The sequence below is a fragment of the Diplotaxodon limnothrissa genome, linkage group LG3 (assembly GCF_057381915.1).
Source record: "Diplotaxodon limnothrissa isolate DT_005_m linkage group LG3, D_limnothrissa_male_GT1.1, whole genome shotgun sequence".
In the NCBI taxonomy this organism is placed as follows: domain Eukaryota; kingdom Metazoa; phylum Chordata; class Actinopteri; order Cichliformes; family Cichlidae; genus Diplotaxodon; species Diplotaxodon limnothrissa.
In genome coordinates this window covers 32,287,175-32,431,353 of record NC_140598.1, presented here as the reverse complement: position 1 = coordinate 32,431,353, position 144,179 = coordinate 32,287,175, and the positions used below count along the sequence as shown (strand labels likewise).

At 41.5% G+C, this 144,179-nt stretch overlaps 4 protein-coding genes and 2 pseudogenes across 9 annotated transcripts; 4 read left to right on the top strand and 2 right to left on the bottom strand.

Moving 5' to 3' along the window:
• The first annotated feature begins 1,828 nt into the window (after positions 1–1,828).
• Positions 1,829–7,852, top strand: LOC146635422 (histone H1 pseudogene; annotated as a pseudogene).
• Positions 7,853–9,237: 1,385 nt separating this feature from the next.
• Positions 9,238–40,894, top strand: LOC146635421 (protein NLRC3-like). Of its 5 annotated transcripts, XM_085350543.1 has the most exons (15): positions 9,238–9,281; positions 21,088–21,225; positions 21,310–21,408; positions 21,511–21,618; positions 21,751–21,873; positions 26,100–26,178; positions 26,328–26,547; positions 26,680–28,447; positions 29,177–29,350; positions 30,593–30,766; positions 31,489–31,662; positions 32,175–32,348; positions 32,856–33,029; positions 40,153–40,199; positions 40,374–40,894. In XM_085350543.1, exons 2-15 carry the CDS (start codon positions 21,137–21,139, stop codon positions 40,892–40,894), a joined length of 3,924 nt encoding a protein of 1,307 aa, XP_085206669.1. In that variant the 5' UTR covers positions 9,238–9,281; positions 21,088–21,136. The 5 variants fall into 5 exon arrangements, with proteins under 5 accessions (XP_085206669.1, XP_085206670.1, XP_085206671.1 ...); XM_085350544.1 differs by lacking the exons at positions 9,238–9,281; positions 21,088–21,225; positions 21,310–21,408; ... (1 more) ...; positions 21,751–21,873; positions 26,100–26,178 and having other exon boundaries at positions 26,496–26,547; positions 26,665–28,447; XM_085350545.1 differs by lacking the exons at positions 9,238–9,281; positions 21,088–21,225; positions 21,310–21,408; ... (1 more) ...; positions 21,751–21,873; positions 26,100–26,178 and having other exon boundaries at positions 26,496–26,569; positions 26,684–28,447.
• A 6,230-nt stretch (positions 40,895–47,124) lies between these two features.
• Positions 47,125–54,544, bottom strand: LOC146635420 (uncharacterized). Its single transcript, XM_085346957.1, has 6 exons — positions 54,256–54,544; positions 53,291–53,393; positions 53,075–53,190; positions 51,839–52,077; positions 51,622–51,725; positions 47,125–48,623 (listed from the first exon to the last, which is right to left on the bottom strand). Exons 1-6 carry the CDS (start codon positions 54,476–54,478, stop codon positions 47,303–47,305), a joined length of 2,106 nt encoding a protein of 701 aa, XP_085203083.1. The 5' UTR covers positions 54,479–54,544; the 3' UTR covers positions 47,125–47,302.
• Positions 54,545–55,567: 1,023 nt separating this feature from the next.
• LOC146635419 (Fc receptor-like protein 5) lies at positions 55,568–62,106 on the bottom strand. Its single transcript, XM_085350107.1, has 6 exons — positions 62,076–62,106; positions 58,597–58,632; positions 57,830–58,093; positions 56,035–56,280; positions 55,801–55,959; positions 55,568–55,662 (listed from the first exon to the last, which is right to left on the bottom strand). Exons 1-6 carry the CDS (start codon positions 62,104–62,106, stop codon positions 55,568–55,570), a joined length of 831 nt encoding a protein of 276 aa, XP_085206233.1.
• A 9,958-nt stretch (positions 62,107–72,064) lies between these two features.
• Positions 72,065–142,349, top strand: LOC146635417 (NXPE family member 3-like). Its single transcript, XM_085346963.1, has 6 exons — positions 72,065–72,317; positions 125,937–126,395; positions 135,107–135,396; positions 140,614–140,684; positions 141,494–141,700; positions 141,796–142,349. Exons 1-6 carry the CDS (start codon positions 72,072–72,074, stop codon positions 142,347–142,349), a joined length of 1,827 nt encoding a protein of 608 aa, XP_085203089.1. The 5' UTR covers positions 72,065–72,071.
• On the top strand, positions 88,781–89,898 carry LOC146635418 (NXPE family member 3 pseudogene; annotated as a pseudogene). The gene is made up of 2 exons (XR_014905109.1): positions 88,781–89,133; positions 89,225–89,898. The product of XR_014905109.1 is annotated as an NXPE family member 3 pseudogene (transcript).
• Positions 142,350–144,179: the final 1,830 nt, after the last annotated feature.

Genomic DNA, 144,179 nt, shown 5'->3' with positions numbered 1-144,179 from the left:
TGTTGTTGTCATTGTTGTCATCGTCGTTTTTGTTGTTGTTGTTGTGTGAGTGTGTGCGGAGCAGAACATGTGGTCTGTGACACCGACTGTTGTTGTTATCATGGGTTTCTAAGCAACCAAGAGTGAGTCGGAGGGAGACAGACGTTTATGCTGGACTTTGCTCCTGGCAGCACAAAGTATTTATGTAAAAAAGAGAGAGAGCGACGGCTCCACAGCTGCGCGGGTTCACGCGAGCGCGGTCACACGGACCTGAGCCGTGCGGTTAATTGCAGGCTTATAAATGGAAGAGATTCAAATGTTAGAAGTTTTCAGAAAACACACCAGCCTTGGAGAGCTGTGGAGAAGGCCAGCCCACATCAACAGCACTTAAGATATGCTCTGGTGAATGGCTTTCCCCCCACCCCTTGCTGACACAATGTTTATTCTTTAGCTTGCCCTGATCGACAGCAGCCTGTGTGCCAGACCATAGATTTAATTGAGGTGGATAGTTGTTAAAAGTAATCTACATTAATCTTGTGGTTGCTTAAATTCAGTACAATGACATGTGAGGTGAAGTGATATAGGTAAATATTTAAACTAATGAAGTGCATAGAGGCACTTGACCTGTGTGAAAGACTGTCGTCTTGTTATGAGCCATTGTTGAGATATGGAGCACACCTGTGAAAACAACTAATATGCTGAACCCTGTATGAAACATCTAAAAGTACATGATGGAGGAGCTGTGTTGAATATGAAAGTGTAAGACTTTGCCGCTGTGGGCAGAGCATGCAACTACTGTGTGATGTTGCGTTGCAGTTTTTTTTCTGAGCTGATGAGCAAGCTACACATTATCAGATCAAGAGCTGTCTGGGAACTACTCAAAGAGAGGGAAACAGGGAGTGTGCAGCGTTTCCGTGAGCAGTTTTCCTGCATCTTGACTTGTGTGTAGAGTGTTCATAACATCAGCATTATGTTTTTGTTTATTTGTTTTGTTGGGTTGAAAATAATTAAATAAATGTGTGATCATGCCTATGGATCACCATGGCACATATCTCCAGCCATATGATTTATTTATGCAGATGACAAAGTGAGTGTGAATGTGTCTGACATCACAGTGTTTTTGTGCACTGTGCAAAAGTAATTGCCTTTGATTGTGAGTGAGAGCGGTGATTCTGCAGGTCACCAGCTATTGTAACGAAAAAAAAAAAAAAAGAGTGAAAAAGAGACAAAAATTACATTGTAGACGAAGAAAAATAATCATGGGAAAAAGGTTTCGTGTTGATCAGCCGAAAAACAACTACAATGTCATTTTATGCTTTTAAGAAAGGATTGTTCACACAAACACAGAGAGAGAGAGAGATGTGTGTTGATTAAGCAGCGATGATAATAATGAAATGTCTTAGTTTGTCACTTTCAGGTGAAAAGCAGACCTGAATCAATTTTCCACATGCAGCGGTCGGAAGAAAGTTATAGTTTAACATCATTGGAAACATGCAGGCCAAGTTTCTGGCTGACTTATTTACAGTGCCATGTGTTTCTCAACCTCACAAGCGAGCTCACTCCTCCCTGAAGATAAGGAATGCAGCTCCAAAGCAATAACATGATAAAGAGACAGCAGCAAGTCCTGAGCACAAAAAGTCCCAGCAAAGCAGCAGCAATGTGGACAAACAGCAGCAGCAGAAGAAAGCAAACCCATCTTCCTGTCTGATTGGATGAATTCCACGGAGGGGCGAGCAAGATGGCGGTGGCAGCATGTTGAAATGCTCAGAAAGGACTGAGTGACTCGGGCAAGCCACTTTAGCCAGCAAGCTAGCATGCTGGCTAGCGACATGAAAGAAATGGACCCTTCATGATGCATTCAACGTGCCAGCGCTGTGGTGGGAAAGGCTCCATCATAAACACGCCCTGCGCCCTGTGCAGAGGTTCAGGCCAAGAAGAAGAAGACGATGACTTCCAAGCCCAAGAAGGTCGGCCTCAGCGTGGGCGAGCTGATTGTGAAAGCCGTGGCCGCTTCCAAGGAGCGCAACGGCCTGTCCGTGGCCGCTCTCAAGAAGGCTCTGGCTGCCGGAGGCTACGATGTGGACAAGAACAAGGCCCGTGTCAAGACCGCCATCAAGAGCCTGGTGGCGAAGGGCACTCTGGTGCAGACCAAGGGCACCGGGGCCTCCGGATCCTTCAAGATGAACAAGGCTACTGAGAGCAAAGCCAAGAAGCCCGCCGCGGCCAAAGCCAAGAAACCGGCAGCAGCTGCTAAGAAGTCGCCCAAGAAGGCAGCGGCAGCACTTCAGACACTAGCACAAAGTCAACCGCATCAGAGGAGGGACAGGACAAAGCTGAAGGAGAAACTGCCTGCTATTGGACTATTGAAGTGGCAGAGGACAATAGTGAGAGTGGTGAGAACACAAATTTTGTTATTAAATGTGGGAAATCAAAATTTGGGTTAGCAAACCTGGGGAAAAAGAAAACTGACTGCTTAAGTTGGAAAATTGTGAAGGAGTCTGAAACATATACAAACATATACAAAATCACACAGAACATGCCTTAACCCTACTAATACAAACACAAAATAACTCATGAAGATTAGACATTTTAAGCGTGAGTCTGTTTATCATCTTGTCCAAGTCACCTCGTGTGATGCAAAGACCAGTGGAACTCATAGCACAGAACATGCTCTGTTGGAGATGCAGCTCCACAGACATGCTTGTTATCTTTCATCAGTGTTAAAATAGTGTCAATTTAGCAGACACTTGTTATCAAATACTGAATTTATCCAATAAAAAAAATTGACTCTCTAGGTTACAGGACAACAGTTTAACTTTTGTGGGAAAAAAGATCCTGGTTTGACCAACCAGTGATCAGACAATAAATTTAGTTGTTAATATAGCTTCCTGCTTGATTGATGCAGCACAAGTAATTTACTGTATGAGGGAAATTGTCTTTTGTGATACTATTTTGAACATGCATTTCTGTCGTCCTGTCAACTTAGCGGGATAATAGCTGATATGCAAATTAGTTGATCAGTTTTAGATTAATGAAAGGTGACTGAATTCTAGTATGAGTGAATGAGATGTGTTGGAGTTTGTTGTGTGTTGAGTGGAGACTCTAAAACACTGAGTTTCCTGTTTTGATGTGCGAGTGAATCCTGTATTTAGATACACAACTCTGAATACGTCAGAACAAACTTCTTTTGTGAAGTGCATGACAGCATGTCACATGTTTTATGATGAAGGGAAAAGGAAAACTGAATAAAATGGGTGTGTGGCCTAAATGAGTGAAGAGCACAGACCGGGTGATTAAACTCATAGCTAATAAGACATATTAGGCTTATGTTGTGTGTTGTGCAGCTGATGGTTGGTTTGGAGTGAATCTAGCTAATGATTCTTCTCCTGTTGTGAAGATGATGAGGAGTTTGTGTCATGACTTAACAAGGCCTTTTTATTTTGATACTTTCACAGTGCACTGAGAGTTTGGTTTGATAATCTCTGTTATTTTTTATTTTTCATTTTTGAACAAGCACTGATTTTGCTTGTGAATTTCTTTTCTTTGAGCAGATCTGCAAGTCGGGAATTAAAAGCGTTACACATCGTCAAGAAAATTGTTGCAAGTGAGTTTCTCCACATTTAAAATGGGTTCAGGAGAAAGCCACTTATTTGGGACAATTAGGAAATGAGAGTCCCCCCCAAAAAGGATTCAACGAGGAAATCCAGTCTAAATTATTTTTCTTTTTGAAATAACGTCGTTTTGCTGAGCGTGGAAACGAATGCGATGATAATTTCCACAATTAGCAAAAGAAGGAACCACTGACTGAATGAGTAAGAATTTTAAAATAACTGACTGACTGAACATGATTGTGTGAAGTTAACCCCCACCTGACAAAGGTGCAGATGAACCCATGTGTTTCCTTTTACAGGAGCAGAAAGATGACAGCAACACTCGAGGTTGCATGATGATTTAACCTTTTAAATGCCATTTTCTGTGTCTGTGCATTTATCAGGTGTGTTATTCATAGGCTTGTGTTGCTCACAGAGGGAGCTGTGACAAAGTATGCATACGCCTGCGCAAGCGCTAATATTTGCATTTTCTTTTCTTACAGCATGCCAGTTCTTCATTTGAATTGATGATGCGATTTATACCAGGACAACTGGTTGATGTTTTTTCCTACTACAGGATTTCTGGGTTTATGTGTGAGGAAAACTGTGTTTACCGGTTATGAGTGGTGATGCTGTTACATTGTGTTTTTGGGAAAATGTGACGGTTACTTTGATGATATGAATAACATATTTTCCACAGCAATGGATGGTTGATTTTATGGTGTTTTTATGGCACCTCTGGAATGTGGTTGGCCGACGCCTGCCCACCAGGATAATCAATGTGTGTTGCTAATGTTTGTTTTTTGAGACTGCATGTACAAGATTCAGCAGAAGCGGACAAGTGACATGAGACAAACAAATAAGAGATGCGGTGTTATGTTCTTTTTTTTAAACAGAATTTGATTTTTTGGGCGTGTAATATGTGGGACAGAGATTTTGCACTATAAAAGACAAATCAATACAATGTAGACAACTTTTTGGTATCTGTATATAAAGTAAGAGGGATAATACATATCTGGAGACTAAAGCATAGTGGAAGGTGGAAGCAGGTAAAACGTTGTGTAATCCACATTTTGAACACAATAGAGTTTCCTGTCTACAAACATGTAGAGATAATTCAGATGCAAAACAGAAGTAATGTTGCATTTCACAGAGCATTGAGTTTTCCATGTGCAAGCTACTGTCTATTGAAATTAGAAAATAAAATACATTGTGTGTGTTTAATGCAAATGTGTGTCCATGATGTAAGATATGATGGGCTCATATCTACAGACTTAATTTAAGATGTTGGACAGTTCTGAACAAAAACGGCAGATTTGAGCCAGGCGTGAATAATGTACAGTGCCAACGGTACAATATATCCACAATCATTCTTTAAAAACCTCTTAGCCTCTAACCTCTAAAAAATAGTTAAGGAATTTTTCACATAGGGCTTGAGAGGTCTCAGTCTGAATGATGGAGAGTGGACTTATCAACGAGTTAAAAATCCTAAATAGAACCTGTGGCTTATGACTATTAGTCGCAATGATCTCCGATAGAAAAGAGGCTTTTGCGGTTTTAACAGCCTTCTGGTATTTCTTCAGGCAATTATGAAGAATGTCCAAGGAGATCTGAAGTTTGTCTTTCTTCCATCTCCTCTCAGCTTGGCGACATTCACGTCTGAGAGTACGGGTGCAGTCATTCAGCCATGGTTGACGGGACGGTTCAAGGCGTTTAGTCTTTAAGGGGGCCACAGTGTCTAAGATAAAAGTACAAGTGGCGATAAAAGAGTTAACGAGTTCGTTAACCGGTGTAGCTGTATTACAGTTAGCATCGTAGAAGGCAGAGTTGGTCAGGGCCATAGAGAACTGGGCAATAGTCTCCGAATTGATCATACGCACATTTTGCACAGGACTAGGGCTGCCACGATTAGTCGACTAGTCACGATTATGTCGACTATTAAAATCGTCGACGACTAATTTAATAGTCGACACGTCGTTTGAAGCTTTGTAAGATCCCAAGACACAGGAATAAGTAGTAGTGTTTAAGAGTGTAATAACGGACTGAAACAGAAGATGGCAGCACTGCATGTACAAGGATGCCAGCTGCCGTTAAACCCTGAAAAAGAAGAAGCTGTGTCCCAGAATTCATAGCATGGCCCAGCTCAGTTGTCAACAATGGCGGCAGCTAGTTAGTTTTAATATTATACTCTTATTATTCTTTTTGGGTCACAAAATAAACGTTTAACATATTTTCAGGCGAGAATGTAGCTGTGTAAACCTCAAATATCTGCTCAGTTTATCAAGACACCACATATTCTCAAAAGCGCTCCGAAGTTTTCGGAGATGTCTGTTACCCACCAGCTCGATAGTTAGCCGGGTTCAAGGCTCATTAGAGCCGGTGAGAACACCAGTCTCCCGGCAAATCGTTTTCAAAGCCACCACTTTTTTTCGCTACTCAGGTTAAACATGTAATATAAGTCACGTAGATAAAAATGTTATTATTTTGCTTTTTTTTAGTATTTTATTTGTTCCTGAGTAAATCTGTTTGGCTGAGAAATAAATTTATAGTTTTTACACAGCTGAATAAACGTCAAGCAGACAACTGATTATCAGAAGTGTGAGATACTCGAGAATATACTCCGGTGTCCTGTTATATTTTAGATAGCAAGGAGCAGATGAGACTGAGTTTATTAAACTCCACCGAAACAATCTGCAGATTTCATTAAACTTTAATAAACTATCATCTTGTCCTTATTTTTAGTTAGCACATACCTTAAACACTTCAAGCTGTAAGCTAATGATAGTTATATAAGAGCAGATGCTGCTGGTGCAATAACCTGTACGTTTTACATTCAATGGATGCATGATCTGATTAGTCGACTAATCACAAAAATAATCGGTGACTAGTCGATTATCAAAATAATCGTTTGTGGCAGCCCTACACAGGACCCGCACATTTCAGCTCCATATTACACGTTTTGACATTGAACGAAACTGGGAAATGGTCAGAAATCCCAGGGTTGTAAATGTCCGTGATGCAAATGTCCAGGCCGTAGGACAGTACCAAGTCAAGTGTGTGGCCCTAAATATGAGTTGGTTTGCTGACCCACTGAGTAAGGTTAAAAGAGTCTATAAAGGCAAGAAAGTCCTTGACCAGCGGGTCCAACTCACAACAAACATGGATATTAAAATCACCAGTGATGAGAATACAGTCACAACTTACAAAGAGGTTTCCTAGACAGTCAGCGAACTCACAGATCCTTATTGAATTTCGGTGGATGATACACCAGGACGAAGGACTTGTTCGCCAGCGATCTGATATTAAGCACAGCCATCTGGATCGTAGTCATCTCATTGTTGTTCAAGGTTCAAGGTTCAAGGTACTTTATTTGTCACATGCATAGTTATACAAGTATAACACACAGTGAAATGTAACCTGACACACTCCTCGACATGTGCAAAAATGGGGGGGGGGCTGTAGAGGAAGAACATTATATATATATATATAGTATGTACATTGGGTGAATGTGCAGTAGTAGCAGCAAGCAGGTGAATTCTGTACATTAATATGAATAAACATCTGACTATTTTACAGGATAGACAATATAAACATATTTAAAATTAAAGGAATTTGAAATGAACATTGTGCCTGGGTTTAGAGTGTTTGGAAGAGAGTCCTGTCTCAGTCAATTATAGATGTTGCTGATATCTGACTTTTTTAGGAGAACTGATTGATCTAGATTAGATTAGATTAGATTAGATTAGATTAGATTAGATGAAAGTTTATTAATCCCTTGAGTGGGTTCCTCTGGGAAATTCAGTTTCCAGTAGCACAGCACCGACAGAAGTTGCATGTTACAGATACAATAAGGGGAATGAGGGTAAGGATATAAGCATAAATACACCATATATACACATATACACATATATAAATACAGAATATATAATATGGATAAATAGGATTTCACATTTGAGTGAGTAGGAAGGAACTGCAGGAAAAGTTACTTTGGCAATATCCCAGTTAAGAAGTGATCAAAACTTCACAGCGTAGAAAAGCCAGATTAATCCTGAATTCATCTGGATAACATGAAGTCCTGCATCATTACGACACCTGGTCAGAATCCTTTAACACTGACATTCTATGGATGGTAAACATGGTGTAAAACCCTTTATTTATTTGCAGTCTGAGTCTCTGTGCTCTATGTTTCTTTGTGTTTGCTATAGGGCAGAAAATATGAAGAACTTTTCTATCGTCAGGGACTCAAAAATCACTTCACTTTCAGGGGGAGAGGAGTTAAATGATTCACACAAATGTAAACTACACACTGCACAAGTATATGACACACAATTTACTGCATACTGTATGAAATCTGAACCTGAAGAAGTCAGTCTTCTTCCTGTTGTGGTCGTGATAGAAAGAGGAACAGAAAAACTGATTATGGCCTCACTTCTCGTTTCACCACCAACACAGACATTTGTCATGGTCCTGGGTCATGGGACCCAGTATTTCTGAGTTCACGTTATCCTGTTATTTCATCTATATTCTAGTTTTTTCTTCAATCTAGATAAATTTGGTCATGCCTAGTTTACAGTTTTAATTCATGGTTTATCAGGTTCACCTTGTGTGATCACGCCTGTGTCAAAGTTCCCCTGGTTGTTACGTGTGTCTTATCTGTCATGTTTTAGGTCTGTGTGTTCTCATTGTCAAGTTTGTGTCATGTCTACATCTCCATGTTTCCTGTTTTATTTTGAAAGAGTCCGGTGTTTTTTGGTTCATCATATTTAGTTTCATTTTCCCTATCCTGTCATTATGTTCATTGTTGTCAGGTGTTTTCCCATGTGATTGCACTTCCCTTGATCACTCCTTATGTGTATTTAGTCTGTGTGTTTCCGTTCAGTTAGTGTCAGGCTATCATCATCATTGTTACAGTCATTGTGTTTCACAGTTTACTCTGTGTTCACAGTTTCTTCGTGGTGTTTTCACTAAGTGTCGTAGTCTTTTACTCAGTCTGAGTGTTTTCAGTCTTCTTCGTTTTCTTAGGTTCATTTTTGCTATTGCTTACAGCCAAATAAAGGTTCACCTTTTGTTAACACCTGCAAGCCCTCTGCGTCTGCTTCTGGGTCATATAAACGAACACACTTGCGCACCCCGCCGTGACAACATTTACACTTGGTTTGTCTGGAAAGGGAAACTCACTGCGCCTTGTGTTTTATCTATATGCAACTTTTAAAGTGGAATATTTTCTCCATGTTACATAGCGAACAATTTAAATGTCAGTGTGACCATCAGTGTATTTTCACTGGCTTAAAAAACTGCTTGAGTTTTCCTGATATTCAACAAAGTGAACTCATTTAAGATTTGAGAACAACAGTGCAGCGAAAGCAAGTCAAACTACATCAAATGCCTCTAACATTTTATAGATATTTCTAAAGATAAAATAGAAAATACTCTCCTAATCGACCAGTTCCCGATTAGCTGATTCTGAACTTTCTCAAAAACATGTCTGGGAGTGTTTCACTTCTCTTTCCTGAAATCGGTGTCAGATGATCGTCTCCGTGTGAAGCTGCATGTGAAGGTAATGTTTTTCAGTCTGTAATATTTTCATGGTTAACATCAGCTGTGTGCAACGTAGTTCGAGCACAAACAGCATAAATCTTCCCTTCTGTAGTTCACGCTAACAGACTCACAGCTGGACCAACGAGAGTTAAACCTTCTTCCATCTGTTAGTGTGTGAGTATAATTCTGGAATCAGCAGAGCTGTTTTTGAATTCATGTTTTCATGAAATGTTAGAAACAGGTTGTTTTGAAAGGTTTGACCTGCTTTTGTAACTTAAAGCACTAAAAGTTGATTTTCTTCTCTGCTCTCTTGAAGCACGTCTGCTTTATTGAAATATTTCCCCTTTTCCTTACACAATCGAAGTATTGCATCACATATTTATGTGCTGAACATGACAGTAAACCAGAAACAGCTGACGTTATTAATGAAGAGCATTTTTATTTTTATATTTTATTAATATTTTATTAATTAATGAGATGATCACATGCTCTATTGTTTTGTGTTGTTTTCTATATGTACTCTCATGAAACAGTGATTGCTAAGATGTTAGTATCTGAAGAGGAACTTAATCAAGGGACTTCCTGGTCATCTGATATCCATAACACTGTTTATTACATATTTACTTTTTCTTCTTCTTTTTTTTTTTTTTTACACCAGTTTGTATATTTGTACATTTTATATATTGTTCTCTGTTAATGCTGTTCATATGTATATTGTGCTGCAGAACTGAGAGTCAGGGGAGGATGGTTGGAAATTTGTGATCATTGTTTGGTCATGCCTCCCCTGTTTAAGCAGCACAGGATTCTTTTTATAGCAGAGGGACATATAACTGTGTGTCATCTAACTGTGAAGGAATTATGTAAATCAAAAATAAAAGACGCATTGGCTGCCAGAGAAGTAAGCATTCAGTATGGCCACAGAGAAAGTTTTGTTTGTTTGATGAATCGAAGAGATGAAAACAAGATCATGAATCCTAATAAAAGGTCTGTAGACAGTGTAGGAGCATTCTGGCTGCATTCTTAAATACTTTTAAAAAATCTAAACACACAGAACTGAGCAGTCATATCAGCTGTTAGTCATGATGACCTTGATGAGGACACTTTCTGTGTTATGGCGAGCTCTAACACCTGGGTGAAAACTATCAAATATATTATTCACACAATAGTTTAACTGAAATGACAGTTTAGAAATGTTTAAGGCTTTTTCTTTCATAATTCACTGATTGAGTCGGCGCAACATTTAAAGGAAAAAAAGGAACTTCATCTTAACCAGTTTGGAAACTGAAACCTAATTACTGACTAAATGCAACTCCTGACTCTTGGTGGCACTGTCACTTGGTGTTTGCTATCACGTCCTGTTCCTGCTCAAACACAGTGGTGTTTTTGAGTAGCTTATCTGCTTAGCAATTTAATTAAAAACTGTTTTCATAAACAGTTCAAAACTTTTTTCATAGTACAGGGCTCTAGACTAACCTTTTACCATGGGCGTACCGGTATGCCCAACTTTAAAGAGTTAGGCGTACCGGCACAAAAGTTAGGCGCACACAAATTTTATAATAATTTATATAATATAATGTGTTTTTCTGGATACACTGTGCTTTTTCAGCATTCAAAGATTGATGACACCGTGTCAGCCCTCTGGCTATGAATTTCAGAAGGATCAGGCCTTAACTTAACAGAAAAGTTAGCAATAGTTCTTTTCCTATTACAGCTACATCCACTTCTGTCGTGCCTAGGCTGCTCACAAGGGCTGGGTATCATCACTGATTTCTATAATCCATTCGATTCCGGTTTTCAAAGTCCCGATTCGATTCAACTTAGCCTCAGACAGTCAGAAATATTATAATTCTGATCATTTATCAGTACTGACTTCATCAGAATTGTGAACATCACAGCAGATGCCTTTGTGTGAAAGTAACTGAGAATAAAACACAGAAAAACATGAAGGAGATTTTCCTGGTCTGGCTTTTTATAGCAGATAACCTTAAAAATATTCTACAATGTTCTGCATATAAAGTTTAAATTTCTTCAGTATTGAACAACAGAAAAAATAGGCTTTCTTGTCCGAAGTCATTTAAGTGAAAAAAAGAAAAGAAAAAGACAGCAGCCACAGCGCTGTAAACAACGGTAGACTGGTGGGTAATAAGCGAATGAATAATACAGAAAACAGAGATTGGAGACGGGAAGCTGTTCTTGAAGTACAGAGACAGATAGAGAGAGAGCTAGCTGTGCATGAAGTGTGATTTTAATAGTCGTGGAAGCAAAACAGCAAAATTCATGACGACATTGATCAAATGTGAAGCGCAGTTTGCTGCTTGTTTTGCTGCTGGCTCAGTGAATTTTGGTTGGAGAGACAAAACCTGCAGCCCAGAATCAGCGCAAAAAGACGTAATCACAGCGCAGACCGGACGCATCAGAACCGCTAAGCTCCGACAGCGTGTCCGTCTACGGGCCGTCAGGTGAGAAAGTCGAGAAAGACAAAGTTGAATCTGATGCGTCGGGTCCGTTCTGTGTTTACGTCTTTGTGTGGAATCCATGTACCTGCTCTCATTTGCTGTTTGGTTGTTGTTGAAATGGTTTTGTGAGCTTTAATCTGGCAAAACACAGTTATATTTAAAAGTTGATTCAGGATTTAATGAATTGATATCGCTTTATTCAACCTACTCACCTCCCACTTCCACCTGCACTTTCAACTGGACTACGGCCAATCAGAGAGGTCCCGCCCCTGACTATCTCTGATTGGTTTAGTCCATGATAAGGGCAAAATGTGTGTCTGTTGTTGACCACAGGGAAGGTTGCAGATTTCTCTTCACCTGTCCCTCCTGCACTTTCCTGCTCATTGTGTCAGATGTTTAGCTACTCCTTGGCCTCCTTTAGCAGTAATGATACCTGTAACACATGTAGCATATTTGCAGCTCTGGAGGCCAGGATTACTGAATTAAAGACTCGGCTTCGCACCCTTGATTTATCCGTAGCTAGCCAGGCCCCTGTAGCTGGTGCAGCCGAAGATAGTGTAGCCCAAGCAGCTGAGGAAAGAGGGCAGCTGGCTGATGATGAGGAGGAAGCATAGTCCTAAACAGAAGCCCCAGGTACACCACCAACCTGTTCATGTGTCTAACCGTTTTTCCCCACTCTGCGATACACCCAACCACTCTGTGACACTCTGGTAATTGGTGATTCTGTTCTCAGACATGTGAAGCTAGAGACACCGGCAACCATAGTCAATTGTCTTCCAGGGGCCAGAGCAGGCGACATTGAGGGAAATTTAAAACTGCTGGCTAAGGGTAAACGTAGATTCAGTAAAATCATAATTCACGTCGCAGTAATGACACCCGGTTACACCAATCATAGGTCACTAAAATCAATATTGAATCCGTGTGTAACTTTGCCAAAACAATGTCGGACTCTGTAGTTTTCTCTGGTCCCCACCCCAAGCAGACCAGGAGTGACATGTTTAGCCGCATGTTCTCCTTAAATTGCTGGCTGTCTGAGTGGTATCCAAAAAACAGTGTGGGCTTCAAAGATAATTGGCAAACCTTCTGGAGGAAACCTGGTCTTGTTAGGAGAGACGGCATCCATCCCACTTTGGATGGAGCAGCTCTCATTATTGTACGATCTGCTGTACCATATAAAGCACCTTGAGGCAACTGCTGTTGTGATTTGGCGCTATATAAATAAAATTGAATTGAATTTAAAAGAATATTTTACTTGTTTTTTAAATGAAAATATTTTGTGTAATATTCTCATCTTTATTTTGGTCTTAAGTATGGGCTGTAAAATAATCAAATTCAACTCAATTTTATTTATATAGCATCAAATCACAGCAAGAGTCGCCTCAAGGTGCTTTATATTGTAAGGTAGACCCTACAACAATACATACAGAGAAAAACCCAACAATCAAATGACCCCCTATGAGCAAACACTTCGGTGACAGTAGGAAGGAAAAACTCCCTTTTAACAGGAAGAAACCTCTGGCAGAACCAGGCTCAGGGAGGGACAGCCATCTGCTGCGACAGGTTGGGGTGAGATAAGGAAGACGGGATAAAGACATGCTGTGGAAGAGAGACAGAGATTAATAACAGGTATGATCCAATGCAATGTCTATTAACACATAGTGAGTGAGAAAAGGGACTGGAAAGGAAAAACTCAATGCATCATGGGAATCCCCCGGCAGCCTACGCCTATTGCAACATAACTAAGGGAGGATTCAGGGTCACCTGATCCAGTCCTAACTATATGCTTTAGCAAATGCAACATTTTCAATTTTGTCCACATGATGGACAGAATGTAACTGTGTGCTTTTTGCAGATGTACTTCTTGCATTTCTTACAAAAAGTGCTTGTTTTAATGTCTTCTCGTGAGGGACAGACCTGGCATCTTTTCCATTTCTTTACACCCGTATCCACTGGATCCACTACAGATTGGTTGGATGGTGCACACTTAACCTTTTCAATGACAGCTGATGCTGCTGGGGATCGAGCTGGTCTGACTCGCATCTGGATCTTGGGAGTGACAAGACTTTTTCCCAGTTCTTCCAGGAAAAGCCGACGTCAGAACAATTTACCCGCATTCCAATATTGGTGGATTTCACTCCACAGGACATAGGCATTGTAAGCAGACACATCCAAAATGTGGAAAATTTCCAAGGGCCAAAGACCTGTCTTGCACTGGCAGCTGTATGTTGCTGTGACTTTGTCAAGATTGTCTACTCCTCCTTTGGTGGAGTTGTAGTCTAGGATCATTTGTGGTTTTTTGTCTTCTCTTGTGCTCAGACATGCATCTGTGTGCATTGTGCTCATGACAAGAACATTGTTATTTATCTTTGGGCAGTATGAAACAACTGTTGCTTTCTCAGTGAAAAGAAATATTGAGTAATGCAGAGATCTTCCCTGCATCTTCAAAATTTCACTGGGAAGTTCTGGCTTTTTTCTTCTGATTTTTCCCAACATAGTCAGCTTTCTCTTCAGAAGTTCCTCTCCAAGCCAGTAGGATGTAAAGAAATTGTCACAGGTGATGTTATCCCCTTGCAGCCCTTCACTCATCTGCAGCACCACACACATCCCCTGATTCTTCTCAGATGCTCCTCCAGGTAGCTTTCCAGTGTACACTTTCATATTCCATGCATAGCTAGATTTTGCATCACAAGGCTACCCATATTTTGATGCAATACTTGGCTGGCTTGTTGGGCATATACTGTCAGAAAGGACAGCGACCCCTGAATGGGACAAGGCGCTCATCAACAGTAACGTGGGAACCAGGGTTGTACAACAAAGGTAGAATTTCCACCCATTTATCCCATTTATTTATCATCTGTGATTGCAGCAAGTTTGTCTCTTACACATCAACCAGCTCTGGTTTCGCGGTTGTCAAATCTGATCACATGAGATATCTTGAGAAATGACATTTGTTGCTTGAAAGATTGGCCTTCCATTCTCTTCATTCCATAAACTTGCAGTTGCTTCTCCCTTGGACCTGTATACTCCAGCTAATATCAGATATTCCAATATAAGCAGGCAAGTCAGTCTGATCCAGTGGCTTCCATTTCTCTTGAAATACACGCCTCCCCTCCAAGTTAGTCATGTCCAGTATAATTCTTTCTATTGGAGGGGATGTGAAGAGTTGAAATGCTGATTGAATATCATCAACTCGTGTGATGGCAAATCTTGTAGGACCAGGAGTCATTTTGATGATATTAGAAGATGACAGCCTACCTTGACTTCGGTGTGGTGATAATGACCATTTTATATTACTATCTTTAGATGTCCATGTCTCCTCTGTGGATGATGATTGCTGCATTCCTTGGTTTTCATTTGATGTGGAGATAGCGGTACAGTCCCTCTCAGAATCATCCTCCTCGTCTGAAAACTGGCAGTCTGGACCATCAATAACATTGTCCTCGGCCTCTGAAAGATCCTCAGTCTCTGAAACATCTTCTTCTTCATCACTATCCCAGTTGAAGAGCAATGATAAAGCTTCTTCAGCCTTCAACCTTCTGGAGCTCATTTTTAGTCTGTTGAAATGACATGAGAACAGTGACAGGAATAGGCGAGAAAGGGCAGGAATTTCTTGCATACACACCTGCGTCTGAATGTATATTCAGTGGCAGTCAAAACAAAGTACTTCAAAGAGAAATGTTTATTTTTGATCTAAACAACTTTTCACTTACATAAAAGTGTGTGTGTCAAATTGACCCACAACATCATCTTTGTATACAAACATTGCAGAGACATTCCGGGACACATCAAAGTGTCCATATTTTACACACCAGTTCATGACCCCAGATGAGAAAAGGTCATAAACTTTCATGAAGAAAAAGAAAGGAGGACCAGTACTTTGGTCAACACAAAAACTGGAATGGGTCAAATTGACCCTTAACATAATAAAACATCATTTCTCACGTTTTTACTGAAAAATTGCTTATTTACTCCTGACTGAAAGTCATTTGTTCCTCTAATCACTCCATCAGTTTTTTGTTAATCTTCAATATTTCCTGATGAGTGTTGTCACATTATCAGGAGTCAACAGTCTCAGGCTGCAGTCGCACACACTAAACCCAGTCCTAATAAGGACTCACTGACTGCTCTTGACTGGACTTGTTGGTATGACGCTGAAGTTCAGTGAGGAGCTCAGACTTGTGAGAACAAGAGGACTCACTTGTAGAACTTTACTTCTCAATGCACTCTGGGTAGTGACGTCACACGGTCGCACCGCATCGAGTTCACAGTTAGCAGCAGCTTCTGTTCAACCTTTCCAGTTTGAACCACAGCAATCCGAGAGAGAGAATGAAAATAGTCAACCAGTACTTAGTTTAGATGAAGATGAAAGCAATCCATCACACGAGGACACGAGAGTGAGGGAAAACTACTGGTCTCCATGCGGCTACTGCTTGCCAGTGGCGTGCCAGATTATGTCTCCCCGACAGAATTTGTTTACCCTGCGTTGGGACCTTGGTAAAACATCGGATGGGATCATTTAAATAAACCAATGACATTTTGACTGATCATTATTTGTATCCTTCTGTAACTGTACAGAACTGTACTGAGATAAAACCTCCAAAATTTCAGGAGCAATACGTCTTTGGACAGGGGGAGCAAATTGTGGTAGAATCACCCTGATATTATTTGTATCCCACTGTAACTTTACTGTATAAAGAGCTAACATCTCCAAAATTTCTGAAGTAGTTAGTAAGAAGTGTTTATGAACTACAAATCACGAACGTGGGATACTGTTAGTCCATGATTTCGAAAGGCCAGTGTTTGCACCCGACGCAGGGGAAACAAATTCTGTCGGGGATACCTAGTTTGGCACGACGGCTTCAAAGTTTTGGTGCACTGGTGTTGCATGGAGAATCTGTAAAAATAACGATATCATAATTTCACTGTATAATAAAAATTTGAATTCTATTAATGTTTTTATCTTGCGGTTATGTAATACCATGGATAGCTACTGCCATAAAACTGAGTTCTTTACAACAAACACTCTCAGTCGCCGCTGCCATTGGCAAGCAGTAGCCACATAGACACCAGTAGTTTTCCCTCACTCTCGCATCCTGGTGTGACGGATTGTTTTCATCTTCATCTAAACTAAGTACTGGTTGACTGTTTTCATTCTCTCTCCCGGATTGTTCTTGTTCAAACTGGAAAGGTTGAACAGAAACCATTTCTAGTGCTGAGCAGCATCTGCTGGGTCCATTTTGTGTCAAGTCGTTCACCGGGGTTCACCAGTGTGCAATTATTTCAGGACCCAGATGCAGATGCTGACACAGGAGTGCAGTTTGAACAAAAAGCGATCCTTTATTTGCATGATTTCAGGAGTTAAACATAAAACACTAAGCAAACTAAGAAACACTGTGAAACTATGACAAGGACTATGACTTTGACTAAGACTACGGTGGAAACAACAGAAGACCTGACAATGACATACAGAAAACAGAGGTCTTAAATACACCAGAGGTAATCAGGTGAAGTGGAAACAAAAGGGGAAACAGCTGACACACATGAAACCAATGACAGGACAGGGGAAGTGAAACTAATTACAAAGACAGAGAACAAAAGACTCCTTCAAAATAAAACAGGAAACATGGAGAAAAAGTACAACAATCAGTGAAATAAAACTAAAATGCACACAACACTGGGTCGCAGACCCAGTACCATGACAGGTGTTCCTGCTGCTCCAGCACGGTATAGGTGACGGCGCTAAACGGTGTTAAAAAAGTTAAAAAATTTTTAAAAAACAGCTGCCATGTCTCTCTGCTCGCTCAGGAGTCACCAACAAACAAAGAGCCCCACACCCAAACAATAAAATCTTGTTATGTGGGATAAACCAGACACTTAGGTGATTAGTCAAAACAGTTTAGGGTGGCTCATGTTTATTCTGTAACTTTCTGGGCTTCTCCTATTTGGAGATGATCCTTCTGCTGGCAATGCTCCCATTACCATGACAACCATTTTCTGCATTATTCGCTTCTACCGTTGTTTACAGCTCTGTCGGCCACTGTTTTTTTCCCTTTTACTTACTTCCGAAAAGAAAACCTAATTTCTGCTGTTCAATAGGCTTCTGAACAAATTTTAACTTTTTAAAATTGTGCAAAATGCAAAACGCTTAGCTGTGTCTCTAATAAAACCGTTGTAACGTCAGAGGTAATGTTCATATGTTGATTAATGGTTTTCTTTAGTTTTTGATGTACTGCAGAATATTTTTATAAAATCCCAGGCCAGGAAAACCACCTTCATGTTTTTTTCACTTTATCACTTTATCTTCAGCTACTTTGACACAAAGGCATCTGCTGTGATGCTCACACCTTTGATAAAGTCTGGAAAGTGTCAGCTTCCTTTTTATAGATACAAAAATATGTAAATGTACTGATCTGAATTATAATATTTCTGACTGTCTGAGGCAAAATTTCCCAGATTTAAATCGAATCGAATTTAATCGAATCGTGGATTGAATCGATTCGGGACCTTGTGAATCGGCATCGAATCGATTCTAGAAATCAGTGACGATACCCAGCCCTAGTTAAAAAGGGGGTATAGTGCATAGTATGAATGAGGCCACATTGCTGTGAAGGGCCTTCCCCAAACCACAGCTCAGTTCATGTCCAAGCACTCACCATTAGCTACTAAAACTCCTTCAATGCTAAGATGACGATGTGGGCCCACTTAGTGAATAACATATTAGCCGTACAGATAAACATAAATAGAAAAACAACATAAACAGTTGTCAGGTGAGAGTAGCAGATAATAAGGATTGAATATAATGCTGAATAACTAAATGCTGCTAATCTGTGACGTACCTCCAAGCAGCATCACATCATTTCTTTACTTTGAAATTTAACACTAGTTAGCTTAGCTAGCAGAGCAGCTAGCAGTTAAAGTTGAACTCTATAAGCAGTCAGCTTGGTCCTAGTAGTTAACTGGATTTTATGTTAATTGGTCTAGATTTGTTTACATATCCCAGTCTCTGAGTTCCAGATGTTGCGGATTCATTAATTTATGTGAGACTCTGACATAATTTGATCAGATGAAAGACTTTACAGATAAACAACAACAGCTGCCGTCTAGCTTGACTTGAACATGTGTGTTTGCTGCGATTTAAATCACAAGCTGACATCTTCCTTCTGAAAGCACCGAGCAGCTAAATGGATGTTTGAGTTTACCTGCCTATATGGTGTTAACCTGTTCACCTGTTTAACACCTGCCTGCTCAGTAACATGGTCTCAAACAGAGAAACAAAGAACATGTTTATTTGTGAGATTGCTGTCGTGGAGTCACCAGTTTATTTCTGAATCACTGACTTTTATTCTCGGTCAGCTCATTTATTGAGTTAAAGAGATAAACCCACACAACACTGACAGACTGTGTGTGTGTTCTTCATAACACCTTATTCATCCATCCATCCATTCACTTCCGCTTATCATTTCCAGGGTCGCGGGGGGCACACGAGCCTATCCCAGCTGTCATAGGGCGAGCGGCAGGGTATAGTGACAACTGTGATGAACAGGTCGCCAGTCCGTCGCAGGGCCAACACACAGACAACCATTCACACTCACATATTCACACCTATGGGCAATTTAGATTAACCAATTAACCTATCCCCACTACTACATGTCTTTGGACTGTGGGAGGAATCCTGAGTACCCAGGGAGAACCCTGGCAAACATGGAAACACATGCAAACGCCACAGAGAAAGACCCCGGCCTGATGATGGAATTGAACTCAGGACCTTCTTGCTGTGCGGCAACAGTGCTAACCACCGTGCCACCATGCTGCCCCATAACACCTTATTCAATAATGTAATTGTCCTCAGTCTCACACCATTACCGGGAATCATGGGCATGTGTTCTGAATCTGCAGTAGGTGTTAAACAGCGGACAGAGTTAACACCATGTTTGCCAGTATACTCAAAGCTCAGGTGATCTGCTCGATGGTGTCAGACGGAAAAACCCAACTTGTAAATTTATGTCACAGAGACTCAAAGGTTTGAGTCCAGCCAGAGGGCTGCTTTACTATTTTAACTAATGTAAAAATAATTTTAATCAAAAAAAATTTGGTATTGAAGGATAATACTGACATTTATGCACATATACATGTTAACCTGAGAGAGCTTTTTTTCTGTGAGGTCTTTAATCTGGTTAAATCATGTAACATAATCAGTTTCGGGAAGGTTACTTTTAAAATGTATTCCACTACAGATTACAGAATACATGCTCCAAAATGTATTTTGTAACGTATTCCGTTACTCAATGAGAGTAACATATTCTGAATACTTTGGATTACTTAATATATTATCATGCTTTTTACAACTACGTGAATGTACTATTGCTGTGTGATTTATTACTATTACTGAAGGTCACCTGCCATACCAATACCAACTATATTTTTAAATCTTAATGACTAACAGTAGGGTGAACATTAGGTAAGGCTGCACTTTTTGCAGCGATCTCGTGTAGAAAACTATCCTGCACGCATATAAAACAGGTTCGCGGCTCCGAACCGTAGTAAAGGGACCTCTGACTAATATGTTGGGTTCCGTGTCGGGCTCGTAGTCGAGGAAAACACAAACAAAGTGTACAGTCAAGTTTTAATAGCTTATTTACAACTGGGCTTATCAGGTACTCTTTTTGACTGCAGTGGTTATTATTATATTTACATGCTTCCAGCTCCCGTTTCTGGTCGGTGACAACTTGTAGTTTTCCCTTTTTTCCCTCCCTGGCGCTCACAGACACATAACGGGTATATGCATCCATTCTCCCTGCAGCATGGACTACACTGCCCATGAGGCTACATTCTTTAGGGCGATGCCTGTAACACTCTGCCTATTACCTTCATATTAAATAATTTTTCAAAATATGTCTTCAGGTCATAATGTATTATGCAAGTAGAGGTGACATGGGCCACAAAGATAAAGACATACAGGCATTAGAGCCTCTTAATGCGTGTTTTGTTTGGGTTTCCACCGGCATGAAATTACCAAAAATAGAGAGGGAATAGCCTAGCACATAAAACAGGAAAAGACCACTGTGTAATCCATTTATTTCAACAAAGTAACTGTATTCTGAACACCACCTTTTAAAATGTTAACTGTAACAGAATACAGTTCATATTTTGTATTTTAAATACATAGCACCGGTAAATATATTCCGTTACTCCCCAACACTGACCATAATCTACTCGGAGAAACCAAGAAATCTGTAGATGCAACATCTGGAACACATTAAAGGATCTAGCAAGTTTACATTAAAACCAGTTAACCTGGGACACTGGGCAGTGTTGCTTTCTGGCATTTCTACAGCCATGACTGACCTGCTGCTTTGTAGGACTACAGTAATGGAGGGATTTGGAGGCTGAACTGGGCTCTGTGACACTTTTTGTAGTAAACTGATGAAAGCTGTGTCTCAGATTGATGTTAGTCCAACACATCAGACATAACCTCTGCAGCTCTCAGTTGATTTGGACATGAATGCTTTGTGTTTCCTCCGCAGGTGAAGTTAGAAAGTGTGTGTGAGCTCATGTGGATGTGAATTCAGCGGCATGGATCAGTGTGAGGACGGAGAGGAGGGAGTCCCTCCCTCTAAAACCACTCTGTGTGGGGAACATGAGAGCCAGGCCAAAGCTCAGAGGTGAGATTACCATCCCTAACTCTCCCTGACTCTTCTCCATGTCACAGCTCAGCACTCACATCACTGCTACATCATTGTTCACAGGAACCAACCTGGCCCTCCACCCAGCTCTGTATCCGTAAAGAGCAACCGGGTGAAGGATTTCTTTCATAATTCAGGGGGGGCAAGGACATCTGAGAGAAGGTAGGTTCTTGTCAATATTAGAATGTCTAAAATTATATCTGCTTTTTATATACAGTGAGGCACATTGTATATTATACATGTTTAATGTTCACTTATTTTTAGGATCCCCCAGAGACTCAAACCTGAACCCAGCTGTTTGTCATTAAAGAGTGACTGGTCTAAAGCTGACCCCATTAATTTTACAATCCAGTCTCTGTCTCCTGCAGAGAGGTGAGCTGTTAGCAAAATGAACTCTTTGATGTCAGTTTGGGGTCTGACTTAAATGATGGTGATGCTTCATTAATTGTTTTTATGTTTCATGGTTTCTAATATGTATCCCCATAGGAGACAAATGGCTCAAAGGACATACAGGAAAAAACAAGGAACTAAACATGAACCTGAACCCAGCTGTGTGTCCTTAAAGAGTGACTGGTCTAAAGCTGACCTCATTAATTTTAAAACCCAGTCTCTGTCTGCTGCAGAGAGGTGAGCTGTTAGTAACATGAACTCTTTGATTTAACTGCTTGATGTTGTTAGAAATCCACTTCAGCAAACAGGAAGTGATGCTTGTGCTCATGTTTTCTTCCATCAGTCACGTTGTGCTGTATGTTGGAGGAAGTTAGAGGAGGTAACACTAACTTTGCTGCACAGATTTCACTTTTACTCATAAAACTCAGAGCATCAAAAATGACTCAAATACTGTCCCCAAAGTTTGATTCTATCTGTCTGGACGTGGCGTTTTCAGTGGGAGAAACATTTCGTCGCTCATCCAATTAACTTCTTCAGTCTCAGCTGACTGCAGGTTTCCTCAATCTTATAAACAGTACATTTGCAGAAATTGTGCAAATGTACTGTTTGCATCAAGAGACTTCAACACTGATTATTATTTTTAACTTCTAAAAACAAAAGTCACTTTTATGAAAATCCATCAAATAAAAATCTAACTCTATTCTGCTAAAATGTAGAAAAGAAAGTTTACTCTCTAACTTTGTGCCTTTTGGAAATCACTTCATCTTCTGCTCATTGAACTGTTGACAGAAAAGAAACAAAGCTTCCCCATGCAAATGTGTGCCAAGAAATTTAAAATGTAAAGCAAAAGGAATTCAAATATTTTCTAAATCAACACCTGACCATGAGTTTGCATGTACCTATTACAGCTGCACCATACAGCTTGAAATTCCCTGGCTTAGTCTTTTAAAGTAAAACTACATTAAACACACACAGACAACAGAAAGGCAGAAGGTGAAGAGATTGTCCCTTGAGCTGGATCATTATCTGTTCTTGGAAGTACTTTGGATTTAGGATAAGTGGTGTTAACCATAAAGAAATCAAATGTGACATGAATTATTTGCCTGCAAAGCAAAGAAACATGACTAACTTATTGAATTACCTAAAAATACAACACAAACTATAGGATAATTAATGAATAGGGGCCAAGAAATGACAAGCGATTCAACTGAAACACAAATACAGCTCTCATGCACACACACTGAAATCGCCAATGCGTTTCATTCCATCTGGCCAAAAACTAAACACAGAAAGTAAAAAAGAGTTCAGAAAAAAAAATTCTATTCATCACAGATATTAATCAAACTTTATGGTCAGTTTAACCATTCAGACATTTTAGCTCTGTAAAATGTAATGTAAATCAAACTATTCCCACCAATCATCCCTTTATTGATTTCAGTCTAATCAAATAAATATAAATAAATAAAGATGAATAACTTAAGAAAATAAATACTCAAGAGGCAGCATTGTTGCATAGCGGTTAGCACTGTTCTGTGCTAAAGTTCACCATCTGGCCTTTCTGTGTGGAGTTTGCATGTTCATCTAGTGTTTGCATTGGTTCTGGCAAGGTAATTTAGTTAATCATTAATTAGTCAATAATTTTAAATTTCAGTCCAGTTGTTGCTGGACACTTTCTGAGAAAATTTTCAGCTAGTTTATTTGTTAAGCTGCATTACACTATGCTATGAATCATTACACCATAAAAAGGCTCAGGTAAAAATAAATAGTGTGTATGGAGGAGGTCCAGGGGAGGTACAACAGTCCACCTATCTGTCAAAAATGGCTGAGGTGTTCTGGTTTGGGGCTGCATTTCAGCCAGTGGTGTCGGAGATCTTGTCAAATATGATGAATTATGGACACAGAGTTTGATCCACAATGCAATAGCACAAGGAAAAGCATCTGACTGACAACAGCTTTCTTTTTCAATGATTCCAAACATACCTAGACATGCCTGGACAGAAAAAGTGTGCAGCAGAAGACATTAGTCATGTATTTCCATTTATGTTTGCACCTACTTCCCATTTTTCAATCAATATGTATGTCCATATATGTGGTTGTTTGTGCATGTCCATGGGTATATGAATCAATTGTGTTAAGATGTAAGACACTTCACCCGTTGCCTACTGGTGGTGGTCAGAGGGCCCGGTGGCGCCAGTGTCCGGCAGCCTCACCTCTGTCAGTGCGCCCCAGGGTGGCTGTGGCTACAATGTAGCTTGCCATCACCAGTGTGTGAATGTGTGTGTGAATGGGTGGATGACTGGATATGTAAAGCGCTTTGGGGTCCTTAGGGACTAGTAAAGCGCTATATAAATACAGGCCATTTACCATTTACCATTTAAGATGTATTACTAATTAGTTATTACTACTTACTAATTGCTTTAATAATTTCTTGATTACTATTATTATTTGATTTTCTAATTCTAATTGTTTTTTAATTCATTAGGTTATCCCAAGAAGGTATGCAACAAGTCTATCTCATGACTTCCTTTCAGAACATATAAATATAGTTATGACTACCAATTAGAAAGGCTCCCTCCTCGGTGTCTGCAGACTGGTTTTTCATGGTGGTTATGCTCCAAGTTACCCCCTGACCTCTGATAAGGTCAGAGGGGAACTCAGAGCTAGCTGATCGCAGTCTAAAAAAAATAAAGATAGTGTCTGTAAAGACGGACACCACACACTGTTATAGTGTTCGTGTTTATGTCCTGGTCCTGAGTCTGACGAGTCAGTGTTTTGTATTTCTTTATAATATTTTATGTTCGTGTTTGTTCTGGTTATTTCTTCTTTTAAGATTTGCCATTTGTTAGATTTCTGTTCTGTGCCTGCCCTGGTCATCAACAGTGCCTGTATCTTGGGTCCTTACTCATAACCCCACACGTCTGCCGTCACAGCTGTAACAGTTTATGAGCTTTTATTGGAGTTTTTCACAGACGGTGACTCTCAGTTCGCAACTGGGCTCAGCGCACACAGGTCTCACTCCGGTTTCTGGCTTCTCTATAAGAAAGGAGATCCTTTTTTACCAGATGGTGACAGTGGCAGAGAAGAGGACATTAAAGAAACTACTGGACATTATGGACAATGCTGGGCATCCTCTGCACAAGGTCATAAACAACCTGAGGAGTCTGTTCAGTGACAGGTTGCTTTTCCCAAAGTCAAGAACCAACAGACTTAAAAATTCTTTTGTCCCACACGCCAGCAAACTGTTTGACCCTTTAAAACCGGTCGGAGTGGGCATGCTCTGCGTTGCGTAACTATTTTTAAATCTCTGTAGAACCGGAACCACATAAGCTAGAGCAATAACTTTTTTTGCATCTGAAACCAAAGGAGTTGTACTTACATCTTATGCCATTAGCTTGTCCTAGGTCACAGTGTCCTTCCAGATATAGCTTTGCAAAAATTGCATAAAAAGCACTTGCAGCAACAAAAATATAATATTCCAGAAATACGCTTTGCCGATCCGATCAGCTGTTCGCAACATTTCCTAGGTTGGAATAGACATCAGCGTGAACAATCGCATGTCCGCCATTACCTGGCCGAACTTGAAATGCTCCCAAAAATGGCACTACAGCATGTAAAAAAATAAAGATAAGCTTTGGCAGATTTGGTTCTATGGTAGGTCTTAAAACGTTAACTCCTCGTTGGAGGGGAGAGGGAGACGAAACAGGGGGACAAAGGAGGGCGGGAACAACTGAACAGTAGTGCTTTCTTTAACTGTGCAATATTTGCAATTTTTTTTTATATTTGACTGTGCAATAGACTCACTCAAATGTGCAATCCACTGGTATTCCTATTTATCTCTATTATATATTCTGTATTTATATATGTGTATATGTGTATATATGGTATATTTATGCTCATAGCCTTACTCTTATTCCCCTTTTTTTGGTATTCCAACTCTGTAACATGCAACTTCTGTCCATGCTGTGTGGAAACTGAATTCCCCGGAGGAACCCACCTGAGAGATTAATAAAGTTTAATCTAATATAATCTAAACACTCCCCTGAGCTGGAGAGGAAATCAGGCACAGCCATCTGTCCCCCTGGCCTATGGACCACCTTGACTTTAAACTACTATAAAGCCAGATACCACTGGGTGATCCGGGCATTGGCATCTTAACATGGCATCCCAAAGTTAACAAGTTGGCCAGACAGATTCCAGACAGGATGCACTCCAAGGGCACACTTATCAGCGTAGATGGCAGACCAATAAAATCGGGCCAATTATTTGCTCCAGAGTCTTGCCAGTCTGCCATGGAGTTAAAGTGTGTCACCTGGAAAATAATTTCCTGTCATCTTTGCGGCCCCAACAACTGGGTGTCTCTCTCCTCTGTGCCAGTGTCACAACTAACTCAATATAACCCATCTTTTAATAATTTTGGATCTTTAATTCTGTGCTTGAACTAATTCTTCATTGTTCCTCCACAGAGTGGACCAGGAGAGCTCAGAGGTTCCCAGTGGTCAGTCTGTCCAGCAGCATCAAACGCAACTGGACTCCATATTTATGGTCTGTACATGTACAACAACTACTTTTACATCTATTCTGTTCACAGTCATCTCCATGCTGCTCATTGTAGACCAGTGGATTGTCAGTGTGTCCAACATGGATCTGATGTTTGGCTCTGATTGGGTCATTCTTAAAGTATTCTGTTCCAGCTCCTGGAGGATAACATCATCACTTTTGTGAAGAATGAGCTGAAGAAGATCCAAAAGTTTATGAGTTCAAATTACCCAGAAGACAGTCAGAGAGAGGTTGGGGAGCTATTGGAGAGTGAAGATGAAGAGCAGAGGAGCAGCAGAGAGGCATTTGTAAAGATCACAGTGTACTTCCTGAGGAGAATGAAGCAGGAGGAGCTGGCTGACCGTCTGTATTACAGTAAGAGGATGTCTATAAAAAATCCTATTGTCTTAAGAGATGGACCAACATGTAGCCAAATATCCATATTTTGGGGAGATGTTTGCAAAACATAATGTTCTGCATTCTTTTTTGCATAAAAATTTCATGTAGTTTGTCAACGCAAGCTTAAATCTGCACTGAAGAAGAAGTTCCAGTGTGTGTTTGAGGGAATTGCTAAAGCAGGAAACCCAACCCTTCTGAATCAGATCTACACAGAGCTCTACATCACAGAGGGAGGGACTGCAGAGGTCAATGATGAACATGAGGTCAGGCAGATTGAAGCATCATCCAGGAAACCACACAGACCAGAAAAAATTATCAGACAAGAAGACATCTTTAAACCTTTACCTGGAAGAGATAAACCAATCAGAACAGTGCTGACAAAGGGAGTGGCTGGGATTGGGAAAACAGTCTTAACACAGAAATACACCCTGGACTGGGCTGAAGACAAAGCCAACCAGGACATCCAGTTCATATTTCCATTCACTTTCAGAGAACTGAATGTACTGAAAGAGGAAAAGTTCAGCTTGGTGGAACTTGTTCATCACTTCTTTACTGGAACCAGAGAAGCAGGAATCTGCAGCTTTGAAGACTTCCAGGTTGTGCTCATCTTTGATGGTCTGGATGAGTGTCGACTTCCTCTGGATTTCCACAAAACTACAATCCTCACTGACCCTAGAAAGTCCACCTCAGTGTATGTCCTGGTGATAAACCTCATCAGGGGGTACCTGCTTCCCTCTGCTCACGTCTGGATAACAACACGACCTGCAGCAGCCAATCAAATTCCTCCTTGGTGTGTTGATATTGAGACAGAGATCAGAGGGTTCACTGACCCACAGAAGGAGGAGTATTTCAGGAAGAGATTCAGAGATGAGGAGCAGGCCAGCAAGATCATCTCCCACATCAAGACATCACGAAGCTTCCACATCATGTGCCACATCCCAGTCTTCTGCTGGATCACTGCAACAGTTCTGGAGGATGTGTTGAAAACCAGAGACGGAGGAGAGCTCCCCAAGACCCTGACTGACATGTACATCCAGTTCCTAGTTGTTCAGGCCAGTGAAGTGAAGAAGGTCAAGTATGATGGAGGAGCTAAGACAGATCCACACTGGAGTCCAGAGAGCAGGAGGATGATTGAGTCTCTGGGAAAACTGGCTTTTGATCAGCTGCAGAAAGGAAACCTGATCTTCTATGAATCAGAGCTGACAGAGTGTGGCATCGATATCAAAGCCGCCTCAGTGTACTCAGGAGTGTTCACACAGATCTTTAAAGAGGAGAGAGGACTGTACCAGGACAAGGTGTTCTGCTTCATCCATCTGAGTGTTCAGGAGTTTCTGGCTGCTCTTCATGTCCATCTGACCTTCATCAACTCTGGACTCAATCTGCTGCAAGAACAAGAAGCAATGTCCTGGTGGTTTAAACCATCTCTCCACCAGAGCGCTGTGGACAAGGCCTTAGAGAGTCCAAATGGACACTTAGACTTGTTCCTCCGCTTTCTCCTGGGTCTTTCACTGCAGACCAATCAGACTCTCCTTCGAGGCCTGCTGATACAGACAGGAAAAAGTTCTCAGACCAATCAGGAAACAGTCCAGTACATCCAGAAGAAGCTCAATGAGAATCTTTCTGCAGAGAAAAGCATCAATCTACTCCACTGTCTAAATGAACTGAATGATCGTTCTCTAGTGGAGGAGATCCACCTGTCCCTGAGATCAGGAAGGCTCTCCACAGATAAGCTGTCTCCTGCTCAGTGGTCAGCTCTGGTCTTCATCTTACTGTCATCAGAAAAAGATCTGGCTGTGTTTGACCTGAAGAAATACTCTGCTTCAGAGGAGGCTCTTCTGAGGCTGCTGCCAGTGGTCAAAGCCTCCAGCAAAGCTCTGTAAGTAAATTGTGGTGATATCGTCATGCTTAACCCTGGAGAACCCATGGGGTCAGAAAACCAATGGGGTCAGCTCTGACCCCATTGGTTCTCCAGGGTTAAAATGTTGATTATACTTAACAAAAAAGCAGGAATGAAAAAAACAAACAAACTGTGTAGCAGGAAATCTGAATTCAGTATCCTTAGCTAAAAAAATATTTAAGAAACACACAAAAAAGTAATCTGAGAAATTAGCAATTTATAGTTTATAGCAGGTTTACAGTTTTTTTTTTCACAAGTTCTACATTAGAAGCCAGAGGAGATGACGCAGTGAAGCTTTAATGCTTCAAAAAAAAAAGTTATCTTTCTGGGAAAGGATAAGGGGAAAAGAGGTGAAATTACTTATTTCTGATGTAGAATGAAGGGCCTACAAACAAGGTCCAGAAAGGGATTATTTGAACTGTACGTAATCACAGACATTAGAATATGGAAAGTGACCAACAGTACTTTACGCCTGTGTCAGCAGGTACAGAGGTAGTACAACTAATTTTCTTCTTCACAGTTTTCCATTTACATTAAGAGGTATAATTATTTTTCCAAAGCAAATTCCACATTTAAATTCTGTTTATAATGAATTTAATTGTAATTTGTTTATTTTAAATGAATACTATTGTAAACCAACATTTTTCTTTTGCCTGTCTTCCTTCAACACAGAAAGTGATTTCATGTGAGTGTAAATTATTTTTTCAGACTGAGTGACTGTAACCTCTCAAAGAGAAGCTTTGAATCTCTGTCCTCAGTTTTCAGCTCCAATTATTCTAGTCTCAGAGAGCTGGACCTGAGTAACAATGACCTGGAGGGTCCAGGAGTTAATCACCTATCTTCAGGACTGAATACTACACACTGTACACTGGAAACTCTGAGGTAATCCCCCCATCCCCATTGGACAGCTGTGCTAAAGGTCTTTACAAAACGCATCAGAAGAGTACAAAGAATGTTTTACTGGGTAGTTACCATAAACAACACCTTTTTATAGCTACTCTGTTTCATATGGTCACTGTTTGAAAGACTGTTTCAAATCAAGCAGATTATGAGTGTAATATTCAACAGATAGTGATGTCCTGCTTTAATCTTTGTTGAGATTATGTTCCAAGTCATAAGGCAGAAATTATGTTTATAGTAACATAGTTTGTTTTCATAACCTTTACATCAGAAGACAGAGGAGGTGGAGCAGCATGGTTCCTGAAACTGGCCAATGAAAAATAAAGTAGTCTTTCTGAGGAAAGATAAACTGAAAGCGAAAGGAAGTAAGAAGATTTATTTCAGATGCAGAATTGGGGGACTACATACAGGGTTCAGAATGTAAAAAATAGGGATTAATTTGAAATGTATTTAATCGAAGCCATTAAAATTAGGAAAGTGACCCATAGTACTTTATGCCTCTGCCAACAGGTATGGAGGTATAACCACTAACAGCTTCTCATAGGCTTCTAATTACATAAATGTACAATTGTTTTTACTATGCAAATTCCACATATTAATTCTATTTTAACCCTTTGTGGTCCGTCGGAGCGGGCACGCTACCTTTCAGGTAACTATTTTTAAAGCCTGGTAGAATTACATCCAAGCTAGTGCAATTTTTTTTTCATATGAATGAGTGACTGAGTACAACTCACATTCAGCTTCTCCTAGGTCACAGTTTCTTTCTGCATATGGCTTTACAAATATTGCATAAAAAGCATTTGCAGAAACAAAAACATAATATTCCAGAAACATGCTTTGCCAATCTGATCAGCTGTTTATAGCACTCCTGTGTTGAAATAAACATCAGCATGATCTATCTGATGTCTGCCATTACCTGCCCGAAACTGGAGGTGACATAGTTTTCACAGAAAATTTTTGTTTTTTTTCCTATAGGGCATTTACAAAGATATGCTGGTGTTTTTAAAATTGATGTTTGAGCTCGTGCCTTTCTGTATAAATTCTGGGATGCTTAGAACGCATATTGCACTGTTGGAAATAGTTTATTTTGATGCACATTCTGTTGTTGTTATTTTTAAAAAAAATTTGCATTATATTGTATTTAATATATTTATATATTATATTATATTATATTATATGTTCAACATGCAAAGTGTTTTCATGAGAGTACAAATTGTTTTTTAGACTGAGTGGCTGTAACCTCTCAAAGAGAAGCTGTGAGGCTCTGTCTTCAGTTCTCAGCTCCCAGTCCTCTAGTCTGAGAGAGCTGGACTTGAAGAACAATGACCTGAAAGATCAAGGAGTAAAGCTTCTGTTCTCAGGTCTGACAAATCCACATTGTACACTGGAAACTCTGAGGTAATTTATTTCCCCGTTGAGACAGCTGGGCCAAAAGTTGTTTGAAACTGCAGCAGAGTAGTAAGAAAGAATATTTTACTGGGACGTTGCCATAAACAACACCTTTTAATAGCCACTCTGTTTTATATGGCCACTGTTTGATAGACTATTCAAAACTAGATTTTGAGTGTAATATTTACCACACAGTGATGTCCTGCTGTCATGTCTTTTTAGATTATGTTTAAAGTGATCAGCAAGAAATTGTGTTTATAGTAGCTTTAAAGTTAATTTTCACAACCTCTACCTCACAAACTGGCCAATCAAAATAAAGCAATCTTTCCAAGGAAGGATAAACTGAAAGTGAAAGGAGGTAAAATGACTTATTTCAGTTGAAGAATAAAGGGACTACAAGCAAGGTCCAACATGTCATAAATAAGTATAAATTTGAAATTTATGAAAACACTGACACTAGAATTAGGAAAAGGATCAGCAGTATTTTATGCCCGTGCAGAGGTATTACCACTGACTCCAGCTCCTCACCTGTTTACCCTCACACACAAATATTATTTTTACATTCACATACACACACATACACATTCCATGTTTGAATTCTTTTTTTTTTATAAAATACATTAATTATGATTTATTTCATTATTTATTGTAATTGAATAATATTGCACACCAACATATTTTTTGTTGTCTTGGTTGAGCATAGCATTTGATTTCATTTGATTGTTTTTCAGACTGAATTGCTGCAAACTCTCAGAAAGAAGTTGTGAAACTCTGTCCTCAGTTCTCAGCTACCAGTCCTCTCATCTGAGAGATCTGGACTTGAGTAACAATGACCTGAAGGATAGAGGAGTTAAGCTTTTGTCGGAAGAACTGAAAACTCCACATTGTACACTGGAAACTCTGAAGTGAGATTTTTTTTCCTACTCTTTTTTTCCCTGCTTTGGACAGCTGGGCTAAAAGTTGTCAGAAACTTTAGCAGAGCAGTACACAGCCTGTTCTACTGGAAGGTCGGCATGAACAATACTGAATGGGGTTTTATATACTATATATGGTCAATTTAGGGTTTTCCTTTGTGCCTTTGAGATGAGCTTAAAAGTGAGGCTTAGCACTAAAAGCTGATTTACTGGTCAGTTTACCTTTCTAATTGCTTGGTGTAACACCCGGATATGGAGTAGAAATAGATCCACGGATTAATTATTTAATTAACAATTTTAGCTTTAAAAAAAGTTAACTGTATTTCTTTATTTGTTATTTCATTGTTGTTGAATTTTTTTTCTTTCTTTCTTTTTTATAATTTAAATTGTGAATTTTCTAATCATAAATGTAATAAGCTATTGCTAAATGTAGTAGCTCCAAACTACACAATGATTACATTTTTAAAACAGTGTCCTTCTCTTGTTCTTGTTTTAACTTTAAGTCTAAGCCTCTGTAGCCTCTCAGAGATAAGCTGTGAAGCTCTGTCCTCAGTTATCAGCTCCATGCCATCTAGTCTGAGAGGGCTGGACCTGAGTAACAATGACCTGTTGGATTCAGGAGTGAAGCTTCTGTCTCTTGGAATGAAGAGTCCACACTGCAAACTGGAAGTTCTCTGGTAAGGATTCAGACTTTTCCTCTGATGACTTAAAATCTGATTCATATAACTGTGCAAAAAAATCAAACTTTATACTGAGTTTTATTTACCTTTGGGAGAATTATTAAAAATTGAATTGCAGTCTAAAGATTTTTCATAGTATTTTTTTAATTCAAATGTTCTAAGAAAATCGCTTCATACACTGTTTAATTAAGTAATTTGTGATATTTTACATCGATATGAGATGTTTGACAATAAAATGTGTCTATTGGGTATTAATGAAAATCATTGCATGAGAGCCTTGGAAGCCTAGTCTCATGGGCGAGTAAGGTATACTGAGCTTGAAGTCGGCATTTTCAGTGTCATTATAGTGGTGCTCTTTTTACCTGGCTAGATCACCACGGTGACTGATGCTGAACCTGTAATTTGATAGGCAGAATAAAATGAATGGGAATGAATAAATGTTATTGTTTGTGGTAAATAGAAAATTATTGTTCCCTGATGGATTGTTGTTTTGTGTGTCTGCAGTCTATCAGGCTGTCTGATCACAGAAGACGGCTGTCGTTCTCTGGCCTTAGATCTGAGCTCAAACCCCTCTCACCTGAGAGAGCTCGACCTGAGCTACAATCATCCAGGAGACTCAGGAAGAAAGCTGCTGTTGGCTGGAGTGAAGGATCCATGCTGGAGACTGGACACTCTCAGGTATGGAGAGAATGTCCGATAGAGGAGGAAGAGCTGGAAAAACTTCCCGTGTCCATCAGTCACTTCCTTTTTTTTCATGCAGATATGAAATAAACTGATCAATAAAAATTGGTAGACATCTCAGCATATGCAAAAGAACAGATTAGATGAATCTGTGTATTGGGATGCCATTGACATATTTATCCTAAATTAAAACCAGTAGAAACTTTAAGCCTAATTTTGACATAAAAGAAAAAAATCCTCATTTCTAAATTAGAGCTGTGGAAGAAGATGACAACTACAGGGAGATGTTTTCTATAGATATTGTCACAGGTAATGGGAAAATACGGACTCAGTCGCAGAGCTCTGGATGCGAAGCAAACAGTGCGTTTATTTACAGTGCCCAAAAACAGTCTCAAAACACAAAGCGAAGTGCAAAATCCAACAGTGATCCTCTCCAAACTCCCAGTGGTGCGCAGGTGAATTTCCAAAGTGATTATCCAAGTGTGTGTTCTCCTCCGAGAGCTTAATTCCGTGGGTTCCTCCTCTCCAACCTCCTGCTCCATGTCTCTTCCTTCTATAAACGAGCGACAACAACAGGTGAGAAGGCTAGCCGGCTAAAGCTAAGTTGCAAGTAACAAACACTTTTAACTACCGAGCTTCAAGTACAATCCAGCGTCGACTGCCGTCTGGACACACAGTGCCTCAGCCCACGACGAAGGATGATTAGTGACAGCTGGGTGGCAAATTAGGTGCAGGTGTGTCAGCCGCTGCGTGGAGACAACAAGGGCGGGGAGGAGGAGAGAGAGAGAAACACACACACAGGCAGGTCGCCCGGGAAGGACCGTCCGACCATGACTGATATAAACTCAAGCAGCACTGTAGAAATGCATTTATTTATTAATTAATTTATTTTATTTTTTCAGAGGAAGAAAAGAAAAGAAAAAAAAAGAAATGCATTTATTAAGTGTGCCTATGCCAAGAGGCACACTTATTGCTATTCCTCAGATATATTATTCTTATTCCACAGTTTCTGCCTGAAATTTTGTGGCATAACTCACCCCGCAGTTTTGAGACAAGCTTCAAATATGTTATATCATTTTGTGCGGCTGGATCAAGAATGGTGCGCTATGACTTTTGGTGTTTATTACTTTCTATTTTTTTAAATATTAATATTTTAATACAGGTTTTTGCCCATTGAAATGAATGGGAAAGTTTTTGCCCACTTCATTTGTGGTGTGTTGGCGCTCTCTAGTGGTATGCTGGGAGTGGTACGGCCTGTCTACCCTTATTTGGATTACCGTAATGACGAAAATATCATCGTCGCTGCTTTCAGGAACCATTGGAATTTTTAAGGTTGCGCGAACCATTGAATAGTTACTGTAACCGCAAGGGTGTATGCTTGGTGGAAAACTCCATATCCCACAATTCATAGCACACGAGTCAAACAATGGCGGCCACCTCTTCGTTTTATATATTGCTTTTATTAGTGTTTCTAGGTCACAAAATAAACTTTTAAGATATTTTCAGGTGAGAATGTAGCTGTGTAAACTTCAAATATCTGCTCGTTTTATCAAGACATCCCATATTAGCAACAGTTCTCTTACGATGTTGCTGCCTGTGGAATGCTGCATGGCATGGCTAGTATTAACCCCGATTCTTTTGTCCCCGTGATAGAACAGAGAAAACCGACTCATAGTGTGTTAAAAGATTTATGTTTCTTTTTATTCAATCATCTTCCGGAAGAGAGAGACCCCTGCACAGCTCAAACGCCAGTTGCAAGAGCTCTAACATTTTTAGCTCAACATGTGTCTTATATGGTGTTATTCCTGTTTTTCTTCTCTCACCCCAACCTGTCGCAGCAGATGGCCGCCCCTCCCTGAGCCTGGTTCGGCCGGAGGCTTCTTCCTGTTAAAAGGGAGTTTTTCCTTCCCACTGTCGCCAAAGTGCTTGCTCATAGGGGGTCATATGACTGTTGGGTTTTTCTCTGTATCTATTATTGTACGATCTACTGTACAATATAAAGCGCCTCGAGGCAACTGTTGCTGTGATTTGGCGCTATGTAAATAAAATTGAATTTAATTGAAATTGAATTGAAAAGTAAATGTAAGCGCACCGCAGGTGTATGCACACTTTCTCACAGTGACCTCTGCATTGTGAGCAATACAAGGTCATGAATAACACATAATAAATTCACAGACACAGAAAGTGGCTGTTAAGAGGTTAAGTCGGCATGGCCCAAAGCTCATGCAACCTAGGATGTTGCTGTCATCTTTCTGCTCCTGTAAAAACAGAGAAACACACATAGATACCTCCATCCACCCCTTTGTCATTTCTGGGTGGAGGCATATGCAATCTTACATGTTGGTGTCAAGTCAGTCAAGTCAGTTAACTCCTATCAGTCCAGTCAGGTCCCCTTTTTATGAATTATTCATGGCTCATAGTGAAAACTGTCGTTGCATTGAGTTTCTCACTGTCAGCAATATGACGAAAATTCAAAAAGAAAAAGAATTTAGATCAGATTACCACGGTGAATTCTTTAAGACCGGGAGTCGCTTTCTGATTGTGTCCCAAATAAGTGGCTTTCTCCAGAACCCATTTCAATATGGAAAAGCTCAATTGCAACCATTTCCCGACAACATATTGTATAGTGCTTACCTTTCTAATCGTGCAGATCTGCTCAAACGACAGAGATTATCAAACAAAACTTGCAGGACACTGTTTAAGTAACAAAATAAGAAATAAAAAGGCCTAGTTAAGTCATGACACATGCTCCTCATCTCCGGAGGGTAAATCATACCAAACCTAATTGACAGGTTCAACTTTGCAACAAAAGAAAAATCATCAGCTAGATTAATCCCAAAACATTCATCCATCAGCCACACACCTCACACCGCACACGTTCAGAAACAAACAAACAACACACGCACGTAACACGCCCCCACCATAAGAATTAAACAATTCCTTGTTTGTTTAATTCCTGTCCGGTTACACTGCTCTGGATAGGGCATCGGCAATGACATTATCGAGGCCCTTTTTATGGCTAATTTGTAAGTTGAAGTCTTGTAAAAGGAGGGAAGCAAGCCTCGCTGATTGGAGTTTTGCATCCGCAAAAGAAACACAAGTGGGTTATGATCTGTGTTATGTGTCTGTGTTGGTTTTTTTGTTTTTTTTCTGAATGTGTGTATGCCAGTTCACCTGTGCAGGGGCTCGGCTGTGATTGGTGGACGGAAGGAACAGCCTGAACTAACTGGCTCCCCCTGTGGACTTAATCTATAAAAGGAGGACGGAAGAGCCGCGGTGTGTGGGGTGTGGAAATCTTCCCGTGCACTTGTCTTACGCTGTGTCCCAATTCAGGGTCTACACGCTTGAAGTACGCATTTTAAGTGCGGTTACGTCACCGCCATGCGACGACGGCTGTCCCAATTCAAAGTGTACTTCAAATGCATACTCCAAATGCGCCGTCGATTTCCCCAAATATCAAGCGTGGTCCGGTGCACGCTTCGTGGTCCCATATATTCGTGGTCCCATATATCCCACAATTCATAGCGCGGCGGTGGGTGTGGATAATTTTGCCGCAAAATACGGCAGAAGGGAGCGGCCGAAGAGGTTGTTTTTTTTTTCTTTCAAAACTTTATTGAAATTATAAAGCGAACAGTCAGTCATTCCAGTTCAATTTGTAGAGTAGACATACAAGGCAAATAAGAGTAACAATATACAGTACAATGAAATAAGAAGGATAAATAAATAAAGGATAAAAAAGAAAAAAGAAAAAAAAAGGGGGGGGAATGTGACAGACTTCATAACAACTTTGTACTTGAAAGTTGTGACAGCTCATTCCTTGAACATTTCTGAATGAATTTCAATCAATGACAGACCATTTTTTATTGGAAGTTAATTTAACTCATTCACTGCCATTGACGTCTATAGCCGTCAATTGCAGTGAATGAGTCAATGGGTTTAACTCATTCACTGCCAATGGCTGGCAGTGAATGAGTTAAGAGAGTTTAAGTAATATTCAATTTCAATCAAAAACAAATTAAATGATGGGGTTGAGTTTTGAAATTTACATTTATGTATATGGAATTTCCCTAATAAGATGGAGCGGCCGAAGAGTGAACTGTCAAAAGTACTGAATATGACGTCACTTATTTATGTGCGAATGTTTAATAATTAAAGTCAATCATATTTCCACAAACACAACAAGCTGAAAGTCAGTGATTATATGTATATATATATATATATATATATATATATATATATATATATATATATATATATATATACATATACATATATATATATATATATATATATATATATATATATATATATATATATATATATATGTATATACACATACATACAGTGGGGCAAAAAAGTATTTAGTCAGCCACCGATTGTGCAAGTTCCCCCACCTAAAATGATGACAAAGGTCAGTAATTTGCACCAGAGGTACACTTCAACTGTGAGAGACAGAATGTGAAAAAGAAATCCATGAATCCACATGGTAGGATTTGTAAAGAATTTATTCGTAAATTAGGGTGGAAAATAAGTATTTGGTCAATAACAAAAATACAACTCAATACTTTGTAACATAACCTTTGTTGGGAATAACAGAGGTCAAACGTTTACTATAGGTCTTTACCAGGTTTGCACACACAGTAGCTGGTATTTTGGCCCATTCCTCCATGCAGATCTTCTCGAGAGCAGTGATGTTTTGGGGCTGTCGCCGAGCAACACGGGCTTTCAACTCCCGCCACAGATTTTCTATGGGGTTGAGGTCTGGAGACTGGCTAGGCCACTCCAGGACTTTCAAATGCTTCTTACGGAGCCACTCCTTTGTTGCCCGGGCGGTGTGTTTTGGATCATTGTCATGTTGGAAGACCCAGCCTCGTTTCATCTTCAAAGTTCTCACTGATGGAAGGAGGTTTTGGCTCAAAATCTCACGATGCATGGCCCCATTCATTCTGTCCTTAACACGGATCAGTCATCCTGTCCCCTTGGCAGAAAAACAGCCCCATAGCATGATGTTTACACCCCCATGCTTCACAGTAGGTATGGTGTTCTTGGGATGCAACTCAGTATTCTTCTTCCTCCAAACACGACGAGTTGAGTTTATACCAAAAAGTTCTACTTTGGTTTCATCTGACCACATGACATTCTCCCAATCCTCTGCTGTATCATCCATGTGCTCTCTGGCAAACTTCAGACGGGCCTGGACATGCACTGGCTTCAGCAGCGGAACACGTCTGGCACTGCGGGATTTGATTCCCTGCCGTTGTAGTGTGTTACTGATGGTGAACTTTGTTACTTTGGTCCCAGCTCTCTGCAGGTCATTCACCAGGTCCCCCCGTGTGGTTCTGGGATCTTTGCTCACCGTTCTCATGATCATTTTGACCCCACGGGATGAGATCTTGCGTGGAGCCCCAGATCGAGGGAGATTATCAGTGGTCTTGTATGTCTTCCATTTTCTGATGATTGCTCCCACAGTTGATTTTTTCACACCAAGCTGCTTGCCTATTGTAGATTCACTCTTCCCAGTCTGGTGCAGGTCTACAATACTTTTCCTGGTGTCCTTCGAAAGCTCTTTGGTCTTGGCCATGGCGGAGTTTGGAGTCTGACTGTTTGAGGCTGTGGACAGGTGTCTTTTATACAGATGATGAGTTCAAACAGGTGCCATTCATACAGGTAACGAGTGGGGGACAGAAAAGCTTCTTACAGAAGACGTTACAGGTCTGTGAGAGCCAGAGATTTTCCTTGTTTGAGGTGACCAAATACTTATTTCCCACCCTAATTTACGAATAAATTCTTTACAAATCCTACCATGTGAATTCATGGATTTTTTTTCACATTCTGTCTCTCACAGTTGAAGTGTACCTCTGGTGCAAATTACTGACCTCTGTCATCATTTTAGGTGGGGGAACTTGCACAATCGGTGGCTGACTAAATACTTTTTTGCCCCACTGTATATTATAATATAATAATCTGACAATACTATAATATTGGCCATATTATATTTACATTACCACAGTGAGTTGACTTTAGTCTCATGAACAACATTAACTAATTGTTATTTACTAACTAATCCTAAATGACTGTTCAGTACAGAAATGAAGCCCAACAATCATGTTTTACAGTCCTCTGGTCTCAGCCTCAGATACTCAACTAATCAAAGTGATGTCATGACGAAAATGAATGACCAACAAAACATTTTTCTCCTTCATTTCTGTCAAACAATGCTGTATGTAACGTGTCTCGCGGTTAGTATCATGGTTGCTAGGCAACCTGAACAGCGCGATGAAGCGTATACCGTCCCATTTCACAAGACTCTCACTTCCGCACTTCTCGTACTTATAGTGCGCACCGTACGTAGTACGCCTAGTGCGCGTACTTCAAGCGTGCAGACCCTGAATTGGGACACAGCCTTAGATCCAGATGGAGCAGCCGCAGCTATAGCTACTTAGTTAAATTCGGGCATGTGTGTGAAGTGCAGAGCAAGTAGGGGTGAGCTGCCAATTATTTTGGAAAGCTTTGTTTTCTCCTGTGTTGTTAGACCAGGGAGGTCAGACTGTTTCATTTCTTTTGTTTCTTTTCTTGAAGAAGTCAAAGGGGAACCAAATTCTAGGTTGGGTTTTGTTTGTTGTGTTGGCCTTAGCTGAAATCATACACTCCCACTATCGTTGTACTGAGTGCCATTGCCGTAAATAAATTATTGTTAAAAGCCCAATGCTGTGGCTGTGTCTGTTTGGGCAAGGGAAGTCGCGGGACACCCCACTCTTGTTGCGGTCATTCCGAGCCGGGTAATAACATGATTTGGGGGCTCGTCTGTTTTGTCTCATATGGATTTTAGGCCATATTACCCAGCCCTAGCAGGGAGGTGTCATTTCCAGCTAAACAGAAGAGGAATATAAATATAATTATGGTAACAGTTTGAATCCGTCATATTTCATTCAATACAGTGGTGTACTGACGGATCCAGGATCAGTCCAAATCATCAGCAGTTTGATTCACAAATGGATTGAAGTGTATTTGTGAAAATGTTGGACTGTTCCTTTATTAGTGTCTAACAGTATGTGTATGAGAGCCATGTAATGTCCATGTGAAAGAGACTGTGCTGGTCTGACCCCCCTCCTCCTTTCAGGGTGGAGCCTGCTGGAGTCCGATGGTTGAGACCAGGTCTGAGGAAGTGTAAGTGTTTTTTAATGTGATTAATGAAAACAAAGCAGCACACACTCAACCATCTTCAATCTGTCACATCACTCATTCACATCTCTAAAGTCAGGAGTCATCATCAAAGTGTTAATCAATGAACAGGTGATGGATCAATAACTGCTGTTGGATTGTGTTTGTTCTCTCCATCAGATTCCTGTCAACTCACAATCGACACAAACACAGTACACACAAACCTCCAGCTGTCTGACAACAACAAGAAGGTGACACATGTGAAGGAAGTTCAGTCATATCCTGATCATCCAGACAGATTTGATGTTTATCCTCAGCTGCTGTGTAGAAATGGTCTGTCTGGTCGCTGGTACTGGGAGGTTGAGTGGAGAGGATACATTTACATATCAGTGAGTTACAGAAGAATCAGAAGGAAAGGAGAGGGCAAAGACTGTTGGTTTGGATGGAATGATCAGTCGTGGAGTCTGTACTGCTCTGGTGATGGTCCTCGTCATGTCAAGCACAATAAAAGAGAAATATCCATCTCCTCCTCTGTCTCTAACAGAGTAGCAGTGTATGTGGATTGCCCTGCTGGCACTCTGTCCTTCTATAAAGTCTCCTCTGACACTCTGATCCACCTCCACACCTTCAACACCACATTCACTGAAACTCTTTATGCTGGGTTTTGGGTCTGGTCTGGTTCCTCAGTCACTCTGTGCTGAGTGTAAAGAGTGTCCTCCTGTTAGAGAAACACTCTGACCGTTGAACAGTCTGTACATGTCTGTTTCTTTCACTCAGAAACATGTTTTCAAATTCTTGGATTCAATCAGTTGATGTTTGAAACTGTTCTAAATGATTCCTTGTAAACTTCTTCCTCTTCAGTCCTTTAAAGATGGAAGCTCCCATTATTCCAGGATACACATGTCTGTATTTTTCCACTCAAAGCTTCACAGTGAATATCAGTATGTTGTGTTTCTCTGAAGCTCAGCTCACAACCAGCTTTTAAGGTATTTCGTTTCATGTTTTTTATGCCTGTTTTTATTTGCTGTACAGTGTCCTTGGGTGTTTTGAAAGATGCTTTTAAATAAATAAAATGTATTATTATTATGAGCTCCTCTGCATTTTCAACAAGTCTGAGCTCATTAAAATGAATCCAAATGTTTGATTTCTCTTTCTTAATGGGATTTTCCCAAACTCTCCACAAGATCTTACTGTTTCACTCATTGTTGGAAGCTCATGATTTGAAAAGATTTCCGCCATATAAGCTGAAAATATTGACTCAATAGTTTTGAATGCACTTCTAACCAGAATATAATTGTATTGAGGTATCATAATGCATGTGGTTTATCTAATAAACAGCAAATCCTCATTTGAAACTAGTCTTGTGTTTTTCCCATGTTGAACAAGAGCATGTTGGTAACAGCTTGGTTATCAAACTCTTAGAAACATGAAAATATGTGTGTATAGCACTGCATATGTTGTGTATCACTTTAGTTTATATGAAACATGAAAACTATCACAAAGGGTCCTGGTGAAGATTCTGCTGGAATTTGGTGACAGAGATTTGCTTTGATCTCAAACTTTTAGAAGCTGTTTCATTGTTTTTCATGCAACTCTAATTTGATAAAACGCTGCATCAAAAACAAAGAGGAAGTGATGTCTATTTTTTCTGTGTTTATTTCCACATTCCACATTGTTCTTGACAATGACAATAAATAAATAAATACTAAATACTAAATACACAAAGCAGAATGAGCTCTATTGCTGACAATAAGTGATATGCAAGCAGAGTGAGCATTTCTGAGGCCCAAAATAAATTGAGTAGTAGTTCACTGAATAAAAATTGGAGTGTGAGCTCAGTTCCTTCATCATTAGTATGTATTATACATGTATATATGTATGTGTATTATATTAGTATAATGAGCGATGTATTCTTCCAAAAGAACTGACTGAAAAAAAAAACATGCAAAATTGCACTAAAAGAAATCTGTGAAATGACGAGACCGCGAAAGGTGAAGCACGTTATAGCAAGGGACCACTGTATACATAAAAATATGCATTACATGATACTGCTGATTTCATTTGACGCAACTAAATGATTGAGATCAAACACAGCATAATATCTAGACTGTTCTTGCTTCAGCTGTTCATCTGGATTACACAGCAGTTGACTGATTTCTTATGGCTCACACATTACGATATTTAAAGCATGACCAGCTGCAATAAACATCAAAAAAGGAAAAGAGCACATGCTGCACACAGTCACAGTAAAGAGAAGCTATAACGTTCTTAAATCAAAGGCTGGAAAACAACTTTTACATCCTTTCATTATAAATCAATTATACTTAATTATAAATCACTACAAAAGTAATGTAGAGCACTCTGCATCTGTGCCCCATTCAGTACAGTTGACTTACTATATAAGATGGAGAAATATTGTTTTTCCACTAAATATTACTGACACTGTACTTAAAACTATTTACACATGACTGAAATGTACTTAAAGAATACTTATTTTTGGTTTCATGTAAATATCTAACTTTTCCATAATTCTATTGTAGCCAACTTTAAGTACTTGTACATACAATTATATTGTTGTATATTTTTATTGTTATATTGTTGTTGAGCTAAACATACATATCATGTATGTTTAGCATTTATGGATGGCTGTTTGATCCTCTACATGTTTAAAGGTGTCCAGTCCTGAGACACTGGGGGTGGAAACAGCTGTGATGTCATTCGACTGTCACAAAGAAGGAAGTGCATGAAGTGAGCAGCAAGGAGCCACTGATGTTTTGGATTCAACAGTTCAGCATTTTAAAGATTGACACATACACATTTACACATATAAAGCTGAATTTGTCATATGCCACAGTTAACTCACTGTTCAGTGTTTTTTAGGAAGCTTCTTAACTGCCTCTGCTGCCAAACAACCAGCTGATGTCCTTGAGAAGAAGCTGAAAAAGTCTTCAACAACAAATACAGTAAGTGTACTTTAAAATACTAGATTCACTTTAGACTCACACAAGAAATTACTAAAGTAGTTGTGTTTCATTGACTACGTTTACTATATGAAAGGTAAGTTCAGTGTGTGTCTCTGCACAGACTGTTATGTTGTACTATTATTCAGTTGTCTGCTGTGTGTTGAACTGTGAATGTTTTTATGTTGAAATGTCTGCATCTCAGTGTAGATGAGGCTGGGGGTCATGGGGGGCTGCCATAGCAGTCTCTTCAAAATCATGACATCATCATAAATGCTGCTGGACTGCCTGATGGCTTGATGGTGAAAAAGCCATCCACCTCTGGAAGAAAGCAGAAGACATTTCAGAGGCTGCAGGCAGATTTCTTTTCAAACAGGTATTTTTTATTTTTGGCCTTTTTCATCTTTATTGGACAGAGCAGTGAAGATAAGTGACAGCAAAGCAGAGGGAGAGAGAAAGGGGATGTGGCCCAGGTCAGAATCAAACCCAGGCCAGCTGCTCTCCACCTCGTGGCACATGGTCACCTGCTCAGCCTCGTGAGCTACACCAGCAGCCCTTTCACACACTTTACACTGTCAAACACTGTATGTGAACCTCATCTAACAATAGGCTACATTTAAGTCTGTACTAGATGGTTTTATATTAGGGGACATTTTTCAGTACTTGTGTGTTTTATTCCATTAGCAGCTCAACATCATGAGCAGTGGTTTGCCGTAAAGAAATCAAACACAAGCTGACTTTAAATTGGATCTACTTTAAATACAGGGGATCAAAAACAACTAACATCTTTATTTTATATCAGTACAGAAAGACATTTCATCTCAAATGTAAAATAGGTTTATTTTGAATAACTGATGATCAGCACTATTAACAGTTTCATGTCTTTACAGCTTCTCCAAAAGGTTCCTGTATGTTTGTCTTTATTAGTTTGATTGATTATTCAGTCACAACCTGCTGTCATCTAATGAACAAAATGATGTTTATATTAGTCAAAAAAATTCAAAAAGAAAAAAAAAAGCTTACTAGCTTAAACACAAAGTGTTTGGAGCCAAAATGTTAACTAGCTGCCCTTTTTTAAATGGCAGAGGTACAGTGGTGTCTAACAGCACATTGTGGAAGGCAAATATGTTATTCTTTGATGAAAATTCTTGAATACTTTGTAGATTTGACGTTACTTTTCTCTTCAGTTGTACAGAGTGCTGAGGAGGCAGGTGAAACAGGTGGCACTGTTGTAATGCAGGCAAGGGGTGTGTCTTAGTCATTCTGTTCGGTATAACTGGATACAACATTGTGGATGTGTTGATGTTAGAGCCATTAAGATTCTCTGCCCACACTGTAGGATTTCCCTTTTATTCACTGCGAGGGCATTTTTGAGTCTGTCAATGAAACACTTCATATTTTGTGTTTTACATATGTGCAATACATATGCATTACAATATGTGTTATATATATATATTTGTTCATTGGTTGAACTTTTTGTAAGGAGAGATATTGAAAACCATGTTAATAAGATATTGTTGTTTTGTGTTTCATGTGGCTTAGACACAGAGAGTGGATGAAGGAAGTTTCTGTATGTTTGCTGATTAGTATCTTACATGTGGAAAATCAACACGCGATATTTTTTTAAGTTATAATTGTTCTAACAGCATTTTGAGTGGGAAAAGTTCAAAATGAGAGTAATCAGTTATTTGATATTTAAACAAGATGAGTGTTTCTGTGCACGATGAAGAAGATCATCATCACCAGCTCAGCTGATGAATTTATATGTATCAGTCATTTCATGAGATGAAGTCATCAGTAGACATTTGTTATAACTTTGTGATAAATGTCATAACGTTAGGGCTCTGGTTTTGCTCACTACTTAACAAGATGATCATTGGCTCATTGTTGAATACAGTGGCCCAGGTGGAGTCTGACCTCTGACCCTTTCTGAGTTCTCTCTCTCCACTTTCATGTCTGATCTTCTGCTGTATTGTCCAAAATAGACATATGAATCATTTCATCATTTAGAACACTTAAGCAGATCTTTAGTTTGGGCAGTACAGTACAAAATAACACATATTGTACTATACTGCCCACTTCCTTATCTTATTGGATCTCTGTGTTAGGTTGGTGAAGGAAACACAACACTAGTTGTAGTTGTGTTAGGAACTAGTTTTTCATATCACAACCTAGAAACCTAGTGATCAAAATCCCAGTTATACTCAAGAGTTTTACTGCAACTCTCAAAAGGGGATCTATTTTTACTTTAGCACTGCCTGCTTTACTTTTGATGCCTGTGGATGAAATTTCAATTTTGATTAATTTAATGGTGGAAATGTGACGATCGCAAGTTTGAGTGGCTGCATCCTAGTGGTGCAACGGATCAAAAATCTCGCGGTTCGGATCGGATCACAGTTTTAAGTCACGGATCAGATAAATTTTCGGATCAGCAAAAATAGAAAAAAAAGACAAAAATTCGACTCGCCATTTAGTTATTTAAGTATTTTTTGCCTATTAAAAAACATTCAACTGAAGACTCATTCCACGCACTTATATAAAACCAAATTAAGGTGCAATATGGACATTATGGACCATGCTGGGCATCCTCTGCACATGGCCGAGTCTGTTCAGTGACAGGTTGCTTCTCCCAAAGACAAGAACCAGCAGACTTAAAAACTCCTTTGTCCCACACGCCATCAAACTGTTTAACTCCTCGCTGGAGGGGAGAGGGAGGGGAAACGGGGACAAAGGAGGGGGGAACAAGTAGCTGTAGTGCCTTTTCACTGTGCAATAGTTTTTGTTAATAACCAACGTTGTAATAGACTCACAATACTTGAAATGTGCCGTTCCCTTGTATTCTTATTCCTATTTATTCTATTTATCCCTTTTGTATTCTCTGTATTTATATATGTGTATATGTGGTATATTTCTGCTCACATTCGGCAACTTCTGTCGGTGCTGTGCTATTGGAAACTGAATTTCCCGGAGGAACCCACCCGAGGGATAAATAAAGTTTCATCTAATCCAATGTAATCTATAGGGCAGTGCAGGGCTTTGTACCACTCCGCTCTGATATAACGAGCGGTCATGGTCACGTGGCTTTCCGTTGCCCTGGAGGTCCACCCATTTGTAGTTATAGCAACAGAAGATGCCTGGGACAGTTCAGCCATAACTTTAAACTTCTCCTGCTCATACATGCTTGGAACGATCTTGTCACACTGAAGTGGACGCGCAACGGGATATCATAGCGTGGCTCAAGCACGTTCATCATAGTTTAAACCCCTTGTTTTGCACAACGGAATACGGCCTTCAGTCTGCAGCTAAACACCCCAATAGCTTTTGTAATAGCTTTAGCCTGGATGGATTGGGCAGCAAAGGGCTGCTTAAATGCCGCAAACTCCTCTGCTCCTCCACTTGGACCACTAGCGCTGACCATAACTACCGCTTGACAGACTGACCACGCGCACCATACACATACCTTCTTTTTCTTTTTCGAATCTTCGGATCACGTGCATGATCACTGCTTGATTTGGCAGTTTTACTTCCTGACAAAACCCCAAAGGAGATTCATAGAATTGGACCAGCAAGTGTTTAAACCAGTACACAATGGAGCCACACGGCTGCTGCCTGTTCAAATCTAAAAAATATCCGGAGGTCAGTACACAAAGTAAAGGAATTTCTAAGAAGCTAGGTTAAACACCTAAAGGAGCTCTGTGACTTAGGCTAATAAAGTCTAAAAAGTGGCTGTCATTTTATAAATCTTACTAGTATTACTATACAAATTTATTTTATGTCACAGGGTGACAGCCTTAAAAGCACTGCACATGCTCTGTTGTAAGTGCAGCAACACTGAAAGTTACACAATACACGACAGATTGTAGCAAAGGTTTTATTAGAGATGTCTCATAGGGGTAATACATGTACAGGTTTATTACTGAAAAAAGTAAAACAACAATAAATAAAGCTTAAGGCAAATAAGTTAATTTTCACTGTTCTGTTTAAACAGCCTGTGATAGGCTAATGAGCTGTCCAGGATGTACCCTTCCTCTCACTCTACGGGAGCTGGGATAGGCTCCAGCCCCCTTGCAACCCCTGAATTTGATAAGCTGAAGAGAGAATGGACGCGTGGATGTTTAAAAACAAAAAAACAAACCAGAACTTTAAGTGTTACGTTGCAGATCCTGGCGCCTGGTGGCTCTTCATGTGTGTTTTTAGACAATGACTCTGAGTAAAAGCTTTGTCACAGAGGGTACACTTGTATGGTCTCTCTCCATTGTGGGTCCTCATGTGAACAGTCAAGTATTCTTTTCGTGCGCAAGCTTTCCCACAAATACCGCACACAAATGGCTTGATGCCCGAGTGAAGCACTAAGTGGTTGTCTAGGTTGGTCTTGCGTTTGAAGGACCAGCCGCAGTCTGGGCAGTGGTAGGGCGTCTCCCCGCTGTGGACCCGCTTGTGAACGGTCAACGGGCCCTTGGTGCTGAATCCCTTGCCACACTCGCTGCAATGATACGGCTTTTCGTTGGTGTGAATCCTCATGTGGATCTCCAGCTGCGCACTAGTCAGGAACATTTTGCAGCAAATGTCACAGAGGTATGACCTCTCTCTGTTTGTGTGAATCTTCTCGTGTTGCCTCAGAGTCCCAGGAAGTTTAAAACGCCTCCCGCAGATCTTACAGCTGTGGGGTCTTTCCCCAGAATGGGTCATTTTGTGGCGGGACAACGATCTGTAGTCGCAGAGGGATTTACCGCACACACCGCAGAGGTGTGTCTTCCTGTTGGTGTGAGTCCTGTGATGAGCCTTTAACTGCTCTTTGAGTTCAAACACTTTATGACAGGTGTGACATTTGTGGCGCTTCCCCTCCTCGTGAAGTTTTCGATGATCCTCCAGGGAAGCCTTTAGTGCAAATTCATTATGGCAAACATCACATTTGTATGGTTTCTCCCCCGAGTGGCAGGCTACGTGCTCGTCGAGGCTGAGAGCACTAAGGAAAGACTCTCCACAGATGTGACAGTCATCAGTTTTGTGTCGACTTTGAAGATGATCCTTTAAGACCTCCACAGACTCTGAGCGCTCTCCGCATGCTCCGCAAACACTTCCTGGATCGTTTCCGTGACTCCAGGCATGTTTAACAAGCATAACTTCTGACATGTGCAGAGCTCCACAGACCAAGCAGGAAAGATTAGCAACACTTTTCTCAGTCTTAGTCCGAGTGACGCCAGGATGTCTGATCTTTTGCTTTTTTGACACCCTGGACTGCATTTTGGAATCACATCTCTTCAGTTCATTTTTGGACTTATCATTCCTTTCTACTTTTTCTTCTTTCCTTTTGTTGCAGTTCCTGAAAGTTTCTTTCCCCTCAGCTGCAGAGCCGGCTATAAGATCTGCAGCCGGTTCTTCACTATCAGCTTCTCCCATTTCTATCTCATTTTCTTCTCTGCCAGACGCAATCTCTGATTTGCTGCCGTCAACCTCTTGGGCAAGGCTGCTGCAGAAACCAGAAGCAAAAATTAACTGGGTTTAAAGTCTACATTACAATAGAGTACAGTATGATAAGACAGTGCTACACTGCCAAACGTGAAACCTGAAGATGTTTTGAAATTTTTAAGTACAAAATCTAATTTTGCTGGGAACAAATATTTAAAGCCAAGTAAAAGCCTTTCTTCAATGTTCTTGCACTCCTTGGCACTCTAGGCTGAGGCATATTCTGCCCACTCCTCTCGAAGAAGACAGACTAAACAATCTGCTAACCGAGGCACTGAAAAACGCACGAGAGTCACAACAAGCTGGATATATGCCATTATCCATGCATTTTCTTCAAGATTGTGGTTGAGTTTGCAGTCCGAGTGGGGCGAGAGGCAAAGTTCACTGTGGAGAGTTCACCAATCTTATCTCAAGTCTAATACTGCCCTTAACCAAAGTTAGAAAGAGTTTAAGGCACAAAAGCTCCAGAACTTTAAGTGGCTGCCAAGTCCACTTTTTGACTGACAGAATGAAAGATGTTCGCTTTAAGTACCTTTTCTGCACTTACATGGACTAATTTGAGGCAAGCTTAATTTGTAACTTGGCTACAGTTAAAAGACATGCTGCTCTCAGCTGAGCCTAAATTTTGATTGGACTAAATAATCACTAAACACCAGTGTTGGGACTAACGCGTTATTAAGTAACGCGTTACAGTAACTACGTTATTATTGTGGTAACGAGCACGGTAACTAGTTATTATGCCAAAACCAGGAACGCGTTACTTGTTACTGGGATTTAGATAGGGTCGTTACTCGTTACTTCGTGTGGTGGCTATCGCGGAGTTTCCACAGATTCAGTAACATTAGCAAGTGGTGGAGGGCAGCAGGTGGATGAAGGAAAAGGGACGCAGAAGGAAAAGAGACCTGAGGCGGCCGCCGGTCCAAGTGTGAACTGAACTTCAGGTAAGAAGTTATGACCTGCAGTCCATCTGGGTCAGATATGAACCAAGTTTAGGTGGAGTTTATTTTCGTTATGCTGACTTTTTCCGTACTGCGTGCTAGCTAGCATGACGGAGTTTCTATACAGCTGGGTGGTGCTATGGTGTTACTGATGTAGAATTTTATTTTGTTCATAAGTTATTAGAGTTGCCAACCGTCCCGTCTGGTATTCAGAGAAAATATTACGCGTTTCTTATTGAGGTGAAAAGGAACAGTTTGTCCCGTAATTCAGCTACAATGAAAAAGATACAAAGCTGGAGTTATTCTGTGTCTTTGCTGCACAGCTGCCTCTTCTTCTTTCATTCTCCCCCCTCCCTCTCCCGTTTCTACTTCAATCATGAAACTGATCAATGATCAGCTGATCGGCTTTTCTCTCTTGTTTGTTTATCGCCCACTTTGCGCCGAAAGAGGGAACCAGCAGATGTCGCGCTAAACAACAGCAGCACGTTTAAGCTTGATCAGCTGTTGTTAGAATTTATTTAATATTAATTTCTAGTATCAGCTGATGTTTGCTGGAGCCACAGCTGCAAAAAAGCTGCTGGTCATGATATCAGTTTGGTTATCTGGTGAGAGGGAAACATGAAGATGAAACCAGGAGATGTCCTTACTGAATCATCAGAGCTGAACAGGTGATGGAGAAACATGTTTACCTTTTAGGTGACATGAATGAGTTGAAGGGAAGTTATGAACTGTTTCTGAGAGACAAATAACCCCAGGATCCTTTTTTAGGTAGCTGACAGCTGGTAACTGTGCAGGTGCGGATCTAGCAAAGTGTTGCCAGGGGGCCAGGTAGGGCATTAACAGGGAAAGGGGGGCACAAAGAAATACTTTTCTATCTTATTCTCATTTAAAATGTCTAGCTTTTAAAAAATAATTATCTGAATCTTACAACAAACAATTGATAGATTAATGCATATATACCATCAAAACAGTGAACATCACTGTGTTTATTTTCATTCAAAGGCTTTATGATTTTTCCTATAATAGTGGGCTGGTCTCTAGTCAAAATGCCCAGGACGATTTTTCTGTCCCAGTCCAGCCCTGTATGCAGCTCATCTGCAGTCTGGTGTTACCTACATCTTCCTATTCAGAAGGCAGAATTTCCGAGTTCTGAGTACAATCGAAAGCACCACGACTGCAGTTTTTGTGTTGGATGTAAAAGGCGCACATGACGCTGTGACGTAGGCTAGAATCATGGCAGCAGTCAATGACGGTCCAGGCGTGGGATTTCTCTCGTGGAAATATGCACATTATCTTTTTCTTTCTATTGGTAGGTGGCACAGTGCACTTGTGGCAAGTAAGCAAGCTAGAAGACTGGCAAAGTTATGGAAGCAACACATTAACAAGAGAATTCTGAGTAAAATCAAAGTTACTTTCCCTAGTAACTAGTTACTTTGAAAGTAACGAGTAACTTGAAGTAACTGAGTTACTTTTGAGAGAAGTAACTAGTAATGTAACTAAGTTACTATTTTAAAGTAACTTACCCAACACTGCTAAACACAAAGGGTCACCAAAAGCCCCTAATGGTCATCAGCTGACAATGACTTTGTGCTTGTAAAGGCTGGCTGGTGAACAAAACAGGAAGCCCTAGCTTGGATATCTGCCGGCTATTCAATGATACCCCCAAAAATTGACACTTGCTCCAGTGACTAAGTCAGCACACTAGAAAATGGGTTCCAGATGACTGGATTTTAGCATCCAAGAAACCTTCAAATTCACCAATTTGTTACTCCATTCGCATTTCTTTGGTTATATTTCATGCCTCACTACTCACATAACGCCTCACTGACACATGTTTGGGACGTCTCACTTTCCAGATTGAAACATGATAATCTCCAAATTTACAAAACCAGAACCTTAATAAAATATTTTTCCAGTTTGGTGTGGCTGTGTCGTAAACTCAACCTAATCCAACACGAATGGGATGAACTGGAGCAACAATCACGAGCCGATCCATAACATCCAAAACATGTGTTGACTGTCCAGATATTTTACATCACTAGGCGATGCTTTTTTGTGAGTTACCTCGTCTGTTGTCTGGTCTCATCATTAGTTAAGACAACAGAGTTCATGTTTTCAGTTTGAAGACGATGAAGGTCTTCTTCTCTGGGCTGATGCACCTCTTGAGTCTGAAAAAAAACAAAAAAAACAAACAAACACTCAGCACTAACAACGTAAAAGAAATACTGCTTAATAAAAAAAAAGTGCTGTTCCACCTCAAAGGTTACAGAGTCTTAACTACCTTCAGTCGAATGTAGACCGTAGACCGCCCCCATCCCATGATGCTTCTGTGGATCTCCTCTGGCGTCAGCGTCTCTAGTTTCAGAGGTTGTAATTTACGCTTCTTGTCCAACGTTAAGATGTCAAAAGGTTTGTTGTCTCCGGCCAGCTGCGGGCAGGTGGATCTTAGCAGGTTCAGGAAGTCCGCCTCTTTCTGTCCCCGCGGACACTTCAGCTTCAGGACTGGACATTTCTTCAGGACTAACAGAGAGAATTTAAACTCTCCTTTAGGGATGTCAGCATGTAGATCACTGGTCCTGCCAAAGGTCCTTAAAGTTTTCAGAGTTGCATCTTCATTTTGCACTTAGCTCCTCCAGTGGAAAACTCCAAAGGATTAGCTTTTTAATATAAAATTCTCTTTTTATTTAATTCAGCCATGAAGGTGGAAGATGAACAACACAGTGAGATATGGTATGAAATAGGTGTGTCTCTGAGTTGAGAGACCAAGTTTCAAAATGTGTCACATTCAAATGATGCGAGAAAAAAAACGTAACAGAAGTCTGTCACTGGACCAATTTTCAAAATAAAAATAAAAATAAATTGCATCTTGAAAAGTATTTAATATATGAACATTAATAAAAACAGCAAATATTACATATAAACTTACATAAAACTTTCATGGTCAAGCATAAAATGTAAAAAAAAAATCTCTAAAAAGACGCATACAGTGGTGCGTCGATATAACGCGGTTCACTTTTCGCGGACTCGCTGTTTCGCGGATTTTTTTGTGTGCAGTTTTGCATGCTGTTTTTTTTTTTACAGTTATTATAAAACATCTATAATAACTGTAAAAAATAAAGCTGGCTACTACACAGATTTCACCTATCGCGGGTTATTTTTGGAACGTAATTCCCCAGATAAACGAGGAACCACTGTATTTCCAACTTAACGTGAGGAACTTGAAACGGGGCGTAACGCCTCATTGCTCCCATGTGGAGGTTTGATAGTTGCTCAAGTATGTGAATGCATTAACTACTGCCTACTAAGAGTAACCCTGGGCTTTTCAAGCATGGCTGCCATAAAAACTAAAAATAGAGAGAGACTGTGAGTACACTGAGTATAAATAAAGTGAGAAACTAAATTACCATTTTTTTAATTATATATATATATATATATATATATATATATATATATATATATATATATATATATATATATATAATTTTTATACTTTTTATTACATTGAAATACTTATTACCATTTTTCAAGAGCAGGCTGGTCTGAGAGTGCTCCAGGATGCTGATCTTGAGGTCTATGTGGTTCTGAGCTCTGGCAAGATTTCTTCTTTCTGTCTCACACTGGTGTGGTGAAGACCTTAAAGACAGAGATCATCCACAGGCTAATTACAGTCTGAAATGGCCAATATTAAAATGGAAATCATCTAATATACAGGTAAGGATGGTTCATTTTCAACCTTGATGGACCGGTTATGTCCGCCGTCTGCAGATTCTCATGAGACTCTTCTTTCTCACCCTCCTCTTCCTCAACAGGACTGAAGCTCCTGCTGCACTTTGATCCTGAAGAAAACAAGAACAAAGTAGAAGAGCCTCTTTGAAAGCAGAATTGTTTTATTCTTATCTTAATAATAATAATAATAATAATAATAATAATAATAATAATAATGGATTGCATTTATGTAGCGCTTTTCAAGACCCTCAAAGCACTTTACAATTCCACTATTCATTCACTCTCACATTCACACACTGGTGGAGACAGCTACAGTTGTAGCCACAGCTGCCCTCGGCAGACTGACAGAAGCGAGGCTTATCCCATTGTTTTGTCCACTTTCTGCTGTGACACAACACATGTGGGACTAATGAAGGTTTATCTTATCTTAGCTTGTATTAATATTATTGTCTACAATGCTCTGCTTTTAATGTTATAGACCACACATGCCAGACTTCAATGACAAAATCTACTATTCTGCCATTCAGAATCAATTTTAAAAGTGTAAAGGACATGATTGTACACAGTTAACACAAACACGGCTGCCGAGCTGTTAATACTGCGAATATAAAATGTGTGAAATAAATAAAGAAATAAAAAATGAAAATAAATGGTATAAAGACAAACACGGCTGGGGGAAAAAAAACACATACTTCAGAAGACTTTATTTATCCCCAAGGGGCAACTAAGAGACTGACCTTGCCAACCGTACATACAATACACAAACATCACGTTGGGGAGACAGGTCAGGATAGGTAGCTGGCCGGTCAGCCGCACGAGCAGCGACCCGGAAACGAACAATGGGAAAATGTACAACATGAGGAAAGACGAGGAGAAAAGAGAACTCCCCCCAGACTGAGCTCCAACAGGGAGATCAGTTTGAGAACAGGCTTGCTAAATTCTCGTTTATATGCTACAAAGAAAATGACCCACCCGCTTTGTTTAGCGTGGCTTCATGCGGTAGAAGCTCCAGCTGTCTCTTCTGCCGGTCGATCTCCTGTCTGAAGCCCGAAGCCTCCTCCTCGTACCCGGCCACCAGTCTGTCCACAGCCGCTAAGATCTCCCGGGAGGCGGCGGCGAGCTTCTCTGTAACAAACTCCCGCAGTTCCTCGGCTTTAGACATGTCAGCCAAACGGTCCGCTGTGTTTCTGCTCATCACCGCAACCACTGCTTTAATGTTTATATCAAATACTTAGTCACTCGCAGCATTGTTTACAATCTGAGAGCGTTTCCGGTTTTGGTGCCCGTTTCATTTTCTGCCACTAGAAACAGAGACCGTCACAAAAGTTCCCGGGTCACCTCAGCCGTCCTCTTTTGTGCGTCGATGTTTTTACAGAAGCCGTAATAAGCTTTAATCAGTGAGAACGTAAAACAAAACGAGATATCATTATATGAAAATGACGTAAAATGATCTTCAAAGTTTTCTTTAATCAATGTATTGCAATTTCTTTATCATTTTCAATTTTAGCTGCATAAAACTGTAAAATTAAAAACAAATCGAATAAAATGTGGGATAAATATATATTGTAAAGACACACTACCTAGTCCGAAGAAAATTTATTAAGAGAAAAAAGAATAGAAATAGTGAATAAAGTAATTACAATAACTACAGAAACATACAAATATATATATTTTTTTCACATTTGTTGTGCAGATGCACTTAATGATGTAATAAAAATGTATTTAGAGCTGAAACTACAACAATGATGTGAAAGAACAACAAAATGACCAATACAGGATTCAAAAGACTACAAAAGGTTGAAAAAAGATAAATAAAAAAAACCCAAAAAACTAAAACTAAACTAAACTAAACATAAAAACTAATACAAATACAATGCACAAAGTAAAAGCTTTCAATTTAAAGGTACTGCAGTGGTTAGCACTGTTCCCTCACAGCAAGAAGGTCGTGGGTTCAAATATGCCATCTGTGTTGTGGTTGTTGTTTTTTTTGGAGTTTCTCTCCAGGTACTCCCGCTCCTCCGACAGTCCAAAGACATGCAGTTAGTGGGGTTAGGTTAACTATTTATTCTAAATTCCATTTGTAAATGGTTGTCTGTTTCTCATTGTTAGCCCTGCAAAAGATTGGCAAACTGTTCAGGTTGTACTCCACCTCTCACTCTGTGGCAGCTGGGATAGGCTCTAGTAACCCTTAGCTGGACTAAAATGTGACTCTAAAAAGAGACTTGATCTTTAGCTCTATCTAAAGGTCAAGTCTCTTTTTAGAACCACATTTTAGTGCAGAAGATCAAAAGTGATGCTCTGTGGTGACAGCATGGATGCCATCATCATAATTGTTGTCAAATCCATGCTTAGGCTGGGCATGAGACTTTAGCATCTGACCTGCAGTCAGAAAAGTAGAATATAAATAATATAATATATATGTTTTTATAAATAAAATAAAAACAGAATACACACATGAAGAGTTCAGAGAGAGATGAGTTAATTGTCAGCATATTGATTGATCAATGAACGATTCACCTGTGGTTCTGTGTCGATATAAAGAAACCAAGAGGAGAGTGGAGATGAAGTACGGACAGAACACCATGAGGTACCATATCAGTATGAACACAAGTTGGGGGGAGGTGGGCTCAGGTGAAAGAGGTGAGTCAGGAGCAGATGTAGTTATTTTAAGTTCACCTGCAGAGAGAATCCCACCTGTTACACTAAATATGTGGATAAAATAAGAGTGATAATCAAAGTGAAGCTCCTCACCTGTGACAGTGATCCAGCTGGATGGAGACTCTCCATGACCGCTGATGTCACACTTGTAGAGGCCTTCATCAGACCTGGAAACATGCTGGATGGTCATGTGACCTGTAGGCTGCTTCCTGATGAGGGAGCCATCTTTATAGAAAGCAGCTGTGAGGTTGGAGGGAGTGGTCTTTGTTTTACAGAGCAGAGTGACGTCATCTCCCTCCATCACAGGGAGGACAGGACTCTGCAGGATCACTGATCCACCTCAACACAGAGACAAACTACAGCATTTCATCCATTTACACACAGCTTCATCAACACTAACTCCACACTCTGATCCACAGGTACCAACGTTAAGGGCTAAAGCGTGATACACACTTCCCCTCATATCTAAGTACACAATAAGAGCATGAAAGTAGCAGAACCTCATACTATGAAGTTTATATATTTCAGAGTCACAGATCCCCAGAATAGTATAAGAGTGGGCTGAAATTCAGTTGGAGTATGTGCAGTTTTAACAGAATTTAAAGATTTTTTTTATCCCCAAAAGATCTTAAGATTGTCTTCTTTACTTAAATGTTATGGAGACTCAAACATTCTGTAAAGATAAGGTGACTCAAAAAGTGCCAATTTCCCGCTCAGCTCAATGTCCTTCAAAGACCTGTAACTCTGATAATAATGATGGAAATCCCAATAATATAATAAGTAAATAAATAAAAATTATATGTACAATGGCTTGAAAAAGTGTTTAATGCCTTCCTGAGTTCATATATTTTGTCACACTTTTTTCACACAAATTTAAACATTAGACAAAGACAACACAAGTAAAGAGACAATACAGTTTCTAAATGAAGGTGTTTATTATTAAGAGGATAAAAAATCTAAACCTACATGGTCTGTGTGAAAAGTTAATTGTGGTGTATCATATCTTTGGGAACCCTGATTACCGCCACACTTTTTTAGATAAAGAAATAATTTAAGTAGCACCTGCCTGCAAAATGGAGTAGATCACAAGATCCTCAAAAGCCAGACATTATGCCAGGATCCAAGGAAATTCAGGAGCAAATGAAAAACAAAGCAATTGAAATCTCTCAGTTTGGAAAAGGTTATAAAGCAATTTCTGAAGCTGTGGGACTCCAGTGAACCAGAGAGAAAGCTATCATCATCAAATGCCAAAAACATGGAACCTTGGTGAAGCTCCTCAGGAGTGGCCAAAATTACCCTAAGAGTGCTGCAACTCATCGAAGAGGTCACGAAAGACATCAGAAAAACATCCACAGAACTGCAGGCTTCATGTGCCTCAGTTAAAGTCAGAGTTCACAGCTCTACCATAAGGAAGCAACTAGTCAAAAATGCCCCTTCATGGCAGAGTTACAACACAAAAACCACTGCTGAGCAAAAGGGACATCTCAGTTTTACCAGAAAACATCTTGATGAGAAATATGGAAAATACTCTGTGGACTGATGAGACAAAAGCTGACCTTTTTTGGAAGATGTGTGCTCTGTTACATCTGGCATAAAATTAACAGCATCTAAGAAAAGGAACATCGTACCAGCAGTAAAGTATGGTGGTGCTAGTGTGATTAGTGTTAGATTAGTGTTTAGGGGGCAATAACTTTTTCCTACAGGGCCATGTAGGTTTGGATATTTTTTCCCTTCATTTAGAAACTGCATTTTGTGTTTTAGTTGTGTTATTTTTGTCTAATATTTAAATTTGTTTGATTTGAAACATTTAAGTGTGACAAACATGCAGAAAAAATGAAATCAGGAAGGGAGCAAACACTTTTCACACCACCTTATGTGCTGAGCTTACCACTGACTGTCAGGTGGATGCTCTTGCTTGTTGCTTTCTCTCTGGACTCACACCAGTAAACCCCGCTGTCCAGCGGGTCAATGTAGCTGATGTTACAGGACGAGCCAGCTGGTTTTCCCCACCCAGCTCCACACTGAGTCCTGGTTTCAAAGGTTGTGTTTCTCCTCAGAGTCCATCCAGCAGAGCTGTCGTCCTCCTCACAGCTCAGAGACACAAAGTCTCCGTAGAACAGCTGAGAGCTGCTGGGACTCACAGTCAGACGAGCTGAGAAACATGAGCGAGTCTGGGTTTTAAATAAATATCAGGGACTTTGATTTTGGTCTATTTGAGGTGCAGAAGAAAAAAACAATACAAGAGTGTAGCAATGGATTAATGAGTTGGAAGGTTTATCAGATGGTAAAACAACACCCAGTTAACATATTTTATTTATTTAAGCCTGACAGATGCTTGCAGGTTTAGTTAACCAGCTGCTGGCTGTGCAGATATAATTCTGAAGGTCTGTCTTAATGAAACTAAAGAGGATTTTCTTTTCTTTTTTTAAACTTTTACCATAATTTTTAGGTATTTCTGTTGAATTCAGGGTGCTGATTATGAAGAAGTGTTGATAAATGTATTTCATTCTGCAGGTTATTCTGCTCATTATTGGATCCACTTCATTCTGTTGTGACTTGATTTTGTTTTAGAATAGCACAATATTCAGCACCAAAAACTTCCCATTTCACCTTTAACCTTTCAACGTCAGTTTGTCCTATAACAGGTTCACTAACCTTGGTTTGTTGTGCAGCAGATCAGTGAGGTCAGAACTGCAAAGAGAGGCAAACTTTCAGTGAGCTTCAGTGAAGTTTTGCTTCAAACTCCAAATGTCAAGGAAAAAAAGTGCAGCAGTGACAAACAGAAAGTGTTTTTCAGGGACAGGATGTAGGTTATAGATGGAGGTGAGAAAGTAATTCAACACTTACTAAAACCTTATTTTTAAACCGTTTAATGAAGCAAAAGTTTAATTTAGAAACTTTCTGTGAGTCAAATTTTATTTAATTGTGCCGCTCTTTTTCATCAACCTGTAAATGTAGGTAAAAAAAGCTTTTCGTACTTACAGAGGAGTCGTAGAGACATTTGACCCATTGTGCCGTGAGCAGAGATGTGAGCAGTCACACCCACCGACTTCCTCGGGTCTAGCTGCTTTGTGGGTTTTTTTAAAAGCAGTGACAGGAAACCTGACCTTCTTACTGTAATTCTTCAGACGAGTTATGAAACATCCAGTGAATTTAGGCCACAAACACACTCAGATTTTTAAAATCACTCACTCATCACATTTCATGCTGGCATGACAGACGTCACATATGAGTACAAACAAAGTCCAGAGCAGATGGGCTGATGTGAGTTAGAGAGATTTCCCTCACGTCACTGCGACTAAAAAGAGATCATTCACAAGCTTGTGCAGTTATCTTTAAGGGATGATGTCACTAGAAAATAGCAAAATAAATGAAGACGTCCTCAAGAAATTCTGTAGTTACAGAGTTTGTCTCATAATGTAGTAAATAGGGCTAAATTTATCTTTGCAAACAATTATGCATGTTGCTTTGGATTGAAGGAGACGGTTTAGCACAAAATTAGTTGCATAGCCTGTAAAGTTGGCCCAATTTAAGGTTATCAATTATTATATGGCATCTTGCAGTCAGTGTTCTCAGGTGTAACAGGTTCCCTCCACTAAGCCTTAATGAATAACGTTAGGTTTTCAGATGTACAAAATGTGGGCTCATATCTGATGGCATGAATATAAACCTCGGTTTCCTTTGTGAAACAGCAAAGTAGGAGGAGCCGAACAACCAAATGTTAAAGCTGGCTACCTGTTCAAGTGTTCTCTTATCTGTGGTGCACAAATCCGGGGATGGTTAGTTCATAAAGCTAACTTACAAAGAAATGTGAAATTGTCCAACTCGGGTACCAAATAAGTGAGTTTAGATAAATTTGCTGATTTTATCTCCTCAAGATACACCTCATAATCTTTTAAATGTTACAGTCCCATCTAAAGATATCCTCAGGAGTATGTCTGTGAAGGTTCTCAGTCATCCAGGCCATCGTAGTCAAAGGAGATTGGAAAGATCATTTGAGTCAGTCAGAACAAATTGATTCAGAATTAACTGATTAGCACATTTCACATGCATATGCCATTAATCAGATTTTAAAAATACACCAATTTGGCTTCTCATATACAAACTCAGCATGCACCAAGAGGTCTCTCAAATATTTGCCCACATTTACATACAATAAAAGTGAATATTCAAAAATATACTATACTGGGGAATTTGATTTCAGTAAATCTCAGTACTTCAAAAAAACTGATGTCACAATATTAGATTAGATTAGATTAGATTAGATTAGATAGAACTTTATTAATCCCTCGGGTGGGTTCCTCTGGGAAATTCGATTTCCAAAAAAGCACAGCACCGACAGAAGTTACAGAGTTACAGAATATTATATATATATATATATATATATATAATACACACACACACACACACACACACACACACACACACACACACACACACACACACACATATATATATATAAATACAGAGACAATATAAATAAAATATACGAAGGGGATAAATAGAATAAATAGGAATAAAAATAAAAAAAATAAAAAATGTCACTGAATCCATCTATTGTGCAAACTTCTTTACATTATACATTAAGTTTTTGGGAATAATATAATTATGTATTGACCAAATGCCGGCCAAATGGGAGTCTTTGGACAGACCAATATTTTTCAGTCACTAGGGTCTGCGGATGAGTTTCAATTGGACCTCGCAATTTGTTCCTTACCAGTTAGCATGTATTACCTGCCTTATTTAAGAATATTAAAATCACTCTTGTCTTGAAGAATATTGAATTTGAATGCAGAGAGCACTTTGACCACACAAATATGTACACAGTGTGGATATTTGTGTTTTTAAAGTTTTTGTTTTCTTATTGAAAAGGTTTAAGAAATATTACCGTGTTTGTGCTGATTTTGTATTTGGAGATTTTTCCCTAATCTGTAAAATGCTTTACATTGTTTGACCCATCGGACCCAGTTATTCCCAGCGCCAACATTTGTACCACTAGCCACCACTGGTCACAGTGTTAAAGATGTGTTGCCAGCTTTTTATGTGATGTCATCTGCTTCCCTATTCATGGGTCGCCGCTGCAAGTAAATTTGCGTGTTTGAGTTTGGAAGATGTGCCAGATACCTTTCCTGACATGACTCCAAAAGATTAGGATTTGAATGATTCCAATCATTTACATTTCTTTAAATTCTTTAAATCCTTGGTGAATGCAGAGGTGCCACCAAGTAAGGCAGGTAACTACTAGGTGCCCCAGGGCAGTAGGGTCAGCAGAGGGCCCCTGAGGACTGACAAACTGCAGCAGAAGCCATGTACAAAGTCTGCAGTGACATTGGCTGTGTCGCAATCCAGCGACTGCACGCTTTGGAGTACACGCAGTTCACATGCTATGTACAGCGTGTACTAGGAAGTAGGAGAAGTGCGAAAGTGAGATGCTTGTGAAATAGGACAGTCGCGCTGCTCAGGTTGCATTTTTTGGATCTAACCGTGAGAAACGTTTCATACAGCATTGTTTGACAGAAATGAAGGAGAAAAAATGTTTCTTTGTTCATTAATTTGTTTTATGACATCAATTTGATTAGTTGGGTATCTGAGGCCGAGACCACGGGACTGTAAAACATGATTGTTGGGCTTCACTTCTGTGCTGAACAGTCATTTAAGATTAGTTAGTAAATAACAATTAGTTAATGTTGTTCATGAGACTAAAGTCATCTCACTGTGGTAATGTAAATATAATATGGCCAATATTATATTTATTGTCAGATTATTATGATATATTACAGCAGTGAGCTTAAACTGTGTCAAATGAGCTTCAGTAAAGATTCAAGTTGCAGTTATTTACATTTCCAATCACTTAAATCTTCACTCAAAGACAAGTATCTTTGACAGTGTATATATAGATGTGTTATATATAAGAGACAAATATTGTTCGTTTAATATGTTGGCATTTTTACATTTGGCTCAATGCTTACATATATGTGTAAAAAGAAAATGTAAGAGCTGTGATAACTTGAAGACCCTGAGCACTTTCTCCCACACTGAAAACACTGGAATGATAAAATTATTTGAACATTACCTAATAAGACTGATTCAGGACAGACAATTAGTTATTTTAAACTTTTCTAGCAGTCCTTCACAAACAGGGAACAGTCTGTCTATTCTCTCCATCTGTCAGCTGCTGCTGGCTCTTCCTCCTCCTCTTCCTCACACACTGCTGAGTTTGTCCTGGTGGATCATCAGGGGTGCAAAGCCTCACAGATGATGTGCAGCAGTGGGTCCCTCAGTCTGTCCTCACTCTGGACACTTGCAGTCGTCACACATGGAAATCAAATGTGTGATAAGCTTCAAACACAAGTGTAACTTATAAATACATGTTCATACTTTTATTACACAATCAGAGAGAAAGAAAAAGAGAGAGAGTGCAGGACAGACAGACAGGTGACAGTCTCAGGTGTACACACTGCTACAAAACAGCACAGGAGGATTTAGTGTTTGTGTTATTACGAGTGCTAAACAAGAAGAGTTCCCAGATGGTGCAGTGGACACATGTGTAACTCCTGTGATTAAAGCATCTTTCTTTCAGCTTAACAAGTGAACCGTCAGCTCGTTCAAACACACGTTAAAGTCCGTTTGGCTCAACACCACCACATTCTCTGTAAGATTAAAGTCAACTATTGAACGGCGTATATTTTAGAGTAAAGACTTTGTACTAAAGTACAGACATCGCTAATGTTTGTAACTTTGCCGACATGTGGCCAACAGTCATGTTTTAATGTTCTTCGTTATTTAAACATTTGCACATAAATAAGTGACATAGATGTCTCCTTCCTCAACGAGCTCAACAACTTTTATGCTCATTTTGAGCGAGGGAACCCCACAACCACAACCAAAACAGACATGACGCCAGACCACCAACCTCTGACTCTCTCCCCCACCGATGTAGGAGCGGTGCTGAGCAGGATCAATGTCCACAAGACTGCAGGTCCTGATGGCATCCCCGGGCGTGTTCTCAGAGCGTGTTCTGGGGAGCTTGCAGGAGTGCTCACAGACATATTCAATCTGTCCTTGGCCCACGCTGTGGTACCGGCCTGCTTCAAATCCACCTCCATCGTCCCGATACCCAAAAACTCCAACCCATCTTGCCTCAATGATTACCGCCCAGTAGCACTCACCCCCATCATCACTAAGTGCTTAGAGCAGCTGGTCCTAGCACACTTCAAATCCTATCTCCCCCCCCAACCTGGACCCCCACCAATTCGCATACCCCTAGAACAGGAGCCCAGAGGATGCAGTCTCCATTGCACTGCACTCTGTCCTCTCACACCTGGACAACAACAACACCTACGCCAGAATGCTGTTTATAGACTTCAGTTCAGCATTCAATACAATCCACCCCTCACAACTCATCAGGAAACTGACAGACCTGGGCATCAGTTCCCTCATGTGCAAATGTTTACTGGACTTCCTGACCAACCGCCCCCAACATGTCCGGTTGGATAACCGCTGCTCATCTACAATCACAATGAACACCGATGTACCACAAGGCTGTGTGATGAGCCCTTTCCTCTACTCCCTCTTCACCCACGACTGCAGACCTGCTGATGGTTCCAACACCATCATTAAGTTTGCAGATGACACCACGGTGATTGGCCTCATCAATGACAACGATGAGGCCGCCTACAGGGAGGAGGTGGATCGTCTGGCTGAGTGGTGCGACACAAACAACCTGCTGCTTAACACCGAGAAGACCAAGGAGCTCATCGTGGACTACAGGAGGAATGCTGACCCACATCCACCCATCCACATTAAGGGGACGGCTGTGGAGCGTGTGAGCAGCTTCAAGTTCCTGGGAGTCCACATCTCCGAGGACCTGGACGACCAACTGCTCCAAGCTGGTCAAGAAGGCTCACCAGCGCCTCTTCTTCTTGAGGACTCTGAGGAAGAACCACCTGTCCTCAGACATCCTGGTGAACTTCTATCGTTGCACCATCGAGAGCATCCTGACCAACTGTATAACAGTCTGGTACGGGAACTGCTCTGCCTCGGAGCGGAAGGCGTTGCAGAGGGTCGTGAAAACTGCCCAGCGCATCGCCGGAGCACCACTTCCTGCCATAAAAGACATCTTCAGGAAGCGGTGTCTGAAAAGGGCTGGGAAAATCATCAAAGACCCCAGTCACCCATCACATGGACTCTTCACTCTCCTGCCCTCTGGGAGGCGCCACAGGAGCCTCCGGACTAAGACCACCAGGTACCGGAACAGCTTCTTCCCCACAGCTGTCAGACTCCTGAACTCTGCCTCCTGACATCTGACCCACGTTAAAACATCGACTGAACACACACACACCCACAATGGACAACTGTACCCTCAAACACACAATAATAACATGGACTGAACCACCACTCACAACCACTAGCACTTTATATAGCCTCTGTAGAAATTATCCACACCCTCACTTATCTTAACTGCACTACTGTATAGTTCTGTGTAAATAATCATTCTGTACATACGATAATTTTTAATCCTACAACTGTTTACAACTTGCATAGTTCACGTTTCTGTATAGCTGTATATCTCAGATTCTGTAAAGTTATTTATTTCATATTCTGTATAGTTTTTCATATTTATATCCTGTTCATAGCCTGTACATACTTATAGTTATAGAATATTCATAACATACTTCATACCGTGTACATTATAACATACCATAATAGACCCATTTCTGTAATATACTTACATATCTATATTATTGCTAATATATATTGTAATATATCTATATCATGGCTAAAGCACTTCTGGATGGATGCAAACTGCATTTCGTTGCCCTGTACCTGTGTATGTGCAATGACAATAAAGTTGAATTCTATTCTATTCTATTCTAATATTCAGTACTTACTTTTGAAAGTTTACTCTTCAGCCGCCCCGCTTCAGCCGTCTGCCGCTTTTTTCAGCAAAATTATCCACACCCACCGCCACGCTATGAATTGTGGGATATATGGGACCACGAAGTGTACACCGGACCACAATTCAAATCTGGGGAAATTGACTGCGCATTTGGAGTACACTTCGGATTGGGACAGCCATCGTCACGTCGCTGTGACGTGATAGGTCTCAAAATACGTGCTCCGAAGTGTGTGGTTGCTGGATTGGGACGCAGCTATTCACAGAGACATGACCTCCTTAAGAGGCCCAATACTGTGGCCCTGAGAGGCCAAAGAGACTGCAACTTAAGAAAACACCAGCAATAAGAAAAACGCTGCAAAAGCACACAAAACACAACGGGAATAGGAAAACCGACAACGGAAATAGGAAAAAACAGATTTCCAAAAGCACAAGGGAAGTGTTTCTGGGGAGACAATAACCTGACGGACCAGTTGCAGGAAATAAAATGTGCGAAGAACTGCACTGGGAGACACTTAAAAGAAGTGGAGAATCTATTGGTTTTGTGAGGGAAAAAAAGATGAGAGATTAGCCTAACTGTTAGTCTAAAAATCCGTCATCAGTATTAAATGAATCATGATAAAACACACCTAGCATGTTTTGGATTCCTGCATCTGGTCCGCCGGGTTATTGTCTTTTCTTGTTGTTCTATATAAATCAAATATAAAGAGCGAGTTGTATATACCTTATCAGTAAACCATTAATAAACAAACAAGACTGCTTATTTTGCTTCATATTCCTAATGTCCTTCATCCTGTATCCTACAATAGCTGGTGTGTTCTGTTGTTCTCATTTTTTCTCTCTCTTTTTGCAGGTTTCTCAGTTGGAAGTTGGAACAAAGCAAGATCATTTTGGCTATTGCTGTGACCACAAGCTGGGACTGCAGTTAAGGTCAGAGCTAAGGCTATGGTCATTATTGTGGTTCAGGCTGTGTCCAAGAAGTATGGCTTGATGTGAAGGATAAGGAGAATTTTCAAAATCCTTCATAACACCCTCCAGCGCACTGCTTCTACTTCAGTAATATATCTATTAAGTATTAAAACCAATCATCCTGCACATTCTACAGAAGAATGTATTTGAGTGATAATTCGCTGCTGTTCACTTCTAATGAGGATGATCTTAAAAATGTAAGGGTGGTGCTCCATTGTGTGCTGGAGTAAATAAAGTGATAATTCTATGAATATCTCTGTATACCTTTGATTATTTATAAATGTTTTACCTTCTAAACATGACTGAAGTAATAATTCTTTAGTCATATTGCTTACTGGTACTTGGTAGCTGTGAGGATAAATTCCATGTAACCTAAACAAAACAGCTGATATATCAGTCCTGTGTTAGCTACTTTCTAAATTGTAGAACATACACTGTGTTTATCATGGTAAGAAGGTGGTCATACTATATAACATTAACAATATCCTGAGAAAATCTTCTGTTTTGACTACAAACGCTGACTGTGACAAATGAAGATGTGCTGTGACTAAAAGTCAAGTAGTAATCAGAATCAGAAAAGGGTTTATTGCCAGATGTTGAGCAGATTTACAACATTAGGAAATTGCTGCGGTACTTAGTGCGAAACATACTATAAGAGAAACAAAAAACAAATAAAACAAAAATAAGAAAAGCAGATTGATATATACATAAACGCAGGTGATCAGTGCAAAAATGGAACAGATGCAGAGAACAAAATATACAGTTCATATGTTTGTGGTGGGAACAGTCTTATGGTTATTGCTCATGAGTCCAACAGCAGAGGGGAAGAAACTGCTCTTGGTGAGAGGTTCTGGTCCGGAGCCTCCTGCCTGAGGGGAGCAGGTCAAACAGACTGTGTCCAGGGTGAGAAGGTCAGCTGTGATCTGAGCTGCACGCCACAGTGTCCTGGAGGTGTACAGGTACAGGATCAAGACATTCCTTTGTCTCTGACTACCTCTCCAGCCACTCTGTGCTGGGGGAGGTTTTATTGCAGATACATCCTATCTGAAAGATCTGTTTCTTGTGTGGTAAGCTTCCTGCCCTTTTGTGGCTTCACTGTGTTGTGCATGCTGAACCAATACAGGAATTGAACCATATATTGGGTGTGGGGGAGATTACCATTTTATGACTAAGGATGTTGTTAAAAACAGTTGGAAGTCACGCACACAGAGAGACACACATTCTCACACACTCAATCAAGCACACACACACATACACACACTATCTCACATGCATACACACAGTGTTGGGGAGTAATGGAATACATGTACCGCCGTTACGTATTTAAAATACAAAATATGAGTAACTGTATTCCGTTACAGTTACCGTTTAAAAAGGTGGTATTTAGAATACAGTTACTTTGTTGAAATAAATGGATTACACTGCGGTACTTTCCTGTTTCATTTTGTCGCGGGTCAGGACTGTTTGGGTTTGTTTGACAGCTACGTTCTGTTGTTCCAGGCGGCAGCGTTATGGTTGCCATGGTTACAGGGCGACGCTCTCTCTCTCTCTCTGCGACTGTGTGTTTCCTGGGTGAGAGAGCGCCTTTTCGTTGTTGTTGTTGTGCTAAGCTAACAGGCAGAATGCTACAAGCATAGCTCTAAAGAATGTAGCATCATGGGCAGTGTAGTCCGTGCTGCAGGGAGAATGAACTGCCATACACGTTTTGTGTCCGTGAGCGAGGAGGGAGAAAAAGGGGAGTGGAAAGGTACGAGTTGTCATTGAGGAAAAACGGGAGCTGGAAGCATGTAAATATAATAATAACCACTGCAGCCAAGAAGAGTGCCTGACGAGCCCAGTTGTAAGTAAGCTATTAAGACTCGACTGTACACCGTGTTCGTGTTTTCCTCCGAAAACAATAAGTTCCGTTGGAGCAGTCTTTCAACGCCTCTCTCTGTCTCTCGCAATAAAAGTTGACCCACACAACAAAGTAAAGCTATTTTTCGGCTACCAGCCGACAGGGACCCCGCCGTATTAGTCAGAGGTCCCTTTACTACAGTTCAGAGTCGTGGACCTTCAGTAATAGTAATAAAATCACACAGCAATAGTACATTCACGTTGTTGTAAAAAGCATGATAATATATTAAGTAATCCAAAGTATTCAGAATACGTTACTGTCATTGAGTAACGTAACGGAATATGTTACAGAATACATTTTGGGGCATGTATTCTGTATTCTGTAATGGAATACATTTTAAAAGTAACCTTCGCAACACTGCATACACACACACACACACACACACACACACACACACGTTCTTACACATGCATATACGTGCTTACACATACACACACATAGTGCCTTGTCTTAGAACCATTGCGGGGTTTTACAGAGGGAGGTGCTTGTGCTGTGTATTGTAACAGTTTGTCAATAAGTAGCTGTGAGGGAAGCTGCTCTTGGAAGGATTTTGGACATGAGACAGGTGAGCTCCAAGAGCTGGTTCTTGACCAAAAACTTCCCTCGTTAGCGAGTGAAAAACCGGTTGAAGATGTTCTGTTATGTCTTAGAAAATAATAGAAAATTATGTTTTCTTTTCCTTTTGTCTTCAGGGGCAGAGGGGACTGGAGAGAATGACACTGTTCAGTCTTCACTACCCAGAGATGAGGCCATCATACAAGTGAATTCTGAAAATCGGGATGTTGAGCACCCAGCCCACCATGATCAAGTGGAGCTGCAAGATCAAGAGATGATGGACAAAGATCCATCGACCAAAGGAGAAGCCATGAGGAAAGGTGAGAACAGGTGAGTTTACAGTCATGACGATTCAGGTGCAAATTCTGATTCTTAACATCTTTTTTCCCTACAGGCCTCCCAATTGGAAGCTGGATGAGCAGCACAAAGCAGTCGTGGCTATTGGTTGAGGCCAGGGGCAAGATGAAGGCTTGTTTACCAAGCCAACAATTCCCTCACATTATTCCACTTTAATTCCATGTATTTCTCTAATTTGAGGATGATAAAGTGTACTTGTGACCAGAAAGCAAATCAATTTACCTGATGTATGTAATACAAAATGTAATGTTTTACCAACCATAAAAGAAGCATCAAACAACACTGTTCTTGTTTAGAAAAGTTCCCCCTTTGGAGGATATAGAACCTTTTGGCTCCACTCTGTATCCCAAAAGTAAGGTGAATAAAGACAAGTCTGGATATAAAAATCTCTGCCTACCTTTGATTCCTTTTTCATTTTTTACCTTCTAAATATCACTGAGAAAACACTTCTGCTACAAAATTAACCTGATTATAAAGAAACCAGTGTTTCACAGTGTGTGACTGGACAGTGTGTGACTGGAGCACAGTGGCTGTGGTTTCATGGTCAGAGTTGGGTTACATCAAGTGTAGCAGAGATTCATATAAATTTTAGTTGATGCCCAGATTTATTCACTGAATTCCACCTTTATATAAATTGTATACCATCTAGAAAACACAGCATAAACAGTCTACTATCGATGTTGGAAATCAGCCAGAACAACTCATAAAACATCTGCTTAGATCTTATGAATTCAGTTGTGTACATCCACAAAAAGCAGCAGCTCAGCTGCTAAGAAAATCTACTGGAGCTCCCAATAGAAATTAGAGGCAACCTGTCTCTGAGCAGACTCCTCTGGTTGTTTATGACCACATGCAGAGGATGTATGTATTTATTATTATACTACAGGGTGGGCCATTTATATGGATACACCGTAATAACATGGGAATGGTTGGTGATATTAACCCTTTAAGACCTACCATAGAACCAAGTCCGCCAGAGCTTATATTATATTTTTACATGCTGTGGAGCCATTTTTGGGAGCATTTCAAGTTGCTATACATCAATACAACCATTATAGCCCAAACTTTAATAATATGTCTGCATTAGGTGCATAGTAATTACATAAATTGCAAAAAAGTGCAATAAACTACAAAAAAAATGAAAATCGTTTTTGTTTTTTTAACATATATTTCTAGTTAGAGAAATTTAAGAGGCTTATCCCTCAAAACTGTAAATACAAAAAAGTTGCACAAACTAGTTTCCCACCACAGGAAATTTATTTTAAGTGTCTTCATAGTTTTATTTTTGAAATACACCAATTTTTATATACTGCAGGAAAAACGAAAATAAATATTATAGTGCAAATTTGCAAAATAACAGCATATGCATCACAATAAACTATTTCCAGCCGTGCAATATGAGTCCTAAGCATCCCAGAAACGACACAGAAAGTCATGAAGTCAAACATAACTTTTAAAAACACAAGTATAAGCTCATGAGGCCACGATGGTAAAAAAAACTACATTTCCGCAAAATGACGTCACTTCCGGTTTCGGGCAGGTCATGTGGTCATGTGATAGTTCACGCTGATGGACGTAGGAAGTGTTACAAACAGCTGATTGGATCGGCGAAGCGTGTTTCTGGAATATCATGTTTTTGTTGCTGCAAGTGATTTTTATGCAGTTTTTGCAAAGCTATATGTGGAAGGAAACTGTGACCTAGGACAAGCTGATGGCATAAGATGTAAGTACAACTCCTCCAGTTTCATATGCAAAAAAAATTATTGCGCTAGCTTACGTGGTTGCAGAGCTACCGGGATTTAAAAATAGCTACGCAAAACAGAGCGTGCCTGCTCCGATCGGCTGTAAAGGGTTAAAGTCCTGTTTGTGGCACATTAGTATATGTGAGGGGGCAAACTCCTCAAGATGGGTGGTGACCATGGTGGCCATTTAGAAGTCGGCCATCTTGGATACAACTTTAGTTTTTTTCAATAGGAAGAGGGCCATGTGACACATCAAACTTATTGGTAATGTCACAAGAAAAACAATGGTGGGCTTGGTTTCAACGTAACTTTATTCTTTCATGAGTTATTTACAAGTTTCTCTTTGTTCACAGCCATTGACATGTCGAAGAGGTTAACACGTGATGAGCGGATCGAAATTGTGTTGATATCTGGTGAAGGCAGTAACCGGGTCATTGCAGCAGATTTCAATGCAAGACACCCTACGAGACCACCCATCTCCCATGCTACAGTCAGCAAACTGCTTGCTAAGTTTCGTGAAACTGGTTCAGTGTTGGATTTGCCAAAATATGGATGCAAGAAAACTGTGACTAATGAAGAAACATCAGTGGCTGTCCTAGCTTCATTCAGCAAGAGCCCACAGCGTAGCACTCGCCGCATGTCACTGGAGAGTGGCATTAGTCGAACATCCCTTCGGCAGATATTAGCTACTCACAAATTGCACCCTTACAAACTCCAGCTACTGCAGCATCTCAATGAGGATGACCCAGATCGGCGCACAGAATTTGCAGAATGGGCAAAACAAAAATTGGAACAGGACCCTCAGTTCATGCAGAAGATTTTGTTCAGTGATGAGGCAAACTTTTATGTGAATGGTGAAGTTAACAAACAAAACCACCGCTATTGGTCTGACACTAACCCACATTGGATGGATCCCTCCAAGACTGTTGGAACACCAAAAGTGATGGTTTGGTGTGGTATATGGGGTACAACGATAGTGGGTCCATTCTTCATCAGACTTTTATCTTTGGGGTCATCTGAAGGCAATTGTCTATGGTGTGAAGATTCGAGATGTGCAGCACCTGAAACTACGGATACTGGATGCCTGTGCTGGGGGCCATAGGGACTAAGTAAAAGCGCTATACAAATACAGCCAATTTACCATTATAGAATGGTTAATATTTTTTTTTAAATCTCAAAATTAAAAAGTTTCGTTTTGCTTCATTACACTTCTGCTACACATCCTTTAAAAAACAGCTTCATTAACAGCTCCTCTCACAGCAACCCCAATTCAGAGTGTTGTTAATCTATCTTAAACTATGTTAAGCCAAGAAAAACATACGTTTAATTCTACTGTTGTAATAATTTGGCACAGTCATGGTAAACGGTCTGCCAAGCAACACACACCACAAATCTCTGAATAAATCTCTGCTATTATTTCAATTTGTCCTTGTTTAACCTTATTGGCATTACTGCACATCGTTGTTTGGTTCATCACGAGGTTAAGTTACAGCCTAATCTGTCCAGATTAAAAAGCAACATCTTCCTGAAATTCTTACTTTAGGCTCATCATGTAAGTTGGTAACTTAGTTATAACACCCTCCAAACACATATTTGTTTTGATTGCTAAAATCTGGGTTCTCTCCAGATGCCCTTCAACAACCCCTCCCCCTTGCTCTTCATCATCAGCTGGATCAATCATTTTGTGTACTTATGTGTCCACACAGACAAGCGGATGATTGATTGGGGACGACATCAGTGGGCAGAAGAGACCCGTTGCTCCCTAACAGAGAGAATAACTCTCTGTAGCTGCAACTTATTTCGAGAGATTTATGCCTTACAAATTGCCTGTTTAAACATTTCTGAGGGACCAAAACGAGAGGATTTTTACCGTTTCATCATTATCATTACATTTGCCAGGATGATATCTGCCAGAGTTTCTGTTTCCTTGTTATTTAATTTCTTCATTAACTTTGAAATGGTGAGTTAGCCTCTCTTTTATCAGTTTTGTTGATCTGTTGATCAGAGTTACACTGCATGGCTAATGAGGCCAGTATTCAGTACTGTGTTGTCTAATAACTGTAACTGAGATTTAGCAAATTTACAGAATTTACAGTTGCTATACTTTTACTTCTGTTTTAAATGGGCTATTATAAAAACTGTTTTGTAAAATCACTTAGATCTGAATGCAAATTTATAAAAATAACATTTGAGGTTGGGCTTTGGGGGAATTGGAGGCTTCACTGTGGCAAATGTAATCAGTCAGCGTGACTGAGTTTGAAAAACCTGGACTCTTACGGCAGGAATCCAACAGGCAAGCCTACCAAGTGATATGAACCATATGCCCATGTATGATTTATTTACCTTACTCACCAACAGTATCCTGAAGTTCTAGACACAAAAAGTGCTCAAATTTGGTTAAAATCATGGAGTGATCAGGTAGCCTGGTTAGCGAGTTGTTGTTTTGACCTTCTGCCCACCTGAAGCAACATACTTCCACCAATGCAGCTGCGTGTGTTGCTTTAAAAAGCTGCAGAACATGTTTAACCTCCTAAGACCCGAACTCTTCCACGGCATGCATTTTTAATTATTCTTTGATATTTGGGCTGATTGGGACCTGATGAATGTAAAAACAAACACCAGATTTTTTTTTTTATCTAATTTTTGTTTCTTAGAAAAATGAGAGCCACAAATGAGGATATTCGTTTAAAATTTCGATAGAACAGTAGCAGTATAATGTCCTCGTAAGTGGATATCAGGCCCTTGTAGAGCAAAATTGAGTATTTTGGTCTAAATAACCCAAAATGTGATGTCCACATATGTGGACGCCAGGTCCTAGGAGGTTAAGCTTTATAACAGAGGTCACAGGCCAATATTAACAATAGATGTAAATAAATAAAGCGATTCAATGTGAAATGTGACTAAAATTACATAACTAAATTGAATATCTTCTTTAATTTTATAATTATATTCATTAATACCAAACAGACAGTTTAATGAACTTTACACCTAGCAGCTCTAAACATATGGAGTCTTACCTGGGATTAATGAAATTGTTACAGGCCTTCGATGGGGTCTGTTTTTAAACTGTTTTTTAACAGAAAAGCAGAGACAGGAGACATCAGTTGCGTTTGGTCTGCAGGCTCTTCCTCGTCTGATATATTAACAGAATTTAACAACGCCCTTTTCTTTTCATTTAGATGCACACCTTTCTCTTTTAACAACACAAACACATTCAATTAGGTCCATAGCTCAAACCCTTTTGGTTACCTTGCACTCTCGCAAGAATAAACTTAGAAAATAATCATTGTATATGAGTGTCCTTTACAGTAAATCTGTAACCAATTCTACTGCTGTTCAGCATCAAAAACATTTCTGTGCAGCTCCATTAACACTGCAATTAACCTGCTTATATACCATTATACATTCCTTATACTTCAACAGATTCAAACAATATATTACATTTGTAACAAATAAACAAAAATATTCTTCCATTGCTCACAAACAGTTCACAATCATCCACAAACAGTATACATCAGACTATTTTCATTTGACATATAAGAACTGGGTAGGTCCTAATCAACTGTAACTTCCAATAATGCCAGGATAAAAGAAGCGTCTTAAGAGCTGCGTTTGTCACAAAATAAAACAGGTAATAAAACCAGCTGCCTATTTAGACTACGAGTGAAATGGCGGCTGCCATTACAAATGGCGGTATAGTTAGCTTTCTCTCAATCTGTGAAAACACACTCTCTCACAAATTCGCGGTCTTTAAACTAAGACAGAAAAAGGTTTTCTTGGTTTAAATGTACATTGCAGTGAGCAAACTTGAACTACTGACCTGTTTTTTAACAGAAAAGCAGAGACAGGAGACATCAGATGCGTTCGGTCTGCAGGCTCTTCTTTCTTTCTTTCATTCTTTCTTTCTTTCTTACAGTTATATTGGCGGTTGGCACTGCAGGCTCTTCCTCGTCTGAGGCAGAGAAGCGTTGCAACGGCCTATCGCACTCGCCTCTATCTCCCCCTTGTGGCATTGCCACGCAATTACATTGTCCATAACTCTAAATGAAAAGTGCAATACCACCATAAAATCAGGTCTTTTACATCAAAAATTATTCACAAAAAAATTACAATTGTGACCATACACTTGTGGGCGTCACAAAATTCTAATTATAAGTAGGCTACTTTAGCTTTAAAACTGTAATAAAATAAATAACAGAGAATTTACAAATGAATAAACCATTTGTTTTATGAATTTTGACTAAAATCTATTTCCAGACTAAGCATTAAGCAAAAAAAATCTGTTTGCATACTGTTAAATTGATCCAGTTTCCATCCTGTTCTTGGTGAAGTCTAGACAAAGCTTTCATCAAATTAAAAGGTTAAGTGGTAGATAGGCCATAGTTTGACAAGCTTCTGCTTACGTTTGATGTGAGGCCAACCAACCATTTTCTATAGTTGAGACATCTTCCTTCAAGACTATTTTAAAGTAATGCTACTCTTACTTGAGTACAATTTTTGGATACCAAGTTTGGTTGTTCGAGCCCTGCCTGCTCCAGTCTGCAAGTATCCTCTTGCAAGATACTGAACCCCAAAACTACTTTTCAACATGTTCATCAGATTGTTAATCTGTGTGATTCACTTCAACAAGTGTAATATAATAAATGAATTAATGGATTTGTAGTAGGTTTTCCATACATTCATTACAGCTACATCCCAAAGCACAAGAAATATCAAATGAAGGATAGTTCACTATCCTCCTAGATATAATAAGAAAAATAATTTTTTTTCCAGAGTTTTCTGGCTTTCTTGCTTACTGTGCATCACGGTATGACCAGATCCTGGATTCACGGCTTTGCCCAGGGAAGCCCCTGGCTAAGGACTTAATGGACTTAGTGAACTCTTTTAATCTTGTTCAATCTGTTAAGGGTGCCACTCAAGAACAAGGTCACACATTGGACTGTGCTATCATATGAGTTATGTGTCTGTAACTTACATGTCGAGGATACTGTATTCTCTGACCATATGCCCATTTTATTTGACATTGTTCCTCTTAGTCCTGTGATTAAACAGGTTGCACCTGTCCCACACTGTCGTGCCTTCGGCTCAGATACTGCCGAGCATTTTTCTACACTGTTTGACCAACTTTTGTCCCGTCGTCTGAGTCGTCCACCTCAGATGGATTACTCGTTTATCTGGACTTTTTACAGTGTAAACGCAAGACCAGTCCTTGGCTAACTGGTTTTACTCGACTAGAGTCAGCAACATTGTCCATAAAGACTAGATGATGTGAAAAATGACGGGCTGCACTTCTCTCTGGAAGCTCTTAATCAATACCAGCCTCTTGTCTGGTCAAGTACCAAAGGAGTTTAAGAATGCAGTGTCCATCTTTTACTTAAGAAACTCAGTAAACTAGGCTCAGACACTTCAATTATGACAAACTTCAGACCCATCTCTAAGCTTCCTTTTCTGAGTAAGATCCTGCAAAAGATTGCTCACACTCATCTGATTGACTATCTAAACGATTTTCAAATCCCAGAAGCTCTTCAGGCTGGCTTTAAGCCATTTCACAGCATGAAGACAACCCTTATAAGGGTTATAAATGACATTTTGTTAGCAACGTACTGTGGTAAACATGTATTGCTTGTTTTGCTGGATATGACACAGTGGATCATGACCTACTGATCTCCTGACTACAGTGTTGTGTAGAAATTTCCAGCTTAAAATAATAAAATCATATCTCTCTAACAGGAGCTTTTGTGTTATATTAGGTTCGGCTTCATCCTCTGTAGCCCCTCTGCCATGTGGTGTACCACAGGGATCTATTCTTGGGCCATTACTGTTTTCATTGTATCTCCTGCCACTAGGTGCGATCTTCAAAATTTCATTTCGTCTATATGCTCCTGATTGCCAGCTTTATCTACCTTTTAGTCACTCTGATAGCTCCTCGATTGGACTCCTGCTTGATTGTCTTAGTGATGTTAGATCATGGATGACTATAAATTTTTAAAATTTTAATGAACGTAAAAAGGAAGCAATTTTATTCGGTTCCAGTTGTTCCTCTGGTACTCCAGAAGTTGACTTTGTACTTTCAACGTTAACTTGGTTTTAAAGCCTTTACTTTAAAATATACGCTGTTTACTAGTTAACCTTAATCTTACAGAGAATGTGATGATTTTATGGATAATTAAAGTCAGTCATATATCCACAAACACAACAGGCTGAAAGTCAGTGATGCTGCTCGGTTTGCAGTCCTGAATATCACGGCACAAGCAGGATTCACTGCACTGTTAATGTTAGCTATGTTATATTGCTGCCTCTGTTCGGTGGTGTCGAGCCAAACGGACTTTAAAGTGTGTTGAGAGTGAATGAATACTGGAATTGTAAAGTGCTTTGAGGGTCTTGAAAAGCGCTATATAAATGCAATCCATTATTATGGTGTTACATAATAATGAGGATGTTATGTGTTTGTATACCTTCTGCCCAGTTTGACCCATTTAGCAGAAGTCAGCCTGTTTAAGGCTCTGATATCTATTCTGTATGACTTAAAGCAGTTATGACATGGTCTGATTTTCTCACCCAATAAAGGAATATTTAATATATCAGTCTACTCTTCATTTTATCAGAAACAGTTTTCACAGCTCGTACGTTTCCTTTTTACACATATATGTAAGCATTGAGCCAAATTTAGTAATGCCAACATATTAAATGAACAATATTTGTCTCTTATATATAATACAGCTATATATACACTGTCAAAGATACTTTTCATTGAGTGAAGATTTAAGGTGATAGGTGATAACTTGAATCTTTTTTTGAAGCTCAGTATTTGACAGAGTTCAAACTCACTGCTGTAATATATCATAATAATCTAATAATAACTTTAATATTGGCCATATTATATTTACATTACCAAAGTGAGATGACTTTAGTCTCATGAACAACATTAGCTAATTGTTATTTACTAACTAATCTTAATAATGACTGCTCAGTACAGAAATGAAGCCCAACTACGTACTACAGAGCGTGCGGTCGCTGGATTGGGACACAGCTATAGTGAGACAAGGGGAAAGCAAAACTAGATACACTGCACATGGGACAGTGACTATCAAAATAAAACAGAAAGCATGACATTCATAAAGACGCAGACTAGACACTGAGACGTGGAAACATGGAAGACTTGGGAACAGAGGAAACATGAAGTACAGAGACAAAAATAACTGGAACACAGAGGTGTAGTGACCGAGAACAAAGACAAGCATACAACACAGAGAGAAATAATGATATAAAAAGACTACAGAACAAAACCTTCACTAGCGAGACGACAACAGGATCACAGGGGAGACACAGAAACAGAACAGCAAACCCGAAACTAAATACAACACAAACAGAAAACAATTATTCAAAGAAAACAATTTCAATCAAAAACACAAGCACAGGGTCACCAGACCCAGTGCCGTGACACATTCTAGAAAACGGTTTTAGGTTGAATGTGTTTAGATGAATAATAATAAATAAATAATATTGTCAGGTAAAACAACTATGACTATTAACAAGAAATGCTGTTTATATACTGAATATGCTGTTTTACAATGAATTCAGAATGACATGCTCTGGTATTTTATTTTAAAAATTATCCAAATGTATGATACCAGTAGTCTTCTTGGATAATTTCGACAAATAATAATTTTTTCCAGACATCTGTATTTTCTGAAATGTCAAAGTGATGCAACTAAATACGTGGTACTTTTATGATGAAGTAAAACAGTAATAATGGTGAAAATGGTGAAAATATTTCATAAAACAGAGAGCCCCATGATCTTTATGGCTAGTCATTTTGTTTATTGTTTTGTTTCTCTTAAATCTCATGATGTCACGTTGGTTACAAATATCTCTTTTTCTTCCTCCCCCAACTGCTCTTCCACCTTTTTAAATCAGTTCACTCTCAGGAAAACCACTCTTTTTTTTTTCCCTCCCCCCTTTTTAAATTTACTTTTTTGACCTATCATACCACATTTCTTTAACATACAATCAAAAATAGTTTTCACCCAGACCATCTGGTAGGACGCCTACAGACTCACTAACTATCCGGCCCCCATTTACACATCCTGGTGCGTCGTAAGATGGCCACACTGACGAGAGCTCATACACATCACACGTATGTGCATGCATGCATATCTATATGCGTATATGGGCATATGCATATACACACATAAAAAAATCCGTGTGGAATAAAGTACAAAAAACATATTATTGTCAAGGCGAGTGGAGTGAGCCGTGTGGAGATGATAAAGGAGGATCCAATCGCAGGCACTTGAAAAGGTGTAAAGGTGGTTTAATGAACACAAAACACAAATAGAAAAACGGCAAATGGAACGGCAGACTATCTAAACTGAGAACAACTAAACCACTAAACACAAACCAGAACACGAACATGAAGGACGATAGACAGCAGGGAGAACACACGAACAGAACATGGTAGATACACAGACGGACCAGTGACTACAATGACAGAAGACACGACTTAAATACACCCAGAGAAACACAGGGAGATTACACACAGGTGGTGGACATAGCTGGAAGTAATTAACGAGATGGGACAAGGGAGGTAAAATTGAACACACTCACATGAGACGCAGACCTTCACAATAAAACAGGAAACAAGAGATCACTACACAAGGACGCAGACTAGACACAGAACTAAACCCACACAAAACATGAGAACACAAAACCTGCGAACAAAACCCTAAAACAGAACCACAGTAATATAATTTATCATAAATAATCAAAACACCAGAGAAACCCCAAAACACTCCAAAATGTAAAAATAAACCAAAAAATAAGGAACTCAAAATGCTGGGTCGAAACTGACCCAGAACCATGACAATTATGCTATCCTTAATACACAACTAATATATATATATATACTATTGTCAGAACATGTGATCAATATATAAGCGTAAAAGAAATTTCCATCACAAGTAGTAATTTAATAATTCAATCACTGTATTGAATAAAGAGCTAGATTAGATTAGATAAAACTTTATTAATCCCTCGGGTGGGTTCCTTTGGGAAATTCAGCTGACATGCATTATACATTGCAAGTAAGATAGTGAAAGCAGGAAATGTCACGTCAAGAGGAATCATTCATTTTGTTGTGTTTAAAACTAAACACAGACTTCTTTTGTTTGAAGCGTTTATATAACTGCCATGCTCTCTCCCTTTTCCAGTTTCAGAAGAAAATAAACACCACTTACATCATCCCCTACCCAAGACCTGCCATTGTAACTCAACCTGTTGACATACATTACAACTTCTGCAAGTTAAAACCACTGTCCCCTGAGGAGACTCTTGAAGAACAACTTCTGCTAGAGTCCATTGCTTGGCCTGAAACCCCATCTTTACCATCACCTCTTTTTATGAATAGCAGCAGTGATCCAGCCCACAGCACCTTCACCATTCTCCCCAGGAAGAGAGAGGGACTGTGGCAAATAGGGGATAAACTGGAGGCCCTGATCAAAATATATGACTTCATGGGCCGTCCAAAGAAGTATGGGGGAGACGTCTTACTTGCCCAGCTGCACAACCCCACCCTTGGTGCTGGTGTTGCAGGACAAGTGGTGGATCATCTCAATGGTTCCTACTCTGCTGTATTCTCTTTACTCTGGGAAGGAAGCGCACAGGTTGAGGTGATGGTAAAACTTTTAATTTTTATTGTTACTGGAGTTGTTGCTGGAGTCACTAAGAGTTTATCTATGTATTTGTAGTTGCTAGCAGATTTAAGATAGGAATGCTTAATTTATCCCGTATTCGTGAAGTTTATTGTTGCATCAACTGAAATGATAATGAAATAAAAAGAAAAAAATAATAACAAAAAACAATAAGACTAGCAATAATAAAATAGAAATAAAAAACTAAAAATAAAATAAAATAAAATGTGTGTATCTTAGTGGTCAAGGGCTATTCTTTATGTTGATAGCTAGAGAATAAAATAAGTGTATGAGCAAAGATAAGTGATTAAGAAAATAGCACATCACTCTGTGATGACTAATATTTCTGTAGTAGCAATATTTAACTGGATAATGAGGCACTTAGCTTTGAGGGACACTTAATGACTACATACTTGATGCTGTGCTAAAGCCAATGCCAAACATTCTTATTGTAGACAGTATCTTAGCTGTTCCCTGCACCTAGTGCTCCACTTACCACAGGAACCACTGTTACCTTCCTCCTCCACATCTTCTCAAGCTGTTCTCTGAGCTCTGAGCCCTTGGTATTTCTCCAGCTTCTCATATTCCTTCCTGATGTGGCTGTCATTCGGAATCGCTACATCTATCACTACGGCCTTCTTCTTCAGTTTGTCTACCACCGCTATGGCCTGTTGGTTAGTGTTAAGCCTTCTCCTGGGCGGGGGGGGGGGGGGGGGGGGGGGGGGGGGATATTACAATACAACAACTCAATGATGGAGGAGGCAAGACAGAATCCCTTCACATTCAAGATACTTACTTAATCCCTAAGGAAATTATGTGGCATTGGAAACTTGGCAGATGATGAGCAGTGGAGGTGGACAGTCTCAGGCTCAAAAGATATGGGAGGCTTGAACTCATCTGGAATGGGAAATAGGCTCGGGCTCACCTTCAGGGTCAAGGTGCACAGGACCCACAGGTGTGTGCAAGTGGCTCAGGTTGTGTGTGGATTCGTGGACGTGTGGTCTCCCCAGGATGTGGGAAGCCTCAGAGTAAAGAAAGCTAATGGTCACAGGAATAAGAGGTGACACATCAGGAGACGCAGCGCTTCCTGGTGCCAGATCAAAGGTTCAGACCTATCCTGGCCTGCAGGGACTATTTATATCAACAACTTCACATTTACTGTAGCACAATGAAGTTCTGTCTTGCTTAATAATATTTAACAGTTCCATGTACCAGATACATGTTATATATATTTCTGTGAGACCCAAATTTCAACACTTTGATTAATTGTCCTACCAGGTGACACTGGTTCATCCCAGTGAGGCAGTCACAGAGCTGCGCAGGGTGAACATAGAAGAACCCGACAGGATCTACTTCAAGAGTCAGTTCCGCTCGAGCTTGTTCACTAGAACAACCACCTGTAACGTATGTTTACGTCCAACCCAGCCTGTGTGCAACTACACAGATTTACGTACAGGTGAGCCATGGTTCTGCTATAAGCCAGAAAATATGAGTTGTGACACCAGGATCAGCAACTACAATGGAGGATATAAAGAAAGCCTGACAACCATGGAGAAGCTTTTTCAGAGGTGAGCATTACCTGTGGTGTTCAATTTTTAGAGTTACTAAAATTAAAAATTAATACAAGGGAAAATAAGTGCTACTCTGCAAATGCTTTCAAAACACATAAAATAAATTCCCTCACTTTTTAATATTTGCTAGAGAGGGAATTATGTAGCTTGCTACCTGGAAAAATGATCCATATTTTCTCAATCTTGTCTGAAGCTCAATGATTGGTAGTTTATAACTCGAGCTATTTTTGCTGCCTACTGAGCCTAAAATTTTCATTGTCAGTAGTTGTGTACCATTGTTACCTAAATATGACAATGATAAAAATTTGAATTTGATTGACTGTATTTAATACGTCTCTCTAGTTTAAAAATCATTTTAATACTTTTCAATTTTTGTGAAAAGATTTTATTGTGTGTATTTTCCTCAGCGGCGTAAACATGAAAGTCTCCATTCCAGCTTCAGGACCTGCCAATGTCACTGTTTTTCCAAAGCAGAAAGGTAAAAATACAAATCTTACTGCTAACATCTATATCTTAATCTCCATCTCTATATCTTCCCTGGCCTCTCTGTGGGGATGGTTTTCGCTCTGTGTCGTAGTGCGATGACACACAGTTTGTGCTCCAGTGGTCAAACTTTAAATACTTATCTGTATGGGTTAGTTTATGGTACACATCAACTTTTAAATGTCCCTCCTTACTCGTGGAAGCCTCACAAGAAGGCTAACCTGCCACCTTTTTCCTTGGTGAACATGATGTATTGTTCCACTGAGTAAATGTGATCAGTGAATCATGGTAAGTCCTGAGAGTTGATTTTCACCAACATACCTGAACGAGGCAGCATGGTGGTGCGATGATTAGCAAGAAGGTAAAAAGGTCCTGAGTTCGATTCCAACACCTGGCTGTGGCCTTTCTGTCTGGACTTTGCATGTTCTCCCCGTGTTTGCATTGGTTCTTTCCGGGTACTGCGGCTTCCTCCCACGGTCCAAAGACATGCAGTATGTAGGGTTCAGTTAATTGGTCATTCTAAATTGCCCATAATAGTGAATGTGTGTGTGAATCTGGGTGCAAATGGTTGTTCGTCTCCATGTGTTAGCCCTGTGACAGACTGGCGACAAGTCGAGGGTATACCCTGCCTCTCGACCTAACTGGAATAGGCTCCAGCCCCCCCAGGACCCTGAAAAGAATAAGCAGGAGAGAACAGATGGATACCTGAACCAATGATTTTATGGTGTTCCAGTGTAGGACAGCAGAGCTCTCTTTCTCACTCACCATTAACAAATTGACTACAATGGGTGAAACTGGGGAAGCCATCGTGCACCCATAATTCTTGTAGTATTGACCGTCGTATGTGAAATAGGTGGAATTCAGACACAGTTCTAAAAGCAAACACACTTGGTCAGTGCTGAGAGTGGTCCTATTACTAAGGTGGGGTCGTCCTGTAATCTCTTACGAAATACCTCCACTGCTTCAGTGACTGGAACACAAATGAAGCGAGATGTAAAATTTTACGAGACCATGGTTTTATCTGCCTCCATAATGTCATCTCTCACCTTCCTAAGAAAATCCAAAGTGTTCTGGATGAGGTGTTCAGAGCTGCCAACGAACGGGTTGAGGATCAAAGCCAGAAACCTGAAGATGTTATAGGTGACCGAGGTGATCATACAGACAATCGGTCTTAAAGGTGCACCCTGTTTATGTATCTTTGGTAAACCATACAGACTTGGTGTAGATTTCCTGTTTATAGCCTGTGGTATGAGGTCCAGCCAAAAGCATTGTCTTGTTCTGAATGTCATCTATCACCCTCTTCCTGTAACCATTTCTTGGGTCTCGCTTCAGGGGCTCACAAGTACAGTGGGGCAAAAAAGTATTTAGTCAGCCACCGATTGTGCAAGTTCCCCCACTTAAAATGATGACAGAGGTCAGTAATTTGCACCAGAGGTACACTTCAACTGTGAGAGACAGAATGTGAAAAAAAAATCCATGAATTCACATGGTAGGATTTGTAAAGAATTTATTCGTAAATTAGGGTGGAAAATAAGTATTTGGTCACCTCAAACAAGGAAAATCTCTGGCTCTCACAGACCTGTAACGTCTTCTGTAAGACGCTTTTCTGTCCCCCACTCATTACCTGTATGAATGGCACCTGTTTGAACTTATCATCTGTATAAAAGACACCTGTCCACAGCCTCAAACAGTCAGACTCCAAACTCCGCCATGGCCAAGACCAAAGAGCTTTCGAAGGACACCAGGAAAAGTATTGTAGACCTGCACCAGACTGGGAAGAGTGAATCTACAATAGGCAAGCAGCTTGGTGTGAAAAAATCAACTGTGGGAGCAATCATCAGAAAATGGAAGACATACAAGACCACTGATAATCTCCCTCGATCTGGGGCTCCACGCAAGATCTCATCCCGTGGGGTCAAAATGATCATGAGAACGGTGAGCAAAGATCCCAGAACCACACGGGGGGACCTGGTGAATGACCTGCAGAGAGCTGGGACCAAAGTAACAAAGGTCACCATCAGTAACACACTACAACGGCAGGGAATCAAATCCCGCAGTGCCAGACGTGTTCCGCTGCTGAAGCCAGTGCATGTCCAGGCCCGTCTGAAGTTTGCCAGAGAGCACATGGATGATACAGCAGAGGATTGGGAGAATGTCATGTGGTCAGATGAAACCAAAGTAGAACTTTTTGGTATAAACTCAACTCGTCGTGTTTGGAGGAAGAAGAATACTGAGTTGCATCCCAAGAACACCATACCTACTGTGAAGCATGGGGGTGGAAACATCATGCTATGGGGCTGTTTTTCTGCCAAGGGGACAGGACGACTGATCCGTGTTAAGGACAGAATGAATGGGGCCATGTATCGTGAGATTTTGAGCCAAAACCTCCTTCCATCAGTGAGAACTTTGAAGATGAAACGAGGCTGGGTCTTCCAACATGACAATGATCCAAAACACACCGCCCGGGCAACAAAGGAGTGGCTCCGTAAGAAGCATTTGAAAGTCCTGGAGTGGCCTAGCCAGTCTCCAGACCTCAACCCCATAGAAAATCTGTGGCGGGAGTTGAAAGTCCGTGTTGCTCTGCGACAGCCCCAAAACATCACTGCTCTCGAGAAGATCTGCATGGAGGAATGGGCCAAAATACCAGCTACTGTGTGTGCAAACCTGGTAAAGACCTATAGTAAACGTTTGACCTCTGTTATTGCCAACAAAGGTTATGTTACAAAGTATTGAGTTGTATTTTTGTTATTGACCAAATACTTATTTTCCACCCTGATTTACGAATAAATTCTTTACAAATCCTACCATGTGGATTCATGGATTTTTTTTTCACATTCTGTCTCTCACAGTTGAAGTGTACCTCTGGTGCAAATTACTGACCTCTGTCATCATTTTAAGTGGGGGAACTTGCACAATCAGTGGCTGACTAAATACTTTTTTGCCCCACTGTATTTTGGTCACTGAGCAGTGACAAAGTTTTATCACTATAGTCCCTCTGGTTTAGCAAAACTGCGCACTTACCCTTTTTTGCCAGAAGGACGATAAGTTGTTGTCATTACCAAGCAATGCGATTGCTTTCTCTCTTCCATGTTGATACCCCCAGCATCCATGCTGGGGGGTATTGCATTGCTGAGACAGGTTGAAACTTTCATACGTATTTGCTCTGCTTCTTTTTAGTACATTGATGCTAAAATGTGTTTATCTCACCCGTTAATTGAGCAGCTGGTGCTGTGCCTTCTGGAGGACTTTTGTTGTTTGGAGGCCCTTAACTGAAGAGCACATTTGCAGATTTCAAGGAGTAATCCTGTTTTTTTCTGCATCTGAAGCTGAATCTCAAATCAATTAATTACATGTGAGCAGTCTCGTGTTGACACCCTATGCTTAGCCTTTGATTAAGTAATAAAAATTGATGTTCACATGGTGCACCCTGACACAGAACTGACATTTACACATTCTCTACTGATTAGAGATAGACTGTACTGAGTGAGTCCAGACACTCACACAGAATACCAACACACCCACTTGTTGGTGCCAAAAAGCTGCCGGGAAATGATTTTCCAGGCAGCCCGCCCATATAACCCTATGGGAAGGCATATGGGATATGATAAAAGTCGAAAATGGCCAGTGTGGCAGGGGTGTGGTTTGTTGGCCTGCTGCAGAGGAGGGGTGACACAGTGAGCTCTCTGGGCGGCATGGAGGCGGGGAGGCAACAGGTGTACAGGACTGCTTTAATGAGGGAGATGTCTTTTTGTGTTCCCACAGTGAGATGGAGCAGATGATGCTGGCAGAGAGACGGAGTGGCTGCGTTCAAGGCGGGTGCCAAAAAAAACGCAGATTATTGTCAAAATAAAAAGACGCTAAGCATAACATGTGTGTGTGTGGGTCCTGTGTCACAAGTGGTGCCAAAACCCTGGTGTGTGTTGTCATGTCGGGCCCCCCGCCGGATCTTCCTGCCGCTCACCCCGCCGGCCCGCCCGCCGCCCAGCCTGCCGCCTGTCCAGCCGTTGCAGATTCTGGGACAGATGATGCAGGATCTGGCCGCTATATCCGTGCGCTAGGCGGCGGCCCAGGACCAGCAGCTAGCTTTGCTTCGCCAACAAGCGGCTCAGCAGACGGCGGCGCTGCAACAGTTGCTGGGGGTCCGGCTGCGCCGCCCCCGCCTCCCCCGCTGCACCGGATGGGTGATGGGGAGGATCCCCTGACGTTTCTGGAGACGTTACAGGCCACGGCGCTTGCCTGCCGGTGGCCTGAAGAGGAGTGGGCTCCCAGGCTGCTGCCGCTGCTGTCTGTGGACGCGCAGATGGTGACCTTCAGTCTGCCCCCGGCAGTGTTTCGAATGTTACTTTTAAAATGTATTCCATTACAGATTACAGAATACATGCCCCAAAATGTATTTTGTAACGTATTCCGTTACGTTACTCAATGAGAGTAACGTATTCTGAATACTTTGGATTACTTAATATATTATCATGCTTTTTACAACTACGTGAATGTACTATTGCTGTGTGATTTATTACTGTTGCTGAAGGTGCGCGGCTCCGAACCGTAGTAAAGGGACCTCTGGCTAATACGTCTTTTTCCGTGTCGGGCTCGTAGCTGAAAAATAGCTTTACTTTGTTGTCTGGGTCAACTTTGCTTGCGAGAGACAGAGAGGCGTTGAAAGGCTGCTCCAACGGAACTTATTGTTTTCGGAGGAAAACACGAAGACGGTGTACAGTCGAGTCTTAGTAGCTTACTTACAGCTGGGCTCGTCAGGCTCTCTTCTTGGCTGCAGTGGTTATTATTATATTTACATGCTTCCAGCTCCCGTTTTTGCTCGATGACAACTCATACTTTTCCTTTTTCTCCCTCCCTCGCTCACAGACACATAACGTGTATGGCAGTCCATTCTCCCTGCAACACGGACTACACTGCCCATGAGGCTACATTCTTTAGAGCTATGTCTGTAGCATTCTGCCTATTAGCTTAGCACAACAACAACAACAACAACAAAAAGGTGCTCTCTCACCCAGGAAACACACAGTCGCAGAGAGAGAGAGAGTCACCCTGTAACCATGGCAACCGTAACGCTGCCGCTTGGAACAACAGAACATACCTGTGTAATCCGTTTATTTTAACAAAGTAACTGTATTCTAAATACCACCTTTTTAAACGGTAACTGTAACGGAATACAGTTACTCATATTTTGTATTTTAAATACGTAACGGCGGTACATGTATTCCGTTACTCCCCAACACTGGCCCCCAGTGTCCCGGACTGTGTATGCGGATGTCTGCCGGGCGGTGCTGGATTGGGTTGGGCTCACCCCGGAGGACTACCGGCAGCGATTTCGAGCGAGCCGGATGTTGGAGGGGAAGCGGCCGTTCGCTTGGGCTCGTCAGCTGGAAGACACTGCGGCGAGTTGGTTGCGGTCGGGTCTGACGGAGGAGGAGGCGCGGTTGCTGAACCTGGTGGTCTTGGAGCAGTTTGTGGAGGGCCTGCCGGAAGCTACGGCTCGCTGGGTCTGCTGTCACCGTCCGCCGGACCTGACCACTGCCGTGACACTGGCGGAAGATCACCTGGCGGCGGGACCGCTGCCGGCTCCCCAAGCGTTGCGGCCGAGGGGAGGGGCCTCGGAGCGGCCGCCGCCGCCTGCTGCTAGGAGGAAGAGAGGCGTGGTCAGTGGGTCAGAGAGGGCCGGTGCTTGGAGCCCGAGGAATCCGTTCGCAGCGCTGCTCCTGGTTGCAAACACTGACAGACCCGACGCCAGCCCGGAGCCACAGGGAGTCGCACAAATGCTGGGACCAGATTGCTAGAAGTGCGGACGGCCGGGACATCTGCGCAGGGACTGCCCGGTAATGGAGGTCGGTCAGGTGTGGTCGGTCAGGTGTTCCGAGTCGCTGGGGCTCCAGCACCTGCTCCCGGTCCGGGAGGGACGTACCGCATACCGGTAAGGTGTCAAGGGGGTATACGCCATGCTTTGGTGGACACGGGCTGTACCCAGACCCTGGTTCACCAAAGCTTGGTTCGCCCCAGGGCATTGTTGGAAGCAGAGTGGGTGGAGGTGAAATGTGTGCATGGGGATATTCACAAGTACCTGGTTGTGTCACTGTTGTTGAAATTCAGGGGCAAAACGCATAGAGTTAAGGTGGCAGTTAGCCCGCGCCTGTCGCATCCCCTTATCTTGGGCACAGATTGGTTCCACAGCTTATTGGGGCAGTACGCGGGGATGCGATCGCGGTCTGTAAATTCGTGTGATGTTTACGCGGCGCTGAGCAGTGATGTGGGGTCGACTGACACCGACTCTGGGGGGGAGGAGGTGGACGGGACTTCTGCAGAAGCCCCACTGCCTCCCGTTATGCACCCCACTGAAGATTTTCCACTAGAGCAGTCTCGGGACGACACCCTATGCTCAGCCTATGACCAAGTGATAGATATTGATGGTCGCTTGGTGCGCCCTGACGCTGCGCGGACTTACCCTCATTTCCAATTGCAGAACGATTGGCTTTATCGAGTGAGCCGCGACACTCACACTAATGAGATCCGCACCCAGTTGTTGGTGTCGCAAAGCCGCCGGGAAACGATTTTTCAGGCAGCTCATTCAAACCCCATGGCAGGGCATTTGGGTTGTGAGAAAACTCTGGAGCGCATAATGGCCCGATTCTATTGGCCGGGAATTTGGGCCGACGTGCGCCGCTGCTGTGCGTCGTGCCCAGAATCCCAGCTGGTTAACCAGCTGTTTTATTGCAAGTTTTATTGCTACAAACAGGTTAAGAATAGACTTTGTTTGTTTCTTTTTCATATTAAGTAAAAAACACACACAATTGTCTGTTTTACTGCTTACCAGGTCAGTTAGAGGTGAACTGCAGTAGTGTGGAGTCTGAACCGTCTGGCTATTACTACCAGGGTGTGTGGCGAGCACTAGGTGGGACCACCGTTCATCAGTTCAACACTTCCTCAGCCATCACTCGGTGTCTGAAAGGAAAGCTGGTCCATATGTATGGAGACTCCACAATGAGGCAGTGGTTTGAGTACTTTAATGCAGCACTACCAGGTAGCTGCTCTGCAAACCTGGCAAACAACAATATTTTATTTACACTATTTTATTTATGTAGTTTAATTTATTCCCTTTGGAATTCTTTTAGATCTAAAGGAGTTTAACCTTCATAGCCACAAATCAGTCTGACCTTTAATGGCCCTGGACTATGCAAATAACATCTTTGTGATGTTCCGCGCCCATGGTCCTCCTCTACGTACTGTCAGTGTCCCATCCATGGAGCTGCATTATATTGCCAATGAGCTGGACAATGTGCTTGGAGGCAGTAACACTGTAGTAGTTTTTGGCATCTGGGCACACTTTGACACTTTCCCTATTGGGTTCTACATTCGTCGACTGATGTCCATCCGCAGTGCAGTGGTATGGCTACTGTCCAGGGCTCCAGGCACAGTGGTTGTCATTCGGACTGGAAATCCCAAACCTTATACAATTCTTGGCGCATTTGTTAACAGCGACTGGTACACTTTTCAGCGGCTAAAGGCACTCAAGGCTATATTCAAAGGATTGAATGTCCATCTGGTGGATGCCTGGGAGATGGTTCTGGCCCACCACCTGTCACACAGCATGCACCCACAACCTCCAATTATCAAGAACATGATTAATGTTTTCTTGTCATACATATGCCCGCCAAAGGGCGGATTCACTAGTTGGGCCGACTTCCTCATTTTAGGTTTGAAAGCGTTTAGTGGGTAAAGGTGAATGCTAGAACATGAATTGAGCTGCGGTTTGCGAAAGGCCTCGAAGTGGTTTGGCGATGGCTCCCGGGCCTGGCAGATCCCCATGCACTAAATAAGTGTTAAGAAGTTAAAGAATTGAGAACAAGGAGGGAGGGAGGGAGGGAGGGTGAGGCACATAAACAAGAATGAACAGCTTGCAGAACTGGGGGAACCTATATAGATGACAAACGGAAGGAGCGTGTTTGGAGGCGTGGTCCCCTGAAATTCCGACACATAATCTCCAATAGATGTGTTTCAGTACTCCATTTATAAACATATTCGATTCTCATCTAATCTATCTACTTCACTCTTCACAGTGCAGTTTATGAAGACATTACTCCAGTTTTCACTGTTCCAATGTGATGTCAACTCTTGCATTCTCTTAGACTTCAATTGGGGCTTTTTTTCTATTAGTGCTTTTATATTTACAATTCAAAAATTCTACTATCCCTTTTATATTTTCTGTTTCTTTCAATATTCATAATAATAAATCAAAACCCATTTAAAAAGCCAGTTTTACTTTTTAGTTATTATACCAAACATAAAATAGTAACATGAGGGGTTAAAAATGAAAAACAACCAGCAAAGCTGACATGTTCCAGTGTGTTCCTAAGATGGGAAGAACCTGAAATATTATGCTTTCTCTAAATGTGATTTTATATAATTATGTGTTTCCATCATGCGGGTCAACCAATTACATCACTCAGATTTGGTGCTTCACTGAAGGTTCAACCCATTATGTTCTTTTTATAATAGGCCTAGTTGTCAGTGTGGAGAGAGGCCGGTAAGGAAGCAGACCAAAGTTATCCTCCAAATCTGTGTCACAGCTTACGTCCATCCAGCTGGTTATTATGGTTGACTGCCAGCCCTGAATTTGTTTCTTGATTTTGCAAAATTTTGTAATTCTGTGTCTGAGAATGCCTCACACACTTTCTTCTTTTGTTTCCACATTGCAGTCTGTTTGGAAACCAAAGTGTTTTTTTTTTCCTATTCACTGAACTTAGCTGGAGTGGACTGGTGATTACTAAAGAAAATTATTTTTTTCTAAATAAACTGAAGTATCTCAGACATGATTTGTTGAGACTTGACTTGAGTGTGAAGTAGTTTTTCCTTTCTTCTTGCATTGTGCATGCTAATTTGTGTCTGAAAGGTGTTTGGAAAATGTCATGTAACTATGTGGTGTATGAATTATTTGGAAAGGTTGTTCAGAGTTGATTATTTGTTTTTTGTTAACATCATTTTCACAATATACAGATAGATACCGATTATTGTTACATTAGCTTGCCAATTATGTCCAGAAGTGAAGTTAAATAAATAAAACTGCTTTGAAAAAACAAAATTCTCTTTGTTTTTGCGAGTTACCACACAGGAGCACCATTTTTGGAGTTATACTAACAACAAATGTACCTACTACCCACTGAAGGGAATACTTTGCGCAGCATGTCATGTGTTTTGTCCGTTATAAAGTACATGTTAAATTATAATAAAATAATACAAAATAAGCATTTAATTAAAATATAATTAATGCCATATGTTTTCTTTCACTTTTTTTTCCAAATGCCAACACCACCGTCACCCTTGTTCTTGATCCTACCAGTGACTCCCATTCATAAAAATCTCCAGCTCTGGCTACTGGAGGTACTAGAGCTACAGATGCCAAGAGAATAAATGTCCTCTCACTGTTGACTGCAATAATTCAATACGTCCTAGTTGAAAGCACTAGACGCTGCAAGCATTTTTTGACTTTTTTCTTTGTTCATGTTAGTCCAAGTAAGTAAATCCTTCTTTGGGACTTTAGGATAAATCATATTAGGATAAATAGTAGGATTGTAAAATTTTAGATTTTCAGAAAAAAAATAACTAGATCAGAAAAATAAGCATCTATGAAGTGAAACAGTTGGTGTAACAAACCTGGAAGCAGTTTTACATCAAATGAACAACCTAAAATATTATGTATTTGATGGGTGTACATGCAGAATATTATTATTTTAAATTCATTAAAATTTGATGTTTTCTGAAAACAAGACAAAGAGATTAAAATGAACAACCCAGTTTTGAGAAACACTCTCAGCTTATGTATCTTTTATTCATACGGAGAAACAGGAAAGTGAACGACTGCAGAGCCTAGGGCACCAAACATGCTAGGACCGCCCCTGTTTGCTGCACTCTGCACATTTCTGATTTTGGTCCAGTACAGTTTTTATGCCTTAATTAAGGAAATCAATTTTTTCCACCTGAAATTAAAACTTTAGTCACCATCTTTGCAATTAAATAACTTAACATTTCTGTTCAGGATATTTATAAAATCCACTTATTTTACAATAATAATTTATAATTATATGATAATATCTACCAGAGGCCTGGGAGCTTGAGGGTCCTGCGCAGTCGCTTAGCTGTTCCTGTTACCTTCACCCTCCACATCTTCTCCAGCTCTTCACTGAGGCCTTTTTATTTCTCCAGCTTCTTGTGTTCCTTCTTCCTGATGTTGCTGTCGTTCGGAACCGCTCCGTCTATCACTACGGCCGTCTTCTTCTGTTAGTTGTGTAAATACACAACTCAGAGTCATGGGGGTCATTTCACCAGAGAAGTCTGATTATCATCAAAGTCAGACTGAAGACAAATTCAGACTAAAACTAAACCAGAGGAGAATAAAACTGTGGGAACTGAAGTCTTTCCCTGATTTCCGAGCAGCTTTATAAATGTTTGTTATGAAGTTCATGCAAGGCAGTGATATCCTCTGCTCTGAAATGAGTGAATCTGTCTGTGAGTCCACGTTTAACAGAGTTGCAACACACTGTCAGTCAACATCCTTTAGCATGATCTCTTTTTGCTTGTATGGTGTTCATCACAGCAGAAACAGATGCCCCCTGCTGTCTGTGTGTGCAGTTCAACACTCAACTATTTTTAAAAATCGTTATTATACATATGAATCTCATTTTCTAGCATATAAAGTCTATCTTGCTTACATTAAAGGGTGGTAAACCAATTCACAGTGCTGTAAAAAGTATTTAGCCTCCTCCTGGTTTCTCAGTTTGCTGCATATTCTGCAAAGCAGAGTGGGTAAAATTCCTCCACAGTGATGTCAAAGACTCATTTACAGTTATTACAAATGGTTGATTGCCCCTGCCAGTAGTAACATAACCATATAGCAGGTTTGGGGGAGGATTACTTCTTCACGTGGTCCCAGGAAGGTAGGATAATTTTTTTCCCCTTAGCAAATGAAATCATCATTTCAAAGCTGCATTTTCTATTTACTTGGATTATACTTGTCAAATGTTAACATTTGTTTGAGGATTTCAAACATGGAAGTGTCTCAAACAAATGTTGATATCTTATGTGTAGTCTCCTTCCCCATTTTGTGCACTTTCAGTGTTGATTTAATAATAACTGAATGTGGATTTAAGGCAGTTCACACATGAACAGTAGAGAGCAGCAAACCTCCAACTCTGCGTCCAGTCTGAAGGATGAGGCAGATGGGCTGAAGCAGAAAACCTGCGATTGAACAGTGGAGACTGTGGCCAGTTAGACAAGAGTACAAGTGCTCACAGCACCCTAACGCACCAAGAAGAAGCAGCTCTTCAACGTTACTGCTACTTCTGACAAAGATGAACGTGTCCAGAAGAGCCGTGCTGGGTTTGATTCTCCTTTGTCTGTCACCATCATCTTCTGGAGGTGAGGTTTTTCATTAGAATGATGTAAATCAGCTCTTTTGGCTGAATGTCTGATGTCAGACTTGCAGCCAGCAGCGACACATGTATATACAGAGATGCGTATTTCTCCTACTTTGTACTATGTTAGATACTTCGTGTGCTGCACTTAGTGTTTGGATTTTGACAGAGCGTGTTTGTCTTAGTGATGAATATCAACAGGTGGAGGACAGACAGGTGTTAAGTTCACACGTGTGAGTAATGAAAACCATCTGAAGGCTCTTTCAGGAATCACCACGACAAAAATATCTAATCAGCAGAGCCTCAATTTGAATCAAATGCAGAAGAAAAATCAGAATGCTTTTCAATGTGGAGCACAATGTTGATCTTTTTCATCAAAACTCATTGATTCAAGATCAATTTTCCTTAATAGGCATTAAAGGGGGAATCATGAAATATTTTTTTATTTTTTATCATGAAAAAAACATATCAAAAGCGATGAGACACATGTTTCTGTTGGATCTGTGAAGATACTCTCAGCTCGGAAGGCTTTTAATTCAAGTGATTTTTGAGATTGAAATGTTTCATTTTTGGAATCTTTCCATATCAGTTCATTAAATACCTCTCACCCGATCATCCCAGATTTGCCGGAAAAAAATTAAGGCAACTTTAAACTTCTCAATGTACATTATGCAAACTTTTAGGTCCCTGTTGTAATAATTTTTTGTTTGAGAAAATTAAATGTTCAATTACATATGAGCAGGTATCAGGGTGTTGTTAGAAATTTTGCTGATATGACTCTGTGTAGAGGATATTTTAAAATTCTATTATCTAAAAAAAACACATTATGTCAGGATCCTGGGTCATTCGTCCCAGCGTTCTTAGTTTTTCCTGTGTTCCTGTTTCATGTAAAGTTTTTTTTTTTTTTTGTTGGAGTTATTTTATCTGTCCTAAGTTGTTTAGTTTATTGGGTTTACCCTCCTTGTGTTGTATTCCATGTCACGCCTGAAACTCGTGTAGAATGATGCTGCACCATTTTTAACTGATAAAAGACACTTTTAGCATATTACTCCAGTTCTGGCCTCCTTATACTCGCTTCCAATTGAATTTTGGATCTATTTTAAAATCGTAGACGACACCTGGGTCAAAATCAAGACACAAGAAGTGGAATCCTTCACTGCGCACATTAACGCTGTGGATAAAAACATCAAGTTCACCAGGGAAGACACAAAGGACAACTGTTTGCCTTTCCTGGACTGCGCTGTGCACATTGAAGAGAACGGCAACCTCAACATCGAAGTTTACCGGAAGCCCACACATACAGACCAGTACCTCCTCTTTGACTCCCATCACCCTCTGGAACACAAACTTGGAGTAATTAGGACCCTACACCAGCGAGGGAGGATAAGAAGGACAGATGCAACAACATTGTCATCCCCTATGTAGAAAACATAGGGGATGACATCCCTATATCAGAAAAACTCAGGAGAGTTTTCTCCAAGCATGACATCCCGGTGCATTTCAGATCCAGCAACACACTCAGACAAAAACTGGTTCACCCGAAAGACAAAACCCCAAAACACAGACTTAACAATGTGGTGTATGCTGTACAGTGCAGTGAGGAATGCCCAGACCTCTACATTGGAGAGACCAAACAGCCACTTCACAAGCACATGGCACAACATAGAAGAGCCACCTCCACAGGACAAGACTCAGCAGTCCATCTGCATCTTAAGGACAGAGGTCACTCTTTTGAGGATGCCAATGTTCACATTTTGGACAGAGAGGACAGATGGTTTGAAAGAGGAGTGAAAGAAGTCGTCTATGTCCACTGTGAGCGACCATCTTTGAACAGAGGCGGTGGTTTACGACACCAACTGTCTGCCATCTATAATCCAGTTTTGAGATCCCTTCCCAGACGCCTTAACGCCCACTCACATCCTGGGCCATCTGATCTCAGGAATTCACATGACAAGGTGGGGCCAGGTTTCACAATGAACTCACCCGAAACTCTGGCTGATTGGGACCCACACCCAGTTTCACACCTTGGCTCAGACGATTAGAGGATCATCAGGGGATCCTTTTGTCCCTCTGTGGGGGGATACTCCCACTGGGTTTAAATCTGGGACTCCCCACCATTTGAAGCTTCTCGGATGAGAGGTGAAACGTCTTCAAGCAACTTAAAGAAGTCCAGACGCTTTTCTTTGCAAGCTCCTTTGACTACAATGACCTGGATGACTGAGAACCTTCACAGACATTTTGCCGTCTCTGCTCAGCGCAAACCCAAGGGTGACTTGCAACAGAGCAGGAGGGAAAGAGAGATAAAGAGAGCCAGGGACAACAACATCACATTAGAAAAGTATAGTAATCATCCACAACATTTTTCAGTTGCGGACGATAAAGGATTCAGAAAGTTTATTCATGCAGGCCCATATGACAGAGAATGTGCATCTTCTTTTTTTTCAGATTTAAATTTAAATTTAATTGTGTTGTGGTTTGCAGTGTTTTGTGTTGTTTCACTTTAAATTGGTTTAATAGGAAAAAGCTGAAAATTTAAATGGTTAAAAGTTGAAATGTGAATAGTTGGTTTTTGTATTATATGATTTATTTATTACACTTTATGTGGAGTGAATAAATAAAAGTATACTTACGGTGGCCCCTAGAGACAAAGCACATACAAACTCCAAAACATGTACAAACTCCGAAGCACGCACAAACTCCAAAACACGTACAAAACACAACAGAAGTGCTTCAGGATGCTAGGCGGAGTGTTGAGCTTTTCTTACCTAGTGGCTACACAAGCCAGGAAATACCAACGACCGGATTTGGTGTGTGGTAGTAACAGGTAAATGAACATTATTTTTAATTATTTGAATATATATGAGTGCTTGTGTATAAATACACAAACAATACACATATGCTTTCAACTGTGTAATTTAAGTGATCTAGGTAGCTCTGTTTTGGAAGTTCAGTTAATGCAAGAAATGTGTTTTGGAGTTTGTATGCGTTTTGTCTCTAGGGGCCACCGCATATATTTATATATAAACATATATAAAAAAATGACTTTTTTTACATTAGTAATTCCTTTTGTGCATAATTTTGTATTATTGTTTATAATAAATTAATTAAAGCAACAAAACAACCTGGAAAGCCGGTTCGGAGCCAAAAGAGCCGGTTCTCTAAAAAGACCTGAAAATCCCATCACTAGAGTGTAACTACCACTCCTCCTCCCTCTGATCAGTGCAAACACAAGGCTCGCGTGTGGCGTGAAGCGAAAAAGGTGAGAGAGAGAGAGAGAGAGAGAGAAAGAAAAAAAGAAACACAGCTCCCGTCGTTCACTTCAAAGATCCGGCTCTCAGAGCCGTTTTGTTCGCGACCGACACATCACTAATGTTCAGTAAAGTAGTTTTTTGTAGAGTCACAGAACTGCGGTTCGATGAGCAAATTAATGCAAATATTCATGTCTAACAACTGCTGTTGTTAATAACTGTTTTTAGAGTTCAGAACTGCTATCCAATTAAATATGAGTCATGAGTGGTAATCTTGTCAGACAGGTAGCTTATATATCCACCTGTTTGACATCAGACGGGAGTCCTGGGAGGAGCCACAAGGGCTCCATCCCGAGAAGGAGCGCAGAGGCAAAGGCACAGAGATATTTACTTTTCCTCACTCAGACCACTGAATGCTGTTTTTTCCAAAACCAGTTGAGCAAGTCAGAGTGTACTACACCCAGAGTATTCACTGTTTATTTACGATGTCTCCACTTTGTAAAATGCAGGTTTATTCTCGCCTTCCGAAATGTGGCTGCATTTTCCTACTATTGGCTGTTTTTGTATTCATCTCCATGATATATGTCATGGACATTCTCGAGGTGAGAATTTATTTATTTTTTATTTTATTTTTTTATATGTTGAAACATAAGGCAGGATACAGAACAAAGAAAGATGGAACAAAACACCCGGGAACACCTGTGGTGAGCATGGATGTCAGTGTGGGGAATTTCTGCAGTCCTGTCAAAGTCTGTTTAATGTCTGAATGCTGGCATTTAACTCTGTGCCAGAGTGTAACATTTCTTTTTAAATTTATATTTTCAAGTCATGGTTTGTTCCGTCTGTCATGGTTAGTCTGTGTGGCAGGCAGGAGGAAGGACACTAATGCAGGACTCGGAACACGGAAAAGTAAACTTAAAATGGCAGCTTCATTTGCTGGAAAAACTCCACACTGAATACAGGAAAAAAATAAACAAGAAACTAGAAACATGAAATAAGTAGGGAACTAAACTGGCACAAAGACCTAGGAGAAATACTAAGGACATTGAAGAAAAGCACACAGCACTAGTGATGGTAAATTTGATTCTTTTTACTTTTTACTGGCACTCTTGGTAGCGCTGTCACTTGGTGTTCGCTCGCTCTGTGGTAGAGTATCACTTCTTGTTCCTGCTCAAACACAGTGGTGTTTCTGAGTAGCTTATCTGCTTAGCAATTTATTTAAAAACTTTTAAATACATTCTTTTTTCATAGTATAATCTCCACGTTCTTCATCCGAAGCACACTTTCTGTGTACTCACTACCTAATTTATAGTGTCCCAATTCGCATTTTTGAGGAAAAGACAAATGACTGCAAAGTCCCAGTAAGGTGCGTCAAAACAAGGATTTTATTGAAACACATATGGGGGGAAGTCGAGCACGATCACTCAAACAGCGTCGATCTTCCCCGGACAATGCTTGGGGTGTAATATTTATACATATGATGACCAGTAATATGCGTCACCGCAGATGAAAAACAACATGCATGTTCCAGTAATTCTAGGTAAGAGATATTCTAAAAAAGAACAGCTACTTCCTATGTTCCTCCACCACCTGCCAGATGCTTCCTGTTATTACACTCCTCTGGGCTTATCAGAACTAAACTGTCACATATGCAGGTAAACAACATTTGCAGTCAGTTACTAAATACTGTGTACACAGACTATGTGTCTGTGTTTTTAACCTTAGTGCATGACCTCCCTCTGCGTCATCTGTTACCAGGCAAACATCAATACCACAGGGCACACGGCCTTTATTTCATCTCTAGACAACATATATAATATGTGGTAAATAGTACTGTAAGCATGTAGGCAACCTTTCAATAGCTGAACTTTGCTCCTTAGATCAGTCGAACTCGCGTCGGCTGTAGCTTCAAACCATTAATTAACTTGAGAGAGCTTCAACTCTTTAATAAGCAAAAAAAGGCAATATATGTGTATATAAGATTATAATGTAATTATACTAACACCTGAAATACAGACTTTAATATAACATCAACCGTTTCAATAAATGTGTCAATGAGATGATAATAATGATAAATCATAAGTGATGCAACAGTCATAATAATGATTATGAATAGTAACAGTAAAATAATATTTCATCCCGACAATAGCCAAAGTATTCACTCACTGTCTCGGTACTGTTTCGCTAGCCTAGCTTAGCTCGTAGTCGACTCGTTAGCACCATGGCTACTTCACCTGTCCCTTCTGCGCTTTCTTGCTCATTGTGTCAGATGTTTAGTTACTCCTCGGCCTCCTTTAGCAGTAATGATATCTGTAACAAATGTAGCATATTTGCAGCTCTGGAGGCCAGGATTACTGAATTGGGGACTCGGCTTCGCACCCTTCATTCACCCGTAGCTAGCCAGGCCCCTGTAGCTGGTGCAGCCGAAGATAGCGTAGGCCCCGCTAGCTGTTCCCCGGCAGACCCCAAGCAGCTGGGGAAAGAGGGCGGCTGGGTGACGGTGAGGAGGAAGCATAGTCCTAAACAGAAGCCCCAGGTACACCACCAAACCTGTTCATGTGTCTAACCGTTTTTCCCCACTCGGCGACACACAAACTCTGTGTCGCCGAGTTTCTGTCTGATTTCTCTGAATTGTTATCTGATTTAGTGCTCAGCTCAGATAAAAATAATTATTGTGGGTGATTTTAACATCCATGTAGATGCTAAAAATGACAGCCTCCACATGACATTTAATCTGTTATTAGACACAATTGGCTTCTCTCAAAATGTAAAAGAACCCACCCACCCCTTTAATCACACTCTAGATCTTGTTTTAACATATGGCATAGAAACTGAACATTTAACAGTGTTTCCTAAAAACCCTCTCCTGTCTGATCATTTCCTGATAACATTTACATTTACAATAATTGATTACACAGCAGTGGAGAGTAGACTTTATCAAAGTAGATGTCTTTCTGAAAGCGCTGTAACTAAGTTTAAGAATATTATCCAACCACTGTTATCATCTTGAATGACCTGTACCAACATGGAGCAGAGCAGCTATCTGAACGCTACTCCAACAGAGGTCGATTATCTTGTTAATAATTTCACCTCCTCACTACGTACGACTCTGGATACTGTAGCTCCTGTGAAAACTAAAGTCTCTAATCAGAAGTACCTGACTCCGTGGTATAATTCTCAAACACGTACCCTAAAGCAGATGACTCGTAAGCTGGAGAGGAAATGGCGTGTCACAAATTTAGAGGATCATCATTTAGCCTGGAGAAATAGTTTGTTGCTTTATAAGAAAGCCCTCCGCAAAGCCAGAACATCTTACTATTCGTCACTGATTGAAAAAAATAAGAACAACCCCAGGTTTCTCTCCAGCACTGTAGCCAGGCTGACAAAAAGTCAGAGCTCTTTCGAGCCAACCATCCCTTTAACGTTAACTAGTAATGACTTCATGAACTTCTTCACAAATAAAATTTTTATCATTAGAGAAAAAATTACCAATAATCATCCTACAGATGTAATATTATCTACAGCCACTCTTAGTACCATTGATGTTACGTTAGACTCTTTTTCTCTAATTGATCTTTCTGAGTTAACTTCAATAATTACTTCCTCCAAACCATCAACGTGTCTTTTAGACCCCATTCCTACAAAACTGCTCAAAGAAGTCCTGCCATTAATTAATTCTTCGATCTTAAATATGATCAACCTATCTCTAATAATTAGCTATGTACCACAGGCCTTCAAGCTGGCTGTAGTTAAACCTTTACTCAAAAAGCCATCTCTAGACCCAGCAGTCTTAGCTAATTATAGGCCAATCTCCAACCTTCCTTTCATATCAAAAATCCTTGAAAGAGTAGTTGTCAAACAGCTAACAGATCATCTGCAGAAGAATGGCTTATTTGAAGAGTTTCAGTCAGGTTTCAGAGCTCAGCACAGCACAGAAACAGCTTTAGTGAAGGTTACAAATGATCTTCTTATGGCCTCTGACAGTGGACTCATCTCTGTGCTTGTCCTGCTAGACCTCAGTGTAGCATTCGATACTGTCGACAATAATATCCTATTAGAGCGATTAGAACATGCTGTAGGTATTACAGGTACTGCACTGCAGTGGTTTGTATCATATCTATCTAACAGACTCCAATTTGTACATGTAAATGGAGAGTCCTCTTCACACACTGAGGTTAATTATGGAGCTAGGTCCAATTCTGTTTACACTATACATGCTTCCCGTAGAAGACATAGCATAAATTTTCACTGCTATGCAGATGACACCCAGCTCTATCTATCTATGAAGCCAGATAACACACACCAATTAGTTAAACTGCATGAATGTCTTAAAGACATAAAGACCTGGATGGCCGCTAACTTTCTGCTTCTTAATTCAGATAAAACTGAGGTTATTGTACTCGGCCCCGAAAATCTTAGAAATATGGTATCTAACCAGATTCTTACTCTGGATGGCTTTACCTTGGCCTCCAGTAACGCTGTGAGGAACCTTGGAGTCATTTTTGACCAGGATATGTCCTTCAACACACATATTAAACAAATATGTAAGACTGCGTTCTTCCATTTGCACAACATCTCTAAAGTTAGAAAAATCCTGTCTCAGAGTGACGCTGAAAAAGTAGTTTATGCATTTATTACTTCCAGGCTGGACTACTGCAATTCATTATTATAGGATGTCCAAAAAACTCGCTGAAAAGCCTTCAGTTAATCCAAAATGCTGCAGCAAGAGTCCTGACAGGGACTAGAAAGAGAGAGCATATTTCTCCTGTTTTGGCTTCCCTTCATTGGCTTCCTGTTAAATCCAGAATTGAATTCAAAATCCTGCTCCTCACATACAAGGTCTTAAATAATCAGGCCCCATCTTATCTTAATGACCTTGTAGTACCATATCACCCTATTAGAGCACTTCGCTCTCGCTCTGCAGAACTACTTGTTGTTCCTAGAGTATTTAAAAGTAGAATGGGAGGCAGAGCCTTCAGCTTTCAGGCCCCTCTTCTGTGGAACCAGCTTCCAGTTTGGATTCGGGAGACAGACACTATCTCTACTTTTAAGATTAGGCTTAAAACTTTCCTTTTTGCTAAAGCATATAGTTAGGGCTGGACCAGGTGACCCTGAATCCTCCCTTAGTTATGCTGCAATAGAACTAGGCTGCCGGGGATTCCCATGATGCATTGAATTTTTCCTTTCCAGTCACCTTTCTCACTCACTATGTATTAATAGACATCTCTGCATTGAATCATATCTGTTATTAATCTGTCTCTCTTTCACAGCATGACTTTTATCCTGTCTTCCTTCTCTCACCCCAACCGGTCGCAGCAGATGGCCGCCCCTCCCTGAGCCTGGTTCTGCTGGAGGTTTCTTCCTGTTAAAAGGGAGTTTTTCCTTTCCACTGTCGCCAAAGTGCTTGCTCATAGGGAGTCATATGATTGTTGGGTTTTTCTCTGTATCTATGAAGCGCCTTGAGGCGACTTTTGTTGTGATTTGGCGCTATATGAATAAAATTGAATTGAGTTTTAATGAGTCACTCACCAAGTGAATCGGCTTTTTGATCATTTGAGTCACTGAGTCAGTTGACCAGAAAGTGCAAAAAATTTACATTTTCGCTCAAACTTAATTTGTTTCTCTTTTCATGTATATCCTACTGCTAGGACGAGTGATTCTAAAAGAAAACAACTGTTTTTTTAGAGCAAAAAAAATTCTAAAGGGAACATTTTCTTTGTTTATTTTTATTTTATTAGTATTTTCCTTAAATGTGTCAAATATATATTTGCTCATCTAAATGTCAACTGAGCTGTGAGCCAAGGGTCGGTAATGCGCCTTAACATTGGTTGCCAACCAAGAAGAAGAAGCTGTGAGCCAGGAGGGAGGGGGTGAGTGAGTCCTGAGTGAGTCCTGAGTGATTTGTTCGCGCTATGATTCAGCACAGGAGGGAGGGGGTGAGTGAGTCCTGAGTGATTCGCTTACGTTACGATTCAGCACAGGAAAGGAGGGGGTGAGTGAGTCCTGAGTGATTCGCTTACGCTACGATTCAGCACAGGAAAGGAGGGGGTTAGTGAGTCCTGAGTGATTTGTTCGCACTATGATTCAGCACAGGAGGGAGGGGGTGAGTGAGTCCTGAGTGAGTCCTGAGTGATTTGTTCGCGCTATAATTCAGCACAGGAGGGACGGGGTGAGTGAGTCCTGAGTGATTCGCTTACGCTACGATTCAGCACAGGAAAGGAGGGGGTGAGTGAGTCCTGAGTGATTTGTTCGCGCTATGATTCAGCACAGGAGGGAGGGGGTGAGTGAGTCTTGAGTGATTCGTTCGCACTATGATTCAGCACAGGAGGGAGGGGGTGAGTGAGTCTTGAGTGATTCGTTCGCGCTATAATTCAGCACAGGAAGGGAGGGGGTGAGTAGCTCAAATGTGCTGTTAGCATGTTAGCAGAGCGATGCTACTGTGAACGGAGGAACTATTGTCTTGATGTGAGCCTCTACTTAGGGATTTTTCTTCCAGTTCAGATTAGACATGTTTTTGTTAAGATACTACATGTTGTGTTTTTTCTCCACAATTTTAATTATAAGCTAGATATAGTTTTGCTAATGAAATTAGTTTGCTAACAGCAACTAGTGATTGGATTTCCAGCTATTTTTAGAGAACCGGCTCTCTCGGCTCGGCTCACTAAAAAGAGCTGGCTTTTTCGGCTCCCAGCTGGCTCTTCAGGTTGTTTTATTGCTTTAATTAATTAAATATCAACAACAATATAAAATTATGCACAAAAGGAAGTAGTAATGTAAAAAAAACATGGTTTTCTTTATGTATGTTTATATATAAATAGTTATGGGGGCCCCTAGAGACGAAACACGTACAAACTCAAAAGCACGTAAAAACTCCAAAACACATTTCTAGCGTTAACTGAACTTCCAAAACAGAGCTACCTAGATCACTTAAATTACACAATCGAATGCATATGTCTATTGTTTTTGTATTAATACACAAACACCCATATATATATATTCAAATAATTTAAAAGAAAACTTCATTTACCTGTTCCTACCACACACCCAATCCGATTGTTGGTACTTCCTGGCTTGTGCAGCCACTAGGTAACAAAAGCTCAACACGGCCCCTAGCATTAGTGATGTGCGGATCGATCCTGAAATATCGATTCCTCCGATACCAATCATTTATGTTCTAGAATCGATTCTCACATTAAAATATCGATATTTTAGTAATTTAGAGTAAATTTGTAGTTTATCATTAACAGGAACACAGTGGAAAGAAACTATAACATTCGGATTGTCTACATTCAAAGGAACTACTTCCTCTTCCGCCTTTCATAGTCATGTGCGAAATACGGCTGTATAAATGTCTCGCAGCGCCTTGGCGTGCGCACTCACAACAATGGCTGAGCGTAATTGTGCGGACGTATTTTACCTCCACAAACAGCTGAGACGTGGTTTGCGATACATGTGGTAAAAAAGTGCTCCAAGAGTGAGGTGTTGTGGCCGTAGCCTACTAGGGAGACATTCAAAAGGTCTGTTGGGGGGGGGTGATGAATACATTTTACAGGGTTTATTTATCGGATAAAATACGTTAAATCACCTTTATTATTGGCCGGCCCGGAAACAGCGGGGGTGTCCAAATTCAGAGGCTGCTTCCACTTGAGCACCTGGCCTTCGCGGTCTAAAGAAAGCCGGGTTGTACGTCACGAGCTCCCTCGGTGGAGGGTGAATACAACCGGGCGCTGACGTAAACTCTCGACCGTCTCACACTTCTCTTTAATCATTTTCTGTTTGACGTTTATTCAGCTGTGTGAAAACAAATAAAACACTGAAAAAGCCAAACAATAACATTTTTAAGTTATCAAAGTGACTTGTATATCATGTTTCTATATTATGAACCCTGCATTATTAAGTGATAAGAACAAGTAATCTGATGCCCTGTAATCATTATAACGCTATAATTTGAGATACAATAAATAAAATACGTTTTTGTACAAAGTATCGGTATCGGATCAGTATCGTCGATACCACCCTGAATATTACTTGGTATCGGATCGGAAAGGAAATCAGTGGTATCGCACATCACTACCTAGCATCCTGGAGCACTTCTGTTGTGTTTTGGAGTTTGTACGTGCTTTGTCTCTAGGGGCCACTGTAAATATACTTTTATTTATTTACTCCACATAAAATGTAATAAATAAATTATAAAATACAAAAACCAACTATTTACATTTCATACATTTCAACTTTTAACTACTTAAATTTTCAGCTCTTTCCTTTTAAACAAATTTAAAGTGAAACAACACAAAACACTGCAAACCACAACACAATAAAATATAAATTAAAATATTTTAATTTATGATGGGTGGACAGTTCTTAGGTGCCTGTGCATGTTGTTTGTGGAGCCGGCTCTATATGATATCCTTTTCTTGTAGACTTTACACTCTGCCTTTGCTTTGTCAATAAGATTGAAATGGTTCCAGACTTTGCTTCTTTTCTTGGTGTCACTCATTTTCTTTACTGTACCTTCCCAATGTGTTTCCGGTGTTGTCTCTTGTTGCTCCTGGCTCTCTTTCTTTCCCCTCCCTCCTGCTCTTGTTGTGTGCTACTGCTGTTGCGAGTTTAACTACCGCCCTGCCCCCTCAGCTCAGCGTTGAGCCGAGGGGGGAGGGGCGCAAACGCAAGGCACTGTTTGCCGTCTCTTGCAAAGAAAAGCGTCTGGACTTCTTTAAGTTGCTTGAAGACGTTTCACCTCTCATCCGAGAAGCTTCTTCAGTTCTAAGGTCAAATGGTGGAGAGTCCCAGATTTAAACCTAGTGGGAGTGACCCCCCACAGAGGGACAAAAGGACCCCCTGATGATCCTCTAATTACATGAGCCAAGGTGTGAAACTGGGTGTGGGTCTCAATCAGCCAGGGTTTCGGGTGAGCTCATTGTGAAACCTGGCCCCACACTATCATGCGAATTCCTGAGATCAGATGGCCCAGGATGTGAGTGGGCATTAAGGCGTCTGGGAAGGGATCTCAAAACTGGATTATAGATGGCAGAGAGTTGGTGTCGTAAACCCCCGCCTCTGTTCAAAGATGGTCGCTCACAGTGGACATAGACTGCTTCTTTCACTCCTCTTTCAAACCATCTGTCCTCTCTGTCCAAAATGTGAACATTGGCATCCTCGAAAGAGTGTCCTTTGTCCTTTAAATGCAGATGGACAGCTGAGTCTTGTCCTGTGGAGGTGGCTCTTCTATGTTGTGCCATGCGCTTGTGAAGTGGCTGTTTGGTCTCTCCAATGTAGAGGTCTGGGCATTCCTCGCTGCACTGTACAGCATACACCACATTGTTAAGTCTGTGTTTTGGGGTTTTGTCTTTCGGGTGAACCAGTTTTTGTCTGAGTGTGTTGCTGGGTCTGAAATGCACCGGGATGTCATGCTTGGACAAAACTCTCCTGAGTTTTTCTGATACTCCGGCTACATAGGGGATGACAATGTTGTTGCGTCTGTCCTTCTTAGCCTCCCTCGCTGGTGTCTGATCTTCTTTTCTGTGACTCTTTGCTGACTTTAAGAACGCCCATTTAGGATAGCCGCACGTTTTTAGTGCTTCCTTTACATGTGTGTGTTCCTTCTTTTTTCCTTCAGGCTTAAAGGGAACTTAAAGAAGTCCAGACGCTTTTCTTTGCAAGCTCCTTTGACTACAATGACCTGGATGACTGAGAACCTTCACAGACATTTTGCCGTCTCTGCTCAGCGCAAACCCAAGGGTGACTTGCAACAGAGCAGGAGGGATAAAGAGAGCCAGGGACAACAACATCACATTAGAAAAGTATAGTAATCATCCACAACATTTTTCAGTTGCGGATGATAAAGGATTCATAAAGTTTATTCATGCAGGCCCATATGACAGGGCCTGCATGAATAAATTATTTTTTTTTTTCAGATTTAAATTTAATTGTGTTGTGGTTTGCAGTGTTTTGTGTTGTTTCACTTTAAATTGGTTTAATAGGAAAAAGCTGAAAATTTAAATGGTTAAAAGTTGAAATGTGAATACTTGGCTTTTGTATTATATGATTTATTTATTACACTTTATGTGGAGTGAATAAATAAAAGTATACTTACGGTGGCCCCTAGAGACAAAGCACGTACAAACTCCGAAGCACGTACAAACTCCAAAACACTTACAAAACACAACAGAAGTGCTTCAGGATGCTAGGCGGAGTGTTGAGCTTTTGTTACCTAGTGGCTACACAAGCCAGCAAGTACCAACGACTGGATTTGGTGTGTGGTAGTAACAGGTAAATGAACATTATTTTTAATTATTTGAATATATATGAGTGCTTGTGTGTAAATACACAAACAATACACATATGCTTTCAATTGTGTAATTTAAGTGATCTAGGTAGCTCTGTTTTGGAAGTTCAGTTAATGCAAGAAGTGTGTTTTGGAGCTTGTATGTTCTTTGGAGTTTGTAGGTGCTTTGTCTCTAGGGGCCACCGCATATATTTATATATAAACATATATAAATAAAACCACTTTTTTTACATTAGTAATTCCTTTTGTGCATAATTTTGTATTATTGTTAATAATAAATTAATTAAAGCAACAAAACAACGTGGAGAGCCGGTTCGGAGCCGAAAGAGCCGGTTCTCTAAAAAGACCTGAAAATCCCATCACTAGATTGTAACTACCATTCCTCCTCCCTCTGATCAGTGCAAACACAAGGCTCGCGTGTGGCGTGAAGCGAAAAAGGTGAGAGAGAGAGAGAGAGAGAAAGAAAAAAAGAAACACAGCTCCCGTCGTTCACTTCAAAGATCCGGCTCTCAGAGCCGTTTTGTTCGCGACCGACACATCACTAATGTTCAGTAAAGTAGTTTTTTGTAGAGTCACAGAACTGCGGTTCGATGAGCAAATTAATGCAAATATTCATGTCTAACAACTGCTGTTGTTAATAACTGTTTTTAGAGTTCAGAACTGCTATCCAATTAAATATGAGTCATGAGTGGTAATCTTGTCAGACAGGTAGCTTATATATCCACCTGTTTGACATCAGACGGGAGTCCTGGGAGGAGCCACAAGGGCTCCATCCCGAGAAGGAGCGCAGAGGCAAAGGCACAGAGATATTTACTTTTCCTCACTCAGACCACTGAATGCTGTTTTTTCCAAAACCAGTTGAGCAAGTCAGAGTGTACTACACCCAGAGTATTCACTGTTTATTTACGATGTCTCCACTTTGTAAAATGCAGGTTTATTCTCGCCTTCCGAAACGTGGCTGCATTTTCCTACTATTGGCTGTTTTTGTATTCATCTCCATGATATATGTCATGGACATTCTCGAGGTGAGAATTTATTTATTTTTTATTTTATTTTTTTATATGTTGAAACATAAGGCAGGATACAGAACAAAGAAAGATGGAACAAAACACCCGGGAACACCTGTGGTGAGCATGGATGTCAGTGTGGGGAATTTCTGCAGTCCTGTCAAAGTCTGTTTAATGTCTGAATGCTGGCATTTAACTCTGTGCCAGAGTGTAACATTTCTTTTTAAATTTATATTTTCAAGTCATGGTTTGTTCCGTCTGTCATGGTTAGTCTGTGTGGCAGGCAGGAGGAAGGACACTAATGCAGGACTCGGAACACGGAAAAGTAAGCTTAAAATGTTCAGCTTTTTCCTTTTAAACAAATTTAAAGTGAAACAACACAAAACACTGCAAACCACAACACAATTAAATATAAACTAAAATATGGAAATAAAGGGTGAAAAAAGGAACGCCCAGATCTTTAATTAAGGGAAAGGTTGGCATTTAGAAATATTAATATCACACTCAACTGACTGCGTTTTATCTTCCCATTGCACTGATGGGTGGACAGTTCTTAGGTGCCTGTGCATGTTGTTTGTGGAGCCGGCTCTGTATGATATCCTTTTCTTGTAGACTTTACACTCTGCCTTTGTTGTGTCAATAAGATTGAAATGCCTCCAGACTTTGCTTCTTTTCTTGGTGTCACTCATTTTCTTTACTGTTCTTTTAAAATGTGACGGTGTTGTCTCTTGTTGTTGCTCCCGGCTATCTTTCTTTCCCCCTCCCTCCTGCTCTCTTTGTGTGCTACTGCTGTTTTTGACAGTGTAACTACCGCCCCCGCCCCCTCAGCTTAGCGCTGAGCAGAGGGGTGCAAATGCAAGGCCCTGTTTGGCGTCTCTGCTCAACGCAAACACAAGGGACTTGCAGCGTGAAGCGAAAAAAAGTGAAAGAGAGGGTAAGAGAAAGGAAAAAAACAAAAAACCCACGGCTCCCAATAAGGAGTCGGCTCGCATTGTTCACTTCAAAGATCCGGCTCTAAGAGCCATTTCACTAACAGCAACAGGGATGAGTCAGTGAGTCAGTTGGGCTTGTGAATCATGATTCATGAGTCAGTAAAGTCATTCTTGAGTATTGAACGAGTCGTTCATGATTCGCGCATCACTACACAGCACCGAGGAGGTTTGATGGTTAATGACGCAACAAGCAGGGGCAGACTGAGGAATAAAATACACAGGCTGGATAATGAGAGGCTGTCGCGGTTCGAATTTTGAGGAAGAGACATACGACTGAAAGTCCATAGTGGGTCAACACAAATTATTTTATTTAAATACATATATGTGGTGAAGATAGGCTCTGCAAACATCAGGCTCCATCTCCCGCCTTACAATAGGTGGTTGTGATTGTTGTAATATTTTGATACCACGGTAGCATTTACAGGATATTGCTTTGTAGTGAAAACTGTTACTCAATAAGGCCCATTTACTAGTTGTTTTTCTCTTTCTCTCTGACCCAAGAATTGATGTGTAAGACTCACAGGCTGGTACCCCAAGGTCGAAAATACCACAGAGACGAGACCACTTCCTTACTCCCATCCTCCCTTCTTTATCTCTTAGAAAAAGGCTCGTTAAAGGCCAGGTGGTTCGTTTCAGAATTCACTAATGAAAGAACTCTGTATTCTATGTCTAGGAGTGTATTTTGCTGGAATGATCATAAATTGTAGCTGAACTGATAAACTACACAAAGGATACTTCTTTGCTCACAAGGCAGGAAGACGTTTCCTTATTTGGTCTGTACCGGTTTGAACTGAGAACTTGCTGACACACGAACCTTTTTTTCCTCTATATAAGCTGTTTTGTACTGAATAAACCTTTGAGTTGATTTGGGAAGGCAACCTGAAGCAGTCTGTGTTTCCTTGTTCTCCCAAGCTGCTCCCGGCGCTGTAACTAACCCAGCTGAACGGCATACTTGAGTGTTACTTTGAATAATTAGGAATCTAATAAAGAAAGGACAGAACTCTGCTTATCGGTGCTCGTGCCTTGGAGGGAAACCGGGACGGAGATTTTCTCTTCAGTGATATTTATACTTATGATGACCAGTAACTTGCGTCACTAAAACAGAACAGTTCCTCTTTCAGTTCCTCCATATGCATCCATTTATTCTACTTGTCTAGACATAAACAACACTTGCAATCAGTTTACCCAGACAGGCTATGTCTGTGTCGTTAATCTAAGTGCATGACCTCCCTCTACGTCATCTGTTACCAGGCAAACTCCACAGCACAGGGCACACGGCCTTTATTTCCTTTCTTAAACAATCATAGAAAACATTTGTTAAATTGTATATATATATATAAGGCAAGGCAAATTTATTTGTATAGCACAATTCAACAACAAGGTGATTCAAAGTGCTTTACAGAGACATTAGAAACAAAAACAAATAAAAAGCATGATTTAAAATTGATTAAAACAAGCAAACAAACAAACTAACTAAACACACACATTCACACCTGTTCGCGCAATCTGAACCCTTATCGTAAGGGGAGCTACCAGTCCTTCTGTGGACGAGCTACTTTCTATTTTAAATTCCCTGAATTTAAAATACTCTCTAGACCCAGTCTAGACCCAGCTGGGGAGCTACCCAGAGCTCTAAACCCACACCTGTTCACGCGATCTGAACCCTTATCGTAAGGGGAGCTACCAGTCCTTCTGTGGACGAGCTACTTTCTATTTTAAATTCCCTGAATTTAAAATACGCGATCTGAACCCTTATCGTAAGGGGAGCTACCAGTCCTTCTGTGGACGAGCTACTTTCTATTTTAAATTCCCTGAATTTAAAATACTCTCTAGACCCAGTCTAGACCCAGCTGGGGAGCTACCCAGAGCTCTAAACCCACTTAACAAACAAACAAACAAACAAACAAAACAGTATATAAAATCAAAACAGATAAATCAGAGCAGTAGATAAAATCAGTAAGTTTTGAAATTTAAGCTTAAAAGTGTGGATTTGGTGCTTTATTCAAATGCAGCTGAGAATAGGTGAGTCTTCAACCTGGATTTAAATAAACTGAGTGTTTCAGCTGATCTGAGGCTTTCTGGGAGTTTGTTCCAGATATGAGGAGCATAAAAGCTGAATGCAGCTTCTCCGTGTCTGGTTCTGACTTTGGGAACTGATAAAAGACCGGATCCAGATGACCTGAGGGATCTGGAAGGTTCATACTGGGTCAGGAGGTCATTGATGTATTTTGGTCCTAAACTATTCAGAGCTTTATAGACCAGCATCAGAACTTTAAAGTCTATCCTCTGACGGACAGGCAGCCAGTGTAAAGACCTCAGAGCTGGACTGATGTGGTCCACTTTTTTGGTCTTAGTGAGGACTCGAGCAGCAGAATTCTGAATGAGCTGTAGTTGTCTGACTGATTTTTTAGGTAGACCTGTAAAGATGCTGTTACAGTAATCAAGCCTACTAAAGATGAATGCATGGACTAGTTTTTCCAGGTCCTGTTGAGACATCAGATCTTTTATCCTTGAAATATTCTTGAGGTGATAGTAAGCTGACTTTGTTATTGTCTTAATGTGTTTTTCTAAGTTTAGGTCTGCATCCATCACTACACCCAAATTTCTCGCCTGGTTTGTGGTTTTTAGATGTATAGATTGAAGTTCTCTGGTGACCTGTAATCGTTTTTCTTTGGCGCCAAAGACTATTACCTCAGTTTTGTTTTTGTTTAGCTGGAGAAAATTGTGGCACAACCAGTCATTAATTTCCTCAATGCATTTACCAAGAGCCTGTACAGGGCCTTGGTCTCCTGGTGACATTGTGATATATATTTGTGTGTCATCTGCATAGCTATTGTAACCAATACGTCTACTCACCAAAGAATGAGTGAAGCAATATGGATAACAGCAGAGGACAATTTATTTAGGGTCTGATGGCAATTTACCATCGGTGTCCAGCACTTTAAAGGATTGACGGACTGGAGCACATCTGTCCTTAACATACCCTCTTAAACATCAGCTTGACACTGATATATCAAAGGAAACTTAACCGACTTTAAGTGCAAATGTTTCAACCTGAACAACTTAAAACTTCTCTGGGATACAATGTAAACAAAGACAAGAAGAAGAAAAATATTTCCATCAATAGTCACTTTTCCTAACCAGGAGACAAGTGAATATATTATGTAAAGAGTCCTTTTTCTCAGTCCTGGGGTTGTAACACCACAACCTCCTCAGTCCGTAATCAGAGAGTGTCTATTTGACAATAACCAAAATATCTTTGGATAGTCTTTGTGAATGCAAACAAAACAAAACAAAAAAAAAACAATGGTATTAGCTGGCCAGCAAAATAAAGAGAGTGTATGGCACTGAGTGCGGGCGTGTGTGTGAGTACTTCGGTCCAAATAATCAAGGTCCGGATGGATGAAGGGATGGCGGCCGCTTGTCCTTTAATGGCACCAGTAAGGCAGCACAGTAGTAAGGCAGCACAGCAGCGAGGCAGCACAGCAGTAAGGCAGCACAGCAGCGAGGCGTCTGGCAGGAGAACGAACAATAGTCCTTTTCAAGGCTACTGCAGAAGGAGATATTCCCCGCTAGCTCACCCAAGCTTGCTCTCTGGCACAGCTACAAGCCACGTGAGCTCATAACCCTATAGTGACATACGAACTTGGCTACCAACGTCCGCTTAGCATGGCGGCTAATTGTCGAGCTTGCTAGCTTAGCCTCGATTAGCGATTAGCACCTTAATAACCATTACTACACATCACATCATAGCAAACACATGATAACACATGGAATAGTATAATATACATACGAAACAGATTTTTACCTGGCAGGAGAACGAACAATAGTCCTTTTCAAGGCTACTGCAGAAGGAGATATTCCCCGCTAGCTCACCCAAGCTTGCTCTCTGGCACAGCTACAAGCCACGTGAGCTCATAGCCCCTCCCGCTAGGATGTACTACCACAGTCGACTGTCGTAAAGCAGCCGCAAACCAATAGCAATAAAAAAAAAACCTCAAAATCATTGAAGAACATTTTATAACACCCAATATAGGTATATACATATATACTGAATATCACACAATATCAGATAACCAAATTAACACTGGGTTACATCCACCCCTGCTTAAAGTGTGACGTCCCCGTCACTATCACCCGACAGAGATTGCACTAACCCAGCAATCTGTTGTTGTAATGACAGGAAAAAGTTATTGAGCAATGCAAGTGTCATCGGCGCATTGAAACTGTGATACTTACAATCGACTTTGTAGCCGACCTGATAGTCACTGAGATAAGCCGGTGGCACTCTCCTCCTTTGTGGCCTACCACATGTTGGGGCTGGGCTGAGCACCTCCTCATCGTTTGCTGTCTCCGATCCTGTCAGATCTACAATGAATTCAGGTGCCCCAGGATTCAGAGGATACTGTGGCTGGGACGCCTCCTGTTCTCCCAGAACATCCCTTTGATCCGCCAACAAGTCATTGTCAGGAAATTGGCTGGATGTAAAGTTTATTTCCTCGTCTTGCCCAAACTCCTCCTCCAGCCGAGTTTCTTCTGTGTTGCTCCCTGCATCCACTCTCATGAGAGGTTGAACCGAACTGGTTAGCACATCCTGACTGTCACATTGCAGGTTAACCGGTAGGAACCCACAGGGAAGAAGCATGTCACGATGCAGAACTCGCTCTCTGCCCTCTGCATCCTCTGGCCTAATCACATAAACTGGGATAGACTCATCCGTCTGCTTAACAACGATGTGCACAATAGGCTCCCACTTATCAGAGATTTTGTGTTTCTTTCTTAGGCTCAGATTCCTTACCAGGACTCTGTCACCCACTTCCAATGGAAGAGCAGTAACCTTAGCATCCCAGCGTCTTTTGTTCAACAATTGTCTCTTCTCAGCATTTCTTGAGGCTAGGTCGTATGCATACTTCAGCCTACTCTTTAGTTCTCGTACATACTGAATATGTGTTCTGGTGCTGTGGCCACGTGGACTATGTCCAAAACAGAGATCAATCGGAAGGCGTGGCTCTCTACCAAACATCAGAAGGAAGAGCGTTTCTCCAGTTGCGTCATGTTTTGTACAGTTATAAGCATGTACAAGGGGGCGAACATACTTCCTCCACTCCTCTTTTTTTTTCTTTTCCTCCAGTTGCTCTCTGGTACAAGCATCCAGCGCTGTGGGAAGGTGCCAGAAGGCCTGCCGTCATCTGTGGCTACGAGTGTTCGAGCCTGCACTTTAGTTGAGGTGCCGCTCATGTAACGTCTCCTGCGCATTTCTTTTAACTGACTCTCTTTCTCATGCATTCTGATTTTAAAAAGCAGCTCTGAGAAAGTGGGAATAACATGATGTGCAGATCCCACTATTTCTTTTAGATGCAGAGTGGCAATTAGAGAGTCATCCCAGCAACCTCTGAGGAACTGCTTTAGTAGCTGAACATCAAAATCACTTCTAGGTATGCCATTACCGTCAACTACCTCCTGCAGCAACGTCTGGAGTCGGCGCAAGTAATCAGATGCCTTTTCTCCACTATTCTGATGAGTCTCTAGGTACTGGATATACAGCTCTTCACCTCCAGTGACATTGCCATAAGCCTTGTCAAGCTCATCGAGATAGTCTTTTGGTGGTGCTTGAGACCCAATAGAAAGGGCCACATTCAAAGCAGGGCTAGCCAAGCTATCCAGGAAAACCCGGCGCTGCTGTCCTTCGGAAAGGGTAGAGTCATTTAGTACCTGTTTAGCTCTAAGTCGCCATACCCTGTACTCTACCTCATTAGGGGGTTTTGGAGAGTTTCCTGAAAATGAGCGGAGCTCAAAACCAGAGGGAGTGTGCATGGGCGAGTCATGTTTTACAATGTGCTCCACAATGACTCTCTGAACCTCCGCTGGCAAAGGATCAACAAGCAGGGAGTCCGCATCAAGTGCCTGTTTAGCCTTGGGCACATGGCCATCATCACAGGCGGCAGTTGACCTGGGACCTGGTGTGGACTGAGTTTTAACTCCCAAGGCAGGAGTTGAGGTAGCTAACCCCTTATATGTATCATTTTTCCCACACATGTGGCTCACTGCAGCCTGACTTAAAGTCATGGGGCTCACATTATATGCTAATGCCAGTTCGTTTACTTGTTCTCTGAAACTAGCAGTCACATCATCAATTGCTCGAGCGAGGGGGACCACATCATGCGCCAGGTGAAAACTGTCAGGTCCCTGAGGACAGTACTCATCTATCTGAATAACCTCCCAACACTCCCCATCTGCTGAATGTTCTCCATCTATGAGCATTGGGGTAATGGACTCAGTGAACTGACACAAAATAGTGTCAGGGAGACTATCTATTTGTTGAATTTTGACCACGTGATCCAGCAAAGCAAATGCTCTTTGCACCTCTTGTAGTTTAATCTCGGCTTTAGCCCCTTTTAACAAAACAGTGTACTCTGGATCAAAACCATACCTGTCACAAAACTCCATTGTCTCTCTCTGCAAAGCAGTAGATGAATTCACAGATGTCTGTGCATGTGCTTCAGGATAAAGTTAGTGATGCGCTCCAGTCCCTGTTCGGGCGCCAATTTTTTTCCTACTACTCTTAGTTGTAACCAATACGTCTACTCACCAAAGAATGAGTGAAGCAATATGGATAACAGCAGAGGACAATTTATTTAGGGTCTGATGGCAATTTACCATCGGTGTCCAGCACTTTAAAGGATTGACGGACTGGAGCACATCTGTCCTTAACATACCCTCTTAAACATCAGCTTGACACTGATATATCAAAGGAAACTTAACCGACTTTAAGTGCAAATGTTTCAACCTGAACAACTTAAAACTTCTCTGGGATACAATGTAAACAAAGACAAGAAGAAGAAAAATATTTCCATCAATAGTCACTTTTCCTAACCAGGAGACAAGTGAATATATTATGTAAAGAGTCCTTTTTCTCAGTCCTGGGGTTGTAACACCACAACCTCCTCAGTCCGTAATCAGAGAGTGTCTATTTGACAATAACCAAAATGTCTTTGGATAGTCTTTGTGAATGCAAACAAAACAAAACAAAAAAAAACAATGGTATTAGCTGGCCAGCAAAATAAAGAGAGTGTATGGCACTGAGTGCGGGCGTGTGTGTGAGTACTTCGGTCCAAATAATCAAGGTCCGGATGGATAAAGGGATGGCGGCCGCTTGTCCTTTAATGGCACCAGTAAGGCAGCACAGTAGTAAGGCAGCACAGCAGCGAGGCAGCACAGCAGTAAGGCAGCACAGCAGCAAGGCAGCACAGCAGCGAGGCGTCTGGCAGGAGAACGAACAATAGTCCTTTTCAAGGCTACTGCAGAAGGAGATATTCCCCGCTAGCTCACCCAAGCTTGCTCTCTGGCACAGCTACAAGCCACGTGAGCTCATAACCCTATAGTGACATACGAACTTGGCTACCAACGTCCGCTTAGCATGGCGGCTAATTGTCGAGCTTGCTAGCTTAGCCTCGATTAGCGATTAGCACCTTAATAACCATTACTACACATCACATCATAGCAAACACATGATAACACATGGAATAGTATAATATACATACGAAACAGATTTTTACCTGGCAGGAGAACGAACAATAGTCCTTTTCAAGGCTACTGCAGAAGGAGATATTCCCCGCTAGCTCACCCAAGCTTGCTCTCTGGCACAGCTACAAGCCACGTGAGCTCATAGCCCCTCCCGCTAGGATGTACTACCACAGTCGACTGTCGTAAAGCAGCCGCAAACCAATAGCAATAAAAAAAACTCAAAATCATTGAAGAACATTTTATAACACCCAATATAGGTATATACATATATACTGAATATCACACAATATCAGATAACCAAATTAACACTGGGTTACACTATGATAGTTTATTTTGTTGTTCTTTATAATCTGTGCCAGTGGGAGCATGTAAATGTTAAACAGAAGGGGTCCCAAGATGGAACCTTGGGGAACTCCACATGTGATACTTGTCTTCTCAGATGTGAAGTTACCTATTGATACAAAGTATTTCCTGTTTTCTAAGTATGTCTTGAACCAGTTTAGTACAGTTCCTGAAAGACCTGTCCAGTTCTCCAGTCGTTTGAGTAATATGTTGTGGTCAACTGTGTCAAATGCTGCACTGAGATCCAGTAAAACTAAGACTGACATTTTTCCACTGTCTGTATTCAGACATATGTCATTAAACACTTTGGTCAAAGCGGTTTCAGTGCTGTGGTTCTGTCTAAAACCTGACTGGAAGGCATCGTAGCAGTTATTCTGTTTTAAGAAGTAACTGAGCTGTTGAGAAACTGCTTTTTCAATGATCTTACTTAAAAATGGGAGATTTGAGATCGGCCTGTAGTTGTTCATTTGTGTCTAAGCAATCCTTCCAGCTTGAACTTTGCTCCATTGATCGGCCAGACATCGCGCTGCCCGTAGCTTCAAACCATTAATTAACTTGACCAAGCTTCAACCCTTTAATTATGCAATATGTGTATAACATGATTACAGTTGCACCTGCAATGAAAGATTATTATGTGCTTATGCTAACACCTGAAATACAGACTTTAATATAACCTCACCAGTTTCAATAAATGTGTCAATGAAATGATAACAATGATAAATCATAAATGATGCAACAGTAATAATAAGGATTATGCATAGTAACATAGATTATGAATATAAAATAATATTTCATCCCGACAGGCAACAGGTGGAAACACAGCTGGGACAAATCAGACATAGTGAGACAAGGGGAAAGCAAAAATAGACTCACTGCATACAGGACAGAGACAAAACAGGAAGCATGACATTCATAAAAACACAGACTAGACGTGGAAACATGGAAGACATGGGAACAGAGGAAACATGAAGTACAGAGACAAAAATAACTGGAACACAGGGAAGGTATAGTGACAGAGAACAAAGACAAGCATAAAACACACAGAGAAAAAAGTGATATAAAAAGAATACAGAACAAAACCTAAACTAGAGACATGACACCAGGAACGCAAGGGGAGATACAGAAACAGAAACCATTACCGTATTTTTTGGACCATAAGGCGCAAAGGATTATAAGGCGCACTGTTGACAAACGGGTCCGTACCATTGATTCATTAATGTTGAATTCTCTGGTAGCTGCTGTATAAACACTGAAACAACAGTATATGTTGTTCCAGTGTTTTTCTATTTTTTGCTATGTAACTTTCCACTTTCTGCTGTAACTAGAGATGGCACGATACCACTTTTTTTATGTCCGATACCGATATCATAAATTTGGATATCTGCCAATACCGATAGGAATCCGATATAGTGTTTTTTAATCTATAAAACTGTTTTTTTAAATATCTTGCTGCATTTTGTATAAGTTCATACTCAAGTTTAAAAAACAACAACACTAAAGCTATTCTGTTATACCTATTTGCAAAAAAAATATTTCATTGTTCAGCAATACTGATCAATCTAATAAACTTAAACCTACACCATCCTCCCTATTCTGGTATTTTAAAGAGTACTTAGCGTAAAAGAAAACAGGGAACCACCCCTCACGCTCCACCTCATGATGCTTAATTGACGTAATCAACCTTAATTTGATACAGTGTGAAAAAAAATGCACAGAAATCTTTTATTTTTCAAGAAATATTAAATATCAATAATAAATAAACTTTATTTATAAAGCACACTAAAAAACCAAGGGTATACCAAGGTGCTTGACAAAAATAAAATAGGAAAAGGGAGATGGGAGGGAAAAGAGGAAGGACCAGGCACGTATCGATTATAAAAACCTTGACAATCATAAGATATAAAAGTAGTTCACAAGCATAACGGATAAAAATGTACCAATGCACACCAAGTGTTAACTAGGTGGAAAGGCAAGATTAAACAAATAAGTCAGCCGTGATTTAAATAGTGGCATAGAATCAGACGCCCAGATAGCAACAGGAAGGTTGTTCCATAAGACCGGGGCAGCTACAGCAAACGCGCGGTCACCGCGAGACTTCAGCCGAGAACGAGGTTGCTCCAGAAGAATTTGGGTAGCAGATCTAAGTGCTCGGACAAATAGATTCAACATCTTTCTTTAACAGAATTGCAGACTGCACAGATGGTGCCTTCCCAAAGGAAAAAGTATTATAGCTTACTAGGGTATATTAGACTTAATAGTTACTATATACAGTAATGGACTTCTATTCATTTTTACATCAAATTAAAACTTTGGGTGTCAGATAATTATTTAATAAAAGCTCCCATATGGAAAAGATATATATAAATCTTATAAAGTTTGTATCTGTCTTGTGTGAAACTTGTTTGAAAAGCATACAAGAGTAAAAACAGATATAAGATCCCTTGAAAAATTATATAATGAAACTTGTATGTTTTGGATACTTACTAAAACAATATATGAAAGTAATGTGAAAGTGGCCACTTTCATGAGTAAATCATGTAAGCCTTATATGATTTACTCATGAAAGTGCCCACTTTCATGAGTTAAGTCATACAAGTTTTTACTATTTCTTTTCCATATGGGCTAAACATTTTAAATGAGAATAAGAAAGAAAAGTATTTCTTTGTGCCCCCTTTTCCCTGTTCATGCCCTACCTGCCCCCTTGGCTAAACGTTGCTAGAACCGCCCCTGCACAGTTACCCGCCGTCAGCTACGTAGAAAAGGATCCTGGTGTAGAAAGTAATATTAACTAAATTCTAACAACAGCTTATCAAGCTTAACGTGCTGCTGTTGTTTATCCGCGGGTCCCTCTTTATGGTGCAAAGTGGGCCAAAAACAAAGAAGAGAGACGGAGTCGCGACAGAAAAGCCAATCAGCCGACAACACAAAATTGGTCCAAAAACCTCTCATGTTCTGCTGTTTTTTTGTAAAAAGATAACAATGTTAGCCTTTTCTGCAGCTATGGGGCATATATGGTATCACTCTTGGCTGGAAGCAGTGCTTAACCAATGAAAAAACACAAACTCTCCCTGTTTGCGTGTGTATGTATTAGAGATGGACCGATACCGATACGTAATATCGGATCCATACTGACCTAAATTACTGGATCGGATATCGGAGAGAAATAAAAAATGTAATCCGATCCATTAAATATCACGAAAGCACCTCACAAAACTTGCGACACGCTGTAACTCGCCTCATAACCTTAGCACGTCGGAGCAGTATGCATCCCGTGATAGAGCGACTGTGGCGTGCGAGACCTGTCGGTGGTCGGGTTGAGCATTTGGAGCTTCGCTACCAACCCGGGATTTCATGTCCGACAAAGTTGTCCCCGAGAGAAGTAAAGCAAGTGTGTAAGTCCATCTCTGAATGTTTGTAAAGCATTCCCACGTTAAGCTTAACAAGCGACTGCCTCTCGCTCTCCGGCTGCTACTTCAATCGTGAAACTGCTTAATGATCAGCTGATCGGCTTTTCTGTCGCCAGTCCGTCTCTCTTGTTTATTTTTGGCCCACTTTGCACCAGAAAGAGGAAACCAGCGGCTGAACAACAGCAGAACGTTTAAGCTTGATAAGCTGTTGTTAGAATTTATTTAATATTACTTTCTACACCAGGATCTTTTTCTACGTAGCTGACGGCTGGTAACTGTGCAGGGGCGGATCTAGCAAAGTTTAGCCAGGGGGGCCGATAGGGCATGAACAGGGAAAAGGGGGCACAAAGACATACTTTTCTTTCTTATTCTCATTTAAAATGTCGAGCTTTTAATAAATAATTATCTGACACCCAAAGTTTTAATTTGATGTAAAATGAATAGAAGTCAATTACTGTATATAGTGACTATTAAGTCTAATATATATACCCTAGTAAGCTATAGTACTCTTTACTTTGGGAAGGTACCATCTGTGCAGTCTGCAATTTTGTTGAAGAAAGATGTTGAATCTATTTAATATTTCTTGAAAAATAATTGATTTCTGTGCATTTTTTTTTCACACTGCATCAAATTAAGGTTGATTACGTCGATTAAGCATCATGAGGTGGCGCGTGAGGGGTGGTTCCCTATTTTTTATTTATTTATTTTTGTTGTTGCTGGGAGTTGGAACCCTATTAGTTAGGTTGCTTAATATTTACGCTAAGTACTCTTTAAAATACCAGAATAGGGAGGATGGTGTAGGTTTAAGTTTATTAGATTGATCAGTATTGCTGAACTATGAAATATTTTTTTTTGTATACAGGTATAACAGAATAGCTTTAGTGTAGTTGTTTTAAACTTGAGTATGAACTTGCAGACTTGCAAAATGCAGCAAGATATTTTAAAAAACAGTTTTGTTGATTAAAAAACACTATATCGGATTCATATCGGTATCGGCAGATATCCAAATTTATGATATCGGTATCGGACATAAAAAAGTGGTATCGTGCCATCTCTAGTATGTATATGTGTTTCGGTGGGCGCCTTCAGGCCTGGTGGGTGTGGCCCTGCTGACGGTCTGGCCACACTTGAAGCCACACACCTGCTGCTGATCAGGCCTCGTCGGGGGAGCTACTTAGGAGAGTCTTGGAGCTCCCACCGACGCGGGATCATTCCGTGAGACTCCATGAGAAGTGTGGAGCGCTAGACGGCAGCCAGCACGAGGAGTGCTGAGACACGGACTGGTCACGGAGAGACACGACACTGGAGTCAGGGAAAGCACGGGGATTTATTGTTGTTGTGTTCCATCACAGTAAATAAACGCACTGCTTGTATATAGAGCACCGCGCCTGGGTCCTCCTTCCCCACACCCCCCACGGTTTGCCATGCCGAACCGTGACACAATGAGTTCAAAATGACATGCTCTGCTATTTTATTTTCAAAATTATCCAAATGGACCCCGCCAGCGCCCTGTAGCGGCCACGACCGCTGGCGACAAAGAAAAACTGCTCTTCATAGAAGACTCGCGCTCTGGGAGACGTTTCCTGGTCGACTCCGGCTCCCAGAAGAGCCTCCTTCCCCCGTCCGGAGCCGACAGTTTAGCAGCGGGCTGCGGACCGCAGCTTATTGCGGCTAATGGCTCTCCCATCGCAACGTTCGGGTAAAGGTTCGTGACTGTTTGTTTTCATGGTCGGGATTTCCAATGGACCTTTGTTGTTGCCGCTAGCTCTGTATCTATTTTGGGCGCTGATTTTCTTTGTGCCCACGGACTGCTGGTCAATGTCGCTAACAGACGCTTAATCGATGCACTGTCTTTTTCTTCAATGCCCTGTTTCACTCGCGCCATCGAGCCCCTGAATCGGGCTAATTTAGTGACTTCAGGGAATGTTTTTCAGCGTTTGCTCTTGGAGTTCCCTTCACTGACTGTTCCTAATTTCTCGAATACGGCAACGAAGCACGGGGTTGAACATTATATTCCGACTGTCGGTCCCCCAGTGTTCGCACGTGTGCGCCGCCTTGACCCCGCGAAACTCTCCGTCGTTCGGGAAGAGTTTGCCGCAATGGAGCGCCTCGGCATAGTGCAGCGCTCGAATAGTGCCTGGGCTTCTCCGCTACACATGGTGCCCAAGTCAGACGGTCGGTGGCGCCCGTGTGGAGATTTTCGCCGTTTGAATAATGTCACGGAGAATGACCGTTACCCCATTCCCCACATCCAGGATTTTTCCGCCCACCTCGCCGGCACCTCGATTTTTTCTAAAATTGACTTGGTGCGGGGGTATCACCAGGTTCCCGTGCGCACCGAAGACGTCCCCAAAACTGCTGTTATTACCCCTTTCGGCCTGTTTGAATTTTTGCGCATGCCGTTCGGCCTGAAAGGCGCCGCCCAGACTTTTCAGCGGTTGATGGACTCTGTTTTGCGCGGGCTGCCTTTCGTCTTCGTGTACCTTGACGATATATTGGTGGCCAGCTGCTCTGAAAGTCAGCACGCGTCCCATCTGCATCAGGTTTTCCAGCGCTTGGTGGCACACGGCCTGATCATCAACCCCTCCAAGTGCCAGTTCGGCTTGCCGGTTCTGGATTTCTTGGGCCACCGCATTTCCGCCGACGGTGTGGTTCCGTTGCCAGACAAGGTCCGGGCCGTTTCGGCTTTTCCGCATCCTGCGTCCGTTAAAGCGCTGCAGGAGTTCTTGGGGATGGTCAATTTCTACAACCGCTTTCTCCCCAGAGCTGCGCACCTGCTGCAGCCTCTCTATGCTGCCTTGAAGGGTAAAACAGCTAAGGACCCGATTGATTGGCTCCCTGAACGCATCCAGGCATTTTCTGGGGCCAAGACCGCGCTGGCAAACGCTGCTCTGCTGGCCCATCCGTTTCCGTCGGCGGAGATTGCGTTGACCTCCGACGCGTCGGACGTGGCAGTGGGCGCAGTGTTAGAACAGCGGGTCTCCGGTGTCTGGCAACCGCTCACTTTTTTAGTCGCACGCTTAGAGACAGTGAGCGCAAATATAGCATTTTTGACAGGGAGTTGCTGGCCCTACACCTCGCCACGCGGCATTTTCGTTTTTTTCTCGAGGGTCGGAGCTTCACCACGTACGTCGATCATAAACCTTTGACATTCGCGATGTCCAAGGTCTCTGATTCGTGGAGTGGGCGCCAGCAGCGCCAGTTGGCAGACATTTCCGAATTCACAACTGACATTCAGCACGTGGCTGGTAAGTCCAACTGCGTGGCTGACTGTCTATCCCGCGTGCTGGTTTCTCCTGTTTATGTTGGCATAGACTTTGAGGCTATGGCCGTCCTTGCCCTTCGGTCTGCGCAAACGGGCCTTGTACTGGAGGACAGACCCGTGTGGAACGGCGGGCCTAGCCTGCTTTGCGATGTTTCCACCAGCCGTCCACGCCCTGTAGTTCCCCTTTCGTGGCGTCGTTGCGTTTTCGACTCCGTACACGCCCTCTCTCATCCAGGCGTCCGGGCCTCGGTCAAGCTGGTCAGCTCTAGGTTTGTTTGGCCGGGCCTTCGTAAATCGGTGAAAGACTGGGCAGCCGCGTGCATCCCAGGCCAACGTGCTAAGATCCATAGGCACACACAGGCGCCCCTCAAATCCTTCCGCGTTCCAGGGAGGCTTTTTGATCATGTGCATGTGGATCTGGTTGGTCCTCTGTCGCAGTCACAAGGTTTCACGCACCTTTTGACTGTAGTGGACTGCACAACCCGCTGGCCTGAGGCAGTGCCTCTGGCGTCCACTACAGCAGCAGCAGTGGCCAGGGCATTTTTGTCAATGTGGGTTTCGCGTTTCGGTCCCCCCGCCGACATTACCTCAGACAGGGGCCCCCAGTTCATTTCCGAGCTTTGGTCTGCCATGGCTGACGGCCTGGGGGTCAAGGTCCACCGAACCACTTTGTACCACCCGCAGGCCAACGGGATGTGCGAACGTTTCCACCGGTCGCTTAAGGCCGCGTTCCGTGCTTCTCTCACAGATGGCAACTGGGTTGACTGCCTTCCATGGGTTTTACTGGGGTTGCGCTGCGCGGTTAAAGAAGACCTTGGGGTTTCCCCGGCTGAACTTGTCCTTGGTCAGCCCCTCCGGGTCCCCGGGGAATTCTTGCCTGAGAGCCCACCCCCGTGCTTTGCTCCCTCTGTGCTGTCTCCCTGTCCCCCAAGAGACTCGTTTTCTCTTCCTGGCCCAGTGCACCATTGTGTGCCCGACACCTTTGTTCCGAGGTCGTTGGACTCTTCGCAGTTTGTTTTTGTCAGGCATGACGCTCATAGGCTTCCGCTGCGTCCACTGTATGACGGCCCCTTTCGGGTTATTCAGCCGGGCCGGAAGCATTTCCTTTTGGATTTTGGGGGTCGGCAGGAGGCTGTTTCTATTGACAGACTTAAACCAGCACATGTGCTTCTGGATGACCAGGTGGTGCCGGCTCAGGCCCCCTGCCGTGGCCGCCCGCCTTCCACTGGACTGGACAACCCTGCTTCTTCCTCTGGGAGCGCCCCCCACCTGGCGGGGCCCGAGCTATCTTCAGTTTTTCCTGACCGCCCATGCCAGCCTGGCCCTCAGGCTCGTTTCCCCTCCGCCAGCTCTCCACCTCCCCGGTTCAGGCATTCTGGACGTTTAATCAAAGCAAGGGTTCTGGACTAGGGGATGACCCTACTGGGTGTTCGGAGGGGGGGGCATGTGTGGTGGACCACTGGAGGGCTCCACTCACACCCAGTTCTCAGGAAGTGTTGTTGCTGTGTTTTGGAGGGAAAGTGTTCAGTTCTGTGGTGATGAGTAATAAACGAGCAGTGTTTATCGAGAGCTCTCGTGTCGTCTGTGTTTACCTCCACAATACCATTAGTCTTCCGGAATAATTTCAACAAATAATATTTTTTTTCCAGACATTTGTATTTTCTGAAATGTCAAAGTGATGCAACTACACATGTGGTACTTTTATGATAACTAACAAAATAATAATGATGAAAATGGTGAAAATATTTCATGAAACAGACAGCCCCATGATCATTATGGCTAGTTGTTTTGTTTCTAATTTTGTTTCTCTCAAATCTCATGATGTCACCTTGATTACAAACACTTGTGTATCTTCCTCCCCCAGTTGCTCTTCCACATTTTTACCCGGTTCACGCTGAGGAAACCATTTTTAGGAAAACCACTCTCTTTTTTCCCCTTCCCCCTTTTTAATTTTTTCTTTTTTGACCTATCACACACACTCTATTCCATGTTTCTTTACCATACAATCGAAAATAGAGTTTTCACCCAGACCACCCGGACAGACGCCTCCTATAGCCTCACTACAGTTTTCTGGATCCAGCCCCCATTTACACATCCGGGTGTAAAGTAATAATTTAATGATGACTGTATTGAATAAAGAGCTAGATTAGACTAGATAAAACTTTATTAATCGCTTGGGTGAGTTCCTCTGGGAAATTCAGCTGACATGCATTATACATTGCAAGATAGTGAAAGCAGGAAATGTCACGTCAAGAGGAATCATTCATTATGTTGTGTTTAAAACTAAACACAGACTTCTTTTGTTTGAAGCGTTTATATAACTGCCATGCTCTCTCCCTTTTCCAGTTTCAGAAGAAAATAAACACCACCTACATCATCCCCTATCCAAGAGCTGCCATTGTAACTCAACCTGTTGACATACATTACAACTTCTGCAAGTTAAAACCACTGTCCCCTGAGGAGACTCTTGAAGAACAACTTCTGCTAGAGTCCATTGCTTGGCCTGAAACCCCATCTTTACCATCACCTCTTTTTATGAATAGCAGCAGTGATCCAGCCCACAGCACCTTCACCATTCTCCCCAGGAAGAGAGAGGGACAGTGGCAAATAGGGGATAAACTGGAGGCCCTGATCAAAATATATGACTTGATGGGCCGTACAAAGAAGTATGGAGGAGATGTCTTACTTGCCCGGCTGCACAACCCCACCCTTGGTGCTGGTGTTGCAGGACAAGTGGTGGATCATCTCAATGGTTCCTACTCTGCTGTATTCTCTTTACTCTGGGAAGGAAGCGCACAGGTTGAGGTGATGATAAAACTTTTAATTTTTATTGTTACTGGAGTTGTTGCTGGAGTCACTAAGAGTTTATCTATGTATTTGTAGTTGCTAGCAGATTTAAGATAGGAATGCTTAATTTATCCCATAATTGTGAAGTTTATTATTGCATCAACTGAAATGATAATGAAATAAACAGAAAATAATAACAAAAAATAACAAGACTAGTACTAATAAAATAGAAATAAAAAACTAAAAATATAATAAAATGTGTGTATTTTAGTAGTCAAGGGCCTCACATTCTTTATGTTGATAGCTGGACAATAAAATAAGTGTGTGAGCAAAGATAAGTGATTAAGTAAATAGCACATCACTCTGTGATGACTAATATTGCTGTAGCTATGGATAATGAGGTACTTAGTCTAAGGTGAGTTTCAAGCTTACTTGCTTTAAGGGACACTTAATGACCACATACTTGATGTTATGCTAAAGCACCAATGCCAACAATTCTTATTGAAGACAGTTTCTTCGCTGTTCCCTGCACCTAGTGCTCCGATTACCACTGGGACCACTGTTGCCTTCCCCCTCCACATCTTCACAAGCTCTTCTCTGAGCCCTTGGTATTTCTCGAGCTTTTCGTGTTCCTTCTTCCTGATATTGCTGTCATTCAGAACCGCTACATCGATCACTACGGCCGTCTTCTTCTGTTTGTCTACCACCACCATTTTGTCCGTCTATATCTGGAAGTCCCACAGGATCTTAGCTCGGTCATTCTCCACCACCCTTGGGGGCATTTCCCATTTTGACCTCAGGACTTCCAGGTTATACTTGGCACAGATGTCCCTTTATACTATGCCGGCCACTTGGTTATGGCGTTCCATGTATGCCTTGCCTGCTAGCATCTTGCACCCTGCTGTTATGTGCCAGATTGTCTCTGGAGCATCTTTACACAGCCTGTGTTATATAATATATATATAATAATATAATCCACTGATGAATACAGCTGCATTCAGAGAGTTTACAGTATTTTATAATCCAGTAAAGTCCTGTTTCAGAACCTCCGACTGTTGTTTGGACACATTCTTTGACCCTGTATGCAGAACAATGTTTGTCACAGTTGGATATTCATCTGCAATTTGAAGAATTCTCTCCTTCAGGTTGTTGACCATATCCTTAGGAAAGCAGAGGACTTTAGTGTTCTTACCGCACATCCTTTGTACATCCTTTACGGCAGAGTCACCCACAATCAGAGTTTCAGGCCTAGCCTTTAGCTTTCCCTGTGGCCTTTTACTTTTCAACAGATTTTCAGACCTTACTTCGCTACTTTTAGATGGATGGTTGTCCGATATAGATCCAGGGTCCTTTGATAGTGGAGCAAATCTGTTCTGCAGTTTCACATTCAGTTGTTTTGGAGGTTTGTTGTTAACCTTCCTATTCACGGTTGTCCAGTCCTGTTTCCTCCCGTATACAGGGGTAGAAGAGCTTCTCTGTCTCGTAGGAAGTGAAGGCCAGTCAGTTTCAGAGATTTCAGCTCGCTGTGCCCTGTCTGTGATACGTCCTCCCCCTTCCAGGAGACATGATTTATGTCTTGGCTTTGCACCAAGACAGTCCAAGGGGGGATTATCGCTTGAGGATTTCTTATAATGCACAGAGTCTACTTTCTTGGTCATGTTATCTGTGCTCCTTAGCTGTGTATTAGCTTGCTCATCGCCATTGTTTTGAATCAAAGGCAAGATTGTTTCATTTCCACACAGTCCATTTACCTCCACGTTTACTTCTAAATGATGAATTTTGGTCTCCAGTGCTGCAATCTTCTGCAGGAGGCTGTGGTAGTCGTCTGTGGAGAGGGAAGGCATCATGTTGCTAGTTAGCCTAGTGGTTAGCACCTTTCCAGGCTATTGAGGCTGTTCGGTGGCCAGACACTGTAATCAGGCTTCAGCTGTGTGTAGGCCACAGACACATGGAGCGCTGAAGATAAGGCAACTATAAAAATGTTGTTGTTTCTGTTAAGAACACTTTAGTCCAAATGATCTATAAGTGTCCAAAAGCTATTGCAGGTAAGCTCATATGGAAAAAAGGGAAAAAATCAGCATAAAAATCAATAAAAATCAATAAAAGAAGCAAAGCATTTAAAGTGCAAAGAGAGGAAGCGTCCCCACTCACAAAAGGGGGAGGAGTACACTATGCCGGCCACTTGGTTATGGCGTTCCATGTATGCCTTGCCTGCTAGCATCTTGCACCCTGCTGTTATGTGCTGGATTGTCTTTGGGGCATCTTTACACAGCCTGCACCTGGGGTCTTGCCTGGTGTGATAGACCCCAGCTTCTATGGATCTTGTGCTCAGTGCTTGTTCCTGTGTTGCCATGATTAGTGCCTCCGTGCTGTCTTTCAGTCCAGCTTTGTCCAGCCACTGGTAGGATTTCTGGGTATCGGCCACCTCCGCTATCTGCTGGTGGTACATTCCGTGCAGGGGCCTGTCCTTCCATGATGGTTCCTCGCCTTCATCCTCTTTCTTGGGTTTCTGCTGCCTGAGGTATTCACTGAGCACGCTGTCAGTTGGGGCCATCTTTGTGATGTATTCCTGGATGTTCCTTGTCTCATCCTGGACTGTGGTGCTCATCCTTCCGCTTAGCGTACAGCCTCGGGATGCTGGACTTGGGGTGAAACCCTCCATGCATGGTAAAGAGCTTTCTTGTCTTTATGTCAGTGGCTTCTATCTCCTCCTTTGGCCAGCCTATTACTCCAGCAAGGTACCTGATCACAGGTAGGGCGTACGTGTTGATAGCCCTGATATTTTTCTTACCGTTCAGCTCCTCTGGACTACTACTCCTCAGGACTTGCCTGACCCTCTGCAGGTACTTGGTGGTTGCAGCTTTCCTAGTGGCCTCTTCTTGGTTTCCATTTGCCTATGGGATCCCCAGGTACTTGTAGCTGTCCTCTATGTCTTCAATGTTGCCCTCTGGTAGTTCAATCCCCTCAGTTCTGACTACCTTCCCTGTCTTTGTTATCATCCGACTACACTTCTCCAGTCCGAACGACATTCCGATGTCATTGCTGTATGTCCTGGTGGTATGGATCAATGAATCGATGTCTCGTTCACTCTTGGCATACAGCTTGATGTCATCCATGTACCGGAGGTGGCTGAAAACTGTTCCATTCCGTAGTCGGTATCCGTAGCAGTCTTGTCAATGATCTCACTAAGGGGGTTAAGGCCTATGCAGAACAGCAGTGGGAACAGAGCATCTCCTTGGTAGATCCCGCACTTGATGGTGACTTGTGCTATGGGCTTGAGGTTGGCCTCCAGTGTTGTCCGCCACATCCCCATTGAGTTCCTGATGAAGGCTCTTAGGGTCCTGTTGATCTTATATAAGGGCAGGGATAGCTCAGTAGGTAAAGTGGTCACCCCATGATCGGAAGGTTGGGGGTTCGAATCCACTTAACGGCTACCCTGAGGTACCCCTGAGCAAGGTACCGTCCCTACACACTGCTCCCCGGGCGCCTGCTTAGTGGCTGCCCACTGCTTCACTGAGTGAATGGGTCAAATGCAGAGAAAAACAAGTAATTTCCCCATGGGGATCAATAAAGTATCCATTATTATTATTATATAGTTCTAGGCATTCCAGGATCCAGGTGTGGGGCATTGAGTCATAGACCTTCTTGTAATCAATCCAGGCAGTGCACAGGTTAGTCAGCCTAGTCCTGCAGTCTCGGCTGACTGCTCGGTCTGCCAGTAGCTGGTGTTTTGTGCCTCTGGTATTCTAGCTCATCCCTTTCTGTGCCCCGCTCATGTATCGACCCATGTGCCTGTTCATCTTAGCCGCTATGATGCCTGACAGGAGCTTTCACATGGTCTTGAGGGGGGTTATTGGTCGGTAGTTGGAGGGGACCGGTCCCTTCTGGGGGTCCTTGAGGATCAGGACTGTCAGGCCTTTGGTTAGCCATTCTGGGTGTCTCTCGTCAACTAGCAGCTGGTTCATTTGTGCTGCCAGGCGCTCGTGGAGCGCAGTCAGCTTCTTCAGCCAGTAGGCATGAACCATCTCAGGGACTGGTGCTGTCCAACTCTTCATACTGGAGACCCTTTCTTGGATATCTGCCACTGTGATGGTTACTGGACCCTGTTCAGGGAGGTTTCTGTGGTCTGCCCTCTGATCCACTAGCCACTGAACATTGCTGTTATGGGTTGTGTCCTTCTCCCATATGCTCTTCCAGTATTATTCTGTCTCCAGCCTTGGTGGTGCTGTTCTCATATTGTTCCCCTGCCACTGAGAGTTAACCTTGTCTGGTTCTGTGGAGAACAACTGGTTTATTCTCCTGCCTTCTATCTCTCTGGTGTACCTCCTCAAGCGGCTGGCCAAGGCTGTGAGTCGTTGCTTGGCAGTTTCCAAGGCCTCAGGTATGGACAGCCTCCTGTACTTCTTAGGCACCTTCTTCATCCCACCTTGCTGCAACTCCGATAGGTGGCTGACCTCCCTCCGTGCTACCTTGATCTTAGCCTCTAGCCTCTACCAGAGGCCGGGGAGCTTGAGGGTCCTGCGCAGTATCTTCGCTGTTCCTAGGACTGCGCTCTTCTGGACAGAGATCTCCGATGTTGTTCCCGGGATCTGCTGGAGCCACTCACCTAGTTTGGGAGTCACCGCACCTAGTGCTCCGATTACCACGGGGACCACCATTACCTTCACCCTCCACATCCTCTCGAGCTCTTCTCTGAGCCCTTGGTATTTCTCGAGCTTCTCGTGTTCCTTCTTCCTGATGTTGCTGTCATTTGGAACCGCTACATCGATCACTACGGCCGTCTTCTTCTGTTTGTCTACCACCACTATGTCCGGTTGGTTAGCCACCACCATTTTGCCCGTCTGTATCTGGAAGTCCCACAGGATCTTAGCTCGGTCATTCTTCATCACCCTTGGGGGCAGCTCCCATTTTGACCTTGGGACTTCCAGGTTATACTTGGCACAGATGTCCCTTTATACTATGCCGGCCACTTGGTTATGGCGTTCCATGTATGCCTTGCCTGCTAGCATCTTGCATCCTGCTGTTATGTGCCGGATTGTCTCTGGAGCATCTTTACACAGCCTGCACCCGGGGTCTTGCCTGCACTAAGCACAAGATATATATATATATATATATATATATATATATATATATATATATATATATATATGTATATATATATATGTATATGTATAAACCAATAGTGAGATGACGCTCTGGGATTATAATCAGAGGCCAACAATAATGGAGGAGGCAGGCAGAATCCCTTCAGATTGAGGATACTTACTTAATCCTTAAGGAAATTATGTGGCATTGGAAACTTGGCAGATGATGAGCAGCAGAGGTGAAGACTCTCAAAATACATGGGAGGCTTGGACTCATCTGGGATAGGAAACAGGCTCGGACTCACCTTCAGGGTCAAGGTGCACGGGACCCACAGGTGTGTGAGGTCAGGCACACAAGGCCCCATGTGTATGGAAGTGGCTCAGGTTGTGTGTGGATTCATGGACGTGCAGTCTCCCCAGGATGCGGGAGGCCTCAGATTAAGAAAGCTAATGGTCACAGGAATAATTTCCATCCTTTCTCCAATTTACCATTTCTATCAATAATTCTTTTTATTTTTTTATTTTTTATTTTTTTTTGTGTCCCATTTGGATCTTTAACCATCAGAATTATTGTCTTAAGGCCAAGAGAGATGCCAAGCGGATTTATTTTACCAAGTGGATCATCATGGCCTTGCCATATTGGTCCATTTGATTGACCTTTATTATAATTATGAATTTATTTTATTTTCGGTTGCTACAAACGGGACAGACATGACTGGGGATAGGACAGGGAGAAAGAATGAAAGAAAGAGAGGGAGAGAAAGAAAACCAAAGGGGAGAAGAGAGGGTGAGAAGGGGGGGAAGAAAGAAAAAAAACAAAAAAAAAAAACAAAGCACCTGGGTCACCTGTATGGAGAAAAAAACAGAAGAGAAAGCAAACAGCAAAGAGCTATCTATCAATAATTCTTGAAAAGATAGTTGCCACACAACTCCACTCATACTTAACTAATAATTCTCATGGTCCGGAGTCTGCGACTCCGTGTTTATGTTTAGTCTATTAGTATTCTGTGGTTTTGGTTACCTTGGGTGTTTGTATTCTTCTGTTTCATGGTTCATGTTCCTATGTTCTGTGTCCCCCAGTCTGTGTTAAGTTGGTGTGTTATGTCATTGCGTGTATGTGTTTCCTGTTTTATTGTGAAGGTCTGCGTCTTATGTGAGTGTTTTCAGTTTGCCTCCCTAGTCTTGTCACGATAATCACTTCCAGCTGTGTTCCCCACCTGTGTGTAAACCGTGACAGTACGAACCAGCCACTATGGACCCAGCAGCTTGCAACCCTTCTGAGGAGCTAAAGGACGATATCATTTTCACTGTGGAGAATCTTCTCAGCCTATGGCTGGAACACCCCCCGGAAGAGCTTCGCCGCGCAGCGGAAGATCGGCTGCAACGGCTCTTTTCCGGCCTGCCAGTTTCCAGAGCCTCAAGTGTCACTTTCAGCTCAGGCCCCCGTAGCTCCAGAGCCACCTGTAGCTCAGGCCCCGGTAGCTCCAGAACCACCTGTAGCTCAGGCCCCCGTAGCTCCAGAGCAACCTGTAGCTCAGGCCCCCGTAGCTCCAGTGCAACCTGTAGCTCAGGCCCCGTAGCTCCAGTGTTACTGGTCTCACACACTCACTCCATGCAGGGAGAAAGTTTAATTTCACCTCAAGGTGCTTTTCATGGTTCAGCCGCCATTGGCACTGTTTGCCGCTCCAGGGTTTCCCCAGAGGCTAGGTCTCAGTCCCCAGCTGATTCTGGACCCCTGAAGTTTAAGCAGCCACCTGAGAACTGCACCATGTCAGCGTTGCCTGGTCAGAGCCAGTGCTCGGTGCATTGCCAGTCGCCGTTGTGTCAGCTAGTGGCCTCCATGACTGCTGGCTTAATGCTGACTTCTGCTGGAGGGTCCGAGGGACCGCTCCGGCCTTCGTCTCCTGTCTCCGCTGGAGGGTCCGAGGGACCGCTCCGGCCTTCGTCTCCTGTCTCCGCTGGAGGGTCCGAGGGGCCCGTCCGGCCTTCGTCTCCTGTCTCCGCTGGAGGGTCCGAGGGGCCCGTCCGGCCTTCGTCTCCAGTCTCCGCTGGAGGGTCCGAGGGGCCCGTCCGGCCTTCGTCTCCTGTCGTCACTGGAGAGTCCAAGGGATCCGTTCAGTCTGCGGCACCTCCGGCTTCCACTCCGCCGCCTGCAGCGCCTCCGTCTCCGGCTTCCACGCCGCCGCCTGCAGCTTCATCCTCGCCTGGTGCAGCTTCATCATCTTCGCCTGGTCCGGTCCCGGCTTCATCATCTTCGCCTGGTCCGGCCCCGGCATCCGCATGAGCTTCAGCGTCGCCCGGTCCAGCCTCAGAGTCTTCAGCCTCATCTGGCCCAGCCTCAGAGTCTTCAGCCTTGCTTGGCCCAGCCTCCGTGCCTTCAGCCTCGCCTGGCCCAGCCTCGTTTGGGTCTGCAGCTAAACGGCCTCTTTCTAGGCTGCTGGCTAGGCCACTGGCCGGGTGCCATCGCCGTTGCCTTCCGCATGGCCGGCCCCCGGACCCTCTTCGCCTGAGTGGCCGCCGTTGCCTTCCGCACGGCCGGCCCCTGGATCGCCGTCGCCGCCCGAACGGCCGTCCCCCTGACCTGTTTCCACGTTGCCGCCGTTGCCTTCCGCATGGCCGGCCCCCGGACCTTCTTCGCCTGAGTGGCCGCCGTGGCCTTCCGCACGGCCGGCCCCCGGACCGCCATCGCCTGAGTGGCCGCCGTGGCCTTCCGCACGGCCGGCCCCCGGACCCTCTTCGCCTGAGTGGCCGCCGTTGCCTTCCGCACGGCCAGCCCCCGGACCCTCTTCGCCTGAGTGGCCACCATTGCCTTCCGCACGGTCGGCCCCGGACCAGTGTTGTCATCGTCGCCATTGCCTTCCGCACGGTCGGCCTCCCGAACTGTGTCCACATCGCCGCCGTTGCCGTCCGTGCGGTCGGCCCCCTGAACTGTTTGGACTCCTGTGCTGGCCGGCCCCCTGACCTCTTCTGTTTTGGACTCTGTTTTCCTGTGCTCTGGTGTGCTTCTTTTCTTTTGGTTTTGGACTCGTGTTTTGTTTTTCTTTTTGTCTTTTGACCTTCTGGTGCTCCTGTTTTGTTTTGTGTTTAGTTTAGTTTTCCCAGTTTAGAGTTTTTACCGTTCTGTTTCTCGCCACCCCTTTTGTTGTACTTATCCGGTTGTAAATAAAGCTCATCCTCCACTTAAGCAGTCTGCATCTTGGGTCCGTTAAGTATTCCACACAGCTTGCCCCGGCAAACCGTGACAATAATAATCACTTCCCTCAGTGTTTTGAAAGGCGCTTTCTTAATTAAAATGTATTATTATTATTATTATTATTATTATTATTATTATTATTATCATTATTGTTATCATTATTATTATTATTAGTAGTAGTAGTAGTAGTAGTAGTAGTAGTAGTAGTATTGTTGTTATTATTATTTATAAGAGGTGACACTTCAGGAGACTGGATGCTTCCTGGTGCCAGATCAAAGGTTCAGACCTATCCTGGCCTGCAGGGACTATTTATATTAACAACTTCACATTTGCTGTAGCACAATGAAGCTCTGGCTTGCTTAATAATATTTAAAAGTACCATGTGCCAGATCCATATTATATATACTTCTGTGAGACCAAAATTTCAAAACTTTGATTAATTGTCCTACCAGGTGACACTGGTTCATCCCAGTGAGGCAGTCACAGAGTTGCGTAGGGTGGACATAGAAGAACCCGACAGGATCTACTTCAAGAGTCAGTTCCGCTCGAGCTTGCTCACTAGAACAACCACCTGCAACGTATGTTTACGTCCAACCCAGCCTGTGTGCAACTACACTGATTTACGTACAGGTGAGCCATGGTTCTGCTATAAGCCAGCAAATATGAGTTGTGACACCAGGATGAGCAACTACAATGGAGGATATAAAGCAAGCCTGACAACCATGGAGAAGCTTTTCCAGAGGTGAGCATTACCTGTGGGGTTCAATTTCTAGAGTTACTAAAATCATATCTAAACTAATACAAGGGAAAATAAGGGCTACTTTGCAAAATACTTTGCTACAATACTATGTCAAAACACATGAAATAAAATGCCCTCACTTTTTAATATTTGCTAGAATATGTCTGTGAAGGTTCTCAGTCATCCAGTTTATCCTAGTCTAAGGAGCTTGGAAAGAAAAGCGTCTGGACTTCTTTGAGTTGCTTGAAGACGTCTCACCTCTCATCTGAGAAGCTTCTTCAGTTCTTAGGTTCAAATGGTGGAGAGTCCCAGATTTAAACCCAGTGGGAGTTTCCCCCCAAAGAGGGACAAAGGACCCCCTGATGATCCTCTACCTAATCACATGAGCCAAGGTGTGAAAGCGGGTGTGGGTCACAATCAGCCAGGGTTTCAGGTGAGCTCATTGTGAAACCTGGCCCCACACTATTATGTGATTTCCTGAGGTCAGATGGCCCAGGATGTGAGTGGACGTTGAGGCGTCTGGGAAGGGAACTCAAAACTGGATTATAGATGGCAGACAGTTGTTGTTGTAAACCACCGCCTCTGTTCAAAGATGGTCGCTCACAGTGGACATAGATGGCTTCTTTCACTCTTTCAAACCATCTGCCCTCTCTTTCCAAAATGTGAACATTGGCATCCTCGAAAGAGTGACCTTTGTCCTTTAAATGCAGATGGACTGCTGAGTCTTGTCCTGTGGAGGTGGCTCTTCTATGTTGTGCCATGTGCTTGTGAAGTGGCTGTTTGGTCTCTCCAATGTAGAGGTCTGGGCATTACTCGCTGCACTGTACAGCATACACCACATTGTTAAGTCTGTGTTTTGGAGTTTTGTCTTTCGAGTAAACAAGTTTTTTTGTCTGAGTGTGTTGCTGGGTCTGAAATACACTGGGATGTCATGCTTGGAGAAAACCCTCCTGAGTTTCTCTGATACACCGGCTACATAAGGGATGACAATGTTGTTGCGTCTGTCTTTCTTATCCTCCCTCGCTGGTGTCTGATCTTCTTTTCTGTGACTCTTTGCTGACTTTATAAACGCCCAATTAGGATAACCGCATGTTTTAAATGCTTCCTTTACATGCGTGTGTTCCTTCTTTTTCCCTTCAGGCTTAAAGGGAACATGTTTAGCCCGGTGGTGTAGGGTCCTGATTACCCCAAGTTTGTGTTATAGAGGGTGATGGGAGTCAAAGAGGAGGTACTGGTCCGTGTGTGTGGGCTTCCGGTAAACTTCAATGTTGAGGTTGCCATTCTCTTCAATGTGCACAGGAAAGGCAAACAGTTATCCTTCCCTGTTGAACTTGATGTTTTTATCCACCGAGTTAATGTGCGCAGTGAAGGATTCCACTTCTTGTGTTTTGATTTTGACCCAGGTGTCGTCTACATATCTGTACCAGTGGCTGCACTGTAAAATCTAATTAGTTCACAGAACTCAAAAAAATGATGTAAACTTGTGGCCTAAAAAAAAATGAGTAAAGTTTTACGTAAGATGATTAAGCTAGGGCAACTTACCCATTTTGAGTACACTGTACAGCCTCATTAGTTCCCAGAACTCAAAAAAATTGAGTAAAGTTTACTTAAGATGACTAAGTTAAGGCAACTTATTCACTTTGAGTATAGAGTAAAAACCTATGTAGTTTCCAGATTTAAAAAAAAAAAGCAAACTCATTGCCTCAAAAAAACTAAGTAAAGCTTACTTAAGATGACTGTTAGGACAACTTATTATTTGCAAGTATGCTGTATTAAGAATAACTTGATATTTCTGACAGTACAACACTAATTGTTTACCTACTGACAAACATTTTAAGTTCAACTAAATGAAAAAACAATTTGTGATAACCTGAATATGATTAAAAATAATTAACAACACTTTTTGTAATGATGTTAAAATCAGCCCAACTTTTATTTTCAAACACAACAAAGTATAACAGCCAACATACTGGACACTGTTCTGCTGAACAACAAACAATTATATTGCCATCACTGTTATAATCTTACAATGAAACAAAGTCTCAGATGTAATTATTATGAAAATAAGTTTAGGCCTACCACAAGTTTGTTTTGTACTTACATTACTTATATAATCAAAATAAAATATTTATTGTTCTGTCATAAGTGCAGTCTCTAATTTAAACAACACATTTGTTTTTCATTCCAACACCTGAGCTGGAATGTTGTAATATTTTAAGGATGGCTTGTTTCCAGTCCAGGCATTACTGCCTGAATGACTATCATGGATCGAGGTGATCCAAATGTAGGTGCAGAAGAAAGTCTTTAACTTCCCTTAAGTACAGTGGCAGTGGATGTGGGTTGGAGATGCAATGAGCTTGAACCTGCAGGCAACCATCTTCACTGACCACACCATCTGTGACGGAGTACTCATCTCTCCTGGTGTCCTGCAACCAAACAATCATATTTTTTGGAACATGAACTTAATTACTTTCTTAAAACATTTTTTTCTGCATTTGGTATAGAACAGACTCCAATTTAGACAGTCTCAGGCTCCCTCCCCACCGGAGAGGTGACATTCAATGTCCCACTTGTCAGTCTGGATAGCCCTGACCACCACCCAACATACGATAATATCATGAAAGCATGATTTTAAAAAGGGCGATGCAAACATGGCCAATAACTTTCATTCTAATGATGTGCAAAATGATTTGGGCACAAAGAAAATTTTGCTGTTAGAAAACTTGCAGACTTCACTATATACAGTATAGACCCTCTAAACTAAGTTTGGGGATGTGATCTTTCAAGAAATGCAGACCAAACTGTTGTTGTTTGTTTACTTACACAGCGTGTCTTGTAGAATTTACTGGAATCAACAGCAACAGCATAGTGCAGTCATATCTCAAGTCTAATGACAGAAGACAGGAAAAGATCAGTAAAGAAACAACTTCCCCAAACCAAAGCACAAATAAAACAATAAGTAAAACAGGCTGATCTAAAGTATGATTAAAGTTCAGCCTGATTAATATAAATGTCACTGACAGTTGCTAATATATTGGAAAACCAAAATACTTACCACTGAGTTGATGTCTTTCTGTCCAACAGCAGGAGTGCTGGTCCCGAGCTGCAAAGACAGTAAGAAGCAAGCAGAGGGAGAAAAAACAGAACATTTTTTAGAAGCTGATTTGATCCTTTGATCCATTTTTGCAAATATGTGATGTCTTGAGCTGGAGCAGATATTTGAACTTTACACAGCTACATTCTTGCCTGAAAATATCTTAAAAGTTTATTTTGTGACCCAGAAAAAGTAATATTTAACAGTTTTTTAGCTGTGCTCCTCCGCCATTGCCGCGCTTACAAGAATGCACAGGCTCCGACAACCGCGGCCGACAAATGCGATCCTCCTTTTCCCTAGATTACCCTTTCTGGGTCACAAAATAACCTTCTAAGATATTTTCAGGTGAGAATGTAGCTGTGTAATGCTCAAATATCTACTTAATTTATCAAAATATCATATATTTGCAAAAGTGCTTCCACGTTGTCAGAGAGCTGCGTTATCCACCAGCGTGATAGCTGACCAAGGCTTGATAGAGCCGGCATGATTGCTAAACAAGGGGGAGGGTGTATCCGGCCTCCTCGGCTGTAATTGCTCCAGCCCAGAGTCGATCATGACCAATTGGCCAATCCAACACCTTTCATTATATATACCCTTCCTAAAAATAAAAAAAAAATCCATCGGCCCATAAAAACAAAAAATCGCCAGCGGCCCACCGGGCTCTGGCGGACTTGGTTCTATGGTAGGTCTTAAAGGGTTAAAATAACCAAGAGCCTTTCTTTCCACTTCCTCCATGTAAAGGTTGGCTACAATAGGTGACACGGGGAGCCTATGGCGCAGCCATGTTTTTGTCTGTAGAAACCCTCGTTGTATTTGAAATATGTAGTGGTGAGGCAGAGGTCTAACAGTGTGCAAATCTGATCGGGTGTGAAGTTGGTCCTGTCTTCCAAGGAGCTGTCTTGTAGTCATTTTCTGACAGTCTCCACTGCCTCTGTGGTGTTTATCCAAGTGAAGAGAGAGACTACATCAAAGGACACCATGGTTTCATCTGGGTCCTGGGTAAGTTTCTGGATCTTGTCGGTGAAGTCGGTGGAGTTTTTGATATGATGTGGGGTGTTCCCCCACAAGAGGTGCTAGGATGGTAGCAAGGTGTTTAGCAATGTTATAAGTGGCTGAGTTTATGCTACTGACAATGGGTCTGAGTGGGACACCTTCTTTGTGGATCTTAGGAAGTCCATAAATGCAGGGTATGGCATCCCCTGGGTAAAGGTGGTGATATGTAAGGCGGTCAATGATTTCGTCCCTTTCAAGGTCTTGAAGGCAAGCTATAACTTTCTTTTTGTAGCTGCTTGTGGGGTCTCGCTTTAAGGCTTTGTAGGTATTGTTGTCACTACCTGAGAGTAGTGATCTTTGTGTGGTAATCTGTTGTGTTTAGGACCACGGTGCACCTTTCCTTATCAGCTGGTAATATAGTGATGTTGTGGTCTTTGCTCAGGGAAGCGACAGCCATCTTTTCTTGTAATGTGAGGTTAGACGGAGGGACTTTGGCACTGGAGAGGGTGGCTGAGACTTTCATCCTGATTTGCTCTGCTTCTGTCTGTGATAATTTATTAATCCGTATGGCAGTTTCTGTGGCTGTGATGAGGTCCACTATGGGCAACTGTTGCAGAGAAATGGCTGATTGTGACCCACACCTGCTTTCACACCTTGGCTCATGTGATTAGGTAGAGGATCATCAGGGGTCCTTTGTCCCTCTTTGGGGGGAAACTCCCACTGGGTTTAAATCTGGGACTCTCCACCATTTGACCTTAGAACTGAAGAAGCTTCTCAGATGAGAGGTGAGACGTCTTCAAGCAACTCAAAGAAGTCCAGACGCTTTTCTTTCCAAGCTCGTTAGATTTGCTAGAATAGAGATGGAACTATGTAGCTTGCTACCTGGAAAAATGTTCCATATTTTCTCTATCTGGTCTGTAGCTTAATGATTGGTAGTTTATAACTCAAGCTATGTTTGCTGCCTACTGAGCCTAAAATTTTCATTGTCAGTAGTGATGTGCCATTGTTACCTAAATATGACAATGATAAAAAATTGAATTTGATTCACTGTATCTAGTACATCTCTAGTTTAAAAATCATTTTAATACTTTCCAATTTTTGTGAAAAGATTGTAATGTATGTACTTTCCTCAGCCGCGTAAACATGAAAGTATCCATTCCAGCTTCAGGACCTGCCAGTGTCACTGTTTTGCCAAAACAGAAAGGTAAAAATACAAATCTTACTGCTAACATCTATATCTTAATCTTCATCTCCATATCTTCCCTGGCCTCTCTGTGGGGATGGTTTTCACTCTGTCTCACAGTGCGATGACATCCAGTTTGCACGCCAATGGTCAAACTTTAAATACTTATTTGTATGGGTTACTTTATGGTACACATCAAGGTTTAAATGTCCGTCATTACTGATGCAAACCTCACAGAAGGCCTCCAAGAAGGCTAACCTGCCACCTTTCTCCTTGGTGAACATGATGTATCGGTCCACCAACTAAATGTGATCAGTGAATTGTGGTAAGTCCTGAGATTTTATTTTCAACGACATACCTGAACCAGGTAGCATAGTCGTGCAATTAGTAGCAAGAAGGTAAGAAGATCCTGGGTTCAATTCCGACACATGGTTGGGGCCTTTCTTTCTAGAGTTTACATTTTCTCCCCGTGTTTGCATTGGTTCTTTCCAGGTACTGCAGCTTCGTCTCACAGTCCAAAGACATGGAGTATGTGGGGTTAGGTTAATTGGTCAATCTAAATTGTCCATAGATTTGAATCTGGTGTAAATGGTTATTCGTCTTTATGTGTTAGCGCTGTGACAGACTGGTGACATGTCCAGGGTGTACCCTGGCTTTTGCCCTAACCAGCCACTTTCCAGTGCCTCATGGACCAGGTACTGTATCTGCACACTGCATATGCTGCATTTGTCAGATTAATTGAGTTTATACAGGTTAAGGAAAGGCTTTGTTTGTGTGTGTGTGTATTTTTACTTATTAAAATACACATTGTCTGTTTTACTGCTTACCAGGTCAGTCAGAGGTGAGCAGCAGCAGTGTGGAGTCTGAACCGTCTGGCTATTACTACCAGGGTGTGTGGCGAGCACTAGGTGGCACTACCGTTCATCAGTTCAACACTTCCTCAGCCATCACTCAGTGTCTGAAAGGAAAGCTGGTCCATATGTATGGAGACTCCACAATGAGGCAGTGGTTTGAGTACCTTAATGCAGCACTACCAGGTAGCTGCTCTGCAAACCTTTCTGGCAAAGAACAATAATTTATTCACACTATTTTATTTATGTAGTTTAATTTATTCCCTTTGGAATTCTTTTAGATCTAAAGGAGTTTAACCTTCATAGCCGCAAATCAATTGGACCTTTAACGGCCCTGGACTATGCGAATAACATCTTTGTAAGGTACCGCACCCATGGTCCTCCTCTACGTACTGTCATTGTCCCATCCATGGAGCTGCATTATATTGCCAATGAGCTGGACAATGTGGTTGGAGGCAGTAACACTGTAGTAGTTTTTGGCATCTGGGCACACTTTGACAATTTCCCTATTGGGTTCTACATCCGTCGACTGATGACCATCCGCAGTGCAGTGGTACGGCTACTGTCCAGGGCTCCAGGCACAGTGGTTGTCATTCGGACTGGAAATCCCAAACCTTATACAATTCTTGGTGCATTTGTTAACAGCGACTGGTACACTTTTCAGCGGCTAAAGGCACTCAAGGCTATATTCAGAGGATTGAATGTCCATCTGGTGGATGCCTGGGAGATGGTTCTGGCCCACCACCTGCCACACCTCATGCACCCACAACCTCCAATTATCAAGAACATGATTAATGTTCTGTTGTCCTACATATGTCCTCCAAAGGGTGGATAGATGTGTTTCAGTACTCCATCTATAAACATATTCAATCCTCATCTAATCTATCTTCTTCACTCTTCACAGTGCAGTTTATGAAGACTGCTCCGGTTTTCACAGTTCCACTGTAATGTCAACTCTTGGGTTCTATTTAGACTTCAATTGGGGCTTTTTTTATTAGTGCTTTTATATTTACTGAGGGAAAAACCAAAACAATTTTGTTATCCCTTTCGTATTTTCTGTTTCTTTCAATATTCATAATATTAAATCAAAATCCATTTCAAAAAGCCAGTTTTACTTTTTAGTTATTACACCAAACATAAAATAGTAACGTGAGGGGGTAAAAATGAAAAACAACCAGCAAAGCTGACATGTTCCAGTGTGTTCCTAAGATGGGAAGAACCTAAAATATTATTTCTCTAAATGTGATTTTATATAATTATGTGTTTCCATTGTGCTGGTAAACCAATTACATCACTTGGATTTGATGCTTCACTGAATGACATTTTTTCCTTTTTATGGGCCTTTTTGTCAGTGGGAAGAGAGGCCAGTAAAGAAGCGGACCAAAGTTATCCTCCAAATCTGTGTCACAGCTTATCGATTGATTTGTTGAGACTTGACTTGAGTGTGAAGTAGTTTTTCCTTTCTTCTTGCATTGTGCTTGCTAATTGAGTTGATTATTTGTTTTTTTTAACATCATTTTCATAATATACAGATAGATGCCTATTATTGTTTCACTAGCTTGCCAATTATGTCCAGAAGTGAAGGTAAATAAATAAAACTGCTTTGAAAAAAAATTCTCTTTGATTTTGCGAGTTAACACACAGGAGCACCATTTTTGGAGTTATACTAACAATAAATGTACCTACTACCCACTCAAGGGAATACTTTGCGCAGCAGGTCATGTGTTTTGTCCGTTGTAAAGTACATGTTAAATTATAATAAAATAATACAAATAAGCATTTAATTAAAATAGAATTAATGCCATATGTTTTCTTTCACTTTTTTTTCCAAATGCCAACACCACCGTCACCCTTGTTCTTGATCCTACCAGTGACTCCCATTCATAAAAATCTCCAGCTCTGGCTACTGGAGGTACTAGAGCTACAGATGCCGACAGAATAAATGTCCTCTCAGTGTTGACTGCAATAATTCAATACTTTATATATAATTAATACATATAATAAATAAACAAAATGTCCTAGTTGAAAGCACTAGATGCTGCAAGCATTTATTGACTTTTTTCTTTGTTCATGTTAGTCCAAGTCAGAGCGTTCTCACTCCCGAGGCGTAACATGTCGACGTTTTGTCACGTCCCGCGGCGTTCCTGAGGAACGCAAAAGGAGACCTTCGGTGTTCTTATGGTACGCGGCGGGTGATGGCTGGAATCCAGTGCAATGACGCTCCTGCGGTAATAGACGTTCCAGCCCTGTATTCCAGCCCTAAACCTAACCTTATCCCTAGCTCTGACCATAACCTTATTCCTGAACTTAACCAGGACTTTAATGATGTTAAATAGCGTGTTTCTAAGCGATTTGAAGAAAAAGAGCGAACATGTGTAGATTCTGTCCAGACGGTTCTCACATTTCCTCTTTTTTCCGAGGTCGTCATTTAGGAACGTGGTGGGTAGCCGAAAACGTAATATGGTGACGATTTGTCACCTAGCGTAAAATGTTACGCTTTGGGAGTGAGAACGGGTTGTCCAAGTAAGTAAATCCTTCTTTGGGACCTTAGGATAAATCATATTAGGATAAATAGTAGGATTGTAAAATTTTAGATTTTCAGAAAAAAAATAACTAGATCAGAAAAGCATCTATGAAGTGAAACAGTTGGTGTAACAAACCTGGA

What these genes read in the sequence shown, in the direction of transcription:
- LOC146635421 (XM_085350543.1), top strand. Translation starts at nt 21,137, where the DNA reads ATGGATCAGTGTGAGGACGGAGAGGAGGGAGTCCCTCCCTCTAAAACC. An exon ending in AGCCAGGCCAAAGCTCAGAG is followed by an intron (nt 21,226 to 21,309) that starts GTGAGATTACCA and finishes CATTGTTCACAG; the next exon opens with GAACCAACCTGGCCCTCCAC. An exon ending in TGGAGACTGGACACTCTCAG is followed by an intron (nt 33,030 to 40,152) that starts GTATGGAGAGAA and finishes TCCTCCTTTCAG; the next exon opens with GGTGGAGCCTGCTGGAGTCC.
- LOC146635420 (XM_085346957.1), bottom strand. Translation starts at nt 54,478, where the DNA reads ATGAGCAGAAACACAGCGGACCGTTTGGCTGACATGTCTAAAGCCGAG. An exon ending in AGCCACGCTAAACAAAGCGG is followed by an intron (nt 53,394 to 54,255) that starts GTGGGTCATTTT and finishes TGTTTTCTTCAG; the next exon opens with GATCAAAGTGCAGCAGGAGC. An exon ending in CAGCCTGCTCTTGAAAAATG is followed by an intron (nt 52,078 to 53,074) that starts GTAATAAGTATT and finishes TCTCTCTGTTAG; the next exon opens with TCCTGAAGAAATGTCCAGTC.
- LOC146635419 (XM_085350107.1), bottom strand. Translation starts at nt 62,106, where the DNA reads ATGGAGAGAATAGACAGACTGTTCCCTGTTT. An exon ending in AGACAGACTGTTCCCTGTTT is followed by an intron (nt 58,633 to 62,075) that starts GTGAAGGACTGC and finishes CTCTCTTTGCAG; the next exon opens with TTCTGACCTCACTGATCTGC. An exon ending in CATCCACCTGACAGTCAGTG is followed by an intron (nt 56,281 to 57,829) that starts GTAAGCTCAGCA and finishes CTCTGTGTTGAG; the next exon opens with GTGGATCAGTGATCCTGCAG.
- LOC146635417 (XM_085346963.1), top strand. Translation starts at nt 72,072, where the DNA reads ATGATTGATTGGGGACGACATCAGTGGGCAGAAGAGACCCGTTGCTCC. An exon ending in TCTTCATTAACTTTGAAATG is followed by an intron (nt 72,318 to 125,936) that starts GTGAGTTAGCCT and finishes TCCCTTTTCCAG; the next exon opens with TTTCAGAAGAAAATAAACAC. An exon ending in AAGGAAGCGCACAGGTTGAG is followed by an intron (nt 126,396 to 135,106) that starts GTGATGATAAAA and finishes TTGTCCTACCAG; the next exon opens with GTGACACTGGTTCATCCCAG.